Source organism: Neovison vison, chromosome 11, assembly GCF_020171115.1.
Source record: "Neovison vison isolate M4711 chromosome 11, ASM_NN_V1, whole genome shotgun sequence".
In the NCBI taxonomy this organism is placed as follows: domain Eukaryota; kingdom Metazoa; phylum Chordata; class Mammalia; order Carnivora; family Mustelidae; genus Neogale; species Neogale vison.
Window position 1 is genome coordinate 166,445,832 of NC_058101.1, and position 137,250 is coordinate 166,583,081.

Sequence of the window (137,250 nt, forward strand, 5' to 3'; positions counted from 1 at the left end):
CACCACTTCCCACCCCTTCCCTCTCAGCAAGTTATAATTATCTCTACTTAAGAATGAGGCAAAGGGGCGCCTGAGTGGCTCAGTGGGTTAAGCCTCTGCCTTCAGCTAGGTCATGGTCTCAGTGTCCTGGGATCAAGCCCCGCACTGGGCTCTCTGCTCAGCGGGGAGCCTGCTTCCCATCTCTCTCTCTGTCTGCCTCTCTGCCTACTTGTGATCTGTTTATCAAATAAATAAATAAAATCTTAAAAAAATTAAAAAACAAGAATAAAGCTTCAGGGGCTAAGTTAACTCCTCTGAGTTCATATAATTAACAAGAAAAGGAGGGCAGATGTTAGTTCATGTTTATCTGAATTTGAATTTTGTGCTTCTCAGTACCTGATATGGTTAACCATAAAAGAATCTGAAAACTCCAGGAAGAGGATGGACGTGGAGAGAGGGTGAGTATAGAAGCAGGGGGAAGATAGAGAAGAACTGATCCAGTTCAACATGGTAGGAGCCTCAGGTTTGGTTTCCTGGAGGTGGCATTTAAGTCCATGCTCAGTACAAAGTGACAGGGGGAATACCTATAGACCAAAATCTTGAGCAGAGATTCTCCAGAGATGGAGAACCCAGAGTAGAACCTGTGAGAGCTCCTGCTTTAGAGCTGCATGGAGGATCTCTAACTTATCTAGGCGGAAGTGTACATGGAGGCATGACACAGTGCCCCTGAACTTTCGTGAGTGATGGTGACAATATGAGGGAACCACAGGGACAGGGCAATTCAGTTGCAATGAACTGTACAACAAACAGCTATAGGCATTGAGGGAACATGGCTGGCTTTCCAATGCCTGTTGTTCTTGATATTTCTGGATCCAGTTTTCTCCAAGTTCCTTAATAAAACAGCAAAGGAATTAGATGAGCATGGGGAAGTGAACATTACCTCTGCTTGATGCAGGCCTCAGAAATATCGTTAAGAAAATTAAAGCATTCATTGATTTCAATGACATCAAGTCTTGTTAGGTGGAAGCTCAACCCAGGGCAAAATCAATGAAGCCCACTCCTTTTCATACGCATACATATTGCACAAAGAATCATGAGAATGGTCTCTGCCTTCAAGAAATACACAAATTCTTTGCCTTGTTTTCTTAACAGCTTTATTGAGATAGAATCTGTATAGCACACCATTCACCCAGTTAAAGTGTACCATTCAGTGGCTTTTAGCATGGTCAGAGTTGTAAAGCTGCCACCACAAACAATTTTAGAACATTTCATCTTTCCAAAAGAAACCCTGTTCTCTATGTGTAGGCACTCCCTATTTTCCTTTAACACCCTATCCCCCAGCCAGAGGCAACCACTATCTTTCTGTGTCCTTGGATTTGCCTATTCCCTACTTCATCCCTTTTTATTGTGAACAACATGCTATAATATGAATATAGCACATTTTATTTATCCATTTATCAGTTGAGAGACAGTTGAATTGTTTCCACTTTTTGGCTATGAATATTCATGTACAAGCTTTTGAGTGCATATAAATTTTAATTTATCTTGGGTTTATAACTAAAGATGAAATTTCTGAGTTATATGATAACTTTATGTATAACTTTTTGAGGAACTTCCAGACTGGATTCCAAAAGAGCAGTACCATTTTACTTTTTTTACTAGCAGTTTCTGAGATTCCAACTTCTCCACATCTTCACCAGTACATATCATGATCTCTTTTTGACTAGAGCCATTCTAGTAGCTATAGTATCTCACTGTATTTTGGTAAGGTTTTCTTCATGACTATATTGAGTAAATTTTTATGTGTTTATGAAGCATTTCTATGTCTTCCTTGGAGAAATGTCTCTTCAGATACTTCACCCATTTTCAGACTTCTTTATGTATTCTGGATATCTGATGTCCCTTTTCAGGTATATGATTTGGAAACATTTTCTCCCATTCTGTGGGTTGTCATTTCACTTTCTTGATGCTATCATTTGCAATACAATAATTTAAATTAATCTATTTTTTATTTTGTCAATGAGGCATTTACAGTATTTGGTGTCATATCTAAGGAATCATTGCCTAATCCAAGGTCAGAAAGATTAAGAACTATTATTTTCTTCTAAGGGTTTTTTGGTTTTATCTTATACATTTATATTTTTTAAATTTTATTTTTTATTTAAATTCAGCTAATTAACATACATTATATTATTAGCTTTAGAGGTAGAGTTCAGTGATTCATCAACTGTATATAACAGCCAGTGCCCATTTCATCACGTGCTCTCCTTAATGCCCATCACCCAGTTACCCCATCTCCCCAAACCCCTCCTCTCCAGCAACCCTCAGTTTTTCTCTCATGATTAAGGGTCCCTTATAATTTGTCTCCCCCTCTGATCTCTTTCCATTCGGTCTTCCTTCCCTTCCCCTATGATCCTATGTGCTATTTCTTATATTCCACATTGGAGTGAAACCATATGATAATTGTCTTTCTCTGATTGATTTATTTCACTTAACATGATACCCTCTAGTTCCATTCACATTATTGCAAATGGAAAGATTTCATTTTTTTATGGCCGAGTAATATTCTGTTGTATGTATATATCACACCTTCTTTTCCATTCATCTGTCGATGGACATCTGGGGTCTTTCCATAGTTTGGCTGTTGTGGACACTGTTGCTCTAAACATTGGGGTGCAGGTGCCCATTTGGATCACTACATTTTGTATATTTAAATTTATCATCACTTTTGAGTTCTTTTTCTTGGTGTTGTATAAGGCAGGGATCCAAATTCATTTTTTTGTGTGTTGATATTTAATTGTCCCGGTAACATTTGTGGAAAACACTATTCTTTCTCTCACTTACTACCTTGGCATCCGTGTGGAAAATCAATTGCCAGTTGATTCTATTGCTGGAGAAGCAGGTTGCATAACTAAAAAGGAGAAGATACTCTATGAGACTTGAGGCAGCCATAGGTATTTCTAATGTTAGATTTAAGGGAAAACATTCAGATAGTTAACTATTTCAAAGAGAAATTAAACAATGGTAAGGATGGCAGAAGATTTAGAGGTAGAATGAACTGGAGAGCATGATGATAATAATAATAATAATAATAATAATAATAAACAAAATAAAAAGCAAGCATAACAATGTAAAGGGTTTATTGGTTTGTTCATTTTTAATATATCTCTAGAGCGAAAACTAAGGAAAAGAAGACATGGACTCCCTGTTTAGGAACTAGTTTGCATCGTCAATTTATTAAACATAGTTCTTATAATCCTTCATAATATAATTTCTCCTACATGGATGGTGGACGATTCCTCCTCACTTTATTTTTTTTAAGATTTTATTTACTTATTTGACACAGAGAGAGAGAGAGAGAGTACAAGCAGGGGGAGCAGCAGGCAGAGGGAGAGGGAGAAGCAGACTCCCTGCTGAGCAGGGAGCCTGATGTGGGACTCCATCTCAGGACCCTGAGATTATGACCTGAGCTGAAGGGAGCCACTTAACTGACTGAGCCTCCTTCTCATGTTAGATGCTTCTTCTAAAGCGAGATGTGATACTCCTGGTTTCTCTTTACTTCTTACTTTCCAGGGGAAAAGGTACCATTTAATTGGGTTAGTGAATTTAAAGATAGTAAACTAGGAATGCCTGGCTGAACTCATTTCTTCCCTTTTCCTCTTTAAAAAAAAAATATATTTATTTATTCAATATAAAGAGAGAGAGAGAGACAGCACAAGCAGGGTGAGGGACAGAGAGAGAAGCAGACAGCCCACTGAACAGGGAGCCCTAGGCAGGGCTTGAGTCCCCAGATCATGACCTGAGTGAGCCAAAGGCAGACGCTTAGCTGACTGAGCCACCCAGGTGCCCATCTCTTTTTCTTCTGCCTATGGGGAATTGCCATTCTCTTCTACTCTATGCTAGGTCTTGTGTCTTAGAGAAAAGGAGGGGAGTCCTCACTCAGATTGACATTTTCTTTTACTTGTTGGATATGTGTATATAATTCAGGAAATTAGAAAACTCATTTGCCCACAGATGTAAGTCATGTTTTATATCTTTGCCCTTATCTACATCAGAGGTGAGGTGGGAAAAAAGAGGTACCTTGATTGAATCCACTGAGGGACCTCATCATTTGGTGCATAGGGCAGAAAGTTGAATTTTCAGACCAAAATGACATATTGAAAGTCTTTTGATGGGGCCAGGGTATTACAGGAAAAAAAAAATTATTCTGACACTTGTCAAACAATGGTAGGGAAGACTTTATTAAGGGGGCCTATAATAATAGGTATGGGGATTACCACAATGGGGTTTTACCATAAAGGAGAGAGATTGGGCTCAATTCTAAATACAAAAAGAAAAAGTGGAGATTAATAGCCAAGGAGCAGGGTAGAGGCTGGCGGATGGAAAGTTACTAACAGGAAACACCAGGAGTAAGGGGATATTTTGATAAATCATCAAAAATGATTCTTGCTGAAGATGGCCAGGATGATCAGATATTACTTGGGGGCGTGATATGGTATGAAGAACCTGAGTAGATATCAGGAGTGATCAGATATCAAGGATGGGGGATTCTGGATTAGCTGATTTAGCAGGATTCTTGATAAAGCTGAACTCTTAAGAACATGTGCAAGGACCAAGCCTAGTTGAAAAAGAGTTCAGAGGAGTCAGAACAGAGATTGATCAAGGAAAGAATGTTTGTCTGGGCTTTGGGGAAACAGAAAGTCTATACTGTAATAACTAATTGTTCTATCAACCAATCAAGCTCCTTAAAACTGAGGTATATGAGGCTTGGCATTGGATTAATAAAACTCTAAGAGCCTGAAGGAACTAGAGTGAGGGTGCAGCTGCTGAAGGGGTTCCAGTTCAACCCAACCATCAGGAAGTTCTCTGGCGGAGTCTAAGCACAGTAAGAAAATAAAGAGGATGAGTTGGAGACTTTAATTTCCTTGAACTTTAACTCATAAAAGCAAGCAAATTTGATTATGGAGATTAGTTTCTTTGAACTTTGACTTGGCAAGGAAATTTAGTCTTTGAGCTTTATATTCCCCTTGGGAATTTGATAGTAAGTGACATTTATATTCAAATCTGGGACATTCCTAAATAACTGACGTTTTATTATTGAATTGTCTTTATAGAGTATATAATTGAAAAATCTTAGTGGGTCATTTAATTTCATTATAAAACCTCTGGTATACTATGTTGGAAAATGTGATTAGATATATTTGGGATGGGACAGCACATCAATTTTCAACCATGAGTACAAAATAATCTTGGATTTATTTAACTAGGGGACTGTTCTGACAAATTTCAGAGTTCAAGGATAAACTAAACTAACCTGCAGAGGTCCCAGGAAGATACTCAAAGAAGCCATAGCTGGTCCCTGAGAAGTGGGCATTCAGGGGACAATGCAACTGCCTTGATTTAGTGCTGATCTCCAATCTTGAAGAGGAAGGCCATGTTCATTTGTTGACTCAGCTTAATGGCTAAACCCTGTGGGTTAAACATCTAGAGTTGTTCAGGAGAAATACTTCATCCCCATTCTTGGTATTTCTTTTAATATGAAGTGTGGCATTCTTGACTTCTCTATATCTTCCCACAGAAGGGTTTCTTTGTATATTAAGAAATACATTTGCCCACCGACCCAATCCACATTCTCCAATCTGGTCTCTGTTAGTAATAAAGATGGTATTTCACGTTTTCATCCCTACCTACTTTTTCTTTGTCCTATCAACAGTTGGGTGTTATGCAAAATAGAAAAGAATGGTGCGATTCAAACCCCCAAAAGAACATTATCTTCAAATTGCATAGTAGTTTACAAGGCTTATTTCCCATATGCCTATATATGTGTGTGTATGATATAGTATCTATAAAATACAATTTTATAAATATTATAAAGAACAATATATTTATATTAGGTTTTTAAAATATAAAATATATTTTAAATTATTCATAATAGTGAAAATATATATTATGTTTACAGTTGTCCTTGAACAAAATTGGTTTGAACAGTTTGAGTCCACTTACATGTGATTTTTTTTTCAGTAAGCATAGTGGAAAAATTTGGGGGGATTTGCAATAAAACTTGCAGACAAACCATATAGCATAGAAATATTGTAAAAAATTTAAGTATTTTAAGTATTATTGTAAGAATACAGTATATAATAAATACATAGAACATAAACTATGTGTTATTCAACCATTTATGTTATCAGTTGGGCTTCAGGTCAACAGCTGTCTATTAGTAATTAAGTTCTGGGGAGTCAGAGTTTCACATGGATTTTCACCTGCACAGGGGTTAGCACCACTAACCCCCATGTTCAAAGGTCAACTGTATATGAAATATATGTAAGAATTATATATATAATATATTAACATATGTGTATATATATACATACCACATATATATACACATACATACATGGTTTTGTCATTTGCCATGTAAAAATCTAGAATGTACATCTATTTGACTTTTACCCTGATTAGCAATATTTGTAAAAATAAAAGTGACCCTAGTTCTCAGACTAAAAGCAGTGATTCTCAGACTGAGCATGTTTTAAAACCACCTGTTAAAACATAGATTGGTAGCCCCCACACCAGAGTTTCAGATTTAGTAGGTGGGATCTTCTCTAGTAGGTGAAACCAGCCTGGGAATTTGCATTCCTAAGAAATCCCCACACGTTGAAGATGATAGGAAGAACAATAGGAGTATATTGATACCCCCCAGAAACCTCTATCTTTCAAGACTTTAATTTCATACTTAAAGGACTTCTCTTGACATATTGATCTTAACATATATTGTAATGAATATAACCAAGTTCTGATTTTATGAAGCCCAGTCACTAGTTGATTTCACCCTCACTCTTTGCTTGCTAGCAACCAGAGGGGTAATTGTATTCCACTTTTGAAGTACACAGCCAATGAAACTTGGGCAGGTACCATTTTTAATGGGAGTCTTCAAGTTTTGAACTATAAAGCTTTCCCAAACAAAGAGTGCTGCAATGGCTATCCACAGGGACCACAGCTGTACATATCCCAACCTCTTCAGAGAGCCAGCCTCTGAGTCTTCCTTTCCAGTTGGGCTTCAAAGGTTGGATAGAGTGACAAGAAGAGAAACTGAACACCTGCCAACTCTCCTTTAAGTTTGGACTGTATCTTTGTTAATGCGTAAGACATTCCTGTTATAACAGGCATCATTTAGATCAAAAGTAGTAAATCTCTTTTGGTTCAAGTGACAAGTGGTTGGGATCATGATTCTTGCTTTCAGCACACATGTAAAGTGGAAAGGTAAAACTACTCGTTTTGTAAGGGAAGTACCAGGTCTGAAACTGAGACATGAAAGGATAAAACTCAGAAAACAGAAAACAAGTATTTTAGCGAACTAAATCCCTATATAGGTAAGGAGAAAATTATGAAGCACTCAGACACTATTAGTGCCTTCAAGAGAATGTGTTCTGAGCTTGCATATCTACATCTCTCTTCCAAGAGATTCTTATGCTTGTTCCCATGCAATGCCACATCCTGCCCATAGATGATTAGATTAGGGATGGAACCTGATCCAAATAGCCAGGACCATACAGACACTTGATTCTTGAGAGGGATGGCTGACTTAATCAGATCTTCTAGGAGTCGAAAAGCAGCAAATGCAGTTGACAAATAGTGTAGAAGTGGAAAGACACAGAGAAAAGACAACTGGAAGAAGTCAAGAATAAAAAGAAGTCAAGAAAAAAAAAAGAACAAACCACAGGGAGACATAAGGAGGAAAAGAATAGAGAGTAGAATAAGAAGAAGAGGTAGAGGAGTGAGAATACTTATGTGGCAGATGAGTCCCCAGGGTTGTTCTCATATTGCTGCTGCTCTGGTCATCTCCTCTTCCCTCCTCTGAAAGCCCTTTGTGGGATCTGCAGAAGCTATTCTTATCCTTACAATAAACTCTTATAAACTAGGATAACGTGAACAAGTTTCTAGTTCTTGCAAACATATCTTTGTTAATAGAAATGGAGAGAAAAAGAGATTATTACAGATTAGGATCCTGGACCAAAACCAAGAAAATCTAATACAAGTAAATTGTGAATAACTTCATTTTCAATGAAGTTTTTTTTCAATTAAAAAAAATTAATCAGGTCTGACTGGACAATAGATCGTATAGACTTGAGGGGACCTCAGTACAGTGCATCAGGTAAAAAGCAAACTCCATCTTACCTTGCTTTAACAGATGTTTAGTGTATTGATAGAGAGAGAGAGAATAGTTGCACTCTGCCTTGGACAAATTCTTGGGTTGATGTGGACTCTCCATTGCCCCACACTTTATAGAGATCCTCACTAGAAAGCCTGTGGACACACAGCAACACGGATGGCTAGCAGCAGCACAGATAGGTGTCCTCCCTAGCATATTCCTAGACATCAATGTACTTCCTACAGCACCTTGCTACACCTTATTTTGTTTGTTCAATGACCATAGTCCCCACCAGACTGCAGGTTTTAGAAGAAGAGAACACATTTGTCTTGCTCCATGCTCTGTTCCTAGTACATAGCACAGGGATGACTATGGTTGAGATACTTGAGGGGAACCTGGGCAGCTCAGCCTGATAAGTGTCTGATTCTTGGTTTCAGTTCATTTCATAATCTCATGGGTCATGAGATCTAGCCCTGGATGGGGCTCTGTGTTCAGCTGGGAGTCTGCTTGAGATTCTCTCCCCAACCCCTTACCCCAACTCTCTCTCCCACAAAGAATAAATATTTTTTTTAAAAAGGAAATACTTGGAATATCTTGAAATGTTTGTTGAGTAATGAGAAAATCACATCGCATGATTAATGGTAAAGTAAAATGGGTACATTAAATTTGGAGAAGAGGAAACTCCTTTCCACTAGATTTAGGACTTCTTACACTAGATTGTGGTTTTCAAATTTGCAAGATTTTCATGTGGAAGAGGGAATAGGCTTATTAAGTTCTCAGGTGTGCAGAATTAACATGGTGTTGGGGATAAGAAAGCCAGACTGTCAGTCAGAGACAGAACTCACACCCCAACTCATGAGAGAATTATTACTTAGATTGGAGCCATCATTTCATCATTTCTTCCTTTTTAAAAATATTTTATTTATTTATTTATTTATTTAGTATTTATTAGATAGAGAGCATGAGCAGGGGAAAGGTCAGAGGATGAGGGAGACAGAGAATCTCAAGCAGACTCTGCACTCCATGTAGAGCCTTACATGGGGCTCGATCACCCCTGAGATCATGACCTGAGCTGAAATCTGAAGTCAGATGCTCAATCAGCTGAGCCACCCAGGTGCCCTTCATTTCATCATTTTTTTTTCTTTAAGATTTTATTTTTTTTTCTCCCAATTTATTTATTTTCAGAAAAACAGTATTCATTATTTTTTCACCACACCCAGTGCTCCATTCAAGCTGTGCCCTCTATAATACCCACCACCTGGTACCCCAACCTCCCACCCCCCCGCCACTTCAAACCCCTCAGACTGTTTTTCAGAGTCCATAGTCTCTCATGGTTCACCTCCCCTTCCAATTTACCCAAATTCCCTACTACTCTCTAACGCCCCTTGTCCTCCATGCTATTGGTTATGCTCCACAAATGAGTGAAACCATATGATAATTGACTCTCTCTGCTTGACTGATTTCACTCAGCATATTCTCTTCCAGTCCCGTCCATGTTGCTACAAAAGTTGGATATTCGTCCTTTCTGATGGAGGCATAATACTCCATAGTGTATATGGACCACATCTTCCTTATCCATTCATCCGTTGAAGGGCATCTTGGTTCTTTCCATAGTTTGGCAACTGTGGCCATTGCTGCTATAAACATTGGGGTACAGATGGCCCTTCTTTTCACGACATCTGTATCTTTGGGGTAAATACCCAGGAGTGCAATTGCAGGGTCGTAGGGAAGCTCTATTTTTAATTTCTTGAGGAATCTCCACACTGTTCTCCAAAGAGGCTGCACCAACTTGCATTCCCACCAACAGTGGAAGAGGGTTCCCCTTTCTCCACATCCTCTCCAACACATGTTGTTTCCTGTTTTGTTAATTTTGGCCATTCTAACTGGTGTAAGGTGGTATCTCAATGTGGTTTTAATTTGAATCTCCCTGAGGGCTAATGATGATGAGCATTTTTTCATGTGTCTGATAGCCATTTGTATTTCTTGATTGGAGAAGTGTCTGTTCATATCTTCTGCCCATTTTTTGATGTGTTTGTCTGTTTCGTGTGGGTTGAGTTTGAGGAGTTCATTATAGAACCTGGATATCAACCTTTTGTCTGTACTGTCATTTGCAAATATCTTCTCCCATTCCGTGGGTTGCCTCTTTGTTTTTTTGACTGTTTCCTTTGCTGTGCAGAAGCTTTTGATTTTGATGAAGTCCCAGAAGTTTATTTTCGCCTTTGTTTCCTTTGCCTTTGGAGACGTATCTTGAAAGAAGTTGCTGTGGCTGATATCGAAGAGATTACTGCCTATGTTCTCCTCTAAGATTCTGATAGATTCCTGTCTCACGTTGAGGTCTTTTATCCATTTTGAGTTTATCTTTGTGTACGGTGTAAGAGAATGGTCGAGTTTCATTCTTCTACATATAGCTGTCCAGTTTTCCCAGCACCATTTATTGAAGAGACTGTCTTTTTTCCACTGTATATTTTTTCCTGTTTTGTCAAAGATTAATTGACCATAGAGTTGAGGGTCCATATCAGGGCTCTCTACTCTGTTCCACTGGTCTATGTGTCTGTTTTTATGCCAGTACCATGCTGTCTTGGTGATCACAGCTTTGTAATAAAGCTTGAAATCAGGTAAGGTGATGCCGCCAGCTTTATTTTTGTTTTTCAACATTTCCTTAGCGATTCGGGGTCTCTTCTGATTCCATACAAATTTTAGGATTATTTGCTCCAGCTCTTTGAAGAATGCTGGTGGAATTTTGATCGGAATGGCATTAAAAGTATAGATTTCTCTAGGCAGTATAGCTCCCAGACAGCCACCACTGCCTTGGCTTTGGGGACGAGCAAAAGATCCTGCGCCCCCAGGGTCTTTAACTTGGAACCTGCACTGCCAGCATCCAAGGGGGAATTTATTCAGCTTCTGCACCCCGACTGAGGCTTCTCTCTGAGACGGAGATCAGGAAGTGTTCCAGGGTGCACCTTGACTGCACCAGAGTTGATACATCCAGCTACATCTGTTCAGTCTTCTCCCACCAAAATGACTAGGAGGAGGAATGCCCAACAGAAGAAAAATACAGAGGATGGACCTTCTGCAATAGAGCTAACGGCTATCAACATAGACAATATGTCGGAAAGAGAATTCAGGCTAACAATTATCCAGGCAATAGCTAGGTTGGAGAAAGCCATGGATGACCAAACAGAATTGATTAGGGCCGAACTGAAAGCGACCAGACAGGATGTTCACAATGTTAGGGCGGAGCTTAAAGCTACCAGGGAGGAGGTTCACAATGCTCTCAATGAGTTCCAATCCAATCTAAACTCTCTCAAAGCTAGGGTAACTGAGACAGAAGATAGAATTAGTGATCTGGAAGACAAACAGATAGAGAGAAAGGATCATCTCATCATTTTTAAGCTGCAACATTTAATGAACCATTAAATGATAGGTAGATATTACTGGGAGGGAGATTTTTATTTTAATTTCACCAAATTCCCCAACACATACAGATGTCAAAAATAGAATAGTTAATCAGAAATAGAATGGTTTGTGAGTTCTTTGTTAAAATAATCAACAAACAGAATTGGCTAACTTCCTGCTTTGTGTATCATAGTTAGGATTCTTGCGCTGGGTGAAATGTTGTACAAGATAATTTTTACCCCTATCAAACTCTAAGAAATTCTAATTACAGGGTGATTTTTTCAGTTTGGATGTCAAGAATGTGAACCAAAGAAAGAAGTGGCTTCTGTTTTATTCTGTGGTTTGTTAAATATGCAACTTAATCTTACCAAGCCTCTGTTTTCTCATCCGTTAAGTGGGGATACTAACACCTGCTCTTCATACATTAAAAGATTGACCAAGATCAAATGAGATAATGTTTACACTTCAAAAGTATAAAGTGCTCTACAAATAGATTAAGTCTCTGCTCTGGAGGAAGAAAAGAAAATCCTGCAGCACCACGTCTTCTGATGTCCAGGCCAAAATTCTGTCAAACTAAAGTGAGACTGTTTTTCCTCAAATCCCCCTAGACATCTTAGAGATAGTTTTCACCTCCCTTTCTCTTTCCCTGCCTGGGGATAATAAGACTGTTAACTTGTTTTTTGGTTGTGGTGATTTCGCTTGCTACGTAAATGTCAAGTTCCACTCGACTAGAAGTTAATATATAATGTCTTCCCTTTCCTCCTGAGTACAATTCTGTTAAATTATCTCTTTATGCTCACATTGATTTTTTTTTTCTGCTTTTCAGTTTTAAGTCCTAAAATAGCATATTTTACCCTACTGCTTTACTGCTTTCAAGGCAATAATGATGGTGCCTGGCATTGTGGGAGTTTAATGCAAATCTAGTGAAGTTGGCTGTGCCTCAGCATAGCAGGAGCACTGCCAAAGGGGCGTTTATCAAGGATGCCTGACAACCCCAGAAGTCTAAATTACCTCACATTTGCAGCCTTTTCTTCACTATCCCCCATCACCTTTATGCAGGCCGAAGGAAGCACAAGACACATTTTGTTAGCCCCATTTTACTGAGAGGAAAATGAAGATACATAACAGTTAAGTGCTTTTATAAAGTCAGGAGGCTGATGCGGGACTTGAGCTTAATAATTTGGCTTCCTATTGGCGAATTACTCTTACTACTAAGCCTTTAGCCACTGTAAGATATTTGATGATTCTGCCTTTCCCATGGGTTGGTTCTACTTCCAATTCACTCTTATGATATGGCATGCAAATATTTCTCTTTTTAAAAAAATATTATATTTATTTATTTGAGAGAGACAGAGATAGTGAGAGGGAGCATGAGCAGGGAGGAGAGGGAGAAGCAGGCTCCCTGCCGAGCAGAGAGCCAGATGCCAGGCCTCAATCCCAGGACTGTACACCAGGAGCTGAAGGCAGAGGCTTAACCAACTGAGCCACCCAGGAGCTCCAGCATACAGATCTTTCAATCTCTACCCAGTCTGGCTAGGAAAGGCTTCGACATTTATCATGGCACTTTTCTAGACAACCTAAAAGAGGCCCAGGCTAAGAAAGGATCTTCAGGACAAGAGGAAATAACAAGGAAAGAAAGCTTGTCCTTGTGAGATTTCAGTGTTTGGCCCTGAAAGCTTATTAGAATATTGGGGAACAAGTATATAGTAAGGGCTTAAAGCCTGCATCTGTGGGGCAGACCTGGAGTGAAAGGGATGCATCCGCCTTGTGTCTACAGTGACTTGAGTTTTAAAAGAACTTTTATATTGTCACCTGATTTGGTCTTTGTGACAACCCAGTGAGATATATATGACACATGTGTATGAGGAGTTGCTCTGTGCACTTTATAGGTAATCAGCTGAGGTTAAATGACATCCATGGTCGTAGCTAATAAGCATCAGAGCTAGCCTTGAACTCTGACTTTCAGACAACATTAGAAGATTTTGTCTTGCCTGTAGGTGAATCTCAAGTACTGACTCTCACTTACTTACAGGAGTATATTTAGGAAAAGAATTCTCTTAGGGTCTCCCAGAAATAATACTATAGAAGGAAACACTGTCCACTATCTCTGTAAAAGGCTGACCCTACATTTTTAATGGTACATTCACTCACACATTCCCTCCTGAAGGCCAGGGAGACCTCTTTTCCCTAGATCTGGCTTTTTTATGAGAACCCCAAAGACAAAATGTGTTTTTAAACCAGTTAGAGAACTCCCCATGCCCAGAGGGAGAGGCACTTTCCCAGAATACACTCTTGCACAAGGGCCCCTTCTTTTTTGTTTCTCCCTGCCTCACCTACACCTCAATGGAGAGTTCCTCACCTTCCTCCCAACACTCTCTCACTACCAGAACAGCCAGCCTGCCAGCCCACACCTCCTGCCTTCTCCCCAAGCATCCTCTTCCTCAACACGGGCCAGGGACAGGACAGTAAAATCAGGTCTGAGGGTGGGGGAGTCTGAGAAGTTCTTCTAAGAAGCTGTGAGCCAGCCAGAGTGGCCCTAGAAAGCCCCTTCCCCCTCCCAGCCCTGGGCTTAGCCCTGCAGCAGTGGCAGCAGGGAACCTTACCACTGCAAGTTGAAACAGGACTCCCCGCCTCCCCTCTCAGCTTTAAATAGGATTAATGAGAGAGAACATTCTAAACACTGCTTTGAGAGGTTCCAGAACAGGCAGCAGGCTACTTCCTCTCAAGCTGCCATTTTGGACAGGGTCCCCTGGTTGCCTCCCCCTTAACTTGGAGCTCTTTTGTTCTCGGCAGGGAACCTAACCTTGGAATCTCAAAGACAGGATGAAATGCTATTGCCCTCCTAGGTGCCTTCTCTACCCACTGATAGTGCCAGAAAATTCACTCTTGCCTCATTCATTAGATTATATTCTTTGAAAAAATTCAAAGATTTTTGGAAAGGGAGCGAAAAGTGGAGCTGGGAAGGAAGCAATATAAAGCTGTAAGTGTCCATGCTCCATTTACAGCATTCACGTATCCCCAATAATTTTAGTAAACATATTTTAATCTACTCTATATTTGTGTGTATGTGCCCTTCCCTGTAGAATTATATTGTCAATAACATTCAAAAGTGCCAGAAACCGAGGATAAAAGTAAGAAACGACCCAGCTGAGTTTCTGACTTGGGGAGAGTAGGTGGCAAAGAAAATCATAACTAAAGGGGTTTCCTGTGTGACAGGTGCTGTGCTAAGCACTGTGAGGTAGGCACTAGTACTAGGAAACATCCAGCAAACTGATGTTATTTGACATTTTGTCTTGATTGTTTCATGAAAGCAAAAATCTTCAAAGTTTACCAAGAACCTTTTCTGGATGGAATGCTTACCTGACAGGGGCAACAGTCCTTCTTTCTTGTTTCCAGCAAACTTAGCTAAAAAGAGCCACAGGATGCTGGAAGAAACCTCAGAGAATACCTGTGACAGCCACCCACCACCTCCATTCCTCTGTCCCTTTCTCTAGCTCCTCTATTTTTGCAGGCAATGAGATTGAAGTCTTTTCACGATAACGACGGTCAGTATGGGGATAAAGCAAAACATACTCAACAACTAGCCAGTTTGACACACAAAGTACAGGGAGTGGGGTTAACACCAGAAGACTTAAGGGGAGAATGGCAATGCCTGTTGAGAAGTGCAGTGACCTGGAGGATTCAAATAGAAATCCAGGCAGGCCAGTGGGAGCCCAAGCCCAGGGTAACCCCTCATCCCAGAAGACCAGTCTCTGATTCTACTGTTAGGGTACAGCATTAGCCTGTCTTTCTAGGATCACCCCCACACCAGAAGCTTCCTGAGAAATGACTGAGTAAATGTGTAAGTTAAATTTTAGCACTGAGGGTCTCAAGGGCCTCTGATATTTTTTTCTTCCCCCTGGGGGGCGGGGGAAGGAAATGATCATGCCAGCATTCCTCATAGGGGAACTAAATGACTTCCCAGAAGTCATGGTCTCATATGTTCTATTTCTTTAAATGAGTTCAGGGCTACAAGTAAATGTGAGCTTGACAGGGTCCATTTGGCAAATGGACCCCTCAGAACTGACAAGGGTCATGTCAACTTCTTCATCTGCATGCCATTGCTCAGCCCTGGGGAGAAATTAGCCTAAAGCCAATTAGTCTATTAGTTACCACCCATGTGCTCAGCAGCAGGCTGAATGTTATTAGGGATATAGAAAAATAAGAGGCAGTTTCTCTCATCATTTAATCATTAAGTATTTGTTGAGTACCTATCATGGGCCAAGCATTGGGTTGAGCACTTAAACACCTACTAGGAAAGTGAGACACATTCTCGTGAAATAATAGAACACAAACTACAAAGTGCACAATGAATGAAAGAACAGCGGACATGGATGTGCTATTTGATAAGACTTCAGTGAAGTGGAGATGGGGATCTAGGAGGGTAGGTCAGGGCTTGGGGAGGGCCTTGGAAGACCTCTATTATGGTTTGAATGAGAGCAAGAGCTAAGAGGTGAATGTGGCCTTGATGAAGATGAGGAGGTAGTATAGAACTGAGACAAACATGCTGGATTAAAGGGTGAAATTAAAGTGAGTAGGTAGGGAAGGGGGCAACACTATGGAGATGTTGGAGACATTATCTCTTCTGCTTTCAGTGGTTCCTGGAAGTTTTCAATTCATTTTGGGAGTCTCTAGCTTGGGTAGAGCTAAGAGTCAACTCTAGTGAGATAGCCTGGAACAGTAGAGAGAGCAAAGGCTTTGGATGAAACTGCATTCCAGTCCTTTTCCTCCACTTACTAGTGATGGGATTTGGAGTACATTATTTAGCCACTTTGAGCTGCAATTTCTTCATTTGAAAAACAGATAATGATTTCTATGATTATTAAATAAGATACTATAGATAAAATGTCCAGATGAGGTACATAATAGGCAAGCAATGGCTGTTTTTCTCCATGGCTTCCCTCTTTCCCCTTGAAAACAAAGGTAAAATGCATGGGTATGTCCCAGTATCTATTCCACCCCAGCCAATTGGCCAAAGCCAATAATACTAGTCTCCTTGAGTTTGCCAGTGATTGTTAGATGATGTCTCTAATCCTGTCTAGTGTCAACTGAGAGCCTTCCAGGAAAGGTTTCCTTGATCTTAAGAAAGAGATGCAGGAACAAAGGTCCTTTATTCCTTAACCCATTACTGGTTCTGGGTGTGATAACTAGGCTGGCAGATCCAACCAAAGTCATGAAGCAACCACCATGAGGGCAAAGCCCATAGTTCAAGAATGGCAGAACAGAGAGATGCAAAGATCTGATCTATGATGACATTGTGAGGCCATGGAATGAATTAACCTGGAAGCTGATCTCTTAATATATTAATTCATGAGATTTTTGTTGCCTGTTATTTAATCCGGTTTAGTTTATGCTTTTTTTTTTACTTATAAGTAGAAACATTCTCCTGATTCACAGTTTCAGTTTCAGACAAACTAGTTAAAACAACGGAAGAGATAGATTACAGAAAAGGTGATAGGCCAGGCCCTTTCACAGCTAGGATCTTGAATTAGAATAGCCTATTTATCCTACTGAAATGGTATTTGGGGTGGTGCAGGACATGTCAAATTGTAATACTTTCTCCTTATTTCTCTGTAATCTAGTGCAGCCCTGCACTTGCATTGAATGGTTTGCTAAATGGTTGTCACATGAACCTTGTCAGCTGATGGCTGAAAAAATCCTATTCACACTAGAAGCTAGTTAGTTCCATTTGAGCCTGGTTTTGCATTGCCAAGGTAGCTGGTTTGCTGCTCTCTGCTCAGAGGAAGGCTGCCTTCCTCTAGTCTACACTAACCAAACTAAACCGCAGCCAGGCACTGTATCAGTTATAAGATTTCTGAGAAAGTTACAGGACACATGCTTCGAAACCCTAGGGTCTCAGCTCCAGTAAAGCTGGGAAATTTTCTCAACTTGCTCTTTGACTCAGTTTTCCTTTCAGTGAAAGAGTGGAGTGGGCATACTTCTTAACATCAACTTGAGCATGTTTGTGTGAATGAGTCATCACTGGATAGGAATTCTGATGTCAGCAAGTTCTCCCTAGAGCTCCTAAAGGTGTTTTATTCCTTCTACAACTTCCCTGGTTTCCTGAATATAGATTAAGTACTCAAAATGAAGTTCCAAAAGATAATCCCAACAATGATAATAATTAACTGTTCCTTGGAGTCATTAGGTACTTTCTAGAAAAGAAAAAACATTATTTGCATTTTATCCTATTTGTCTTCATAAGCCCCAGAGAAGTCAAGGAAGAGATGTTCCTCCCAACACAAATAAGAGTTTACCGAAGTTCAGGGATAAGAGAGGCAAGGTGCCCAGGGATGTAAGAGTAAGGAATGTAAACTCTAGTTATAAAAACTTCACACCCAGGGAAACTCCAGGGAAATTTTGTTTGTTTGTTTGTTTTCTGCTTATTCTGGAGGGAGACAGGACACTGGTGGTGCTTCCTTTAAGGTCAAGAGGCATTAGGCTGTCTATCAAGAAAATCAGCCTTCCTATACTTTCCTGGGGTAGCTTGGAGATAAATGGAGTAGTGGCTCGGTGATATATCAATATATTTTCTCATCTATTTTTACAGCCTCAGTTTAATATAGTCGGCTTTTTGAATTTTTTAAAAGATTTTTATTTTTTTAGTGGCACTTGGGGGGCTCAGATAGTTAAGCATCTGCCTTAGGCTCAGGTAATGATCCCAGGGTCCTGGGACCGAGCCCTGAATTGGGCTCCCTGCTTGGCAGAGAGCCTGCTTCTCCCTCTCCCTCTACTGTTCCTCCTGCTTGCGCTCTCTCTCTCTCAGTCAAATAAATAAATAAAATCTTAAAAAGAAAAAGACTTTTACTTTTTAAAGTAATCTCCACACCCAACATGGGGCTTGAACTCACAACCCTGAGATAAGAGTTGCATATTCCATCAACGGAGCCAGCCAGGCATGCTACTATAGTTAGGTTTTCTTATTCTCTAACACAGGTATCTGGATTTTTTTTAAGACTTGAAATAATGTTTAATAGTTATTTGACATTTTTTAACCTTTCTTACCAGCTTTATTCTGACTGTTTCTCCTCATCTTTGTATCATTGTCACAAAATAGGTAAGGCTAATAATGTTAATAGGCCCATTTTACCAATGAGCAAATGGAGTCTCAGAAAAGGTGTGACAAGACCACAAATTTGAAGAAGTGGAAATAGATGTGAATCTTCTGTATTTGAGTCCATGCCTCTCTCTAAAACATTGTTTTTCTCCCCTCCATAGAATTCCTTCAAATATTGTATGAGTGCTTTCTGTATACCAACAATGTCCTGGGAATTCAGTATTGGACAAGAAAGATGTGGTCTTTTTTTTTTTTTTTTAAAGATTTTACTTATTTATTTGACAGACAGAAATCACAAGTAGGCAGGCAGAGAGAGAGAGAGAGGAGGAAGCAGGCTCCCCACCGAGGAGAGAGCCCGATGCGGGGCTCGATCCCAGAACCCCGGGATCATGACCCGAGCCGAAGGCAGAGGCTTTAACCCACTGAGCCACCCAGGCGCCCCGAAAGATGTGGTCTTTGAACGAGAAACTTTTAGAAAAGTTGACCACACAAACAAGAAGATGGGCAGTTATTTAAATTTTAATAAGTGAAAGCGCATTGAGAGAGGCAGAGGCATTTCTAATCCAGAGAAAATGTTGGGTTAATTGGTCCACGGGCCTGCTCCTATGTGACCAATCTAAGGCTCTAGAAATGAAGGACAAAATCATAAGCCAGAATGGTAAACTGACTGAATCTTAGGTGGTGAACAGATGAGGGAGGTAGGGAATTTTTTACAAAAATGTGTTTTGTGACCCAGCTTTCCAGACTCAGCTCAGGCAAGGGAGAGCCTGAAGGAAGCAGAGGTTTGGATGGGACAACCAGGGCCCAGTTGGGGCAGTACTCCTTCACTAAACAAAGGAAAGAAGAGGCACCACATTGAGAATCCCACCAGGGGTGTTAGGAGCAGACACACCCAGTCATTGCATTACCATACCCAACAGCTGAATCAGGGAGCTAATTATGGCTTTCTACTTCTGGAGACCACATTCCTGAGGCTTTCATGAACACACACACACACACATGCTATACCATGGTAGCTCTCCTCTCCTTACTCTCCTTCCTTACTTCTACTTCTACTTTCAATGCACCCTACTTTACCTCTGAAGAATCCCTTGCACAGGGTGCTTCTATTGTTTGATACTGTATCCTGGTTCCACCCCTGACATACACACCAACACACTGCCCACACCCTTTGTCTAACTCCGTCATTATAAGAGAGCTACATGCCATGCCTTACCTTCCACCTAGAATGTCTCTGACCGAGAACCACAATACATCAGTGCTGGAGTACCCTTAAAAAGTCTCACCTAAACTACCCACTTTGCAGATAAAGAAACTGAGGCCTAGCCAGGAACACGGATTATCCAAGAATATTTAAATAGTAAGTAGTAGGGCCGAAATGAGGAACAGGCTTCCAGGATTATTATCTTTCCCCTTTCATGGAATTCCACATCTAAGAACACAAAAATGAGCTTGACTGAAATCTGAAGGCTGCCTGATACCTTATTCTACCTTACAAGATTCTACCCCTCCCCCCCTTTTTAATGCTGAGATGTTTGCTTTATATTAATCTATTCAGCAAATGTTTTTGAGAAACTCCCATTTGTGAAGCACCATATCTGTCCCTGGAAATGTAGAGTCCAGTCCCTGACTCTAGATAGCTCATAGTCTAGGGGAAGACAGACCTGCAGTCACAGCCACCATGCAAGCAAGTGTACCTATGCTGTGCCAATGAATGGGACAAGAGACATAGAGCTTTAGAAAAAGGACCTGTAATTTTGACTGAGGTGATCAAAGATGGTATGAATAAGGATTGCATTTTAGGTCTCAAATGTTGACAGGTAAAGAAAGGTCTTTCAAACAGGGACAAGTATGTGCAAAGATGGAAAAGAAGAGGTGATGTTCTGAGAAGGCTAAATACCCTTTGGAGTTGATACAGAGAAGTTGCAATGTTACCTGTAATAGCTACCATGTGTATGTACATACCACATGCCCAGGATTCTTATTTAGTCCCTACAGCAAACCTATAAACTAGGGATTGGTTCATTTAACAAGTAGTTATAACATGACTATGATATACCAGCCAAGCTCTAGGTGTTGAGGGTACATTCTATGAACAGAACAGACCCAGCCCCTCAGCTATGAACAAAAAAGAACAAGTCCCTGCCCTCAGGAAGTTTACATTCCAGGAATTGTTACCCCCATTTCATGAAGGGGAAAAAAACACAACAAACAAACAAAAAAACCCTGAGATATAAGATGTTTAAGGCACTGGCTCCGGGTCACACAGATGAGAATTAGCAGAGCCTGTCTGTGCTCTTAAACTATGTTGTGTTTCCTTCCAGGAAGCCTGGAATTGAGAGTTGGGGTGTTCAGGGTCAAGATCTGAAGTAGTAAGGATCTCTTAGGAGGCTCTGAGCAGCCGGGTGACTGAAACAAAATGGTGTTGCTTCTCTTTGAGCTATCTTTCCCCACAACACTTAACAGTCAGAGACCAACCACCTCAGTCTTCTGTCCTCCACACAGACATACCTCTTTTGGCTGAGGATGACATTCCCTGAGTAGAGCCATGCCTGGTTTTAGCAGATTAGCCTGGGTGAACCCTCAGGACCAGCGTCTCAGGCCACACCGGACACCCCAATTAACTGGCCTTTTGTCCTACCAAAGCTTGTGAGTTTGGTTTCCTTCCTAGCCCAACTGCTAGAAGTCTGAAGGGAGCCTGGTAGAGAAAATGATAATGTTAAAAAGGTCCTGGGTGAGATTTATAGCTATAAACTTGGAACAGGCCCCAGTTTTCACCCGAAACCTAGTCCCCGGGAGGGAGCTGAAAAAGTTTGCCTTTGAAATGTCTCGGGAGTGGGAGTGGGTCTTCTGGGCTCCGGTCTGTAATCCCAGCTTGGTTACTCAGCGGCTCGTCCCGTCTTTGAACCTAGAAATCCAGCCTTTTCGCTGGACTTTGGGGTTGCAAAGACAGGGCTGGGGAAAGGAGACTGGTGAGTAGGAAGAAGCGGTGAAAAGCAAGCAAGGAATACCGGGCGGGGGGTGGGAAGGCGAAAGCGAAGGAACGGATCCAGGAAACGCGAAGGAATAAGAACGGAGAGCGCGCTAATAAAAGGAAAAAAGGAAGGGACAAGAACAAGACAGGAAAAGCGGGAGAACGGGAAGGGCCGGCGGGTGGAGAGAAAGACTCTGACAGGGCCGCTCGGCGGGGTTTGCGGGAAGTGAGAGTGGAGAGATGGAGGGCGGCGGACGCGGAGGAGCGGAGAGGACCGAAGCGGCCCCAGCTGTCAGCCGGGAACAAAGGCCGCCGAGCGGCAAGTGAGAGGCTGCGGGCCGCGCCTCAGCCAATGAGCGGCGCCGGCGCAGGCCCCGCCCCGCCCCGCTCCGCCCCGCTCCGCCCCGCTCCGCCCCTCCCCGCCCTCGACCCGGCGCCGAGGGTGGCGCGCCGGGAGCTGGCAGGCGGCGGGCGCGCGGGGAGGCCGAAAGTTTCTCTGGCCGCCGGGTCCGGTGAGCCCGAGCCGCGGGCTGCGACGGCGCCGCGGCACCCGCCGGGCCGGGGGCTCTGGGAAGACAGCCGGGAACACATTGTAAAACACACTGAAAAAAAATTCTCAAGTCAGTCCGAGGAGCAGGGGGCCAGGTAAGATGCGGTAGACGCGGGGTCTTCCTCGCTCCTGCCGCTACTGCACGGGCATTCCTGGGGGAAACTGCGCTCCCCGCGGCGTGCGGGTGCGTCCGTCGGTCTTTGTCTGTGTCAGGGTCTGTCTAGGTGTCTTTGTCTCCGCATGTAACTGTCAGGGTCTCCACTTCTGCGAGGGTGGGTGCTGCTGCTCTGGTCCCAGCCTGGAGAAAGGGATGCTGCGTCTGTCCTTCTGTCTTTGTCTCCGTCTCCGGCAGGCTAGTTTTATCTGCTCCCATCCTAAATCTGATCTTGATGGACATTAAGTGTTGGGTGACTGATGTCTGAGATGAGGAAAAGGGGAATGTGCGTGATCCCGGAGGGACGCTGGCCCCAGACAGAGGGCCTGACAGCTGGGGTCAGGCCACTACACTTTCTGTCTGGAACTTTGGAGATGGGCTGTGTCTGCGCTCAAAGGGTGGCAGGGACACTGATGCAGTTAGAGGTTTGGAATGTCTCACTGAAGGAATATGTCACTGGGGCTGAGGTGGATAGAGAGGGTGTTGATGAACATGGAAATTGGCCCCCTGGAGTTGTGGGCCAACCAGGATCAGTCCTGGACTTGCCATTCAGCCAAATTAACACACACGGCCCCACACCTACACACAGGCTACATTCACTTCTTTCTCTCATCCACCAAAGGCAGCCAGGCCCTGACTCCCTCCCCACCCCTGCACACACACACACACACACACACACACACCCCGTCTAACATGCTGAACTCCAGCTTTCATAGCCTACAGCTCAGTAGCAACAGGCATCAAAACACCATAGGCCAGAGGATCTTTGTCCTTCCTGCTCCAAGTAGAAAGGAGTGAACAGTGGAGCAAATGAATGTTCTCCTGGCCCAGGAATGTGTCAGGCCTAGAAAAGTGCTTAGGACTTGCTAGCTTCAGAGCCCTCAGTTCCCCAGAAACAAAGAGTGCTTAGGGATCTGAGCATCTATATTTCCTGGATCCCTTCTCTCCCATTCACACCTTCCTGCCTTGGGTCCATTCACATCAGCCCTGCTCTTGGGTCTTAAGTGCTGACAAACTAGCGTGGAGGCACTGAGCTCTGGAGAGCTCTTAGCAAGAGCTGTGCCAGATAAAGGGTTTCCTGCTCTGCTGGAAGCACCACCTAATTGCAATCATGGGAACCAAGGAGTCCAGCCCCAGATAGATGAGTTGTGTGCTTGGCAATTCTTCCAGCACCAGAGACCCTTGAGAAGAATCTGTGGGTAGGGCCTAGAGAGTGTTTATAACCTGAAGTTGTTCCAAGTTCAAAAACAATTTTCTGTAGGCATGCTGGGGAAAATACAGGTGCTGAAGTGTGTATATATATATGTTGAAGTGTGTATGTATGTACATATGTACATACACACATATATGTACATATATACACATATGTATATATGTATATGTATATATATGTATATACACATATGAAAATAGGTATGAGAGACAGCGTTTACAGGCAGGAAGGGTGTTTGTGTTCAAGGGTGGAGAATAGCAGAGTGTGTGGGTGGAAATCTGTGGGCAGGGGCATACACACTAATCATGTGTGGTATTTACACCTTATATTTATCCAGTGCCTTTCTTCTGAGGTGCTTTCTGTACATCACAGACGTTATCTCATTTGTTATCTCCTTTATCCTCACAACGTAACTACCAGGTTGGCATGAAACATAGTTAATTCTCTGTGTTCTACCGTGAAGAACTGAGGCACCAGAGGGGCAGGGCTTTCCCAAAGGTCCACAGCTAATGCAGACAAAATTAGGTTTAGCAAGTGGAAGTCCAACTATGAGGTCTCACCTGAGAGGATGTATGTGTGGACATTCACTCCTCATGAAGTGAGAAAAAGCCCAGGTAAGAGAAAAAATGTTGTCTCTCAAGAGTGTATATATGTGAACAAGAAGGATGGGACATTTGAGATGCTGGTTATTTAACATTTATGGCCCCCTCTGTGCACCTCACGAAGTAAAACCTTTTTGTGCAGCAAAAACTATTCAGCTTGTGCATTTGGGTGTCTGTAGAGGAGCCTCCTATCTGTCTGTGTGTGCCCCAGTAGATGTGTGTTGCTGCCGTTGAAGGTATGCCGCTGTACAGTGTGTGTTGGAGAGAGCCAATGCTTTGGGAGTATGTGGGGGAAAGACTGGCCAGGGAGTTTTGAGAAGCCATGTTTCTGCCTGTATGGACAGAGGTAGAGGGGTCCCAGCCATATAAAAGTGGCTTTTTAATCCTGAAAATGTATTTATATGTCTTTGCACTTATTCAACATTCACTTCATAAATACTCATTGGGTGCCTACAAAATGCAAACCTCTGGGCCAGGCAATGAGGCTACAAAGACGAATAAGGTAATGAGGGCAAATCTCTGGTTAATCAGCTTATAGACTGGTGTAATCAGTAATATTTAATGACACATAATACCGTTCACTAAGTGTACTATGTGCCCAGTACTCATTATTCATTATCTCATTTAATTCTCAGCACAGCCCTGCAGGCTGTGTATGATTTTTAAATGAGGAGAGTTGAATAATGTAGCTAGGGTAGAATGAAAGAGCAAGGGTTTGAACTCCACTCAGCTTAGACTTGGCTCTTTCCGTGTTCTTCTCTTACCTTTGAAAATAGAAATACGTGTTTCTTCACTGTCAAGTATTCTTGCCCTGTCCCTCTCCCTCCACCTAACAAGCTCCCACTTGGACTTCTGGTTTTAACCATGAGAATCAACTCTTCCAAGAAATCTTCTCCTCTCCTTTCCCTTAGTCTTCATTTCATGCCTTCCTCTGAGTTCCTACCATCATTTCACACTATCCCAGCATTGACCCACTGGTCCTGAAGAGCCTACAAAGTTTTTAGAGACAAAGATGCCTAACTCAGACTATACTGTTTGACTACTATGAGTAGGGGGCTAGTAAATGCTCGTTTAATAAAGTAATGGGAAGGGGACGAGCTGTCAGAGACAGTTGGCAGGGAGCATTTTCCCAACAGCAGATTTCTGCAGGGACACATTTTGTTGGTGTGGCCTCTGGCTTTCCTGCCTCTATTACTGGGTCATCTCCTTCAGAGCCTCTGCCTAGACAGGGCTCCTCCATCTCAGTTTCTGACTTCAGTTTGGGAACACAAGGAAAACCTAGCCCCCACCATGCTGCTAAGTTGGACACTCTATCCCAGGGTCAGTCAACCAACAAATATATACCAGTGGGAGGTGCTAGGTATAATATAGAGTTAAGGTTTTTAAAATGGTCTACTTGGAACCCAAGGAGGACAGTGGTTCCAGGGCAGTAATGAGGTGTTTCTAGGGGTTTGCCAACAAAGACGTATCCAGCTGTCTGGGGAATCTTTAGGCAATTTAAGTGGTAGGTCTTTGAGTTTGCTTTTGAATAGATCTTTATGCTACTGCAGTCTGAAAATCGCTGATCTAAAATAGACACGCTGTTGTTTGGAATGTGAATTGCAACCATGTTTGGGGAGGTAATCTGGTCATGATTTGCCCAAGGTCACATGGTTTCAGTCTGGTGACTCCCTTCCCATGCCCTTTACACCACCCCATTATTTCTCATAGCAGGGTTGCCACATGCCTTCTCAGGGGTTTGTGATGATTTTAGTTTCCTTAAAACTGTACTTCATTATTTTTTCAAGGTTTTACCCACTCAAGGTGCCGGGAAGGTGGGGGACTTTAAAAAAAATGGTTCAATAATGGCTTGAGACTAAAATTTGTGACGAGAATTAAGAGGAACCAGCACACACGAATCTTGACAAGAACATTGAAAATTGGATTGTACTAACTTTGAACACAGCAGCTGCTGAGCACGAGGGAGGTGAACTCAAAGACACCAAGGAAGAGGTAGTCATGAACTAAACATTGAAGTTGAACCTCAGGAAGGTATAAAAATAGTAGACATAGAGCAGCAAGGTCATAGTTCCAAGATGCAAGCTGAGACCTGAGGAGATGGAGCTTTTTCTTCCCAGGGGAACCCAGGTGGGAGCCTGTTTCCTCCTTCCATGCAGCTCAGCAAGATACCCAGACCAGACAGAGCTGGGAAATGAAGGATGGGAAATAAATCACCTCTAACAACTGCCTCCAGCAAAATGAGTGTGCATATTGGCTCTAGATATCCTTCTCTAAAGATTTAGAGAAGTGGGTGGAGATGTGTCAAAATCAAGCATGGCTTTGGGCTAGCTGCCGATTGGCAGTGCTACCTCTGTATCGGCAAAATCCATCCTGCTTCTGTCGCTCTCCTGCTTCCTGCCAGACATCAACTTCCACCCGACAATCTATCACCATCTCTAGGCTTCTGGTAATAATAATCTTAATAATCCTTTTTATTTGTTCAGGACTTCACAGTTTAAAAAGGGACATTATTATTATTATTATTATTATTATTATTAGTGTTGTTGTTGTTAAGTATCATCAATCCCGTGAGAAGATATATTCCACAATTCGGCATACGAGAAAACTGAATGAGCGTATCCAGGGTGAAGGGGTTCACCCAGGATTTTAAGTGGAATGCTGGAATTCGAACCCAGCTGTCCTGACTCCCAGTTCTGAGCTATAATCACCCAATTGTCAGTTCTTATTAATTAGCAAACAGAATGTGAGTGTGTGTGTTTGTTAGCTAAAAGTTAAAATTAATTGTTCTAGTCAATCCAGTAGACTGGTGATTTTTCTTCCTAAGTGTTAGGCCACATTGGTGTCTAAGCAGATATGATATGGGTTTTGTCTAGTACCTGGAACAAAGATAATAAAAAGTTGCCCTATCCAGATCACCCATAGATATGCTTCCATGCACTGTGGGAGAAGATAACTGCCTTCAGGATGACTGCCAGCAGACACACAAACACACACACACACACACACACACACACACACACACCAAATTCATTCATTCATCTCTTCCACTGAGACATGTTCTCCTCTTCTATCCACACTCACAGTCACATCCCATAACATGAATCCTCAGACATTCCAAGATAGCAGGACCTGGAAGAGCCACACCTATGTCTACTTGCATTGGCCTCTCTGTGGCATGATATAAAGTGTGCTTGGGCGAACCCTTCCTTAATGCCACAGAACCTCAGTTTCTGCCATGCCCAGAGCAGTCTTTTGAATTGCCATCTTTCTTCAGAACTTCAGAAGCTCCCCAGGTCACAGTATTCACCAGACAAAGAGGGATAATTCTAGGTGAGACTCTCACACTGAGGAGTACTCAAGGACACAGGCCCTTCAAAAGTGTCAAAGTGGAGCTGAGATCAGGCTAAGGGTGGGCATTGCTTTGAAAATCAATTGGTGTTTAAGGATGAACCCTGCCCTGTGCATGAATCCAACTGTAAAGCACAGACTGCCAAGTGGCTGAGGCAATCCCTGCCTGAGGCGCCAGGGCAGTGCTGTGCACTTGGCTCACTGGCCTGTTGGCTTTGGGGGCATCTTCCTTCTCCTTGCTATTGCAAAGCCATTTGCTGCTAAATCACCCTCCTCCTGGCACCCTGGACTGCTAAATTGGTCTCAACTTGCTGTACTTCCACCCACTACCTTAGTCATTATTCGCTGGCAGCATTCAGAGAGTGGGTGTAAAGCAGCTGAACATTATATTCCTGCTGAAAAGAGAATTGAGTATAGGCATGCAAGGGAAGAGGTAAGAGAAAGCTAAGGAGGCAGGGAAACAAAGCTTGGGTCTGCCAGCACCTTTCCCGGGTAACTCCAATAACGCTGGAGTGTTGGGTGGTGAGCAATAGGTGAGTGTGTTCTGGCTAATAGGATGAAACACAGGATTCTAGGGTGAGAGAGGTACACTCACTATTGAGGGGCTGCACCTGCCTGGTCTGGAAGGAAGAAAGGACATCAGCTGTGGGGAGAGAAAGACCCCTCCCCCACCAGCTCCCTGTTCCTTAAATTTTGCAACATGTACTATCACACCCATTGAGCATCTGTTCCCATGTATTATTATTTAGCTTCTCTATCCTTCCTCCCTACCTAGATTTTAAATCCCTTGAAAGGAAAATGTGTCATGTCTCAGGTCTATAGCACCAGGCTCTGGACACAGTCAGGGCTCAGCCCCAGATGGCTGAGGGTAATGGTGATGAGGCTGTTGGTGACCCTTCCATCTCAACCCTTTCAGATCTCCCTGTGCTGTCCAAGGACCACAGAGTTTGAGAACCCAGGCAGGCAAGAGGAGAAAGAGTAATGGGAGAACTTTCAAGGCTGGGTCTACTATCTCAGTGGGAAGCTTCAGGGAGGGAAAGGGTTATACCACATAGGAACAGACCAGCTAGGGAAGCAGAAACTTAGAGACTTTCTGTCCTGGTGCAGAGGCTCCACGTGATCTCCAGCCAACAGATGGGGCACTCTTTGTCAGCTCATCAGCACCCGCGATTGCACTGGGGCTGGTAGGAGGTGGAGAACAGAGTTGGTTCTCATGTCAGACAGCAGAGACAGCATCAGGCAGAACAGAGTGACCTTGACAGGAGATTCTCTGAGTCACTGATAACATTTGTTTGGTCTCCCAAGGAGGGGGTTGGAAAGGGAACACACAGCACCAACACAAGCTGGCCTGGAACCTGATGGATCGTCCAACCCAGGTTCCTTCCCTCTCACCCTCCCCTTAAGGAAGTTAATAAGAAAACCCTGAGCATAGAAGTCACCGCACAACTAGGGAGGCAGGGACAATGGGGGATTCACAGAGTATGTCAAGGGATAGAAGTCTAGGGGAATGAGCCCTGAGATTGGTCTTGACCTTCTGCCAACTTCTAAGATGCAATCTGACCAGTGGGTCTGGGGGATGCCTGTGCTGGGTCCACCCTGGCCACCTCAGCAGCAAAGTCAGGGACAGCATTGTTTCAGAAGGATACTTTAACCACTCAGAGCACCTCCCTTATTTATTGAAACCTTCAGACATTCCAGCTTTAGCTTTCTTCTTCTCTTTCCCAGTGAAGGGCATCTCAACAGTGCATACACGAAGGAGCTGGGAAGGATTAGAATGTGCTCACATATTGAAGAGACAGCCTTCCCCAGCCCCAATGCCTGAGTGTCAACCGCAGGCAAACTGAACTGCAGGAAGGTGGGGAAAGTGAGAGCCACCAGGCAAAGCCCCAGCCTCCACCTGCATTGAAAAGGCAGTGCTCCACTGAAGGGAGCTGCCTGCTCACAGCTGCCTACACTTCTCCCCTCCATGGGCCTGCAGCTGCTCTGCTCAAAGGCACTGCTCTAGCAGGGAGTGGGTATGGGCAAGATGCTTGGTCTTTCCTGAGACATTGCCTCATCTACCAGGAGCGCCAAGCTTTCAGCTTCCTTAGGATTTAAAAACTTCTCTTGACTGGAGCTACTTCTATGCTAGAGCAACAGATAGGACCTCCAAGCCCAAGGTTCCAAGATTTATCAGGAAACTAAGAAGACTGTGTTGATGATATGTCCAGTACTCTGCATGGAAACACAAAATCTCAGACTTGAAAGGACACTTAAGTTCTATTCTATGCCCTATTCTCAATCCCCCCCAAACCCTTCTAGTTACATTCTTTTAAAGCCGGAGAATGCTAGGTTCATATCAAACACTCTACCAGATCCTAAGAGGAGCAAAAAAGAGACACACTGTTCCAGACAGGCTTGGTACTGGGGAGACAACAGATGCATTGGAAAATATCACTCTACAGAAAGTCTTCATGGAAGACATAGAACTTGGGAAGTACCCTGTGGTCTGGGTGTGATTTTAAGAGATGGAATGGGGTAGGTGGCAAAGATAGAGAACAATAGGTGGTGGGAACAAAAGCAAGTTAAATCAGATTGAGAAGGGCCTTGTACATGCCTTGGGAGTTTGCTTGTTATTTGGTGGGCAGGGGGAAGTGACTGATGTGATAGGTAGAGGAGTGGTTTATAGTAGACCTTGGTTTTAGGACATTAATCTAGCAATGGAGAAAAGAATAGATTTGAGGGTGGAGAGGATTCTTTCTAGAAAAAAAAAGATTATTATTAGAATGACTTTCTATCCTCCTTCCTATCTCCTGGTTGATAGCACATGTTCCCAGAGCTCTGACATAGCCTGGAAACATAGGGTGCCAAAGCTTCAAGGAGAGGAAAGCTCCTAGTCTAATATCAAAGGTCCAGGTATCCGTGTGTCTAGAAAATTATTTATGATGGGATACATGGGTAACACGTTGCTTTGCACCACTTTGGATGTGGAATCACAGGGGGCCTTTTCCTTGTTTCTTGTTTGTTTGTTTTTTTTGTTTGTTTTTGTTTTTTTTTCAACAGGTGAAGACCCAGGTGGAGGCCCAGACTGGGGAGGAACTTGGTCAAGGCCCCACAGCTCGTTAGTGGCAGAACCGGACTGGTGTTCCCCCTTTAGACTCTTTACACTAACCCACTGCTATTTGTGGACAAAGATAGAAGGGCCAATGGAATTCATCAGATTCTCAAATCTTTAGTGTTAGACAGGTTTGCCTAAGAGCACATATGAAAACATGTCAATAATGAGGTGTTCTCAGTCTTAGTGGATTTCCCCCCCAAGCCAAAGGAGTCTCTTTATTTTGGTGACAGTTAATACTCATGGCCTCCATTTTTCTGTCTTTGTATCTCTGGGGTCTCCAGATGTTTGATTTCCTTCCTTTCCTCCTCCTTTTCCTTTGTTCTAAGAGTTCTGAGACACTCCCATCTAATGTGATAGTGAAGGTTTACTATGCCAGTTGCAGTTGTGACCAGTTGTCACCTTTCCAAAATGAAAATCAAGTTTACTGTCTCTGCCTCATATGTACTCAATTTAAACCAAACCGGAACAAAATGGGAAGGTTGTGGGTGCCAGTGAGTTATGCTAACCACCCAGACAGTTGATGCCACATTGGGAAAGAGTCCCAGCCACAAGGCAGGTGTGCCTCCCAGTGCCAGGAGGGGCAGGTCCGGTCAAATAGAGACCTCCTTTGATCTCAAAAGAACAGGGTACGGGGGGGTCATCCTGCTCACAGGATCAGTGAAGATCTTAGAACATCACTCTCTCTCTTCCTCTACCTACCCAGGAACTTCCCTTGTGTTTGCTAAAAGTTGAACTAGCCAAGGGCAAGACCATGGCAGTGTCCTCTGACATTTCCAGTGAGGTAACTGACCCCTGGAGACAAGGCTTTGCTCAGGAAACATTTCAGCTCATGCCATGCTCCCTTAGTCTCCCAGAGAAGTTCATCCTCACCTGGATAGCAACCTACAGCCCTGGTAGAGAAAGCAGGTAAGTCCTAAAGGTGAGGCTTGGCCTTTGTCATGCTTGCCAACCCTTCCAGGCAGGTTTGGGAGTGGAGAGCAAAAAGAACATGATTTTTGGCTTTGCTACCTAATAACTGTATGGCATCAGGCAAGTCACCTAGCCTCTCTGAGCCTCGGTTTTCTCATTTATAAAATGTATTGTGTCCTGGGGAGAATTTTTATGAAAATTACATGATCCAATATAAGTAAAGGCATGTGAAATGTAATAGGAGCTCTATTTTCATGTTTCCTCCCTATCCCATCAGCTTCAGGAGAAGGAAAGCAGATATGAGACGAAGATGTCTGTGCAGAAAGGTCATGAGCCCTTGTGTAGGACATGTACAGGAGAGCAGGGAGGGGAAACTTTAGGATCAGGCAGTGCTGCCTGACAACTGCTCTCTTATCTGCTTACTCTGGCAGAGGGAGACAGTTATAACTAAAAGCAAAATGGGAGCGGAACACTTCTGACTTGGCCACTCTGAATCTCCATCTACCTTATCAGTTTGACTAAAGTGATGAAATTGTGTAGAGCAGATGAGTGTGGCGTCATTGAATGTCCTAAGGTGGGGACTCGGTATTGAAAGGAGGTTTCTTGCTCACATTGGCTTACACCAAATGTATGGAGGACAGGAGGTAGGAGAGGGGAGGTCTCAGAGACCCTGCAGATCCACTGGGTTTTCCCTCCACCCTCAGGAAGACCCCACAACCCCATCTGGAACACGTGTGGAATGGAGTTAGGGGAGGAAGAGTTCTCTCCAAAGTTAACGTTGGATACAAGGGGGTTTATATTGTGCCTCTTTCTTTTCTTCCTCTCTTGCCTCTTGCTTCAAAGCCAATGCCTTTCCCATCTGGATCATTTTCTGGATTATATAGCACCTAAGGTCAGGAAAAGGGGAGAAAGCAAAACAAATAAAACGAAACTTCTCTCTGCATTTAGTTTATGAGACATGCACAGATGTAAGAAGGCCCAGGCCTGGCTTTCTCACATAGGAGAATGAAGAAAGCCGAAGAGTCTACTTCTGCCTTGGGAAATTAGACAAACATTATTCTGCCTCAATGGCATTAAACAAGATGGGGCCAGGCAGTCTGGATGGACCAAGGAGGAGTTGCTCCTGTCTTGACACACATCCTGTACCAGGGACACATACACAAATCCTCCCATGGGAAATGAGCAGTCTGGCATTTAATGCACCTTCTACCTGCCTTTGCGTCTCTCTCTGTGCTGTTGTTTTTTTGTTTGTGTTTGTTTGTTTTTCTTCACCCCTGCCGTTTTTTTGTTTTTGTTTTTGTTTTTTTTTTTGTTGTTGTTTTTTAATGGAAGCCACTTAATGGCATGGCCTAGAGAGTTGAGGTGATTTCTTCCATGGCACACAGCACACATCTGTTAGGTCTCTGATCTGACATTAGAACCTGCATCTTCAGAGTTCAGCAGTTTCTCCATTCTAGCAGGTTTGTATCTGCTGGGGAGAAGACAGTGCCTCCAACAACAAGAGGCTCTCCTGGCTTTTAACAACTGGGAGAGGTGATATTAGCTTAGTTTTGGGGCTGTCTGATTCTAGAGCCAGAACAGCTTGAAGAGATCTTAATGAGCTATCCAGGAACAAGGGAAGCCATGGGACCTCCCTCCAGCAGCCTCTGCCCTCCTCCATTAGGCAGTGGTGGGAATCTCCAGCCTGCAGAAAGAGACAGAGTTCAAAGAAGTGTCCTCCGTACCATCCCTGGGACAGAAGCTATAAACTCCCACTTGACTGCCCTTCATGGATTCAGAGGCTGATGAGAGATGTGGAACCTGTTAGAGAAACACAAGGCAGCCTGGAATTAGGCCTTACTTTCATCAGCATAAAGTGGTTTCAGGGACGACTGCCAAGGGTTAAAAATTATGGTGCTATGAGGTCCCTGATTAAGATGACTCCATCTGCAGGGCACTAGACAGGTGTGTCCCAGGACAGGAAAATAGAATGAAGGAATGAAGACAAACCAAGAGCTCTTCTCTTCTTCCTTCCCTCTTCACACATTTTCTGTCAGCCACTGAGAATCCCACTCCACTCCCGGGGCAGGCCCTGGAGCAGCTCGGGAGTGGGGACAGGGAGGCAGGTGGGGTTTTGGGGATCTGGTCTAATTGCAGCACTCTCTCCATGCCTTGTCCAGACCTGTGCTGGTTGAACAGCCCTTCCAAGGCAGCCAGGATACATCTGCAGGGGTATAGTGGTGAGAGGACCTCAGAGATCAGCCACTTCTCCCGTGGACCAGAAAGGGTTTTTAGGGTCTCAGTCTTAGCAGAAAAATATGTTTCCACATTGAATCATAAGGGTGTGCCAGTAGAAGGTAGAGTCTGATTTCTAAGACACGACTGTGAAGCTTTCTCTTGCCAGAAGACCACAGGGTGTTCAGTATGTACCAGATCCAGTGCAAGATGAGGCATTGCTTCATGCAAACCAGCCCCTGTACTACTTCACATTTACTTCCCCTGCTCCAAGCCAGTGAGTTGATATGATCTTTTGGATTCCCCCTCTCTGTCCGCCACTCCCCCCTACCCCTCCATGGATGCAGGTGAGTAGGACTTTTCACAGGTGCTCCTGTTTAGTTTTCCTCAAGGAGGGGCGGCAGAAAATGTGGTCTGAACAGTAGCAGCAAGAGACAGGAGCAGGCATCACATGCCTTGGCCCTAACATGCCTCGCCCAAGGGGACCTTAGGGCCTGAGACCTGCAGAAATGCCTCTGGGGAAGACAGAGGTGTCTGATCTCATTTACACCCTGGGGCTGGCCTGCTAATAACTGGCTATGACTCAGAGCAGGCGGAATGAGATGTCCCCCATCCCATAGCCCCCTAAAGGTTGGGGGCTGCTAGCTCAAGAGGCTGGGACTGTTCCCCACCATTTATACCTGTGTTGCTGGCTATCTACTCCTTTGAATGTACTGAGTTCTGCTGGGCATGGCTCTGTGCTAGGCCCCAAGGATACTCAGCATCCTCAGGGAGTTTGCTATTTATTTGTTACATTAGTGATTTCTAAAGACTTTAAGAGCAATTCCTACAAAAAGTGGATAGATGCTTACTCATATTTTTAGAAAATCTAATCTTTAAAGGCCCCACATGGAAATGTCCCCAGTTATTTGGCTAATTAAAGGAAAGTAGAACCCAGAGACCAACGAAGTCAGAGAAAAGTATATTAAGATTAGAGCCCAGAAATGCTTTGAGTCCAAAAGTTCCATATGTTAAAAAACAAAAACAAAGATAAAAATCTGTCTTCCATTTACTAAGCTCTTAATTTAATCCCAGCTCCTTTACAAATAAAACTTCACTCAATACATACCAGAAACTCATGAGGAAGGTACTACTGTTAGCTCCAATTTACAGACAGGGATGGAGGCTTGGAGAGGCTGCAGTGGTGGCCCAAGACTAGGAGCATAAAGGACTGAAAAGGATTAGGGACTGAAGCCAGAGTGCAGGGGGAGATGATGGAGGGTAACAGGTCAGGGTTAGGGTAAGGTCTGGAGGAGCAAGCCTGTGGGGAGAGGGTTGGTCAAGGGGCAGCAGGATTACTGGCTGGTGCTGAGGTCTACAGAGCACCTGATGCCACTAGAGGTAAACAGATGGTGTGTATGGCTAGAGCACTGTTGACTGCAGCCCAGGTTCAAACCCAGGCATTGACCCTTGTTAGATATGAAATTTGAGACCTCATTTTCTGCATCTGTTTTATGAGAATAATAATAGTGTCCTCCCTCAGTGTTGGGGTACAGCTTGCTCCAGATCATGTATGTATAGTCCTTCATCCAAACCTAAGGAGACACTCAGCAGATGGGAGCCTAAGAGGAACTCTTTCCCTCAGGTTACCCTCCAAGGGGACTGGACTCTGCTAGCTCAGCTTGGGCATCTACCTCTGGCTAGAGGCAGTAGGAAGGTGAACTGGTAAACTGTCTCCCAACAACCTTTCCCACGCAGGGGTGACCTCCTTCTTGAGCCATGGGAGGCTGGCCCTCAGCCTTTCAAAGGAGGCTTCTGACAGCATCCAAGTCCTGATTCTTGAGGTGGAGACTGAAGAATCACCCAGCTGTGTGGGGGAGGGAGCTCTGCTCAAGGATCTGCCAACAGGGACAGTTTCATTCCCTCCTCTCTGCAGGAGGAGAAAAAAGCTTCAAGCCTGAAATGGAAGCGGAGGAGTCTGTCCCCCTGGGGACAGAGAGGGGTGGGAGCTGAGCCACACCAGTCTGATTCCTACCTCATCTTTCCCCACCCTTCTGGATGGTGGCCCAGCACAGGTGGCCTGAGGGATATGAGGGCACCAGAGAGGTTCTCCCACTCCACCTCTGCACCACATTCTGGGAGCACTGCTGAAGCCATTTTGCTGATACCATTCTGCCATCTCCAACCAAAACTTGGCACCACTCTGCCAAATACAGGGCAGAGTCATAGAGGACAGAGTCAAGAACCAGGCAAGCTCAGAAATACTCTCTAGAGCCAGGAAGGAAAATAAAGTAGAAGGTAGGTAAAGGAAAAGGGTAGATGGGCAAGTTTGTAGATTTATCTTCTGGTCTTCTTTCTACTGAGTGTCTTAACTTGAACTACTATAACAAAATATCAGAGACCATGTAGTTTGAATAATAAACATCCATTTTTCACTGTTCTTGGGGTGGGAAGCCCACCCCAAGCCAAGATCAAGGTGCTAGAAGATTTGGTGTCTGGTGATAGGCCACTTCCTGGCTTGCCTTCTTGCTGTGTCTTAATGTGGTAGAGAAAGAGGTTTCTGGTCCCCTCCTGTTCTTATAAGGACACTAATCCCATTATGGGGGCCCTACACTTATGACCTCAGCTAAACTCAATTGCCTCCCAAAGGCCCACCTCCAAATACCATCACACTAGGGTTGGCGGTCAACATATGATTTAGTGGGGCAAAACTTTAAGTCCATAGCACTGCACATTTGTGGGGTTGCCATACCCAGCTGTGTGCAGGCAGCAGAGGGAACACAAGGCAGGTCGGGGTCAGGGTCTCTGCTTCTGGAGGTGCAAAGCCCCAGTGAGGAACTAGATGCAAATTCAGGAGACGTGTTAAGGAAGGTACACATTGTGGGTTTGCATAGCTCTCTGCGCTCATCCCCATCTGACATTGGACCTGTTCTTTGTTCCCCCGAGCCTCCTTCATCACTGGCAAATTGGGAGAAAGAATCACTTTCTGTGTGGGTCATTGTGAGAATATTTTAAGTGAAAATCTTAAGTGCACAAAGCATAGGTGAACAAACTGATGAATTTTCAAAAATTTTTTATATAAATAGAACCCAAAGCAAAAAATAAAACTTTAAAAGTATCCCCCAAATCCCTCTTGTTCCCCTTACCTCTGTAATTCTGTCCCTCATCCTGATACCATAACTTTGTCCTCTTTATCAACATTTTCTTAATAAGGCCATATAGCATGCACCCTTTTGTAAGACACTGGGCTTTGTTGTTATGTGTAATGGTAGCTCCATGGATCTCATTGCCCCACAATGTTCTATGGTTTGAATACACCATGGCTCATTTATTTTACTGTGGATAGGACTTGGGTTTCTGCGTATTTCCACTTTGGGACCCTTACATATAATGCTGCTAGGTCTTTTAGTAAACACATGGGAACATTTCTACATATTCACCTAGCAGTGAACTGCTGGGTCGTAAAGCAGGTATATGTCCAACTTGAGCTGATACCACCATTTTCCTAGTGTTGCTGAGCATATCTGCTCAGAGGATCCCTCACATCTACACCAACACTTGGCTTTCTGGCTTTTTCATTTTGTCATTGTTGTGGTTGTATTTAATTAATGGTTTTAATATGTATTTCCCTGATGACCCATCATTGTGAATACCTGTTTATACATTTTGGCCATTTGCATATTTTATTTTATGAAGTGACTAATTAAAATCTTTCATTCATTTTTAATTTGGTTTCTATCTTTATATTAGAGATTGACAAAAGTTTTTTTTTTGTTGAGAGTCCTTTGTCAGATATGTATATTAGAAATACCTTCTTCCACTCTTTGGCTTGTCTTTTCTCTCTCAATGGAGAGCTTTGATGAAGAGAAATTCTTAACTGATCAGTATTTTTCCTTTATGATTACTATTTTTTATGTCTTGGTTAAGAAATTTCTGCCTAGTCAAAGGCCAAGAAGTTGTTCTCCTTTGTTTTCTTCTAAATAGAAACTTTAGCATCTTACCTTTTGCATTTACATCTGCAGTTCATCAGAAATTATTTGTTTGTGGTGTGAAGTAGAGTCAAGATAACTTTTTTATAAATGAATACCAGTGGACCCAGCAGCAATTAATAAAAACAACTTTTATTTTCCAATGGCTCTGTACTATCCCCTTTGTCACAAATCAACTGACTATGTCCATGTGGGACTCTTTCTGGACTCTATTCTGTTGGTCAGTTCATCTACTTTTATGTCAATACCACATTGTCTTAATTATTGCCACTTCGTATGTCTTGAAATCTGGTAACATATACCTTCCAGCTTTGTTTTTTTCAGAATGATTTTGTTTATTCTTGGACTTTTGCATTTCAATATATAAGCTGCTGGGATTTGGGTAGTGTATTGACTCTGTAGATTGATTTGGGGACAATTTAGTTCTTTAGAATATTGAGTCTTCTTTTTTTTTTTTTTTTTTTTTTTCCTAATTGATGAACCTGACATATGTCTGCATTTGTTTAGATTTTCTTTATCACAACAATACTTTACTTTAAATAATTTAAATGATAATTTATTTTATTTTTTTTTAAAGATTTTATTTATTCATTTGAGAGAGAGAGTGCATGAGCAGGGGAGAGAGGCAGAGGCAGAGGAGAAAGCAGACTCCCTGCTGAACAGGGAGCCCGATGTGGGGCTCCATCCCAGGACCCTGGGATCATGACCTAAGCCAAAGGCAGACTCTTAATCATCTGAACCACCCAGGTGCCCCTTAAATGATAATTTAATGTAATATATAATTATATAATTTAATAAAATAATTTAAATAACAATTTAAATAATACTTTTCCAGTTTTCCATGTAGAGACCATGTATAACATCAGTTATTTTTAAAAAGTACATTTTTAAATGGTATGTTTTTAAAATTTTTCTGTTTATTTGTTGATAGTATATAGAAGTACAATTGGCTTAGTATACTGACATTGTATCCAGAAACTTTGCTAAATTTATCGCAAGGATTAAATGAGATACTGGGTAAACCCTAAGCATACCTGTTGGTGGGAGCTCATTAACTCTGATCTGTGTGCTGAAGAACTGAAGCAGGTCAGAGACTCAGTAAGAAGGTGTGGATAGTGAGGAAAACATCAGACTAGGAAGGTCGTTGAGCTCTGGAGGGAATGAGTTGCCTGTTAATTACAGGAGGGAAAATCCCTACAGAGAGAAACAATAGGAAAGCAAGAAAACCATCTAGAATAAACTTTGAGAGATATTCAAGAGAGCTGAATGGATTCTAATGTTGGTGCTGCACTTTATAGTTTGTAAAGCCCTTCCACATCTACATTTACTGCTCACCTATGAAATCACCACTAATGAGGTCCTTATGCCATTTTCAGGGATAAGGAAAGGGGCTTAAAGAGTTAAGGGGCTTGGCCATGTTCTCTCCCTGAGAAAGTACTGGTAAAATAAGTTTCAAGCACATGACTTTTGACTTTATTACTTAGTGAGGAGGTTTTCTAACGCTGTCAAATGGTAGCCTTGGTCCTAATGAGCTAGGCCATGGGAGCAGGAAAAGGTTATCAGGAAGATAAGTGAGGCAAGTGTTGAAATCTGACCTTTGTGCAGAATGGATTAGTGGGAAGAGGAGGCAGGCCATCTTGAAGGTTGTCACCACGTTAGGCATGAGATGATGTAGGCCCTCGGGGAGAGAAGGGAGAGCAAATACAGAGGAAGGAACCACAGTGGGCCAGGTAACCACTGGATCAGGCCACAGCTCCCCTTGAGCAACACATACTCTCCACTTAAAAAAGAGTGAAACATGGCTTGTGTTTACCCTCTCTTGGCTCATCTCATGATTAAAACTAAAACCAAATCAAAACAATGAACTCTTTTTTTCTCACCTGTTCCCCTAGACACCCCTCTGCCAGCTCCTGTTACACACTGGCCTTGGTAAACTTCAGGGGGCAGCTCTACTCCAGCCCCCCAGAGATGGCCCACCTCGGTCTATCTTCATATTGGGAGCTTTGTCCTCTTAGCCAATGACTCCCTTTCACATGGCTCTTGTGCAGTCTGTTTTTCCTCAGCGTGAGGCTGAACTTGCTGGTGGGTGTGCACAAGAATTATTTCTCTTTCCAAAACATGTTTAGATGCTGATCTCACTGGAGCTTCTCAAAGTGTCTGCATTGGAAAGAGCAGTTGCAGTGCTGCCCAAAAGCTGATGATCAAAGGGAGCCCCAGAGAGAATGACTCACTCAAGACCACACAACCAGTCAGTGGCCCAGAGTTATAATTCAAGGCCCTAGTCTATTGTCCTTATTACTCCATCTTTAAAAAAAAAAAAAAAAAAAAAAAAAAAAAGAGTTGGGTTGTCGATAGCTTGGACAATTCTGAAATTCCTTATGTGGGGTCAGTTTTGCCTCTCACAGAAGCCAATTGCGGACTTGGAAGATTTCCATATATCCTAGGCCTGAAGGAAGTACTGCCTCTGGAGACTTCTCTCCTTCCTCTGTTCTTCCCACCCCAGTAGGGAAGCCTGGAGCTGGGCAGACAGAATGTGGCAGCTGCAAAGACCAGATGCAGTGAGGGCAAGGTGGGCAGGAAGGCTGTCCTCTAGGGTCTACAGCTGTCCCCTACAGCCAGTTTCCTCTGAGTCCTTCCTTCCTGCTCCCCAACCCAGCTAGTGTCTCAGTAGTATTTTCCACATTCTCTCCTCGCTGGTACAAGCTGCTTCTCTACATGAGACATAGTCCTCATCTGGAATGAGCCATATATCTGCCCCTAAAACAATCAGGTGGGGAGGAGAAACTGAAGCACAGATGGGCCGCCTGCTTACAAAAGGCTTTCTGTCAAAACTGCTGAATGCATTTCTCTCTGGGCCTCCAGCTACACCATCCCTTTACCCAGAGACACTTCTGAGACATACCTGAATATCCACGAAATGTCTCCTCTGAGGCCATTGAACATGCTGGAGAGATCTCTAGGCTTAGACACCTTCTATCGATCTTCCTTTCTAGAGGCATCCCCACTCCACCCAACTTTTGAGGCCCCAGGGACACTCTGTGGTGGGTGAAGATGGAAGGGAAACTGACAAATCTGACCTAAAATATTTGATAGTACTAACATTTATTGAGTCCTTATTATATGCTAGATGCTGTCAGATGCTTTACATATGCTATCACATTATCTAATCTTTAGAATAATTCCAAGGTGCTCTTCAGTGGTTTACAACTGGTTTACCTCCCAGGAAACATTCAGCAGCGTCTATGGCATTTTTAATTTTCACAACTGGGCGGGAGAGGTAGGGCAGATGGTGGGTATAATAGGCATCTGGGAGATATGCATATATGTAGAGAGAGGAGGTTTTATATATATATATATATATATATATATATATATATCCTCTTATAATAAAGAATTATCGGGGCGCCTGGGTGGCTCAGTGTGTTAAGCCGCTGCCTTCGGCTCAGGTCATGATCTCGGGGTCCTGGGATCGAGTCCCGCATCGGGCTCTCTGCTCAGCAGGGAGCCTGCTTCCCTTCCTCTCTCTCTGCCTGCCTCTCTGCCTACTTGTGATCTCTCTCTGTCAAATAAATAAATAAATAAATCTTTAAAAAAAAAAAAAAAAAGAATTATCTAGTCCAATCTGTCAATAACACCAAGGCTGAGAAGCCCAACTGCAACTTATAAATGCTAAATGAAAATCTGGTGTCAAAGTAGTGAAGTAGCTTCCCCAAGGCTCTTAAAGGTAATCAGTGGCTGAACTCTGCTGCAGTCCATATCTGTCTGTTCTTTTAGTTATAAAATGCTCCCTTTCCAGAGCAACTGACCACCAGGTCCTATCTGTCCTGGGAAAGAACAAATGTCCTTGTCTCTGACTAAGCAGTCAATTTGCATTTGCCTCACCAGCAGCCAAATGGGTCATAGAGGTATGAGCCACTGCCTCTTCCCTCCAGAAATCTGGGATCTCAGAGTAGGTATGGTATGTACACATGCAGAGGCCTTTTGAATGCCAGGGTACTACCGAGAAGCTCATGGGAATCAGAAAGACTGTGGGCCCTGGTGGGGATCAGGGAATGTCTCCTTCATGGAAGGGCAGGGCTAGAATAGGTCCTGGCAGGCCTGGTAGTAGGGTTTCAGTACTATGTGGATAACTGGGATCCTATACCAGGGAGAAATGAGCCTGCTCCGGGGCCAGGCTGGAGGGGTACTGTATTGTGATGGGTAGACAACAGATCATAAAAAAGCACCACCATTCCCCTGACTCTCTTCTCTTGTATCTCTCACTTCATGATCTTACTCTTGCTCTGCTTCCTCTCATGACTTTCATCATAGTCCTAACAACCATCTTTTTAACTATTAGCTTTAAAAATGTGGAAAAGACACTATTTTTGCCAAGTTGCTGAAGTAGAGTGACTGTTCTCTATGCTGTTGCCACCACCTGGCCCCTAAACAGTAATTAGAGAGAATATATAAGCAAAGCGTGAGCTAAAGATCATAGGAGCAGACCTAGTTGGTAGGAGTAGAATTTGATTCAAGGAGGACATAGCACATAAGCCTGGTCGAAGGTACTTGAATAAAAGGCTAATGGATAAGAGGAAAGCAGAAACTGGATCTCAAGAACTAGGTGATTCTGGGCAGAAAGGAAGAAGGGGAAGGGCTAGGGAACAATATCTTGGAGTGATATAGCTGATGGTGTTTCAGTGAAAGATGCTGCCAGGAACACCCCCACCTCTCCCTCCCTGCCTTCTCTGCAGAGGTCACCAGTTCTGATATTTCTTGAAATAACATTAGTGTGGTAGACTCCCCAGCTATTAGAGGGGGAGGGCAGTCCCACATTCAGGCAGTGCTGCTCTTTATTTTAAGTGTCCTTGCTGTTAATGGGATGTGGGGTCTGAACACATGTGCACGTGTCTCTGTGCATGTGGCAGCAGGAGGAATAATCCCAGTGAATGTCAATGAATAGACAGGGACAATGAGGTACAGTGAATGAATGAATTGTAAGTCGCCTTTCATGAGGCCTGAGTGACAAGTGAACTCCAAAGGAAGGGTGCCAGCGGGAATGGTATCCACATCCAGAAAATTAGAGAGGACTTCTATGCCTGACAAAACAAGGCTGCAGAAAGAGCTGGAGTCCCTCTAATTAGCACTATTACCAGGCAGATAAAAGCAGGAGGAAGGGCACACTCTTTGTGTGGGATCCTCTAAGAAGATCAGGGCCAATTCCTAGAAAGAAAAGACTGAGAAAAGTAGGGGACTTCAACCTCATCTTTACTCTGATGACATTTAGTGGGGTGGGATGTGTCTAAGGGAATGAGAACATCTTCCTTGGACAAAGGGTCTTTTGCTCTCCTCCTGTGGTCAGTAGAAGTTCTACTCCTTGGGATGGAAGCTGGCTGGAGAATGGGAAGCTCAGTCTGATTACAGCAATTTCTGAGGCAAAGCTAGGTAGGTATCTGCCATTTTATATTTTCCTAACATCATCCCACTAACATTTCTTTTTCCAACAACTTTGAGCCTCTCTGGCTTCCCTCACTCCTTCACTTAACAGTCATTTAGCTGAATATGTGGAGATAAATCAAAGTGTGAGTCTTTGAGAAGCCAAAAGCCTAGAGGGGTTGTAGACAGGTAAAGAACAAGTGACTTGAGAGAGAACATGAAATCAGTGCTGCCATAGCTTCAGGTCCTCTCTTGTGAAACCACGGACAAAGAGGGAAGAAAAAGACAGGAAGGCTTCATGGAGGAAGCAATATTTTTGTGGGATCCTGAAGAATGGGTATTCACAGGCTGAAGACTGGGTCACAGGGGCAAGTTGTGAAAGAAATTCTAAACTGAGCCAAGCGAGGCTCTGAGGGTATTATGTACTGAGGGGTATTTGGAGGAAATTGTGAGGAACCAGTGGAGAACTGGGGAATAGAACTGGAAAGGGGGGCTGGGACTTGGGTCATGTGGAGTCATGAATGAGAGTGCAGATCTCTGAGAAAGGAAATTAAGACAGTTTTTCCAAGGGGAGAAGCTGAAAAGGATTTTAACATGAACTGATCAGGTCTGCATTTTTGCAAGGTAATATCTAGGTGCTGTAGTGTATAAGATTGATCTGAGCTAAAAGAAACCTAAGGGAGGAAGTCGTTCATTCATTCATTCATTCATTCAGTGAGCATTTATTGAGCCCCAACTGTCTGTGTACCAAGTACTTTCCCAAATGATAGAGTGGTGAATAAGACATTTCAAGGGACTCACATTTGATAGTATTATTTCTACACTTCTTTCCTGAGGCACACCAGGACACTCCTGAATGAACAGAGGGGGTTTCATACAATTCTCTTATTGCCAGCTTCCCTCCCGTCCCAGAATTTCCCAACTTTGCACCAAGCCAGAATTGGCAATAGACACACATAACTCTCTGGGAAATTTCCAGGATGCTGACGAGTCCTTCTGTTTTGGATCTTGTACAAGATTCTAACCCCTGAGATAGGTAGAAATGGAGAAAAACGTACTTTTAGGACAGTTTTCCCACCTGAGGTTGATGGAGTTTTGTAACCCTCTCCCCTCCTCCCTTAAACTCTCTGAGTGAAAATCTTCCAGAGTGGAAGCTTCAGAGTGAAAATTCCCAGATAAAGGCCCAGTTCTTAAACCATTTTTTTGGTTTTGTTTTATTAAAACAAATACCAGATTTATACTCACCTTCAATCCTGATGTCTGGTCCTGGGGATCCCTTTAATAGTTGTTTGCTCTTCAAACCATTATATGTTAAAATGTATAAAATAAAACAAATATATTGCAGGTTTATATTGTTTCTTGATAACCTTCAGGCATCTTGTGTTTTTTTTTTTCTTCTTCTTCTTTTTTTTGTCCTGGTGGTGGTCCCAGGGTAAGGGATAGGGGTGTGGCTAGTGGCTTTAAAGACATTAAAATGTGCTCCAGTCCCATCTCTTCTACCTTGCTCAGATGCACCTAGCCACACACCTCCTTGCTACTAAGCCCTGACTTCTTTTAGTTAATAATAGCTCACCCAGCATGTGATGCCTGCACAAAAGAAATCAGGTCTCCATAACCAACAGCTATGATATAATCTTTGCCTTCATCTGCACTGCTGTTACCCCACAGTACCTTCCCACTCCCTCACTCAGCTCCCGCTTGCTTTCCAATCACTGCATTTACATCACAATGAAGGCCCATTCCCCTCCTCCTGCTGCTATCCACTTTCCCTGTTTCCTCCTTCTTCCTCACTGGTCCATTCTCTGACCCTCCCTCCTTGTTTCCCTTCACCCTTGTGGATCCCTCCCCTCCCACATTCACTTAGACCTCCTCCTCCGGTTCAGGCCCTTGCTCCACTTCCTGTTCACCTCTCTCTGGGTCTGCTTGAAAGCAGGGAATTGAGGAGGTGTGGAGATGGGAGCTAACAGATAGGATGAATTCTTCCATTTCTTCCCTCTCTCCTTGCAAATTAACTCACCTCTCCTCCACACTGTTCTTTGCCCTCCACTGTAGCCTGACAGACACTTCCCTCCACAATCCCAAGACCTGAGTAGTAAACCATTTGAAACACACATCCAGCCATTCTTTCTTTATTTTCTGTTGAGTCAGCCCAGGGAGCTGCCCAAGGAGGAGCCAAGGGCCAGGTCAAGGTGTTATTGAGGACTAATTAAGTCTTTTTTTGTGCTAATCCCAATTTCTTGACTAGATAAGGCCACCAACCCATCTGGGTTTTACTGAGACATTCCTTGTTTTAGTACTACAGTCTACTATCCTAGGAATTTCCACAGTCCTGGCAGAACTGGTCTCTTCACAGAATGGAACTCAGAGTATAGATGACCTAGAAAATCACAGCACCCATAGAGTGTTGAATCTAGTGCACACTCGGCTCCATCAGGTTGTGTCATTCAATTGTACTCTTACCCTGCAAGGAAGTCCAACATACAAACTTGCAAATTCCAACACACCTGCAGATGGGCACCAGATACTCAGATAGGAGACCACTCAGGCACTAGTGCTACACAGAGAAGCTTTCTTCTATAAAGCATGATGGAACCAAAATTGTCATAGCTGTGTTCCAGGCTACCTTGTGTGTTCTGGGGGTGGCAGTGAGGGATGAAAATGTTTGTAAACTCCCACTGTGTAGTGTTTTCTGGTGTTCTAACTTGGAAAAGGTAGCTTGTGGAACCCACAAACCATAACACAGAATATGATTTTTTTTTTTAGAATATAATTTTTAAGCACAAGCTTATCCATTTATTCAACAAACACATACTGAGCCCTGGGCTGGGAGAACAGTATATAAAAGTCTCGTGATTTATTGAGAAAGAGGTGTGAATACAGAGGACCTGCACTACAGCATAATTAACCCTGTTAGAAGAACAAGTAGAGGGTGTGTTAAAGACATAGGAAGGACTCTGGTGGAACCCCTGTCTCAGGAAAGTCTCAGGAACTTAGGCCTAGGGAGCAGCATGGGAAAACCTGTGGAAGAATACTACACATCTCATGCTACATATCTCAAGTCAGTCAAAATGGATGGAGGGAAGGGTCAAGGGAGGGAAGGCAGCAGTGCCATATAATATGGAGATACAAAGATAAACAGTTCTAATCATGAAGGCCTTCTCTGCCATGGTAGGAAATTCTCATTTTGTTCCTTGGGCAATAGAGAAGCCTTGGGAGAGGCTGGAAAAGAGCAAATAACAGGCCTGTTGATATGCCAAGGGAAGTATGATAGAAACTTAGACTAAGGGCAGTAGAATTGGAAGGAAATACTGGTTTTCAGGAAAATCACTAAGAAGACAGGAGTTGGTAATTGGTTAGTTATAGGGGTGAGAAGAAGGAACAAAGGGTTTTGGGCTTGATCAAGTTTCTCAGGGTCAGATTTCTGGCTTGGTCACAGTTGTACTATTCTCCAAGATAAGGAACCTAGAAAGAGGGACTCGAGGAAGGTGGGTAATAGGAGAGAGAATGGTGAATGGTGAATTTCATTTTGCATATGTTGACTTTGAGATGTGGTGGCCCATCCCAGTGAAGATGGCTGACAAGTAGTTGGATATTGAAGTCAGGAGCTCAGAAGAGAGGCTTGGCTATGGCTATGGACACAGATCCAAAATCCATTATTATATGGATGCAGCTTTAGCCATCAGAAAGGATGGACAAACCAGGAGCAGAAGATTGGGTCCAGGATGGAACCTGAAGAGCACCAGTCTTTCAGTCAGAAGAAGGAAAAGTGACAGAGAGAGAGAGATGCCAAAGGGGTAGGAGGAAAGCCAAGAGATCACAGTATCATATAAGCCAAGGAAAGAGTATTTCAAAAGGAATGGACTGGGGGAAAAAACCTGAACAAAGAAACATGGAGTGACTGAGAGATCAGAACTGTTTGTAACTGTTAAAAAGTTGGATTTACCAACTGTTAGAAAGTTGGGTTGGATTTACCACCATCCCCAAGAGCATCTCTTGTGGATTATCAGGGACAGAGACCAGGCTTTGGTAGACAGAGTACAAGTAGGAAATGAGCAAATGGCAATAGTGAGTATGGTCTTCTCTTTCAAAAAGCTTGTTTGTGACCAGGAGGAAAGGCAGTAATTCGTGGGGTGGGGGGTGGGGGGATGATGTTTAGGAGCTGCTGTGCTGCTTTTGAGTTGGCAGACTTCTACATGTGCAAATGCTCATGAGATGGAATAATAGAAAGCCAGAACTTGGAGAAATAGAAAGAATAGATCATAACTTTTAGTGCCAGACCCCTGAGAAGGTTGGAGATGATGGAATCATGCCATGGCTAGAAGGATTAGCCTGATGTGAAGACATTCCATTGTGACAGGCACAAAGGAGGCAAGAATCACTTCAAATGTAAGTGAGCTTATGGGTTCAGGGAATTGAGGGAGTTTGCTCCCAGTGCTTCTACTTATCTGTGTATTGTAGAGATGAAGTTGCCTTCAAGGAGTAAGATGCAGAGGTGGTACAGGGCTTACACGTTGAAGAAGGCTTAATAGATGTGACTTGAGAAATACAAAAGGCAGCAGTAAAAGCCTGAGCTTGCTAGGAGATCTTTATTCTTTGGTGTAGACACTAGAATCCAGGCTCAGAAAGAGTTTATCAGTTTAGTTGACAAAATCACTACTCAGGAAAACACAGTGCAGAGTAGAAGTGGCAGGGAGGGCTGGATCCAGTAAAGGCAGATAAGCATTGTGTCTCATATGGGAGGAAGCAGCACAAACAAAGGCATGGAAAAGGGGAAGAACTAGATGGGTTCCTGGGAGCTGTCAAGGGTGTTAGGAAGGAGGTCACTCTAGATGTCAGATGCAACTCTGAGTGTCCATGACCCTGAGTACCGGGGCCAGTCAGAAAGAGTGCTTAGCTGGTGAAGCTTATGATTGTAGGATATGAAGTGAGAAGGCAGATTGAGGTTAGATTGTACAGAACTTTGAATGTAAGCTAGATCTATCATTTTCTATATTACATGTTTTCTGTATTTCTGTATTTTATGTTTGTTCTGCTCACTGCTGTATCTATAGAGTCCTGATAGACTACACATAGTAAATGCTCTCCAAATACTTGTGAATATCAGACAAAGGCAATGATACTCCCAGCAGCTCACCTCCACAGTGGCAGATCTCTCTACCTATCCAAGTTACTGCTGACACCTGACTGGGAGGTGACACTTAGCTGTGCCTGCCCCACCATGCATTTCAATCCTGCTTTCACCATTCTTGCCCCACGACTAGGCTGTATGAGGCTATAGTCAAGCTCTGGCCTTTGAACCAGAGTCCTGGGTTCTAGTATCTAGTCCTGGGTTCTAGCTGTGACCCCTGGAACTCTTCTTATAATACCGGTCCAGGATTGTGGTGAGCACAGATGAAATATGAACCCAATACAACAGCTATTTCTCCAAAGAAGACATACAGTCAACAGACACATGAAAAAAATGCTCCATATCTCGCCCCACGACTAGGCTGTATGAGGCTATAGTCAAGCTCTGGCCTTTGAACCAGAGTCCTGGGTTCTAGTATCTAGTCCTGGGTTCTAGCTGTGACCCCTGGAACTCTTCTTATAATACCGGTCCAGGGTTGTGGTGAGCACAGATGAAATATGAACCCAATACAACAGCTATTTCTCCAAAGAAGACATACAGTCAACAGACACATGAAAAAAATGCTCCATATCTCTTGGCATCAGGGAAATACAAATCAAAACCACAATGAGATACCGCTTCATACCAGTTAGAATGGCTAATACTAACAAGACAGGAAACAAGAAATGTTAGCAAGGACATGGAGAAAGGGAAACCCTCTTACACTGTTGGTGGGAATGCAAGCTGGTACAGCCATTCTGGAAAACAGCATGGAGGTTCCTCAAGAAGTTAAAAATAGATCTACCCTATGACCCAGCAATTGCACTACTATATATTTACCCCAAAGATATAAATGTGATGATCCAAAGGGGCACTTGGATCCCAATATTCATAGCAGCAATGTCCACAGTAGCCAAATTTTGGAAAGAGCTGAGATGTCCATCGACAAGTGAATGGATAAAGATGGATGTGGTATGTATATACACGATGGACTCAGCCATCAGATAGGATGAATGCTTAACATTTATATTGATGTGGATGGAACTGGAGGGTATTACGTCGAGCGAAATAAGTCAATCAGAGAAAGATAATTACATGATTTCATTTATATGTGCATTATAGGAAACAGCATAGAGGATCATCGGGGAAGGGAGGGAAAACTGAATGGGAAGTCATCAGAGAAGGAGAAAAACCATGAGAGACTCTTAACTATAGGAAATAGGGTTGCTGGAGGGGAGGTGGGGGGATGGGGTAATTTGGTGAGGACATTAATGAAGGCACATGATGTGATGAGTACTGGGTGTTATATGAAACTGATAAATTATTAAAAACTACATCTAAAACTAATGATATACCATAAGTTGGCTAATTAAAAAAAAAAAAAAGAACCCATTGCAAAGGTGATGAACCTATAAGTTCTCATACAACCCATGTATCACTATAGGTAAATCACCTGTGTCCCTTAGTTATTTCCTAGTTTCTTCCTGTTCCTTGTTTCTTCTTCTTCTTCTCCTTCTTCTTCTTTTTTTTTTTTTAAGATTTTACTTATTTTTTTGATAGAGAGAGTCAGTGAGAGAGGGGACACAAGCAGGGGGATTGGGAGAGGGAGAAGCAGGCTTCCCAGTGAGCAGAGAGCCTAACATGGGGTTCGATCCCAGGACCCAGGGATCATGACCTGAGCCGAAGGCAGATGCTTAAGGACTGAGCTACACAGGAGCCCCTGTTCCTTGTTTCTTATAATCAGTGAACACTTAGTGGCTGAGAGGAGAGGATGGGAACCTAAAGATGCCCTTCCTGACATCCTCATCCATGGCCTGGCCCTCATGGGAATAAATAATGGCTGATACATAAGGTGACCATATGCCCCAGTTTATGTCTGTTGTCCTGGTGTAAAGGAGATACTAGTGTCTCCTTTCACTTTTAAAAGTGTCCAAATTATATGGTCACCCTACTATAGCCTGTGCTCTGTTTATAGCTTCTGTGTTCACTGGAAAGCTTATGTTTGCAAATCAGTGGCTTTACTGGGACACAGAGATAACCAAGTCTGGCTGGCAGGTTGGCTAAATAACATGTTTATGCAATATATGTATCTCATTGGCTACAGTCACCCCGTCTTCTAGTTATATTACCCCGAGGGCAGAGAATGGGAGTCCTATAGCCAGTATGGCTGGATGGGGTAGGTATTAACGGGAGTTCTCATACCCTCTGCTCTCTTCTACCTGACTATAATATAAAAGGTTATAGTAAGCAAGTTGTTCAGGTGTCCTTGAAGGACTCTGTGTATAAGGGAGTTTGGGCCAGACTTCTTTGCCCTGGTTTTGCATTTTGAGAGATTAGCTCAATCTGAGAAGCACCTAAAAGGTTTTTAAAGCTTTTGCAACTTTACTGGGGCAGGGACAATATTTTATACTCCTGACCCAAACTTTTTAATATCTGGCTCTTTCTGACACTCCAGAAATCTCTCTGTTCATTTCATGAGCCCTGAATTGGGAAGATGGAAGTGGGAGAGAAAGGAAGGAGGAAGGCTGGAATGAAGGAAAGAAGATAGTCTTCTCTTACTGAAGGCAACTAAGATTTTCCTCAGGGCCTTGTGTGGATGGAAAGGTTGAGGGGATCAGGAGATGGTTTGGGAGAAATGGGGAGTTAGAAATTATTCAGTTGAAATCTAATTAAAATGCTCACCTAACTCTAATTCACAAGGATTTACCCAGCATTTCCTCAGAATATAAAACAAGGTCCCTACCCTCAAAGAGCTTACAGTGATAATTCAGGTCAGACTATGATTAATACTATGATAGAATACAAAGAAAATATCATAACAGTTCTCAAACTTCCATTTCCTCTGAAAGGCCATTAAAACACAGGTTTTTGGTCCCCAGAAATCAGCGTTGGGATGGTTTGAGAATGTGGATTTCTGACAAGGCTCCTGATGAAGCTGTTGCTGGTGGTATGAGGGCCACAATTTGAGTATCGCTCCCGAAGAGGATCTAGACATTCACTACCTCAAATTTATGTGAGAAACTCCACAGAGGAGGCAACATTTGAGGTGGGGCTCAAAAGATAAATAGGATTTGGGATATCAAATGATAGTTGACAGTTGTTGAGCTTATGATAAGCGGGGTGCTGTGTCTAAGTGCTCTACTTGCATTTTTCATTTAATCCTCAGAGATACTGGATGAAGTAGGTATGGTTATTGTCCACAGAGGCACTGAGGAAATAGATGACCCAGTGTGCTTTACCAGGTCAAAATAGTGAAGGGACACAGCATAGGAGATGTTGTGCTGGGTTCTATAAGACCCCCTAGGTCTCAACTTCTGTTCTAAGTCCCCCAAGAGGAGCTGCCATGTGCCCAACCCTCCGCTCCCCTAGAGTGCAGGGAATGGACAATTGTGGTTTTGGATTTGATTTCCTAGTAGGGAATAAAACTGGCATTGCTTCTTTATGACACAGCCAAGGAAGGCCATGGGAGGAAGAGGTGCTTGTCCACCTTTCCCTGTGATATAACCAAGGTCAGGGAGGTCATTCCTGGCAAAGGAAAGTGTGTGTGGAAAGGCACTGACTGGCAAGTTGGGGAACCATAAGCCATTCAGTATCACTGGAGTATGACAGGGAAGGAGGGACAGGAGCAAAGCTGTAATAACTCTCGATTCCCAGCATCTCCGTACAGCACTTCAGAGTCTCTTTAATGTGTAACACTTACTAGAAGGTATCACAGAGGTGGTGAGATAATGAGGGACTTAGGAACAGTCATGGGTCAACCTTATAGGATCCTTGGGCTTTGGAGAGAGGTTAATTATCTCACTCTCAGGACCAGTGACATCAGACTCCAGGAGGGCAGAAGGATTGCCTTATGCTCACCAGAGGCTCTTTTGCAAGATGTGAGGTTTCAAGTTCACTGACAGGAACACACTCTGGAGTAGAAAGCAGGGAGGTTGAGAAGTCAGGGTAGAGGTGACAAAATCAAAATTCCCCAGCCAAACACACCCAATGGTACTGAGAGAACATTAACTCCAGATATGTGGAGACTCATCAGGAATGGTCACAGGATTCTCATGTTGTGCATACGGATCCTAACAGATAGACTATGCCTTTGAGCACATACACACTCAAAAGGACAGAGATAACTCCAAATTCCAAAAGCCACAGTTGTTAAGGGACCAGGCTGAACTCTTCAAGCCACTCTAGGTCATTTCCAGTGTCCACAGTCAGGAATCTGAGCTTGGCCCTCTACCAGGGCTTTCCTAATTCCAATCCCTTTCTGCATACCACACCTTCCAGATATCTTCCCTGCCCCCTAGAACACATTTGTATATATTGGATATACTCATTGGGTATAAAAGCCAGTCTGTGGTAGAGATGAGGGGAAAAGGGAAGGGGAGCTTCTTTAGGACAAGCACAGTCTCCCCCCACTTCATCCATCCTCCATCCTCCTCTCACAATTCCCTATATTCTTTAAGAGTAATTGCCTTCTGTTATAAGGTCCTCCTATTCAATTTCCCAATTGGTGCTCTCTCCCAGGGGTCTTGTAGGTGAAAAAAGGCTAGTACTCTGCCTGCTTCTTTCTACTCTGTCTTGCTACCTTTTGTACCTTTTCACACCCTCACACCAAGCAAACTCAGGAGCTCCAGTTTTCCACTGATTTTCTGTGGAAAGGTACTACTTATAACCCGGGTTCATCTTCTGTTTACAGCTGGTGATGACCCATGAAGTCACAGGTTGCTGGTATATGGCATATGGCATGGGGAGCTTGGTTTCATCTTTTGTCTGACACTTTTGATCTGAGGATTTTTAAAGAGTATCTCTCAGCATAGAATAATTCCACTCCAGCCCTTTCTTTTCTCCTGTTTAACAAATATGTAAGTGAGAAGAACACCAACTAGGGAACCAGAAAGCCAAGTGTCTAGCCCCAGCTCTGCTCCTACCTTGCTTTGGACAAATAACCCAAACTCTTTGGGTATCAGTAGCCTTTTACTGTGGAACACTGAAGCAGTACCCCAGGGCTTTAAAAGCTTTCCCCCTTCTACTGTTCTATCTATGATTTGGTACCAAGTGTTTTCTCATCCTGCTTGCCCTGGGGCTTCAGGCCCCTTAGGAGGGGTTTCATGAATAGGTAATTAGATGTTTGTCTCTGTGATCCTCAAAATCATCTCACTGTCAGGTGGACCTTTCCCTCCCCCTGGCTCCAGGGATGCAATGGAGGTAGCTCACCTGTCATATTTTTCTCTGACCAAGGAACCTGCTCTGGAGAGTGAAGAGAACCACAGTATGGAGCTGGGGATAGGTGAAGGAAGAATCAGATTTTTGGTGAGGTGGAGCCACAACAGCATTCCACAGAGTCAAAAATCCTCAGGGAACTTGAAGACTCTCCCATCCAAATCAAGATGCTAGGTTGTCTAATTTGTCAAAGGCTAATCAGGTGCCAACTTTGGTACCTGGACCAGGGCTGTCATGTAGCTAATAGTGTGCCATCACCCCCCTTTCCCAGACCATGGCCCACATTGCTTATTTATTACAGATTCTTTCCTACTGAACCTAAATTTGGCCCCACAATACTTTAGGCAGCCACAAAGATGGCAAATGTAAAAACTTTTTTCAATCACTGTCTAAGACCTTATTGGTTCTGACCATCAGTCACTTAGATGCAGACCTATCTTCAAATCCACCTTTCCAGGAGGTGCCCTACTCAGTATGTACTCTAGGATGGTAAGGGTTTGGCAGGAAGGGGGGCTATCTGACCCCCGCATTCTGGCCTCCAGAGTCCTAAGTGTCCTGGGTTCCTTATGTCTGACCAGATGAGATGGGAAGGAGCCCAGCAATTTTCCAAGACCTCCTCTGGATATCCCACTCACTCTCTCATTTAAGATCAGAGTCACTGTTCTTTGGATGCTGCCCCCTTCACCAGGGGAAGTGGCTCTCTTCACTGGGTGCTGCCCTGCTCACAGGGACCCTTGTGTCTACCGGCACCTGAGTCATGAATGTGGATGAGGCTTGCCTTCTGCTTTCTCACAGGGGAGCAGCTGCTGCACTAAAAGCAGCAGGGTTAAATTTGCATGAGCTTTGCATGTAACTGTGGCTTTATTTTTGGAAGAGAGAAGGGCAGGTTGGGATCGGTGGGTAATCATGTTCCTGAGGAGAAATGTCAGTCATCACAAGCTGCCCACCAGGATGGAGGAAGGCTCTGCCACAGCTGAAAGCTGACGACCTGCACACAAAAGGCTGCCAGGCAGAATGGTTTTTGATTCCTCCTGAGCAGTGGGAAGCAGAATTGCTTCCGATTGTTCACCCCAATGGAATGACTCAGCCTGCCAGTGATTTCCCTTTCACTTTCTGCCTTTTCACAGACCCAAGTGCACTTAATTGAGAGCTGTGTGGGCTTCTGCTCCCAACCCTCAGGCCACATGCTCCCCCTCAGACCTCAGCCACTCCTCATGCTGCCCACACTCCTCCACCTCTTCCTCCTCCATTCTCGCCTCCTTTTCATTCACCAGTTTACTCAGAAATATGTACTGATCTTTGCACGTGGAACCAAACCAGGCATCAGCCAACCAAATTTTGGGGACTTGCAGACTGAGCTGAGATGATTAACCTGCCCTAGTGCTGGCCCCAGCCCCGGACCCTCATCCAGAGCAGTAAATGGGAGGAGAGGTCAAGAACAGGAATACAAACACTGGAATTCTAGATAAGAAAAGTTGAATCAGTCAATATACTGTGGGTGGAGGTGGGGTAGCAGAGGGTCAGGGGGAAAGTCATCTTGAACAGGGAGTCTGTTAACTCTGGGCACCTGTCCCATTTTAATTCCAGAGAGACCTCTGCTGGGGAGCTGGCTAGGGGCCCACCCACCAGCCACCCCACAGCCCCCACCCCCTCCTGCCCCAGCTGGCAGATGCCACAGAGCTGCTCTCACGTCTCTGTAAGCCCCAGCTGCTCTCTTGGAGGCAGAGAGGCAGGTCTGGCTGTGGCAAGTCCCCATGAATCTAGCCATGCCAGCCACAGGAAGTGGGAGTGGGAGTTGGGATGGTTATCTTTCCCTAAAGACCTGCTTTTTTTTTTTTTTTTAATGTAGCTCACACACAATGTCACATTAGTTTTAGTTGTATAATACAGTGATTTGACAAGTTTATCTATACTCACCATAAGTATAGCTACCATCTGTCACCATACACTGCTATTACAATATCATTGACTATATTCCTTATGCTGTGCCTTTTATTCCCATGACTTACTCATTCCATGACTAGAAGTCTGTATCACCTACTCTGCTTCACCCATTTTGCCCATCCCCATTCCCCTCTGGCAAACCTCAGTTTGTTCTTTGTATTTATAGGTAAAGACCTGCTCTTTTAACTTTAAGACATGAGAGGCTCTGGTTCTAGCATCTTTTCATACTTACTTATAATTTCACAAGCACTGGTTTAAATTCATCCCCTATGTACCATTCTTCTTTCTGGGGCCAAGCATTATCAAATATATGATTTCATTTAATCCTGTGAATGCCTGCTCTGTGAGTTAGGTATCAGCTGTGCTCATCTGACACATAAGGAAATAGAGATGCTGGAAGGTTAAATCTCATGCCAGATGACAAAACAGATCCAACAATCTGTGATCCTTTGCTGGAGTCCTAATGCGATAATGCAGGTAGAACGTACCTAATTGAATGGTGTTTGATGATTCCTCCTGTGGACACACAACTGTGCAAGCACAAGTCCTGTCTTTGAGGACTTTGCTTAAATGAGCAAAGAAGTTCTAGCCAGTAGGTCCAGAAAGTGAACTGCTTGTTTATCTCAGAGCTGGGGTGAGGCAGAATTAGAACTAGAACTCAACTTTCTTGACTTCCCCCCAAGAATCTTTCCATTATAGAACTCTCCCCAAGAACAGCAGTTCTCTGCATTTTGAGGCTATCAACACCATGCAGACAGAGAAGCAGGAGGGAAGACTATGAAGACAATGCCAGAAAGAGGGTAACCTGACAGCCCAGACAGCATCTTCTGCCAGGGTATCTGGTGTGGGTATATGTGTGTGTGTTGGGGGGTGGTGTCTTAGCTCAGGCTGCTATAATAAAATACCACACACTGGGGGGCTTAACGACAGACATTTATCTTCCATGGTTCTGGGGACTAGAAGTCTAGGATCAAGGCACTGGCAGATTTTCTGGCTTCTTGGTCACCTTCTTGTTGTATTCTCACTTGGCAGGAAGAGAAAGGGAGAGAGAGAATAAGAACAAATGAGCAGAACAAGGTCTCTGGTCTTTTCTTGTGAGGGCACCAATCCCACCATTAGGGCGCTATCCTCATGCTAATTGAAATTTAATTACCTCCTAGTACTATTAGTTGCATTGGGAGTTAGGGTTTGAATATGTCATTTTTTTTTTAAAGATTTTATTTATTTGACAGATCACAAGTAGGCAGAGAAGCAGGCAGAGAGAAGCGGGGGAAGCAGGCTCGCTGCTGAGTAGAGAGCCTGATGTGGGACTCGATCCCAAGACCCTGAGATCATGACCTGAGCCGAAGGCAGAGGCTTAATCCACTGAGCCACCCACATGCCCCTCAATATGTCATTTTTATGAGGGACACAAACCTTCAGTCTGTGATAGTCAGACAATACAGTGAGAACTTTTACCTCACTTCCATATAAAATAATGAATATTAAGAAGTACTCATGTACTGAGGGTAGAGAGACCTGGCTCCAATTCAGCAAACTCCTGCCAGTCCCTCCTGTATTTTCAGTTAAACCAGTGCTGCTTTTTAAGCTCTTTATTTAGGTGTACTTGTCTCGTCTCTCAACCAGATCCTTAAAAACAGACACTGCCTTATATTTCTTTGTCTTGGCCAAAAACTTGGAACAGGACTGGGAAATGAAGGAGAGGGTAAACTTACTTTGCCCCAAGTGACCTGTTGACTCAAAGTCAAAAGATGGAAATTTGGATTGAAACTTGATTTGGATTCTAGTTTTGAAGACTTGGATTCCTATCTACTCGTTGTGTGTTCTCAGTTTAAGTCATAAATTCTCCCTGTGCCTTGCCTTCCTTTCCACAAACTTGCTCAGTAAATCCCTGTGTTCCCTGTGAGTTGATTTTATTAAAATCATGTATTGAGCACCTACTGTGTTCTTAGCACTGTGCTCAATACTATGTAGGATACAAAGAATCTTCAGCCTATCCTGCTTTCAAGAAGTTTAAAGATAATTGGAGAGATAACCATTCATCCCTGAAAGATTCAATAGTGTAAGAGCTGTCAGTAGGCCTTGAAGGTTGAGTGCTTACTGAGCCAAGCACTGAGTAGCAACTGTGGGCCCAGCAGAGAGGCTTCTTGTGGTCTTCAGGTCTTCTCTAGGGCCACACTAGCCAGGCCTGGAAGAGGGCCATATTCTTCCTTTGAAAAGAAGCTGCAGTTTCACTGCCAAATCAAATTCCTTGTGAGAGGCCTTGCCCCTCTTCTTCTCAGCACCCAACACATTGCTTGACATGTGGTCCACCTTGAGAAACAATGTAAATTATTAACAGTGTGAAATTCTCTAGTTTCCACAGACAGAACAAAACATGAGGATGCACAGATGTGGTTCCCATGGCTGAGATTCAAAGTTATTCTAGACGGGTGACATCCCACCAGAAGGAAGGAGGCAGTTGCAATCAGATCTCTGACCCCAGCCCAGCAAACACCAGCCATTCCTGGAGGCAGGTCAGCTCCCCATCTTTGGCTGGGGCCCATGTGGAGCCTCCAGTGACCTCTGCCTTCTCAGTCACTATGCCGACTGAGTGATCCTCTGAATGGTACAGTACTGTCAGCCCACAGGATGGACTCTCATTTGTATCAGGCAGCCTTACACACACACACACACACACACTCCCCACAGCCCCTCTTTACACATGCGGCCTATATACAGCCCCTCCCCCAATCTGGAAACTGGAACCCACTTGGTTGTATCCCATTGGTAAAATGGGAATTTTGAGTCCAGGATTCCCTGTAGCCTCTGTGTAGTAAAGGAGTTGGGGTAAAGGATCTCTGAGGTCCTGCTATCTCTAGCATTCTGAAACTTTGACCGTGGAAGATATTGTCCTCATTGTCCAGACTCTGTTACCTGCAGCAGGATGACCTCTCTGTTTGGTCAAAACTCCTTTACTGCCCTCCCCCATCACAGGGATGCTGCCTCTCACCTCTGCTCTGCCAGTGGTTAATATCAGCAATGTGCCACTTCCTCACCCCGGGGTAATATGGTGAAGTGTAAGTTGGGGTCACTGCCTCACTCTTGCTGCCCTCTTGTGATTATGTACTGGCCAATAAGGATCTCAGATGTCACCTCTCCTAAAACTTAGACATCTAAGACTCAAAGAAAATAAATCCTAGAAAGCTTCGCACCCATGTGGAGAAGTAGTTATATACAAGAGGATTTTAGCAACAAAATGGAAACATCTGAGTAAAGCGCAATGAATGAATGTAGTGGGATTACTGCACAGCATGTAAAAGAAGGAACATGAACTGGTCCCAGATATATCATGTTGAATAAAATAATCAAGGTTGCAGAATTATACATACAGCAGGATACCATTTATATAAGGTAAAAAAAAGATACATGGGTATTCTTTATGTGATTTAAAAAAAGGTACACAGGACATCTACGATGGGGATTCTCCCAGTGAAAGAGATATGGGGGAAAGGAGAGAGAAGAAGTAATGCGGATTTTACCTTTGAGATGTTTTATTTCTGAAACAAGTAACATTTTAACAATTGTCCATTCTGCACAAGTTACTTAGATTATTTTTATGGTATTTCAATATTTTACAAATGGGTTGAAATTAAAGTTAGTGGACAAAGAAGGCTCTAAGAGTGACATGTCAGGTACCAGAATAAACACTGGTGAGATACCTTGCCTGGAAGGAGCCTTGTCCATCACAGTCTAGGTGGCTCTCTCCTCCAATGCCTGCTACCTTTCACCTCTTGGACCATCTCTGAAGCAGTTCCAAAATCTCTTCAATTCTTAGAAAGCAGGGTTGCAGGACCGTGGAGTCTGAGCATGGGACGGTGGAGTGGAGGAGGAGGTGCACTCAGGTGATAGGAAGTGAGACTAGATAGTTTCTCTAGTTTCACTTCCTTTCCTTGCTCCCATCTCCCCAGACCCAGAAGGGAAGCAGGGAGTCATCAACTAAGTCAGTAATCTAAGACAAGCAATTTGTTCCTCCCAGAGTCTCCAGTGAGCACAGGCTTTGGCATCTCCATGGGACGGTGCCAGGCCGAGTGCAGAGATGCCCCACAGCAAGGCAGTGGGTTCCTGCTGGACCTTCCTGCAGGACCACTCCCTGGGCAGTGACTGGGCAGGGAGGAGAGGCAGGAGGGAAAAAAACCCTTCAGAGGCTAAGTATGATGATCTTATGAGTGACTGCTCCAGACAGGGCAAGGGGAAAGGAGACAGCTGGCATAGATCCTCACTCTTCCAGTCCAGAAGTCTGGATTCCCATGGGCAAGGCCATAGCTGCTTTTCCTTGGGGTTTGGGATGGGAAGATGAGTAGTATTCTTTCTCACCTTCATAAGTATAGACAGGCCCTTTTTCAACTCCACGTTTCCATCTCCACCTTCCATAAGGGGGATCAGAGAGAGATGTCACTCTGGCATGAGCCCTGGCTTTCTTTGGGAAAGAGAGTGCAAAATGGAACGAGGGAGGAGCAGCTGTGCTGGGAGTAGAAGCAGCTCAGAAGGGAGGGCTTTCCAAGATTCCAAGTTCTTCCTGGTTCTGTTGTAGTGGCCATACTGAGGGCAGGCAGGGGGTGGGGTCAAGTAGGGGACAGAGAGGACTGGCCTGGTACTGGGCAGTGGGGAGTCTCCTGAATACCCTGGGGCCATATTTTAAGAAGTATTGGCTAGGGGGTCTTTTTCTCCCAGATGTTTTTAGCTGTTCTTTTCTTTTCTTCCTTTATCTAAACCTGGAGTCTAATTCTTGCTTGACTCTTTCTGGAAGGTCAGTAGGCAGTCATGAAGGTCATGAAGGTCGCTATGACATGCTCAGTGAGAGGTTCTGAGGCTCTTTTATTTTTCCTCTCTTGTCCTCTTCCCTCTTTCTTTCCCCTTCTCGAACCTCTAGGATCTGCGTGATTGCTTGTTTTTACCCCAGGTATGTACAGTAGTCTGGGCCAGTAGGGATTTGTTTCCCAGGAACACAAATGTGCCTCTGCCTTGTCCTTCCTGAGTGGATAGATAGCAAGTCTGGCAGTGGTGGGTGGATGAGAAGACCTAGGGTTTGGGAACTAGGATGGCTCATAGCCACATTTTCTGTGATGCTTTCTCCAACTTGGTAACAGAACAAGTGCAGACACTTAAAAGTAATTAGTTTAGCTTCAGGTGTATCTGGGGATAATATCAAACTTCAAAGCTCTTCTCTGAGTCAAGACCTAGGAAGTGGAGAGTAGGGATCCGGGTCTATGGGACAGGAATGCACTCAGAGGTCACCATCCTGCACCCACTCCTCTCCTGCACTCCTTGGCATCATTTGTCTAACTCCTCTCAATCCTCTAGGGTGTACCACAGTATTCATGCATCACAGGTCATTCACATTGCTGCTTCTGTGAACCAAGAAGCTTACCTCTTCCTATAACCTTATTGTCATCTTCCCAAAAGGGAAATGAGGCTATGGCTAGAGGCCATGGACCCTGACTTCCCCTCTAGTCTTTCTCTTCCCAATGCCTGGAAAATTACTTTGCTATCCAGGACAGGAGCCCTAACATCTTCCTGCATATGGACAACAGTAGAATTTTTGCTTCTTAGGATCTGAAGGCCCAGCTAAGCAAGAGATGGCTGATGTGGGGGTGAAAAACACATTTTGTCATCGTCAACGGGTAAATTACCAGAGGAGTTCTGTACTTCTCAGTAATGTCACTGGAGATTGGGATGCAGGAAGTTGCATCCCAATGGAATGGAGGGCACTAGTTCTGGAAAATGAGGTGAGGGATTGAGGATAACAGAGGGATGATGAATGCTGCAGAAAACAATGATAGATACCAAGGAAAATGCCTGCCAGTTATGGGGTGCCTATTATATACTGGGCATTTAACAAATGTACCAGTCCTATTAGCTTATTTCGGTGTCTCATAAACTTCTCTTATTAATCCTATGAGGTAGGCATAACTGTGTTTCCTTAATTCTAAGAGACCATCAATTTAATAAAAGCATTTCAAAGAAAACAGACATTGCATTTACGCCTGATATGTTGTTGTGTTGTGTCTCTACTAATGGAATATAGAATGCACTTATAACATAACCACTTTACAGCTCAGGCTAAGAATGCAAGTTTGAATTCAGGCTTTCTTATTCAGCTTCTGAAGAGTCCTGTCTTCCACTGTGCACATATAGTGCTCTATAACCCACCTGGGACTTCTTTCACAATTTAGGATTAATGGTTTAAATTAGAGCAGAAAAAAGAATGCAAGGTTTCGGGGCCCCTGGGTGGCTCAGTGGGCTAAAGCCTCTGCCTTCGGCTCAGGTCCTGACCCCAGGGTCCTGGGATGGAGCCCCACATCGGGCTCTCTCTGCTCGGCAGGGAGCCTGTTTCCTACTTTCTCTCTGCCTGCCTCTGCCTACTTGTGATCTCTGTCAAATGAACAGATAAAATCTTTAAAAAAATAAAAAAAAAATTAAAAAAGAATGCAAGGTTTCTTCTGCACTTCCTATTCTATTAAACTTATAGTTCCCCCATCATCTATCTTTTATGTAAGAAATACTCCTTCACAATGCATGACAACACAGATTTTCCCAGCATTGAAAGTCATGTGACCTATGCTTAGCGATTTGTCCAAATTTGCAAATGTGCTGATGTTGATATCCCAATATATTCCTCTGTGTGGTGACTGGCAAGGTTGTTACTTTCAGCATTGGTTATAAAATGCATTCCTATTACTTTTCTTTAACTTTTAAAATTCTAATTCCAGTATAACGTACAGTCGTAATTTAACACTTACATGCATCATCTTTTTTTTTAAAGATTTTATTTATTTATTGGACAGACAGAGATCACAAGTAGGCAGAGAGGCAGGCAGAGAGAGAGGGAAAGCAGGCTCCCTGCAGAGCAGAGAGAGCCCAATGTGGGGCTCGATCCCAGGACCCTGAGATCATGACCTGAGCTAAAGGTAGAGGTTTAACCCACTGAGCCACCCAAGTGCCCCTACCTCATCTTTTATGAGTGAAGTCATATGCTATTTGTCTTTCTCTGACTGACTTATTTCACTCAGCATAATACTCTATAGCTCCATCCCTGTCATTGCAAATGGAAAGATTTCATTGTGTTTTACGGCTGAGTAATTGTCCATCATATGTATGTATGTTTGTGTGTGTGTGTGTGTATACACAATGTTTTTCACATTTTCTTTATCCATCCATCCCCCTTGGGCTGCTTCCATAATTTGGCTATTGTAAAAAATGTTGCAATAAACATAGGGTACATGTATCCTTTTGAATTAGTGTTGTTGTATTTTTGTGAAAATAACCCAGTAGTACAATTCCTGAATTGTGCATTCCTATTACTTTTAAAAAAACATTTTAAACTTAACATTTGGGGGTACAGTTATTTCCCTTTTCTTTCTCTTCTGAATCCTCTTCAGTCAGGCCTTTGTTTCCAGCCCTCCGCCCAAACTGCTCTTGTGAAGGTCATTGACAACCTACCTCCACATGGCCAGACCCACTGACCAGCTCTCAGTCAGTAGCAGTAGCACTTGACACTATCCTTAGGGAACAGTTTCTTTCTTAGTTTTCCTCCATCAATCAGAGCCTTCTCAGTTTCTCTGCCTCATTCCTCCTCACCTCCTGGCCTCCATGAACCAGTCCTCTGACTTCTCGTACCTTCCTGCCTTCACTTCTGTAGTTATGTCACCTCGTTGCATAGCTTCTATAATAAACAGCTTTTACATGGAAATCTGCATCACTCCACCCATCCTACTGCCTACTCTACAGCACTCCTTGGATGCCTAAGAGGCTCTGCAAACTTAATGTCTTAAACCAAGCTCTTATTTTCCACCCCACCTCATCCTAAACTGGCTCTTTTCGTGGTCCTTTGTATCTCAATAAATGACAACTTATGTCCTCTTGTTGCTTGGATAAAAATATCGAGGTCATCCTTGACTCCTCTCTTTCTCTCATGCCCTGCATCCAGTAGTTAATCCTGTCAGCTAGACTTTAAAATTACATCTAAAATGCAAGCCACTGCTACCACCCTGACACATCCATGTTAGCCACTCACCTAATGTATCTGGCCCCCCTTCCATCCAAGCCTATCAGCAGCCATTTTTCTAGCCTGCAGCCAGAGTGACCCTCTGCAGCCCAAGCCAGATCAAGTAATCAGCTGCTTAAAGCCATGCAGGGGCTTCTTATCTCAATCAGAGTTAAATCCCAGCCCTGTGTCCAACCAGGCTCTATGTTTCCTGGTACCTGCTAGTTTTAACTTCTGCCTGTCCTATGTCCCAGCCAGGGGCATATTCTATTCCGCAGCCAGACTTGTCTCCTGACTGGTCTCATATATGCCAAGCACAGACCACCACAGGAACTCAAGGCTTTTGTTCTTGGGGCTTCTGAGCATCTTCTCTCCTCCCCCAGATTTCCACCTGGCTTGCTCACTCATTTTCTTGAGGTTTCTTCAAATGATACCATAACAGTGAGGCCTCGTTTGTGCCGCCTGTGAGAAATAACCACCTCCCAGAATTCTATGCTACTCAGTCTGCTTCATTTCCCCCCATAGCATGTATACCACTAAGGATAGTAGACACGGATTTGTTGATAGTCTGTCCACATGATACTGAACACAACCCAAATGCAGGGACTGTAGCCATGCTAGTCACTAGAGAGTATCCCACGACTTAGAGGAAGGCCATCCCAAAGGAGGGTGTCAGTGAATGTTTGTTGACTTAGCAGACTAAGGAAGAAGGAACAAAGAGTTAATAGTCAGCACTGAACTTTCATTAGAGGCTTTCATTAGAAGAAGCATACATTTCTCTACTACTCAGACCTAACAGTCAGAACCAACTCCTCCACATCACCATCGAGGACTGTGGAATGACTGGCCCTTCTCAAGCTGACTTTTGCCTTCTGTCCCCTTCCAGGTGTACAGCTCTCCCAGGCTCTGTGAGGCTTCTGCTATGACCACAGTTTCTTCGTGTTACCAAGACTGCCCTTTGCTGCCGCAGCCACACCAGATCCCCATCCTACCCTATCTATCCTTGGCCCCAAGTCAGCATGGGTAGCGTCAGTAGCCTCATCTCTGGCCACAGCTTCCACGGCAAGCATTGCCGGGCTTCACGATACAAGTTGGGCAAGTCTTCCCATCTCAAGAAGCTCAATCGGTATTCAGATGGGCTGCTGAGATTTGGTTTCTCCCAGGATTCAGGCCATGGCAAGTCCAGCTCAAAAATGGGAAAGAGCGAAGACTTCTTCTACATCAAGGTCAGCCAGAAAGCCCGGGGCTCCCACCACCCAGATTACACTGCACTGTCTAGTGGGGACATAGGCGGCCAGGCTGGGGTGGAGTTTGGCCCATCCACCCCACCCAAGCTTATGCCCTTCTCCAATCAGCTAGAAATGGTAAGCAAGGGTCTCTGGAAAGGGTGGGTGGGTGGGAAAACCAACAGAGAACAAAATGGGAATGAAGAGAATGGAGGCAGGGAGGGAAATGGAGGTGATGATACTAACATTTATGCCTCCAAGAGGCGAGAACAGGAGTGGTGAGGACAGAAGTGCTCAGTTACACCACAGAGATCAAAGGCTGGATGAGGGAATTGAAGCCCTGGCCAATCCCCTAATCTGGGAGAGTACCCAAGGGGTAAACCCTAAGCAAAAAGGAGAAATGAAAGCCTTTTTGAGCTCTACTAGAATGCAACTGGTTGTCAAAACAGGACCAACAGCAGCATTTTCAAGTGCATGGCAAGAGGAGGGTGCTCTGTTATATCTGGAAGAGCGGATGGAGAACCACTTGGAGAGAGGTTGCAGAGAAGCTGCTAGCAGACTCCTGGAGATGGGCCTATCCCTCACTCACTCCTCCTGTGGTGCAGCAGCTCCTCACTCAAGCTGGGCCTTGGAAGTGTCTTTGGCTGGAAAAAAGCCAAATTTGTTATCATCGGGTTAGCAAGGATGAGGTTAAAAGAGCCCTACATACTCAGAAATCTGGCCCTTATGCCATTTTAGACTTTCATGGGTCCCACCAGTGGACCTGAAAACAATTTTCCTAGTTAATCCTCTGCCCCCACCTGGGGGGATCAGTCCATGGCTTTGATATACTAGGAAAAGACCCCCCTAGTTTGCATCAAGCTTTATGTTTTTCAAATTAAAGGGTTTGTAGACTGTAGTCTACTCTCCCAATGAAAATGACAGTTTTCAGAAAAGTATTGTTATTTCAAGTGATTCCCCCCAGCCTTTTGATACTGGTCACAGCCAGTTTTCTCACTCCCGGCCTACTGGAAGGGGCAGTGAAGGTGAAGAAGGGCCTGACCTCTACAGGGACACCTTGCTCATCCAGCCCAATGCTCACACTCTATACCACACAGAGACCCAGAGCCAGAGCCCTGGCCCAGGGATCTCAGCAAGTGAACCTAAAAATGCTGTTCATTTTTTCAGGAGGGCTGGGACAAGCTCATGACAGGTTGGCAATTTATAAAGCCAAGTACCTCAGTGATCCTTAAGGATATCCCCTACACACAAAGGAATTTATCCTTCTTGAGAGGGACTCACCATATTTAGCTGCTTCATAGCAACAGGCAAGGTTGCCTATGGCTAGGACCAAGAAGGATGATATGTGGCTGGCACACATACCCAGGCAAGGGAGGGAAAGTTGAGAGGGGAGTTGAAGGGAAACATGGGATTAATATGGTTGTTTTCCTCACCAGGGCTCAGAGAAGGGTGCAGTGAGGCCCACAGCGTTCAAGCCTGTGCTGCCGCGGTCAGGAGCCATCCTCCACTCATCCCCTGAGAGCTCCAGCCACCAGCTGCACCCTGCCCCTCCAGACAGGCCCAAGGAACAGGAGCCAAAGCCCACCCTGTGCTCTGGGGCACTGTCTGACTCCGGCCGGAACTCCATGTCCAGCCTGCCCACACACAGCACCAGCAGCAGCTACCAGTTGGACCCACTGGTTACACCAGTGGGGCCCACCAGCCGTTTTGGAGGCTCAGCCCACAACATTACCCAGGGCATCATCCTCCAGGACAGCAACATGATGAGCCTGAAGGCTTTGTCTTTCTCTGATGGGGGTAGCAAGCTGGCCCACCCAAGCAAGGCGGACAAAAGTTCCTCATGTGTCCGTTCCCCCATCTCCACAGACGAGTGCACCATCCAGGAGCTTGAGCAGAAGCTGCTGGAGAGAGAAGGTGAGCTCCAGAAGCTGCAGCGCAGCCTTGAGGAGAAGGAGCTGGCCTCCAGCCAGGCCTATGAAGAGCGGCAGTGGCGCTGCAAGGAGGAGCTGGAGGGCCTGGATCAGAAGTGCAGCAGCAAGTTGAAGCAGGCCTCCCAGAAGAGCCAGCGCACACAGCAGGTGCTGCACCTCCAGGTGCTCCAGCTCCAGCAGGAGAAGCGGCAGCTCCGGCAGGAACTTGAGAGCCTCATGAAGGAGCAGGACCTGCTGGAGACCAAGCTCAGGTCCTACGAGAAGGAGAAGACCAGCTTTGCCCCCGCACTGGAAGAGACCCAGTGGGAGGTGAGGCTTTACCCTGTAGGCTTGGGTCAGCTGTTTGCTGCCAGTCCCTGTTTCTCCCGGTCCTAGTCCATGGTGTTTGAACACAGGCTGCCTAAGCAAAGTGAGCCAAAGTGCCAGCCTTGCAACCTAAAGAAGGAGCTCCATGATAAACCATATTGGGGAATACAATTAGTGTTGGTTTCCTACTTTCTCCTACCCCAGGGCCTCATGGCCTCTGGAATTGAATTTTCTAAGAGTCATTGACTGAGAAGCTGGAACCAGGAGAACAGAGGCCTTGTGGGGCAATCTGAGGGCTGACCCACTTCATCTTGCAGGAGGCTCAAAAGAAGCATAAGTCATGCTCAAGTCTGAGTTCACACTGGTTCAAGAGACCACAAGAGAGCATGGTATTAGTTATTTTTGAGAGAAGGGACCTCATCCACTGGTAAGAGTGACCTCACTTATGGCAGGTATCACTGACTGAGTGGCTCATTCCTCACAGAAGTGTAGGTGGGGCTTTGATTTGGTGGGCTGCAGTGGAAACATAAAGGCGCAAGAGAAGGGCACACAACACCTAGAAATGAGGCTTTGCTGGAAAGCCTCCTTAACCTCTCCATCCTGCTCTCCAGAAAGTAGCTTTCCTCACCTGAGGGACCTCTCAAGCTGGTGGGAGTGGGGTGGGAAGGTAGGGCTGTAGGCATAGCCACTCTGTCACTCTGCCCAAAGACTCCTACCCTGGAAAGGAACCGAGGAGGCATTGTGTCTGGTTAGATCAGCAGCACCCCCAGGTCCAGCTACCTACGTGCACCGGAGCTTTCCATACTTACTCTAGAACTTAGAATGACAAGAGTCATCGGGATGGATTCCCTCAGAGGAAAAGGATCCCTTCTGCAGCAGAGATGAATGGGGGACTGGACAGGTGAGAAGGGAAAATCACTTGTGTTTGCCAGGTCTCCTAAAGAAGAAAGGATGCTGGCAGTGGGAACAGTGCCTTTTTTCTTTCCCATTGATGCTGGGACAGCAGACCCCACCAGAGCCATTGTTTTTCAGCCAGGGCTCAGGACATTTGGGGCATCTCAGAGATATAAACTAGTCCTGGCGCTAGGCATCCATCCTTATTTGCCCAATCCCCAACTAAGCTGGGCATTTCTGTGACCTCATTCCCAGATTGTCCAGTCAGACTGTATAGCAAAACAATAAATATAATAACAGATAATATATTACAAACACAGTTAGAATAATAATAACTTATCAAGTGTTTAAGTGCCAAGCCCTAGAGTCTCCCTTAGTTCTCATATAAGCCTATGAAGTAGGTACTGTTACTAATCCTTAATTTAGTTAAGGAAACTGAGGTACATAGAGGTTCTAGTAGCAAATAACTAGTTAAATCACTTGTCGATGGTCACCACATAACATGTATCAGTGCCAGGATTTGATCTTAACACTTTGGCTCCAGAGTTCACATTTTTAATCACTACTCCCACAGTGCCACAACACTGAAGTAGTGTGTCACCAGGATCAGCCGATTTTATCATACGTGATCCAGCCAGGATTCAAAGGCAGGCCTATGCCTCAACCATGACTCTATGTTGTTCCCTCCATGAAGCAAATATAGGCTTAGTCTTAGAAAGGCCTTCTTGGTCCCACACAAGCATTGTCGGTGGAGTTCGGCATTGCTTCCTAAAGGGTACATGAGAACAAGGGGTTAGGGGTTACTACTGTGAGTGAAGTGAGGAGAAATTAAGGTGACTTCTGGTCTGATCAAAGAATCCATTTTGTAGAGGCCCAGGACATGACCCTCAGTCTGTCCAGCTTTCCCCCAGGCCGGCAGGAGAAAAATCACTCTTGCGATACAGCCGACCAAACTGGTCCCAAACTTTTGAGCCGCCTATGACCACAAATGGCCAAGACCCTGGAGACTCATGGATCTGAATCAGTGCTTTTGGTTTTTTCTGCTGCTCTTGGCCAACTTCGGAAAAGAAATAAGAATAGGAAGAGTGGAGAGGTGGGGCCAGGGGAGAACATAGTAGCTCTCCATTTGGCAGATCTGAATTTGACACTCTGAGCCAGGCACATTGCTAGTCATTGGAGGGCAGCAGTTAATGATTGAAGACAGTCTTTATCCCAGTAAGGAGGGAGGGCAGCTGGGTGTGCCCATATCAGAGGATATGGGCACAAGCATGAATGATAGAAGTTTGGCAGACATCAAATCAAGATCATTGATGTTGAGTGTGGAAGATGGAGCTACCAGTAGTGTTCACGGATTTACACATAGTAAATAGTGAATCTTTGGGTACAGATTCAGATTTAGACTGTGATTTGGGATTTAGGCGGCATGTGGACAGACCAAGTCAGGCCACAGAATGAAAGGAAGCGCAGAGAGGGCGCAGCCTTCATGGGTCACCCAGACCATCATGCTCTTGAGACTGTGTCAGGACCAGCCTAATTCCTCAGGCAGTTAAGATGTTATTTGCCCCAGGTAAGGACCTCCTACATCTTAACACTTTCTCTTCTCCCCAACCCAACCCTTGGCAGGTGTGCCAGAAGTCAGGGGAGATCTCTCTTCTGAAACAGCAGCTGAAGGAGTCCCAGACAGAGATCAATGCCAAGACTAGTGAGATTCTCAGTCTGAAGGCACAGCTGAAGGACACACGGAGCAAACTGGAGGGCATGGAGCTGAAGACTCAGGATTTGGAGAGTGCTCTACGTACCAAGGGCCTAGAGCTAGAGGTCTGTGAGAATGAGCTACAGCGCAAGAAAAATGAATCTGAGCTTCTTCGAGAGAAGGTGAATCTGCTGGAGCAAGAGCTTCTGGAGCTCCGAGCCCAGGCTGCCCTGCAGCGAGAGGCTGTGTCTCTGGGGCCAGGACTAGGGCCTGGGCTAGGCACTACGTTCTCTGAGGACATCCCCGCCCTGCAGCGGGAGTTGGAGCGGCTGCGAGCGGAGCTGAAGGAAGAGCGGCAAGGCCACGACCAGATGTCGTCAGGCTTCCAGCATGAGCGCCTGGTGTGGAAGGAGGAGAAAGAGAAGGTGATCCAGTACCAGAAGCAGTTACAGCAGAGCTACCTAGCCATGTACCAGCGGAACCAGCGCCTGGAGAAGGCTCTGCAGCAACTGGCCCGTGGGGACGGTGCAGGGGAGCCCTTTGAAATTGACCTTGAAGGGGCCGATATCCCCTATGAGGACATCATAGCCACTGAGATCTGAGGGGCCTGCTGGGAGAGGGAGAGTCAGGGATCTGACACTGGGAGGCAGGGGTACAGAGCCTGTCAAGGAGGGCTCCTCTCTCTACTCCCCTGCTCAGTAACTCAGGCCTCTGTGAGAGGCCTTCTCCAGGGCACAGACCTGGGATTATCCGGGGGTGGGGAGAGGAGAAGGACTGCTACATAACCTTTCCAATCCTTGTCCACATTCCAGCATTTACCATCCCTGCAGCCCACTAGACCTCCAGCTTCCTTAAGAAATGGATTCAAGGATCTCCATGATTTGGTTAAGAGATCTCTAAACCTTGCCTTTTGTTGAAAAATACTCGGACCCTCACCGAGGTGGTAACTGCTGTATTGGCCGATGGCCACCCCAGGACAGAAGCTCCCCTCTCTCTCTTCCCACAACCACTTTTTTGTCCCTGGACATATTGGGATGACTTGAGAGTAGAAAGAAGCCATCTGTGATCATAAACCTTGGCACTTGACCTGGTCATAACCTGAGCTGTTTTTCTTTGGTCTCAGAGCTATAGGGGTTGGATCTTGGTATGGAGGACCTGGCTTAGCAACATCAGAGCTATCCCAACCCTGGAAAGCCACAAAAAGAAGGGGAAATCTGGGGCATCCCAGGAATGTCTAGACTCAGCAAAGCCCAGAGGGGGTCAGAGGAAAAAGCCAGGTAGTAAGGGTCAGACCCTCCTGTGCCCTGCTAACTGGAGGTAAGCAGCCTTTGGACAGCTGGTAACCTTTGACCTCAGTGACCACTCTTTTTAAAGCCATAGACATTGAGGCCCTGTGGTGGGGAGGATTGAATGCACTGTGACACAGGGAAGGTATGGCTTTCCAAATGTCCCTGGGAGAGCCTCCAGATCTCTCCTCATGGGGCTAGAGGTAGGGGTTTCCCCACTTGGTTTAAATTGGCCAGTGGCTACTCTGAACTTATTTTCTTCTCAAGAATCCAGCCTTTGCCTGATCCAGAATAACCTATATACAACTAAAATGGTGCAGGAATGATCTGACATTTCCCTCCTTTGCCTGTGGCTCAGTTTATGGGCACACCCTTTCCCCTTTGTATTTCCAGTCCTAAAGTCAGAGAAGACTCCTTTCAGGAGTTTTCAGGTTTCAAGGTTTCAGGTCAGGAACAATCCCCAGAGTTTGGTGGGCTAGAGCCCCAGGCAGGGAGAAGAAACACAAATACAGCTTTATGAACTACCCCAGGGCCACTGGCTAGCCTCCCTCTACCTGGGCCCCACAGGAACTCCCAATTATCAAGAATCCAGGAGCTTCAGTTTTTGGGGGGCTGGGCCAGTGCCTGGGGGAGGCTGGTGTCTCTCTTCTGAAGATGTGCAGAGCTGGGGAAGGAGAGAATGGTGGAGTTCCTCAGTAGCTTGGTTCAGAGAAAGAAAAAAATATATTTTTTTTGGTCTTCTTTTTTTCTTTCTTGTCTTTTCAGAAGCAAGCCAGATCTAGCAGGCAGCCAGAACCGTTCCATGTTCTATTTTTGACTCAAACTACAGCTGTTGTTCTTTCTTAGGACAGCCAAGCCTTGCTGGATTCCTGAGCTTCATGCCTGCTTGCTGAGGGGGGTTCACTGAGGTAGGAGGGATGAGCGAGTCTGGGTATTTAGCAGTCTGAGACCAAAACCCCTGATTCTGCCTCTCCAACCACAGTCCTTGCAGGACCCAGAGTGGGAGTGGGAGCTGCTTCTCATCACCCCCTGCCTTCGGGCTCTGCCTTCTGGCCCCTGGGGTTAAGCTGTGCCTGTGACAGAGGAGCTTTTCTGGAATTTCAAGCCACTGGTCTTAGTCATAGGCCAGATTTAAACCTGAAATGGACAGGCTGAATGCCCCCCTTCTGCCTGGAGGAGATTACCTCCACTGGGCACAATGTAGGCCCTCAAGTAAAAAATGTCCCACTCCCTATGCCATGCTGTGAGACGGTGGGAGAGGGATAGTAAACTCTCTTTCAATAGAGAAGGCAGTTTGAGACCAGAAAACAAAGGAGGTGACTCCACACAGTCTGCACAGACTTTTATTCAGGGTAATTTACTGATGGGAGAATTGGGTGGAAGATGACTTACTCTCCACAAAGTCTGGAACTTAGTGCACAGATTTTATAAAGCTGTGGGACACAGAGAAGGGCGTTATAGTGAGATCAAAGGGTTTGCATGCCCTTAATTGACAGCTAACCTTTAATTAGATCTGTGGCACCACCTGTGCCCCAGGAAGAGGGAAGACTATGTCCTAACGGATTCACGGGGGGCCAAAACAAGCCTCCCCCAAGCCCAGCTTTGGAAGGCATTTGTAAGGTATGTATGTATGCTAACCTCCTAGAGGCCCAGAACACAGCCCCAGGAGAGGTCATCCAGCAAACACAAGCAAGACTGGGAGCCAAAGATGGAGTCTGTAAGGTCAACACCACTACACACAGCCCTCACCCCCTCTATTTCCACCAGCCTGTGCCTTGTTTGAATTATTTTTCCCAGTGAGACTGCTGTGAGATAAAGGGGCTACTGTTCCCTCCCCAGGTTGGAGATACACTACTCCCCACCCCCAAAGAGCAGCCAAAAACCCTGTGCCCTGTCCTGCCTTGCTGAGAAGAGATGGGTGCTAAGCCCAGGGGAGGACACTCAGGAGCAACATCTGTGCTCCACCATGATGTGACCATACCAAGCACTCCACATCCCTGCCTAAGGCCAGGATGCCCCCGTTGGGCCACCACCCGCTGAAGACCCCAAGGTGGGCCACAGTGGCACCAGAGTGCAACAGTGTCCTGTAACATAGTGACCTTACTGCCATGTGGTTTTTCTTCCCTTCCCTATGGAAAAACATCATTACTATTCCCGGACCATGCCAAACCCAGCCTCTCCTGAAGGAGGATCTGAACAAGAGAGGCTGAGCAGGGACTGGGAAGTCAGATGATGGGGCTTCAGAGCAGACGGCCTGGCCCAGGGCCAGCCAGCATGAGCTCGTTGCCCTTCGCTCTGAATACTCCTGCTGGCATGCTAGCTCATTCAGTCAGATCAACCTGCTCTGCTCTTCCAAAGGATGCTTGGCCTGAAGATGCTCTGGCTGCCTGCAAAGAGACAGCAGCATCCAGTACCTCCTCACCAAAAAGGGGACTCTGCCTCCAGGCCTTGCAATGACCAGACCCTGGCAGGACACCCCTGGAGGTATGTCTTCTGGCTGCTGTGTCATTCAGGTAACTCCTGCTGGGTGCACTCTGATCCCCATAGGCACTGAGCTCCATAGGGACTGGGGAGGGTTACCTCTCCCCTGAGAAACACTTGCTGACCCTCTACTCCCTGTCCTGCTCTTGTCCTGGCCCAGTCTGGACCATCTCTTGATGAAGCAGCAGCTTTGTGAGAGGACTTTTCCTGTGGGTCCTGAGTTCTCCTAAGCCAGAGCTGCCATGGCAGGAGGCTGTGTACTCTGTACAACAGATGCTTCTTGTGTGATCAGTCTTGTGCTGAGTCTGCAGACAAAGCTGGAACCTCCAGCCAAGGCTGGCTTTGGATAGACCGGCATTTGGAAGAATATGTACATAGTTATTTTTCTCTGGGTTGTTTCTTGTTTTGTTTGTTTGTTTGTTTGTTTGATTTGCTTTTGACAGCTTCATTTTATTTTTGATGCCCCTTTTTGGCCATGTAAACTATTTCTGATAATTTTATGTTTCTATTTATGAATAAAGAATGCCATTTCTCATGCCCTCCAGAGCTACTTTTGTCTCCTCAATCTACCCTGCTTCTCTAGGCTATGGCATGGCAGCTCCTCCGGGCACCTCCCTCTGGAATAGGAAAGGTGATGTCCCTCCCTGCCAGTGAAGGAGGTGCAGACAGCTTTGATGAAGGCAGTGTTGGCTGGGGGAAACCATGGGCCTTGGCATCAGCTAGACTTCCAGGCAGTCTGAACCAGTCTCCAACCCTGTGGTTTTTTCTGTGAAGGACCCTACCCCAGCCACAACCTAGGGCCTCTCCTCCCTCACTCTCCAATTCCTTGGCCTATCAAAGCCAGGGTCTTTGGCTAGAGACCAGAGACCTGTTGTTGTTACTATCTCAGGGCCCCCCAGCTGGGAAGGCACATTCACTCTGGTGGCCATCTGTCCAGGCTTCTCCATGCCAACCTGCCTTGTTCACCTTGACAAGCATTCCCAACTGCTCTGGGCTCAAATCCTACACACAAAGGGCTTCGAATCAGTTGGCAGGAGACAGAAGGGACTTGTAAAAAAGGAAATGGAACACATGAGGGATAAATGGCAATGCCTTTGAAGTGGGACAAGTCAGGGTCTTTAGGGAAGGTGGCAGGCAAGAAAGGGTCTGGGGGCAAGTATGGGACAGAAGAGGAGTGGGCAGAAAGGGAAAGACAGGAACCACAGCTAGGACAGGCATTCATACCAGCTTAGGGCTCCCTACCTGTCTATACAGGTGACAGGAAAGGTGGATATCCAAAGCTCAAGGAAGGTCAGGCAGCTGAGAAGTGTCCAAGTCAGGATAGGAGCCTGTATTTGTCTAATTCCAAGGTCCAGCACCTGGACAAATGGGTCATATCTGCCCTGGAGTAACCCTTCTTGTTCTCTGTCCTAGAACTGGCTCATGGTGGGTAAGTTGTTGCATTGGTGGCTCCCACTGAACTATGCCTTCCACTAATCACACCCCTAAGTGGCCCCCTCCCCTTTAGTTTTGGCAGGACCGGAGACTCACTTTAAAAAAAAAATAATTGAAGTCGGTAGAAGTGATGCTCCACCAGTTCCAAGTTTAGAAGGCTGCATAAGCTTGGAAGCTTTCAATTTTATATTCCTGGGGGCCCTGAACTGCCATGTAAAAAGCCCCTCTAGTCTGCTGGAGAGACCTCCATGGAGTGGGAGGGATCCTGTTGTCCCAACTAGGCTCCTGATCCATCAGACCCCATGGAACAGGGATTTGCTTCTCCCACTGCCCTTCCAGAATAAGCACATAAAGTAGCAGTATTTTTAAACCACTGAATCCAAGGTGATTTCTCATGTGACAAAGAAATAGATAAACAGACACTCTCTGGCAACCCCCTTACTTGCCACTTCAACTAGACTCTGTCTGTTGGGCTAAGAGTAATAGAAAGGCAGGACTCCTGGAAAGGCATGGGGCCATGGAAAAGACTGCTTTAGTGGCAGTAAGTGGCAGCAAAGTAGGGAGCAAAGCCTTCTCCATGCCCATCTTCCCTTGGAGTACTGTTGAGGACAAAGCCTTTCTTAAACTTCAAACCTACTTACCATTTTAGGGGGGAAAAAAAAGAACAAAAGGGAAATGAGAATGAAATAGAAAGAGAAAGAAAAAAGGAAAAAGGGGCTTCTTCTTCCCTGAGAATAAATAGCTGAGCCTCAGCCTGACCAGCTCTGGGAACAGTCCCAGGGTTCTCATGACTTCATGAACAGAGTATGCACACTTGCGCCTGTGAGATGGGAGGCAGAGTGGCCACCATCCCCAGGTGGCCTCCACAGAAGGTGCTTTCTGAATTACATGAAGAAGATCAAGCTGCCTCCAACTTTCTCTCCAATCCAGGTGTCAGAGGGCCTGAAACATCACCATTTCATTCAGTCATGTGTGCATACATGTATTCATTCAACAAATATTTATTGAGCTTCTATTTTATGCCAAGCCCTATTCTAGATACAAAATAGTGAAGGGCCTTTCTCCTTAGGAACTTTCACTCTGGCAGTAAATAAATCAGATGATTTTCAATTCAATCAGGTAAGTGCCATGAAGGAAAGAAACAGGACAATACAAGCAGGCTGGGCACAGGTGGTGCTACATGGAAGGCTGGCATGGGGGAAATCAATACTGGGAAAGGAAGGTTGAAGAGCCAAAATGTCCTCTTATTTCAACATTTTGGGAGACTGTGTCAGTCTTCATCTCTTCCTAACTTGGATCTCCCTTTCCCACCCCACGTTTCCTCCTTTGGAAATCCCAGGTCTTGCTGGGGGCCTCAGCAGACACTTTCTCCACAGGGAGCTAGCAGCACTTCACCCTCCTCAGCCCTGAGCCTCTCCTACAGCAGCCCTGAGCAGCCTACAACCTCAGCTTCCTCTCCCTCAGAAACAATTCCTCCCATCACTCCCGGTAAAGAGCATGGGAAAGCTTGAATTTGGCATCAAACATTGTCCTTCCACACAAGAAAATTAAAAACAGAATTTTGTGAAATGACACAATCCTTATATGGATGCTAATGTTAAAATAGCATCTCTTCATGTAACATGATTGAGAAATGTTATGCTTCAATTATTGTATCCATATACACATTGTTTAATGTCTGTTTTGGTGGGAGGGGTTTGCTTTGCTGGGGCTCCAAGCAGTTTATTCAACCTACTGTGTAATCCAGATTATTCCCGCAGGATATCTCTCTTCCACCAGTCTTTCCTTGCAGTTTGGAGCCATCCTTGACCCACTGCCTTTCCATCATCCTCTCTATCCAATCAGATCCTAGATCCTATAGAATCTCCTTAAAGCCCTTCCTCCACCCTTATTTCTTCCTGCATCTACTGGCCAGCCAAGGTCACCAAAAGACTCCCAGAGTACCCAAGACCTCTTAGACATCTTCTGATTACAACCACCTCACTTTTATAGATGACAAAAGAGATACCCAGAGAGGAGAGAGGGCATCTTTGAGGTCACACAGCTAGTGAATGAATCACACAGCTAGAGGTAGTCACCTTGACAATCTAATAACCCCACTGATTTCTTTGCTCCCACTCTAGTCCATTAAGTCTGTTTACATAAAAGATGCAGGTTTATCACTTAACCCCAACCTGTTGCTTCTCCCACCATGTCTCTCCCTTGTTCAAAACCTTCAAGGGCTCCCCCCGACCTCCAAATGAAGTTAAATCCCCTTACCTGGCCTCAGGTCTCTCCACTTCATGGTTCTGACACCTACCCTGGCAAACCTAGAGCACTTTCCTGAAACATCACATCTACCATCAATATAAGCTCAATAAATGCCACGACATTCCTCTTGTCAGTTATAATCTTTGTGAGAAAAACCTGTTCTGTTCCTCAACACTGTGTTCAACCCTAAGATCTGGCCAGAGATACCCCAGTGGAACACAGTGTGACAAAGGGTCAAGTGCCCAAACTGCAGAACCAGAGCTGAGTTCATGTCCAGACTCTGTCACTGCTGAGCTCATGACATTGGATACGTTACTTAACTTCCCTTTGTTTCAGAGGATTTTTTAACAATTAAATGACATAATACCCACTGAAAGGTAGCTAAAGTATTGCTATTATTTTTATTGCCACTATCATGATTCATTGCTACCATTATTATTTGTTAATAAAATATCACTACTTCCAGCTGTGCTAAACTACACTGGTGCCCAATACTCCAGCAGACTCAGCAAAACCCTACCCCTTGGGAAAGAGCTGACTGTTCTAGTCAACCCCTTATCCAAGTTTTTCTCTCCAGCTCTCAACTCCAGAAGGCGGACTTGTGGGGCAAAACCCCTGGGAGAGAGGGAGGGCATGTAGCTAGGAGAAGGAAGGAGCAGAGAGGGCTTTGTTAGGCAGCATGTGGGGCAGGTCTAGGCTGGAGCCAGCTGTGCCACTGACCAAAACCCCATGCCCAAAGAGAGCCAATTAGAGTCCAATTCACACCCCTCTAAGTGTAGCCTTTCCTGTCAAATAGCCCTCCTTTAGCCCAGCAACACCATGCCAGCTCTAGCACACACACAAGCGCACACGCAGAGTCCCCACTGTATTGTTCCTTCAGTGTCCACCATCCCCCACTGCCTCCATTATCACTAATTGAGCTGTAAGTCAGCAGCATTTGTAATCAGTGACAGGTGAGGCAATTAAATTCCTCACACCAGAAGTAACAGTACAATTTTCCTGTTACAACCCATTACCGGCAGGCACCCTCTAGGGCTGCGGGCCGCAGAGCCAGGCAGTCCACACCTAGCCTGAGAGTTCCAGGTCTGAGATTCCCTTTGCTTGATCAGTTCTTCCAGGCAAGAAGACAGGGGCACAATAGAGCAGGGTAGGGAGTGAGTGCAAGGGGGGCACAGCCCCTTCCCAGGAGAAGGGGGTTGGATGGCTTCTTAAGCTGGTATCTGCATTTCTTATTCACAACAACCCCACATTTTACATATGACGGAGCTGTGGGGCCTAACTGTGGCCACAACAGAAGTTCTCACTGACACTAGCTGCTTCTTCCTTCTATCTGTATTCCAGCCCTTGGATCCAGCTGTCCCCGACTAGTCATAGAAGGTTGTATTCTGAGCTCCTGTTCCTCACTGTTCCACAGACTGAGAGAGGTCCCACACCCCCCTCAGTGCAGGCCTTTTCCATCAGAGTCCTGAAATTCCACTGATAGAAATGCTCTTCTTTGGGCTGAGCTTTCAAAAGCATGAGTGTCCCAGGAGAGGTGACGTTTTCTGAGGCATTTTCCAAAGTGGAGAAGAACGGAGTTACAGTAGGAATCTGGGCTCCAGGGTGGTGGTGGAGGGGAAGAGGGTACAGCAAGAAAGCAGAGGTTAGAAGACAAATGTCAGTTGGTTCAAGGTTATCTTGCTTTTCTCCCCCATTATCCACAAGACAGACCCAGGCTTGCTAGATCCACCCACCCTCCAACCCCTGAAAATGACAATCTCAGCAGCTTAGAGCTTGGCCTGCTCTGGCCCCAGCTTTTGTCACCACCAGTCTAGGATCAGCCTGAGAGGAACCTCAGGACAATCCACTGAAGCCCTTTTATATATAGACAGCCCAAGGGAGCCCTGCCCACTCCAGGAAAGAAGAAATGAGGAGGGACTGACACACCCTCCAATCCCACCAGCCTTCTGCACCAGCTTCCCTGGCCCTGGCCCTGCCCCTGCCCCTGCCCCTGTGGAAGCAAATGCTTTCCAGGGAATTTCTGGCTCTGGCTCTCATTTGGCTTAGCCTCAAAAACTGTACTTAGAAAGCAGGAGGGGCCATGGTGATGCCAACTTGCCAGCTCCATGCGAGAACTAGCATCACAGAAAGATACAGCTACAGGAAAACGAAAATAAAAGCCCCCACCCCAAAGTGTTGTTTCCCTAATCTCATTACCACCTCCCTCCTCCTGCCTCCTGAGCCCAAGAAAAGCAAAATATTCTCAGGTTCAGTTTCATATTGCTATCTTTAAAATATCTTAGTTTGGGTGCACCGAGGTGGCTCAGTCAGTTAAGTGGCCAACCCTTGATTTCAGATCAGGTCATGATCCTATGGCCCTGGAATGAGCCCCATATCAGGCTCCAAGCTCAGCACGAGTCTGCTTGAGGATTCTCTCCTTCTCCCTCTGCCCCTCCCCCTGCTCACACACACAAACACACACACACTCTCTCAAATAAATAAATAAATTTTTTTTTCAATTTATTTATTTTCAGAGAAGCATTATTCATTATTTTTTCACCACACCCAGTGCTCCATGCAAGCCGTGCCCTCTATAATACCCACCACCTGGTACCCCAACCTCCCGCCCCCCCGCCACTTCAAACCCCTCAGATTGTTTTTCAGAGTCCATAGTCTCTCATGGTTCACCTCCCCTTCCAATTTACCCAAATTCCCTACTCCTCTCTAACGCCCCTTGTCCTCCATGCTATTTGTTATGCTCCACAAATAAGTGAAACCATATGATAATTGACTCTCTCTGCTTGACTGATTTCACTCAGCATAATCTCTTCCAGTCCCGTCCATGTTACTACAAAAGTTGGGTATTCATCCTTTCTGATGGAGGCATAATACTCCATAGTGTATATGGACCACATCCTCCTTATCCATTCATCCGTTGAAGGGCATCTTGGTTCTTTCCATAGTTTGGCGACCGTGGCCATTGCTGCTATAAACATTGGGGTACAGATGGCCCTTCTTTTCATGACATCTGTGTCTTTGGGGTAAATACCCAGGAGTGCAATGGCAGGGTCATAGGGAAGCTCTATTTTTAATTTCTTGAGGAATCTCCACACTGTTCTCCAAAGAGGCTGCACCAACTTGCATTCCCACCAACAGTGTAAGAGGGTTCCCCTTTCTCCATATCCTCTCCAACACATGTTGTTTCCTGTTTTGTTAATTTTGGCCATTCTAACTGGTGTAAATTGATATCTCAATGTGGTTTTAATTTGAATCTCCCTGATGGCGAGTGATGATGAACAAATAAATAAATAAATTTTTTAAAAAAATCTTGGTTTGGTAGGGTATTTTTCTACTTATTGATTCTCAAATAGCACAACTATATCAGAAAAGGAAAAAACTTAGGAAGATAGATCATTCACTTTTCTTCTGCACTTGCCCATACACTCACATGCCCATGAGCACGCACACACACTCACACACATACACAGAAGTAGACCAATTTAAAAAAAAAAAAAAGTGTTCCTTTTCTTTAGTTTCTAGATGTTTTTTAAGTTGTTGAATTTACGGCTGCAGGGAGGACTTCACGTTGAGGCAGTCACAATAGAGGCCTTAGCAGATCCTCACGCAAGATGAGCTGAGAGGGCTGGGCCTTATGCAATCTTCTCACCTGTCCCTCCATCCTAGCCATCATCTGGGGACTCCTGGGAAGGAGTGTGGCTATGGTCTAGAAAGCTCTCTGGTGCCCAGAGCAAATCTCAGAGAGGGACTCCTCTGAGAGCTGCAGCCACTACACTGCTAGCAGGTGAGAGAATGAGTCTCTTCCTAGAGGGGGAATCTGGGCCACCTACCATGGCCTACACCATGTCCCCTATGCTCCCTTCTCCCCATCCTCTCTGCATCCTTATAATTGCCACCCCCCAACACTGCACTACAAACCAAAGCATTATGGATGCGGTGGGGGCTCTAGGCACCCTCCGAGCCCTCATGGACGGCACCAAGACCCAAACCAAGGGTCCTGGGTAAAGCTGAAGTACAGGCTACATTCACAACTATCCCCTTCCTGCTTCCAAAATACAATTGTACAGATGTTCAGAGATGCTTACTGCCAAGAACCAAACTTGTTTATAAACTTGGACAGATTACAGAGGACAGAAAGAACATTTGTTGAGTATTTCCATTGTGCTTAGTTGACACACACTTTTCAGGATCCTTGGATGTCTCCAGCAATTCTCCAATGGCGGAACTTCAGGTGCACACAGGACAGCTAGTCCAACCAGAGTTAGAGTTGGCCAGGGAAGGAGGGCTCAGAGGGGGTTGTGCTGGGTTGTGCTGTGTTGTGTTGTTCTGTGGGTTGCCCAAAAACCAGCTTGCCAGTTCGGTTGTAGTTAACCTCTGAGCTACTGGTCCAGCAACTTCTTGGCCACACTGGGTGTTTAATAGTTGGCAGACGGCTATGGATGTGGAGTCAGACTTCCCATGGATCTTCATTGCCAGTTCCCCAAATGACCTTGAGCAAACCCTTTAACTCCAAGGGCCTGGCTTCCCATACCCAGATGGTCCTGGTGATCTGGAGGGTACATAACAAGTCTCTTACCCTTGGGCTGCCTGGTGAAGCCATCCCAGACAGTAAATAACAGAAGAAGTAGACATTTCCAGATTATTATGCTCTACATAGAGGATAGGGAAAAGGCCTGAAGACAAATGACTGTGACAGTGGGGAGACTGGCCTGGGGAGGGCTGAGGTCTCTCCGTGCAATAGCCTAATGAGGTGAGTAGAAATCATGAAGTCTGCTTCAGCATCCTGGAAAGAAGGCTGGGCCAGTACTGTGCTGGGGAGGGATCCTCTCCCCATTGTGTCCCCAAAAGGGCAGACACAGTAACAGTCCCTCCTTTCTCTCAGAGGCACAGAAAGGAGGAAGCCCAGAACTATGGACCCTGTGGAAAAGCATGTTGGCTACATGGTTTCAGGTCCATGCCCCACAGAAGCCATGGCAACCCTGTACTGTGATGTATGCTATCCCTATTTCACAGGACCGTGAATGACTGGGACACTGCAGCAGTCACCCATGAGGCTAATGACCTTTGGAACAACACTTTGTCCTGGCTCTGCCTTGGTTGTCTTTCCCCCTCACTGTGCTCCAATCTGCATCTCCTGAGCTTATCCAAACTGGCTTGCATTCCCTGGAATGCTGATGGGCAACATTTCTGAAAGAAAACTTCAGCTTCCTGGTGATTGGGGGATTGGGCGGGGCAGGTTTTGGGTAGGGATGTAACCTCCCCCTTGGATCTCAGCAGCCTTCCCTCTGACCCATTAGGTCACCATGGATGGTGCTGTTATGTACCTTAATTCCCAGGAGGCCCATCCCATGGGGGCCAGGGAAGGGCGCCAGGGCGTGTTCCCTCCACAGCAGAGTGCTCTGGGCTTATAAGGAGGTCCTTGCAAAATTATGCCAAGAAGGCTGGTATGTGGACAGTGAGGCCCCAGAACTTCAGCTTCCTCCTCCTGGGGAAGTCAGGGAAGTCAGGGGAGCTCTGGAGCTTGTTTCCTCTTTAGTTAAATAGGATAATGCCACCTCCTTTTCAGGTGTCTGTTACTGTCCTAGGGCTGCCTAATGAGCACCACAACACCACAAACTGGGTGTCCTGAAAGAATGGACATTTATTCTCTCGCGGTTCTGGAAGCTAGAAGTCTGAAATCGAGGGGTTAGTAAGGTCTTGCTCCCTCTGAACCCACCAAGGGACGACGCTTCCTTTTCTTCCAGCTTCTGCAGCCCCACATGTTCCTTAGCACCATCACACCTCTGCTGGCATCTCCCTGACCTCTTCCATGTCCCTCCCTCACCAGCATTCACTGTCTCTCTCTGCTCTTCTTTGAGGACACCAGTCATATCCAATTAGGGGTCTTCTCACCTTAATTAATGACATCTGCAATGACCCTATTTCCAAATAAGGTAGTGGGGGTAAGGACGCCAATATATCTCTGCGGGGTCACAAGCCCACCCATAACAAGGGCTTATTGGGAGGTCTGAGATCAAAAGGCATCAATACAGCACGGGAGCTGGTCCCCCAGCTGCTCTTGCCCAGTGGAGACTGAAACAAACCCCATCCAAGCAGAGCTTAGAGATAGAGGAAGGCCCTGGGAGTCCCCAGCCAGTGCCCCTTAATTCGGGGGTGGGGGCAGGAGTTCGTTTAAAACTGCTCTCCCCCCAGTTAGGGAAGGGGTGGGCCACAGTGGGTAACTCACTCCAAGCAACTTGATTTTCCCCAGAATAGATACAGGTCCCAAGAGTGGAGCAATGGGGCCTTGTTCCCCTTTGAAGTGCAAATGAGGGCTCCTCCATGCAGCCTCCCTCCCACCCCCAGAATAATCAGTGCCTAGCATCTGCCGCCTGGTTCTGCCCCTGCCGGAAGTGTGCCCCACCAGCTGCTCCGAGAAGCACAGGCTCAAGTCAGGTGGCTGGAAGGATCAGCCCCCAGGCAGTCCGGGTAATCGCCACTTAGTGGGAAAGGGAATTAAGAAAACAGTGTTTAATGTGCTGGGCGGCAGCTGCGGTCCTGCTTTGCCATTTGCTTAGATACCTGCTGTCCCCACAGGGGCTGTGGTGATGGGGGAGGGGAGGCAGGCATGAGGGACTCTTTGTTTCACAGGCAGCTTTCTTCCAGGCAGCCTTCGGGGCATCTGAGCTATTTTACAAGAAGGGGATAGGACACTGGATGGTTTTGATAAGAATCAGTGAGCGAATTTGGTCATTAGAAAGCACAGACATCCCTTTGGCAGAAGGGGCGCTCCAGTAACACCATCTGGCTCACCTCCAACCCTGAAGCCAAAGCCAAAGCCCGCACCCAAGACTAGGCAGGGCTCTGTTCCCAAACCTGGAGATTGGGAATCAGCACAGTTGTGGTGACTGTCACTGGTACACCCCACTCACAGTGGGGCTGCGGTCAAGATAGCTATTCAAGCCTTAGTTTTCTCATCTGTACAATAGGAGTGGGTGTTTCTGCATGGATCATGGGGAGGGGCCTGAGAAAGTATATATAACACAGTGCCCATCAATAATATCTAACAGGCTCTTTCCCCATGAGGATGCAGGAGGCCTCGGGAAAGGTTAAAGTCTCAGCACCACCCCTGGAAGGTGGGCTAAGGGACTTGGGAAAAAAACATCAGGCAGTCTAGGTCTCAGTGCATCCTCGGTGCTCAGACAGGCGGGAGACAGGACTGTTCCCTTCCTTCTTCCTCCTTCCACCCCCTTCGTCTGTTCCTTCTCTGCCCTCATCCCTTTACTACTTGACAGGGTCACTTGCCTCTTCCAGGGCCACAGTGCTGATCTATCTTGGCTAAGGTTAACAGGGCATGGTCTCCTCACAGCTTCCAACCTGAGGATGAAGCAGGCATTACCTGAAATGCAGGGTCTACCCAACATTCGACATTTCTGATGATCAAACCATGAGCAGCAGTGGCTGGGGCTTGTGGTCCAAGGTTCTAGCCAGAGCTGGGGTTGGGGCTCCCTCTCTCAAGCATGTCCAATTGCTACCTGGGGCTGTGCCAAGGCTGCCTTCTGAGAACTTCTTGGGGCAGGACACCCTCTCTTGGAAGGGAGAGAGCTATGCCACTGAAACTCACTGGAGCTTGAAGGGTAAAGGCTTTCTGGAGCTGATACCTGCTCCTACACCTTCCTGTGTCCCTCAGAAGCCTCAGGATCCTATCTTGCCCTGAAGCTATGAGGGCTCTCAGTCACTGCCATCTCTGTCCTTTGAGACCTGGTCCTTGGGGGATATCACATAGCAGAGATGAGAGGCCTTCTTGGGTTGGTGGGATAGTCGGATCTCCCAGGTCCCAGGTCCCATGCTCTCTTGAGGTCTCTCTGCTGATCTGGTTGGGAGTGATGGTGATGGGTGGGGAGAGAAGACAGTACAGAGTCACTATGTGCTATTTTGTTTTGCTCTTTGACAAAAGTTGCCAGTCCTGACCTCTTCTTTCCCCAAACACTTTTGTTTAGGAATATAATCCTGGTAGCCCACTAAGAAACTCATATGACTCACCTTTATGGTTATAGGTCTTATTTCTCTAATAAGACTTAAGGTCTTGTTCATGAACTTCTTATTCTAAAAAATGTTGTCTTTGGAGAACAAACTCTGAGTTAAACCCAGGTCAATTGTGTACCATCTATGTGATCTTGGGTGAGTTACTTAACATCTAGCTACAGTGATGACACTAATAAAATAGAAAGTATCTCACAAGCCACCATACAAGAGATGTGTTAGCTTCTTCTGAATACTCAAGGTTTAAGGTCATAAACTCTTAAGACACATGAAGCCTTGATATTTCTACTTTGTTTTTAATCATGCATTATAAAGTAGTTTTCATTTGTATTACCACCTGATGATTATAGGGATGACTCCTGATCCAATTGATTTATAGTTGAGGAAGCTAAAATTAACTGATTTGTTCATTGAGGTGGAGGCATTAAATTTCTCCATAACTGTGAATCAGTTGATCATCAATAAAAAAAAATGCTTTTCTTATCTTTCCTTTAAAAAAAAAAGTCATACTATTACATACATAGAAATGAAGGATAAGAGAGTAAACAGTATTTCAGTCAACAAGAAAGAGGCAAAACAGAGATTCAAACCTAGATATTCTGCTAGGTATTTGGTGGTGTTTTCACTTAATCTAACAGTTTAGAGTAGGTATTGTCCCCATTTATATGATAAGCAGGGTCAGAGATGGTAAATAATTTGCCTAAATTCTGATAATTTGGAGGTAGAATATAGATTTCCTCTTGGACCCATTGTTCTCCAAACCCCATGATTACCCACACTAGGCTGCCAATCTGAGGACTCCTCATCACAGCCAAGATACAGAATTCCAGAAAGGTATGCAAGTAGATTTCAGGAGCCCTGAGTTTCAGTTCTTATTCTACCAGCAAATCCAAGTAATTATTTGACTTCTCTGCTTCTTGGATAAAAAGGAATAAGGTTATCCTGGCCTATCTTAGGATAGTTGTAAAAAACCCAATGGTATGGTGGGTTTCATTGGGGTTGGGAGATGGTGCTGAAAACAGCAATACACTGTATCATCCAAGAGTTTCTGGGGAAAACACTATTTTCCTTATTTCTTCTTTTTACATGGTAGCAGCATAGAAGTAAGTGTTCTAATCTCCTAATTTGTTCTAATTTGTGGTGACATCACTTCTGGTATGTTCATTCTTGGGTTTTAGTGTAAGAGAAAGACAGGAAACTGAGCAGACAAGGCAGGGCTGGAGAATCTTCTGAAAAATGTATCCTGTGTTCCCAGACCTGGAAAAACAGGAGTTCTTCCATTCCAGGTTTCTACCCAGGTCTGTGGGGGAAAGAGCAATGGCTTCCTAATACTTATTCTATCCTGTCCTAGAAAGGAGTTCATCACTTATAGAGAAATTGATCAGGAGTAGAGTTTAGCAGTGGTTTTGTCTTGGGTAAAATGTTTCATTCATTGTGTGAAAATTCTGGCTTGGAATCCTGGTTTAGAATCCTGGAGTGGCATTCTGTGGGGGTTGGTCTGATAATATATGAGGGGAAGGAAAAAGCCCTCAATACCTAAGCAAGATGATTAGAAAGTCCCACTGGATTCCCAAGAGGGGTATGGGGCACAAGAAGCATGGCACACTGGCCTAGGTCAAATGTGAGATCCTGGGATTTAGAAATCATGTGGGTTTCTTGGTTCCCCATCCAATGGGTGACCTTGAAATAAATATATCTTTGCAAAGTAAAAGCCCTGGATTTCCAAAAGAAACACAAATGGCTAAAAATGTTGGGAATTTTGTGGTAACTTGATTTCCTTCAACTATTAAAATATATGTATTTTTATGCATTAAATTAGCAAAGCTTACCCTACTCCATGATACTAAAAGTTAGGATAGTGGTTTCCCTGGGGAGGGAGTGGGGAATGATTGGGTCACTGGAAGGGAACATAATGGTAACTTCTGAGGTGCTGGAAATTTCCAGTTTATTGAGTTGTGTCTGGTTATATAGGTGTGTTCACTTTGTGAAAATTCATCAAGCTATATACACTAATGATTTATGTAATTTTCTATATATGTTACTTGAATGGAATTTTTTCTTAACAAATTAAGGTTTTGCTTTTGATTCTGTTTAGCAAGAAAGAACACCGAGTGCTGGTGAGGGCACAGTGAAATGAATACTCATACACTGATGGTAGGACCATAAGCTGTCATAAATATCTGTTAAACACAGTCTGCCAATACAAGTCAAGAGCTTTAGTAATGTTTGTATTCTTTTTCCTATACTTATGAAAATATCTTGAGTAAGTATCTCAGAATACAGACAATTATTTACATGCCAACAAATTCATCACAGCATAAGTGAAAATTAGAACTGTCCCAAGTATTAGACAATAGAGGAAATATGGTCTGTTTATGATAAAGTGTTATATAATCATTAAACTGTATGAGTGCTTGGTAAGTGCATCTTCTTAGGCAACTACGTAAAAAGGCAGGATGCAGCATTTATGTCTCTTAGTTTGGACTGTATTTTAAGCACTTGATCTCATAGTAAGAATTCTGAGTTCTAGAAGTCACTCGCTTCTCAAGCAAACAGTTCTTTGGCATTAAAAAAAAAAAAAATCCCACCCTCACACATGGCTGGTGGGAATGTAAAATGATGCAGTTGCTTTGGAAAACAGTAGTTCCTCAAAAGATTAAATGGAGTCACCACATGCCTCACCAATGCAATGCTACTTCTAGATATATACTCAGGAGAAATGAAATCTACGTTTACATAAAATTTTGTACATGAATGTTCACAACAGTGCTATTTAGAAGAGCCACATGGAAACAACCCAGACCCATCCATCAACTGGTGAATGGGTAAATAAAATGTAGTGCACCCCTACAATGGAATATTATTCAGTAATAAAAATAAATGAAGATGACACATGCTTAGACATGGGTGAACCTTAAAAACATTAGGTTAAGTGAAAGAAGCAGTTACGAAGGACGATTTATTACATAATTCCATTTATGTATAATGTCCAGAATAGGCAAACCCACAGCAACTGATAGGGTTGGGGGAAATAGGGAGTGCCTTCGGATTGGTACAAATTTTGGGGGGGAAATAATGGAATGTGTAAAATTGATTGTGGTGATGGCTGCACAGCTCTGTGACTATATTTAAGAACACTGATTGGTATGCTCTAAATGGGTGAACTGTATGACCTGTAAATTATGCATTAATACAGCTGCTAGTAAAACACACACACACACACACACACACACACACGAGTAACCATTCTCCTGCATGATCTGCAATTCTATGACCTGCAATGGTCCAGGGCACATTCCAGTGCTTCGGGCAATGATCTGTCAAAACAGATTCTCCTGTAAACTATGGTGTGCAGCCTGAACCTGTGATTAAATTTCTCTATGCCAGCCCTTATTGACTTAAAACCTCTTTCATACTTGTGTTGTTTCGTTTTGTTTTGTTTTTGTTTTTTTTCTTTCAGAATCTTTGGCAAAACACGCAGGTGTTGTGCCTGGCATTTTTTTTTTTTTTTAAGATATTATTTATTTGACAGAGATCACAAGTAGAGAGGCAGACAGAGAGAGGGGAAGAAGCAGGCTCCCTGCTGAGCAGAGCGCCCGATGTGGGGCTCGATCCCAGGACCCCGGGATCGTGACCCGAGCCGAAGGCAGAGGCTTTAACCCACTGAGCCACCCAGGTGCCCCTGTGCCTGGCATTTTTGAAGCCAGGGGGTACACTTCTTGAGTCAAGTCACTCTCTAGATGGCCCAGAAATGAGCAATACAAACCTTTCAGCATTTACCCTGCCTCTGCCTTCCAGTAGGATGAGGGCTTCTAGCTTTCCTCACACCTCAGCCTGCTCTCCTTCCTTGCCCTCCCACAGGGTTCAGCCTGACTCCTCTGGTTCCTGAGGTCTCATGATGGAAAGGGGAAGAGAAGCACAGAAAACAGCTAATGGAAAATAGTTTCCTCACACCTGCCTATGACCTTGATCAAAGCAGCTGAAGGAGATAGAAGTAGTGGGCCAATGTGAGGGGGTTCTTAAGAAGTACTGCTAGGAAACCGTAATTTCCTTCATGGTAGTTGAAGAAATCTGAACAAAAGAACTTTATCTGAAATTATTGTTGTTACAAGCTGTGTTAACTCTGATAGCACACAGATTAAAACATATAGCTGTTCTGTATTAAGAGTTTGTAGTTTAACCACACCTCCTGTTGATGTGATTCTCATAATCTGATAGAGTCTATGGAGAAAGAAGCCATAATTGCCATGGGTTTTGGCTTAACGAGATTAACTGGGCAAAGCCACAGTTGGCAAAGCCATGATTGTTAAGGTATTCTTTATGACAGCGTTGTTTCTCTGAGTGGGGATTATGGGATTTTTATTTCTTTGTTCTTATCTGTACTTTTTGAGTCTTACTTGTACAGTATCTATTAGGTAAACCATTAATGAAACTTCCCTAGTGCTTGAGTTCCACCTGAGAACTACTGAATAAGCAGATCCTAGGCGAAAGTACAATAGAACCAGAAAACAGAATGTCTTGCCTCAGAGCACATTGAGATTTCCAGTAACCTAAGCTTGAATCAGAGTACTTGCCTCAATGGGAATTGATCCCAAAGACCATGTACAGTGTTTCCATGATTTTGGTTCCAGCGATATGCTTGGGAGGGTACTTGGTTATCATGAGCTGAGCCTCTGTTTTGGAGAACTTCTCCTTCATGCTAGTAACAGAAGTACAAAGATTCCTGTTCTAGGAGGTTAGATATGGTTCCTAATCCTATTCAGTTACTAAAGAGGTAAAAAATTCCATCACCCATAAAGTAAGGAAACTAGGAAAATTAGAAGAATTCTTAGAAGTGGCAACTATCTTCAAAGTCATGTAGGGTTATCACATGGAAGAGCCCTGGGGGACAGGCCAAGGTTAAAAAAAAAAAATTCAAAAAGGTAGTTATGGAGCATTTTACCTTGACTTGGGAACACTCCAACCATCAGAGAGGTTAATTCCTGAAACAGACTGCCTCCTGAGACAGTTCCGTTAACCGGAACCAGGTTTCCATGCTTTTGATGTTTAAAAGGGCCTTCAATTATCAGGAACATTGGACCTCCACAGTTCCGTTAACCGGAACCAGGTTTCCATGCTTTTGATGTTTAAAAGGGCCTTCAATTATCAGGAACGTTGGACCTCCGAAATCCTTTTAACCCAGAACTTCTGAGTCCAGTCCTGGGCTCTTGGCACCGATTTTGGTTTATTTTTTATTACAGCATGGTCCCGTATAGCCCCCAGGTTAATGTGTAGTCCAAAAAACACCATGTGATTCAATCAATCATTGATTGGCCTATTGCTGCCGCTGAAGTGGCTGGAGCAGTGTTGAGCCAGTACAGGGCTGTGAAGAGCTGCTGCCCTCTTGTGGACGTGAAGAATATGATGCTCAAAAGTAATCAAGACGCACTTGAGGTTATAGTCCACACATAGAGCTTGGTCTTACCTCTCCTCAAAAAAGCTTAACTTTTTGGTGTGAGCCCTGAAATTCCAGACCCCAGCCCCTCAGGGCCTTTTGTTCACATTCACCACACACTCTTATGACCCATAGAATCCTGGAACTCTAGTCACAATGTAAACTCCTGGTTTCGAGTAGACACAATCCGGGGATGCCATTTCAGTTTATGAAGTGAACTTTAACATCACACTATGGAAAGAGCACTAGATTAACTTAAAAGACCCAGATTCTAGCTCATGTTCTGCCCTTCCTTATTTTAACTTGAATAAGTCGCAGATCTGTTACATGCATAAAAATCTTTTTGATTTTGGAGATGTAATCCTTTTGGGAAGTGGTCAAATGTATGTGCACTACTTACAGCTGCTCATCAGAGCAAATGGCTGGATGTTCTGTTCTAGACTAGGGGATCCCCAAGCTTCTAACTAAGGGAACCAGACAACTGGAAGTGTTGCTCATTTGTGTCTTCAACCTCAGATATAGCCACAGGCAGAAACTCTTCTTTTCCCTTCCTCAGGAATTGTAGCAGACGGATCAGGGACAGGCAGACTGATAGGTTGTTCAGGTGTCCGAAAACATTTACTAAGTTTCCCAGGCAGGTTTTGACGCTCTTGCTGAGTATACAAAGCTCTGGGACTGATTAGTCACTGAAAGTGATTTCTCACTGTTCCTAAACATCAAGTCACCTGCTCACTTAAGCACTAGGCAGGTGTTCAACCCCAACTTGGTACAGGATTTGGAATAAAACTAGAGTTGGTAACTGAGTAAGGCACGTAACTTTCATTTTTAAAGCCCATTTCTTTGTACTTAAGTTTTCTGCAAGGGATAATTTTCCCTCAAGAATTCCCTTTCCAAGTTTTTCTTGTAGTCTACGAATGGTATATTTAGTTTGGTCTAGAGACGATTTTCTGTTGTTTATAGATTAAGCAAACTTTTCCTTACTAGTGTTAATGATCAGAAAATCTTAAAAGCACACAATACTTTGTTGACCTCAAACATCTGAAAATAAAACAGCTTGGTGAGGAATTTATTATTCTGAGAACATTTTTTCACTTACATGAAATCTCACAAACTGAAGTGACAGTCAATTGCAAGCAACAAATGTTTAATGAGTCATTTAGTTAGGCTGACCTTTTGAAGATACCTTTTCTCTTCCCAGGTATTTTAAGCTCACTGAAACATTCCCTTTTTTAAATGACATAATCACAGTGGGAGTCCATGTTAAACTCCTCATTTTAACTGGTCCTTTAATTAGGTCTTATTGCTGGTACAAAAAGTTGTATTAAGAAAATGTTTCCACTAAAAAAAAAAAAATAAGTAACAAGGATGTTACTAAGTCAACTATTGCTAAGAATTATATAGTAAGTCAAATCTACCTTAATAAAAGTTTATTAATAAAAGCCTATTGTGAGGGCCTACCCTGGATCAGGCACTGTCTTGTTTGGAGTACTAGTACTAGACACTGTCTCATACACAGAATCTCTGGTACTTCTAATAAACCTTAAAAGGAATCTAGGCAAACAGACTCAAATTTGTTAAAAAACGAAACAGGGTCCTCCAGTTATTGGCAGAACCAGAACTAGAACACAGGTCTACCTAGCTCTTGCCTGATTAAGTCTACATCTCCTAAAACTGAAGAGGGGAGAGAAATGGAAGGTCTGTGATGCCACACACCCTAGTCCTTAACCAGCATATTTTCTTTATATTCTGGTCATCTATTTAAGATTTTATTTGAAGCAAGGCTTCAATATGTATTTCATTTTCTATTTATCCATCCTCTATCACTCACTGCTGATAGGTTTGAAACAAAGAATGCAACACCTGTAGTAACTCTTAAGCTTGGATCAAAATATAGTATATGTTGGAAGATCTATTACTGTGGAAAGCACCTGAAAGGGTAGAAAGGGCAGTCTGAAGACAGAAGGATATAAAAATTGGGCCATGTCCCTATAACACAGGGGGCTGGCTCACAACAATGGTTATGATGTTCAAAACTTATAAATCAAAGAGGTGCATTATTATATATTATATATCCATTTGTTGATATTGCTTTCCTGATTAGAAGATACAGAGTCACTTTAGGTAACTTCCATTTAATTTAACATTTATTTTCATTTTATATCCAGATGTCACATTTTCTACATTAAAATATAATCATGCTGACTCCCCACCCCACCCCCTATACCCTCAGAGAAAAAAGGGAAGAACTTTACATTAACTGGAAAGATGGAATGCACAGAGAAGTTGCTATTGCACCAAGTAACAAAGAACACAAAGAGACCAAACAGTAGACATGGCAGCAGTGAGAGAAGACAGCTCAGAACTCACAGCAAGAAGGAGCGAGAATTAAAAGGCAAAAGCTTTTAAATGCTATCACTTGCCACAAGGTTACCCTGAAAAGGCAGAGATGGGCCAGAAAACAGGATCAAATAGGGGATCTTCCAAAGGCTGCTTTCTAACAGAGTTTAAAATATCCATACACAGAAGAACTTTCTCCTTTCCACCTTGCCCTCAGCATCTGGTAAACACTTGAGAAACTTAAACCACTGTTATCATGTCAGAATGTGGAATGGATATGGGTTTTTCTTTCTTTTATTGTACCCCCACTCTTTCTAAGCAACAGTTCTATTAGTTATTTTAATTACGATTTCTCTGTAGGGAAACCCAGTAAGGATCATTAAGACAAGGCATCTCACTACTATCCGATCAATGCCAGCTGTGCAAAAGCTGCAGGATTCTGTTACTCAGAGGGAGGGAGAACAGTAAGACACAGGAATCCCGATTCATAATGACTAAAGAGAAAAACGAAACTCCTTCTCTAATCTAGGCATTAAATAGGAAAGAGCAGGTGGACAGTAAAAACCGTCTGCTTAGAGCAGCAACACAGACCTAAGGGCACAGCAACAATCCAAAAACAAATGCTCAGGAAGAGACCCTTGGCTCTTCAGAGAGGAGGCTTCTTTTAGACCTGATCCTGGCTCTAAATTGCAGATCAAAGCATTATAACTTCAGACAGTGATACTCTGGAGGGGGCTGAGAGGTAAGGTCAAGGAGACCCATATAATGAGACATTATTAGGCAACTAACTACACCACTATGTACAAACACACACATCTGTAGGAAAACTTCACCTCCATCTCTGTAGCTACTTTAAAAACAGCACTGATGATCCAGGTTTTCTGAACAGGGGATATTTTAAAGTCTGTTAGAAGTTTAAAACATTGCAACACTGGCACAGTATGTTACCTATTCTTTGTTTTTAATTACAGGGTAACAACGTAAACTCCAACACAAAGATGGGGGAATGGGGGAGTGCAAAAGGAATAAAGAAAACAGAACCAGTATTTCACAAGTATATCAAGCCAGCGATGCAGTAGCAGCTAATGCTTTGCAGAGTCTCGAGGGTAAAATTCACTCAGGGTGCTCTGAGGGATCCTCTTCAGCATCTCTTTGGGGAAGATTCGGAGCAGTTGCCAGCCAATGTCCAAAGTCTCATAGACAGTGCGGTTTTCATAAGGACCTTAGAAAAAATTGAAACTGAATGAATAAAGGCAAACTACTTACAATTTACCAGTGTTATTATTTATTCCACTATATAGGACTACTGTGAGCATCAAGTATTAACAATAACAACAAAAAAGACAAAGCAGTTAGGTCTCTTAAGGCCAGATGCAACCAAATGTATGTGAGGGTACAGAGAGTAAGTACCATTAGGAATCAGAGAAAAGGGAGAGGCCTGCAGGCTAGAGGCAGTGGGCAATCTAGTGTGTGTGGGACAGCCATTGTGGACAACTGGGTAGGATCTAAATACCTGGAGCAATGGAAACTAGTGTTTTGTCTATGGATTACTGAGAAAGGCAGTTTTCCAGGAAGAAAAGATGAAATCTGAGGGAGGGCAGTACAGACATTTATAAAACCTTAAATGTCAACTGAACACCTTGAATAGGCCAGTTGTTTTCAAAGTGTTTACTCATTATTTTTAGTAGTAGAATCATTCTTATCCTGCAAATAAATTTGATTTCTTAACTATGGAGTCAGAGTGGCTGGAATTCTGGTTTCTTTTCTCTACCAGAAAAACTTCATTTTTTATCTTTTTAAGGTATCATAGTGCTGCACTAAAAAAAATATACATATCTTTTTGGGTTTAATGTTAACAAGAAATGCATCAAGTAAATATAAGAGTGTAGTGAGCATGATGCATTATTCCAAAGTTAACACATCTGTGTTGAGTACCACTGAGGTCAAAAATAGTGGCAAGGGAGAGACCAATCAAAACAGCCTGAAAATTGTACATGTGCTATGTAATGAAAACCATTACTGCCTTTTTACTAGAGACACAATCAATACAATTAGTAATAAGTTTATTCTGGCAAATATTAGAGGGATATATGAGTAAGGAAAAGTGGTGAAAAAGCTGGCACTAATGACCAAGATGATGAGACAAGGGTCTAGACTAGGCCTTAAGATTCAAAGTTGGTCACAGATCAATAGCTTTCCACATTATCCAAGAACTTGTCCAGATGAAGAATCTCTGGCCCCATCCAGTTCTACTGAATCAAAATCTGCAATTTAACAAGATCTCCAATTGATTCAAAAGCATATTAAAATTTGAGAAACACTGGACTAAGGTACACTAATGGAAATGAAACCAGAAGAGGATTATTTTAAGTAAGAACAACAAAAATTAGTAAATATTTGGTTACCAGAGAATAAATGAATAAAGTTATGAATAATGCCCAATTACTGAGCTTGGGCTAAGCAGGACAACACTCCTACAAGAGGCAGACAAACTGAAAAGCACACTGCTAGGCAGGTAGTCAGATTAAAAAAAAACTCTGGGTTCTGACCATGCTGAGCCTGAGGAGATGGCAGCATAAGCAAAAGTATTCTAGTTGGCAATGCGGGATTAGAGCTTCAGGAAGAGGATAAGGATCATACATAGCAATTCAGTCAATAGTAGAGGGAAAAAGTCAAAGCTGGGGGAGGAAGGGGAAGCACAGAAAGAACAGGGAGCTAGGCCTTTGAAAACATAAACAATGTAGGAACAGGAAGATACAAAATCAGAAAAGGAGATGACAATAAATGAATCACAAAAGCACCACACTACCAAAGCATGAGGAGATCATTTCAGAGGGGTGAGGAAGAAGAACCAACAATGGAGGCGGCAGAGCAAAATGCCAGGTGTAAGGAAGGGAAAAGTTCAGATGGGAGCTGAATGGATAATGGACTCGAAGGCAGAGAGGAAGGAGGCAGAGGGTTAAGTGCAAAGACATGACAGGAAGTTGGAAAAACCTCTTCTCTAATTAGAAGGAAAATCATCTGGAGATCAATGCAAATTCTCTCAGAGTGGGAAAGAAGTCTTCAAAACTACACATGAGCTTATGTTTGCAAGAAAACAGTCATCTTACCCTGAGCAATGAAGTTCCTCTCAAACTTTTGCAGAAATTCCAAGTAAAGAAGATCATCTGAGGTTAGGGCTTCTTCTCCAACAACAGCTTTCATGGCTTGTACATCCTTACCGATAGCGTAACATGCATACTACAGAGAAAAAAATATTAAAAAAAAACACAGGTAAGATTTTATAAATGTTAAAAGTAATCTGGGCTATAAATTCAGAGTATTTCTGTAGCTGTCTTTGTAAGAGACCACAGAAGGAATTTCACATTATTTACAAACATAATTCACATAAATCATATGAAAGTACCAGATTTTATTATAAAATAGTCTCATTGAGAAAGAAGTCTTCAGGTATGCAGTCCACAGATGCTACTAACACTCTAAAAAATACACTTCCTCAGTATGTCAATGACCTTACATTTTAAAGAGCATTTGAAAGTCAGAACTCATACCACAGAGAAATCCATCTCAAAGTTCAAAAAAAGTATTTGTGGTATGAGCAGGTTTACCATTTTTACTTTAAGGTCAAAGGTATTTTTCTTTCTTTGCGCTTAGTGTACAATCTCATACAACTACAGAAACCAAGGATTATGGGGCACCTGGGTGGCTCAGGCGGTTAAGTACCTGAGGCTCAGGTCATGATCCTGAGGTCCTGGGACCAAGCCCTGCACTGAGCCCCACATCGGGCTCCCTGCTTATTGGGGAGCCTGCTTCTCCCTTTCCCTTTCTACCCTGCTGCTCGTGCTCTCTGGCTCTCTCTGTCAAATAAAAAACAGCAACTAGAGAAACCAAAGATTCCATAGAATAAATAAAGCTGTATCTCTTAGTGTTCTGATGATTGTTTAATTTCTTAAATAAGAAATTAGAGTATCTTCTTAGGAATATTCTGTACTTATTATTATGGTTATTAATAAAAACCTAAAATGGCCTTATGGCTTGTTTGTTTTTAATTTAGAAATTATCGTGTATAGCATTAGATGTGGGTTTCAAGCAAAGGATTTTAATCTTAAGTATCCACAACTATCCTCTGAAAAAAGGGAAGACTGGTTCTAATGAAAGATTTTATCTTCCACATGTAACCTATACTAAAATTCTACTTGTATGGGGGATAAGTACAGTGATATGAAAGAAAGATAAGAGGTGTAAGACAGCAGAAAGAATGGACTAAGAAAGGTGTTCATTTTCTCAAGAGGATATACATACCAGCTGGTTAGATACATCAGCATGATCCTTTCTGGTCATACCTTCTCCAATGGCAGACTTCATTAACCGCGATAATGAGGGCAGCACATTAATAGGCGGGTAAATCTTGAATAGAACATGAGAGAAAAAATACATTTAAATATGTATCGTAGCCAATGAGGTTTATCCGAGGCATGATTATTGCTAATTAAATATAAAATTCAAGATTTATCAGTAGTAAAAAAGCATTTTGAAACTCATTATTATCCCTTAAATTACATAAAACTTCTATTTATCTCCTAGAGGAGTTCTAGTATCTTCTCCTAGTTAGAAAATGAAGTGAGACTATGGCATTTCTTTTGAGAATCAAACTCAGAAAGTGAAGTCTACAAAAACCAGTTCAAGGTGATACTGAAAAACTAGATTTTCAACATTTGCTGACAGTATCAAATCTAAATAGCCTCTGAGCTCTGACTTATATAAACACATACCAAATAAAAATATTAACAGTAATTTCACCTAAACACTGATATTAGAAGCTGGAATCTGTTATAGAACCATCAATCTTTTTTTGATTATTCAGTCATTAAGAAATGATATCTTGTCATTTAACAAGATGGATGGGCCTTGAGGGGATTATGCTAAGTGACATAAATCAGACAGAAAGAGGTAAGTACTATTATGATCTCACTTCTATGTCGAACCTAAAAAAACAAAAAAAAACATGAGCTTATGGATAGAGTAGACTGGTGGCTGCCAGAGATGGGGGCTAGGCGAAATGGGTGAAGGGGGTCAAAATGTACAAACCTCCAGTTACAAAATGAATTAAGTCATAAAGATAAAATCCAGAACATTGTGACTAGAGTATGTATAATACTGTACTGCATATTTGAAAGTGGCTAGGTGACTGGATTTAAAAGTTAACATAAGGAAAAAGTATTTCATAATTATGTGTATTCATGGATGTTAATGGATTTAATGGTAAAATGGATTTAATGGTGATCATTTTGCAATATATATCAGTGTAAAATCATTACTCTGTACTTAAAGCCAATATAATGTACTATTAATTATATTTCAGTAAAGAAAAAAATAGAAAAAAACATTATTTCTGTACTAATAATAAGATAATTATGTAATAGAATACCCCCAAAATTCTGAGACCACTGGCTCCATTTTAAGGCACACACAAAAAGTGGATACTTAAATCTTAATACTGGCACTCTTACCCACAACAGGATCTTGGTATACAAAAATGACAACTATATAAACATATGGAAAATAACTTGATATTTTCTAACAAAATAATTCCTTAAAGCAAAGACAAAGTCACCAATCACTAAAGAGTAACTGAAGAGTAGATTTCTAAGCTTTGCAGCATTGCTTAAATGTCAAATACCTGTCTATTGTGCAGCTGTCTGTCCACATAGATCTGCCCCTCTGTAATATATCCAGTCAAGTCTGGGATGGGGTGAGTGATATCTACCAGAGGAAGACATCTGACATTAGTTAAAGGATCCATATCATATAAACGAATCACAGGAAGCCAGTGTGTTTTACATACAGCATTCTAAAAAACAGTGCTCTTTAAAGTAATTTTTTATGATGACAGAAAAGTTCTGTATCTGTGCTGGTAGCCACCAGCCAAATGTGGCTACTGAGTACTGGCTACTGGAAGTGAAAAACTTAATTTCAAATTTTATCTAATTTTAATGAACTCTGGAATTTAAACAGCCAAATGTAGCTAGCGACTATCATATTGGATGGTTTTACTTACTGAGTTGCAGCACGGTTAGATATCTATTGGCACATAAAGTAAATTAGTTGCATTTAGGAAAAGTACCATTGTCTCCTAGTTATTTCCTCCCAAAATATAAATAAAACTCCAAAAATTTCCTGGCAGAGGTTTGTCAATTTAACATATACTGAGAAAACATTCTTAGTTTACAAGCTATTCAGATGGATATAAACCATTTCAACATGAGAAGTACAGGAATGTTAGATAAGCAAAACACCATTATGCGGGCAGCACCAAGAAAGTTCTACAAAGCAAGAGTTTCTAAGTTAGTTGAATTACATAAAGTAATCTTACAGGTACTTTTTTGGAATAATCATTTTCAAGTCAGAGACAGTACAGTATGAATTATGAATTCAGACTGCCTGGGTTCTAAAACTATCACTTCCTAACCTCAATAGATTACTTTACCTCCCTGTGCCTCAGAGTAGAGCATTCACTTTAAAGCTGCTATGAGGATTAAATGAGGTAATATTTATAACGTATTAAAAACAGCACTCAATTATATGAGTTATTATTCTGAAAATACCTTGCAAAAATTGCTTTTTAAACACTGAGACAAGAACAAAAAAGCAATCATAGAAGAAGACTACTGACTTGTTTCACTCTTGAGCATAAATTCAAACAGGTACTGCACTGTGTGTCAAGTAAAACGGAGTCCTCTTTTAATGGGCCTCTGGTGATCACTCTGTCCTGAAAGTCTTGTGGCATTTACTATTTGTGCTCTTCATCTGACACTTAAGCTAGCTTAACTTATTGATGCATGCACATAAAAAATACCCAAATCAATCCAAAAGATCAAGTAACTTCCATTAGAGAATGAATTAAATAAAAAAGAATTTCCTTGTATCTAGATCAGTGTCCCACAAATAGATACTCAACAGTAACATAACAAATGAGAACTGAAAATTCTAATTACAAAGGAAACTGTTTTTCTTCTTCTACAAAAGGATGATTACTATGGGCAGTTTACAAATGAGAAATTTCATTTAGATACAAATCACCTAGTTAAGGTAAACTCTTAAAGGATAAACCTTCAAAAGAATTTCAGCTCTAAAACAAATGAACATGGGGGAAAAGGCAAACCAAGAAACAGACTCCTAATTACAGAGAAGAAACTGAGGGTTTTTGGAGAGAAGGGTTGGGGGATGGGAAAACAGGTGATGGTGATAAAGGAGGGCACTTGTGATGAGCACCAGGTATTGTATGAAAGTGATAAATCACTAAATTCTGCACCTGAAACTAATATTACAGTGTATGTTAATAAGCTGGAATTTAAGTAAAAACTTGGAAAAAAATTTTTCAACTCAAAAAGGCAGATGTTCTCAGAATCAAGTCCTTAAAATGTTTATGTCTGCTATAATCCAAAGACCAAAAACTTACCATCATTAGGCATAGTGAGAATAGGGATTTGAGTAATTGAGCCATTTCTACCTTCCACTCGACCAGCGCGCTCATATATCGTGGCTAAATCTGTATACATGTAACCTGGGAAACCTCGCCGACCAGGCACCTCTTCCCTGGCTGCTGAAACCTGACAGTAAGTCAAGAAGGAGAATGTGACATACCTGAATATGAAAAGTAAAGCTTAGAACACATTAGCTTGAACATACCCAAATGCAAAGTTGGAAGTATCATCTTTCACTTTTAAATACTGTCTCTGGAAGATGATTTAAAAATCTAGCAACAAAACTTCAGATTATTCTGCAACAAAAATGTTGACAATTGGGGACCAAAGTGTTTTGCTACAATCTTATCACCATAATGCAAATCTTTAAATAGCTTGCTAGGAAAAAAACAAACAAACAAACAACAAACAAAAAACTGCTTGGAATTTTATAAATCAAAGGAAGTTATTTTAAAACTAAAAGAACATTTTTAGTTCACAAGATCTATGTCATGCCATGGATTTTGCAATATTTATGTAAGCTAATGTTAAAAAGGTCAAAGGGGAGGAAATACATCCCAGGAATCATTTGATGCAGTTAACATATTTAATTTAATCCTCACAACAATCCTATGAGGATTGCTGTTAACCTCAGTTTATAGTTGGGATCAAGGGTCAGTTAAATAATTTCCCAAGATCACAGAGCCAGGAGCCCATTCATTGTGCAAAATAAGAACAAATAGTCTTTCTCATGGAGACATGCACATTATAATATAGCTGTGTATATTAATCGATAACCACCAAGAACCCTAAAGCACTGAGCCCAACTTTTAGGTGCTACTCTGGCACCTCCAAAAGAGTATCCTATAGCAGTATTATTCAAAGTGTGGTCTGCAGACCAGCTTCTATTAATGGATAATGAGATAACACAGAAAGTAGGATAAGCATTTAAAAACTCTAATGGCAATCTGACAGAGTAATTTTATGTCTGTTGGATCTAGTTAAAAAAAAAAAAAAAAAGAAATTCTAGGGTTGTAAGTTATGTATCGTCTTTAAAACATTTTTTAGTAACTCATTTTAATTGTACTTTAGAAAATTACTGGTCTGTGACAGACGGAAAGAAAAATGCTTCCCTGAAAAACCACTGCAGCAGAGTGAGATATGGTGATGGATCTCAGGGATTTTTAAGAAGCCAGGTATTTATATAACATGTCTCTTCAGAATTTTTTTTATCCCCTTTTACATGTTTAGAAGAGTAACTTGCTTAAAATTTCAGTAATTTGTATTAGAATGAACACCCCAAACTTCTGGGTGGTACCTGTTAGAACCTTAACACTGTTCCTAAATAAACACCATGTTTGCTGAAGGAAAAAGTTCTAAAAAGGGTGGTGTCAAGAGTATGCTCTTCATTTATTTAAATATTATTAAAAATGAAATTCTGAAAAGGGTTAAAAATTGACAATCTGGACAAAACATCCTGGGAGAGTAACTGAACAAAGAGCTTGCATCATTTGCTGCCTTTTAGAGTCAAGTCTTAAATACATAAAGATGTGACAGTATAACTAGGCTAATAATTATATATAATTTATAATCACTCCAACTAGACAGAAAAAAGTTGTGTTTTCCTTTTCAATTAATTAAGGTATTCTACTAATACGTTAGAGGTGAAGCTTAAAAAAAACATGATTAAAAAAAAATGAAAACTTGTAAAGAGACAGAAAACTCTGAAAAGTAACCCATTTTGAAGAAAAAGTTACCTCTCGAAGGGCTTCAGCATAAGAACTCATATCTGTTAGGATAACCAATACATGTTTTTCACATTGATAGGCCAGAAATTCGGCTGTAGTAAGAGCCAAGCGAGGAGTGATAATTCGCTCAATACTGAAATGGAATATTAAGTCCTTTGTTACTCCAATAAAAAGGCAAAAACATAAATATAAATTAAAATATATAAATATATTTTATATTTTATATAAATATATAAAAATGAAAAGACAAAACAACATGATGCTGGAAATTAGAGTCCCCCTTCAAAAGTTTTAAATAAACTGAGAAAATTTATTTAAGTTTTAAGTAACTAAATAAATTTAATTTAAAAAATAAAAAAGCAATTATTACTTTAGAATAAGTAGTCATTTTTTTCATAATAAGAACTACCTAATGCTACAAAGTTAGATTATTTTAGAAATGGACCCATAATTTTTCAGAACTATATTCCTCTCAAAATTGAGAGAGAAACATGGGGCGCCTGGGTGGCTCAGTGGGTTAAGCTGCTGCCTTCGGCTCAGGTCATGATCTCAGGGTCCTGGGATCGAGTCCCGCATCGGGCTCTCTGCTCAGCAGGGAGCCTGCTTCCCTCTCTCTGTCTGCCTCTCCGTCTACTTGTGATTTCTCTCTGTCAAGTAAATAAATAAAATCTTTAAAAAAAAAAAATTGAGAGAGAAACAAGGAGGGAGAGAAGAAACAGGGGAGTGGATAAATTTCTCAGGTAAGAGGAGAAGATCATTAAGTATGGTCTGGGTCCTAGGTAATTTACATGTATTATCTGACTTAAAATGCACAACAACAGTATGAGACAAGTATTACTTATATTTCCTCAAAGAGAAAACTGAAATTCAGAGCCTATGTGATTTGGCCAAAGCCTAGTAACCAGCAAAAAATAGAGCCAAATTTAATTAACCACAGTTCTCCCACTCTTAGCCCCATGTTCCTTTCATGGTCATATTTCACTTCCCTTGTCTTAGGTAACATTTTTGATCTGAAGCCTGAGTGAACAGAAAGAAACAGCTCTATTTACTCACGTTGGGTCATTAGCCAAGTTCAAAAAGAGGCAGACATTGTCCATTGAGCCATTTTCTTCAAAGTCAGATTTGAAGAACCGGGCAGTTTCCATGTTTACCTAAATAGCAATGACTTCATCAGTGCTAGGAGAAGAAAAATTCTCAGTATTTCTGATGAAGGCTAATCTATGGATCTACACTGTTCCCTCTTTTGAAATCTCAAGTACCCACAAAATTTCACAAAAGCCAACAGAGTAAACAAACTCCATTGGGCATAAAAAAAATTACTCTTAAATTATGCAGTCAACCTGCAATTGTACTACTGGGTATTTACCCCAACGATACAGATGTAGTGAAAAGAAGGGCCATCTGTACCCCAATATTCATAGCAGCAAAAGCCACAGTCATCAAACTGTGGAAGAACCAAGATAAGATGCCCTTCAACGGATGAATGGATAAGGAAGATGTGGTCCATATACACTATGGAGTATTATGCCTTCATCAGAAAGGATGAATACCCAACTTTTGTAGCAACATGCACAGGACTGGAAGAGATTATGCTGAGTGAAATAAGTCAAGCAGAGAGAGTCAATTATCATATGGTTTCACTTATTTGTGGAGCATAAGAAATAACACGAAGAACATGGGGAGATGGGAGAGGAGAAGGGAGTTGGGGGAAAATGGAGGAAGAGATGAACCATGAGAGACTGTGGACTCTGAAAAACAATCTGAGGGTTTTGGAGGGATGGTGGGAGGCTGGGTGAGCCTGGTGGTGGCTATTACGGGAGGGCACATATTGCATGGAGCACAAACAATGAATTCTGGAACACTGAAAAGAAATTAAAAAATAAAATAAAAATTAAAAAAAAATTTGCAGTCAAATGTTAAATTTTAATCCAGAGTTTATCCAAAATGCCAAGTTGCAACTTCTCTGTCTAGAAATAAATCCAATGATGTATGTGTGGTTTTCTACATTGTTCTAATAAAATAAATAATCTTATAATGTCATACCCAAACAGAAAAAAATTATACTTACACCCATAGCAGCAAATACAATTGCAAAATTTTCCTCACTGTAGTCCACTACATCTTTGGACTTCTTCACCAAACCAGCCTGGCGACAGATTTGTGCTGCAATCTGATGAGAAGTACAAGAGAACTAAGTTGAAATTTAAAATAATACTTCTACAACAAATAACTTTTATCCTAAACTTTTTGTAATTGCAATTATAATGAATGAAATTATGTTCTAAAGGACTTACCCCAAAAAGCTACTTTGTAGTTTTTGTAAAGATTTGTAAGAGTAAGCAAGAACACAGACATCAGGCATAGATTGAGATTCAATGTAGCTGGATTATATAAACAGTAACATTGAAAATTGCTAAAATGGATATTGGGTACAAGTGAGTATTGTTAAAAACCTTTTATCTAGCTTCTTATTAACAGTGAAGCATTTAGAAATTCTCTTTTGTTAAATTTCAAACCAAACAGATCCTAGCTCTCACCTCATTGTGTGGTAAGCCAGCAGCAGAGAAGATAGGAATTTTTTGCCCCCGAGCAATACTGTTCATGCCATCTATGGCCGAAATGCCAGTCTGAATCATCTCTTCTGGATAGATTCGACACTGAGGGTTGATTGGCTGGCCTAATATATTTCCGAAAGAGAAAATTTTAAGACATTAAGACTAAAACATATAAGCCATTTCTTTCCTCTTTTAAAAAAAATCAGCTTTTTAAAATCTGAACCTATTTAAGAAATCTTCCCATTAGTCTTTTGTAGACTCACAAACTATATGGTAGCAGAACAAGTTCCTAAAGAAAAAAAGGTACAGTAAATAAGAAAAAATATCCTAATTTAGAAGCCACTTATATTTCAAAGCAATGTTCATTTCAGATATGTCACAGTGACATTTTATAATACCTTAAAATATTTTACATAAAATTTTTATGATTTCCAAAAAACATAAATTTATTAAATAAAGCAATTAATAGGGACCATATTGGTTATCTACTTAAACTATCACAAAAATCACTATTTGACAAAGATATAAAACAGAGGCTATTTTCTTCAAAACACAGAAACCCATTTATTAACTTACCCATGATGTCAAGAAAGTCTTCAGCCAGTACAACAGGACCTCTGTCGATGGGTTTGCCTGATCCGTTGAAGACCCGACCTGTGAAACAGTAGCAAGACAGTACAGAGTGGACCATGACTCAAATAGGTAATTTTTAAGAAAGAAGCCATGGAAATATGTTTAAAAGAAAACAGATCCCTGCTCAGAATACATAACAACATCCATTTACCAAGCATATCCTCGGACACGGGTGTTCGGAGAATATCCCCAGTAAACTCACAGGATGTTTTCTTGGCATCTATACCCGATGTCCCTTCAAATACCTAGTGAGAAAGAGAAGTAATCAGAAAGGCAAAAGGAATTTAGATTGTAAGTACTTAAGTATTATTTCTGTCTGTTCAACAGCCCATATAAAGTAAAATACATAGGTCCACGGTGATGAACCAAACTGCCAACCTCTAGACCAAGGATCATGACTCTAGTCCAACTCCATCAAGCTAAGAATGTTTTTTACATTTTTAAAGGGTTTAAGAAAAAAAGAAAGGAAGGTAAAGAAAGGAAGAAGAATATGAATTAGAGACCTTTGGTGGTCCCATAAAGCCTAAACAATTTATTATCTAGCCCTTTCAGAAACCTTGCTCTAGATTACTTTTTAGGGGAACATGTAATTTGAGAAAACTGGCATTTCCCATAATTGGTAACATTAAAAACTAGGTATTACAAAAGATGATTTAAAGAAACAGGCTCAGATACTGCTTTGGTTTTATCCCGTAAGTTATAAATTTTGCCTTTCATCTCTCTCCTTCTGTGTGATTATCTGCTTTGTTTAAAAAAAAAAAAAAGTTTACCAATGGCAGTGGAGGTACTGGACTAGGATAGACATAGGTGGCTATCTTTTAGCAAGACAACAAGAAAAAATAATTTTTTTCTTCCCACAGTCAGTAATCAATCTCTAAAAATAGACTTACTCAATGATCTCTAGAAAAGGCAAGAGGTGTTCCTTATGTTTTTGTTCAGTCGGCCAGATTTGGAAAGTGATGCTTACCTGAACCACTGCTTTGGAACCACTAACTTCTAGAACTTGCCCACTTCTCTTTGTGCCATCTGGTAATGTCAAGTGGACAATCTCAGCATATCTGGGAAACTATACCAGATAAAATAAAGGGTCAATAACCAATATTTAAAAGCTCCCCAAATTATTCTATACGCTCTATCTCTATCAAAGCATGTATACAGGTAAAATCTCCCCACCTCTCTAAACCACACAGGTATATACTGAGAGTCTGTAACATCCTCAGGTAGTTTACAACCTTATAACACTTACACTGGCACATATAATTTGGTAAACACAGCATAAGGTAGTGAGAAAGGTCTTAAATCCATAAAACAGCAGCAATTAGTTTTTTCTCCGGTGTACAGGTTTTAAACTTTGAGACTAAAGAAAGGCACAAAACTTACAATAACCACATTTCCATCACTCAGAACTGATGTTTGCTTCTGGGCTCTGTGTGTACTCACCTATATGCTTTGTGGGGGGGGGGATAAAATGCCAATTAAAAATACAATAATCACTATAATAATAAGATAAATGTGTCCTCAAATTCTCCTAACCAAATACATATTCCTCTTTCACTTTTAATAATTAAAAATGCAGTTTACAAAAATAGATTTTAGCTATTTTACATAAATGACAACATATTAAATATATTATCCTGCAACTTTTCGTTTTCTTCACTTGACCTTATGTTATAGATCCGTTTTGGTAATATTTACCTCATTTTATCAACCTAATCTATTGAAAAGCACATCACTACTTTGACTGATGTGAAGGAAAATATCTCTCAATTAAAATATGGTGCATCACTGATTTTAAAATTCTTGATTATGGAGATGGTAACATGAATAAATGGGCATCTTAGAATCAATGTTAAAATAAAACAAATGTAGTTAAAATGACACATTTTATGTGTCAATGAGTTCAAAGCTATTCCAAATTTACAGTATTACAAACATGCTATAAGAGCATTCTTCCATGCAGCTCCCTCAGGCCAAGTGTGTTTTCCCTAAGGTAGCCAAGTGATGGGCTACATACAGGCTGTACCCATTCCGTAAATTTTCAAGTTACTCTGAAAAGGAATTGTATTAATTTACAATCTCCCTAGCAGTATACAAAATCATCATTTCCCTACAACTATGTCAATCTTACTTTACTGAACTTTAATTTTTGCCATTTTGATAAAGAAAAATTAGCATCTTTTCAACTTGTATTTTCCCAGTATTAAACAGCTTTTCATGTTCACTGACAATTCAGACTTAATTACCTATTATTGGGTTATATCTCTTCTTTATATTCCCTATGTTTCTTCCACTTTTCAAATGGATCTACTTTTTCTTTAATGCACAGGAGCTTTACAGATTCTGGATATCAACCCTTTCAAAAATATAGACTTCCACTCTGTTATCTTGCCCTTTATTTTTTATCTTAACATACAGAAATTTCAAAACTTCTTAAGTACTAAAACGACTTGTCCTCCTTTATGATTTGTGCCTTTCGTATCTTGTTTAGGAAAACCTTTTAATTTAAATTTATACAAATGGCTTTTGATTTTGTCTTCTAAAAGTTTCTTCAGGTTTAGGCCTTTAATTCAATTGGCTTTGTTTGTGGTATGCAATTTTACTTTTCTCATTTTCATTCTTTTTCATATAGAAAACCAATTACCCCAATAATATTTACTAAGCAACACAACATATCCCCTATTGACCTGTAATGATGCTTTTATCATTGACCCAAGTCAAATACCCAGCGTAGTAAGAACTGGTTTCAGAGTGCTTAATTTTGCTCCACTGATACAACTGCTTATGCCTGCGCCCAGTCTTTAATTTTAATTACTTTATCTCTAACGGATTCTGTTCCCTGGGTGGAATCCATATGTTTACTCTGAGTCCTTTCTTTCACAAACATGGAATCTCCCTTTATTTTAAGTCTTCCAACAAAGTTTTATGGTTTTCTGTAAATAATGAATTCTGGAATATACAACACTCCTGATTTCTATAGACTGATTCTTGTATCCAGCAACTGTGTTACATCATTATTTTTAATAGTTTGCCCACTGAATGACTTGGTTTAGTTAATTCTATCACCAAGAAATGATGACTGCTCTGCCTTTTCTCTTCTAAATGCTTTATACCCTTATTTCTTTTTTGCCCCTGCAGCACTGGTTAGGTTTCCCTCCTAACAGCTTTATACCCTTATTTCTTTTTTCCTCTGCAGCACTGGTTAGGTTCTAAGTACAAAGACGGATAGTGCGGGAACAACCAGGTATCCTCATCTTGTTTCTGATTTAAATGAGAATTTTACCAGAATCTCTTAAGTATGTTGTTTCCTATAGGTTATGGTGGATATCTTTTAAAAAAAAATTTACATTTTTACATTTTACATTTACATTTTTGTATGTAAATGTAAAATGTAAATGTAAAAATGTAAATTACATTTACATTTTAAATTATATGTAATTTAAAAAAAAATACATTTTTTTTTTTTAAAAGATTTTATTTATTTGAGAGAGAGAGAGTGAGCATGAAAGGGGCGAGGGGCAGAGGGAGAAGCCGGTTCCCTCATGAGCAGAGGGCCTGATGTGGGACTTGATCCCGGAACTCCAGGATCATGACCTGAGCCAAAGGCAGTTGCTTAACCAACTGAGCCACCCAGGTGCCCCTACTGATACATTTCTTAACATCAAATCGTCTTTTTTTTTTTTTGAAGATTTTATTTATTTATTTGACAAACAGAGATCACAACTAGGCAGAGAGGCAGGCAGAGAGAAAGAGGAGGAAGCAAGAGAGAAAGAGGAGGAAGCAAGAAAGAGGAGGAAGAATTTTGGAATCTGTGCTTTTAAGTGAGGATAATTATCTTTCTTCTTTTCTAGTATTACCCTTCGTCTGGTTTGGAAATTAAAAATATGCCAATTTCAGGGATGCTTGGGTGCTTTGGTTGGTTAAGTGTCTGCCTCCAGCTCAGGTCATGATCCCAGGGTCCTGGGATCGAGTCCCATATCAGGCTCCTTGCTCAGCAGGGAGCCCACTTCTGCCTGCCACTTTCCCTGCTTATGCTGTCTCTTTCTGACAAATAAATAAATAAGTAAAATCTAAAAAAAAAAAAAAAAAAAAAAAGCCAATTTCATAACATGACTTGAGTAGCAATCTCCATCTCTATTCTGACAAAATTTGTGTAAGATTATCTCTTCCTTGAGCCTTTAAATTAAAAAGCCACTATAAATCTGGGGTTATAAAACCATTCCTACACCTACCTATCACTTATTTACCAGTTTTTCCTCAGCTGGAGCTCTATCTACCCCAAGCAAGCATTCAATGAAGCTTTTTGAACACTTAAAGTTACTTCCCCAAAGATGTCTTCTAAAGTCTTTCTCCTTATTCTCACAGCACCCCACACTTAACCTTCATAGCACTTACTAATTAGGTATGTTTATCTGCATTTTATTTGCTTCTCCCCTACATGATGCTCCACTGAGGGAGGACTCATTGTTCACCATCATATCTTCTATTCTGAGCTCAGTGTTTAACATAATTGAAACCTGAATATTTTGGGGGCATCATATCTTCTATTCTGAGCTCAGTGTTTAACATAATTGAAACCTGAATATTTTAGGGCACTCAGCTAAACACTGACTTCAGCTTAGGTCATGATCTCAGGGTCCTGGAACTGAGCCATGTGTTGGGCTCTGCTTGTCCCTCTTCCCGTGCCCCTCCCTCTGCTCATGCTCTCATGCTCTCTCTCCCTCTTCTCTCTCAAATAAATAAAATCTTAAAAGAAAAAAGAAAGAAAGGCAAATATTTTTGTTTTCAATAACATCTGCTAACAAAAAAGTTTCATGTTTTTAAAATGTAAGCCAAAAAGACTATAGAAAAAAAAAAAAACTTCCGATCTTTTCCTCAAAAATAAAAGTGCAGGCTCCACTCTTTCACAAAACATTAATGGGTACTGATCTAAACTTTGTGCAAATTGAGTACACTATATTGAGACTTTGAATCAAATTACAGACTACTAGTATAAGATTGTGGCCCGGAGCTAAATTTGTTATGTTTAATACTGAGGTTAATTTGTATAGATACCTTGTCATGCATAAAAATATAATCTTAGTGATAAAACTGAAGAAACAATGCATTTTGCCCTTTCTTTTATGAAATGTTTTTCAATTTCTTTTCTGGTTCTAGAGAGGTCACATGCCAAACATATTTCCATCATTACTTTTCTCAACAAACAATAATTGTGTGCCTTACGCCCAAAGTACCCCAACATCAACCAGTACATAATTACTGTTCTAGAGAGCATATTATATCAATTATTTTCTCTGAAGATATTTTGATCATAAAGCTCAGGTAGGAGGCTTTCTGTAAGGTATTCAATTATGGTCTATATTCTACGTCACTTTTTCTATGATCTAACAGTCTTAGTGTTTATAATTCTTATGTACAGGTGTGGCAAAAAAAAAAAAAAAAGATATAACTCCACATCCTTACAACAATCTAAGTAAAAACTATTCTTTGCTTTAGGGCTTTAATCACTGTTGAGAGAATCTGCTCTTGTTTGCTACCTAAATACCAGTATCAGGCCCTCAAAGATAAAAGTTAACTTTGTTTATTCAGTCAGAGATCTTAAAATTTAGTAAAAAGACAAATACTATTAACAAATAGTTATAACACATGGCAGTCTACGACAAGAACCAGAAGCTATCAGAGCTATACAATAACCTATAGGTTATAAAACACAATCATATTATTATTGTTTTTCCTTGTAAACCTATGAGGTAGGATTGACCCACCCCAAAAAAAGAATTCTGCAGATGACGTAGCTTAACAGAATCCATATTAGATCCACCAATGGAATCCAGTCTTCGGACTTTTGATTTAAAACTCATCTCCTATCTAGCACTGACATTCAGACCAAAAGTGGGTTAAAAAATCACAACATAAAATTTAAAGTGTACTGAACAGAACCATGTTTTTACATAAATAGTTAAATGATTATCACAGTGGTATTACCTTAACATGATCTAAGATCACTAGTGGACCATTGACTCCTGATACTGTCTTGTACGCTAGAAAGAAAGAAAAGAATCAAGCTTTAGTCAGTCAGACAGGACAACCTACAATTATCTCTGCAATATTATCAAAAAGCTCCTCTCTCTATGACACTTATTATAATATGGAGCACTCAAACCGAAAATTTTTTAATTGAATTTATAAAATATACCTGTGCCTGTACAACTTTTCATAATCTACCTTCATCCAACCAAAACCATTTTGCATTCTTACTGTAAGTCACTTTTAAGGACCCAGAATACAAAAACAAAGAAGGCACAGAGGAGCAGAGTTCTTTGAAGAGTCCCCAGTTTTATATGGAGAAGGGGGAAGAATTAAGGGCTAAAACAGAGGTGTACAGAGGGTTTGTGGGAGCAAAGGAAAAACCTAGGTAAGGAGTTCTTACCTAGAAAAGGAAATGCTTTAAAGAAGAGGAGGCACTTAGCAAAGTAGATAAAGGAAAGTCTCAACAACTTGAAGCACAAGTGATAAAACTCACAAAGGAAATCTGAGAAAATGTCATCTGTGAGGTAAAAGCCATAATTAAATGATGTCATAAAAACTACAGGGAAAAGTGCTTTAGGAAGAGGGGAGTGGCTAAAGGAATGAAAGACCAGAGATCAAATATGATCCTTAAACAAACAAGCAAAAAAAAGTCAAATGTTACTGTCAGTTTAGAGGCTTCTATTTTCTACTCCAAGTTATTCTCTAGGATTAAACTACTAGTCTATAGGGCATGACTCAAATCCTTCATTTTAGAAAGGAGGTAGCTATCCTGCAACCCTACCACACCTACAAACATGTCAAATGTAATGGTAATTAGTATAAAACAGAACATTCAGGAGACAGTAATTCTAACAATGTCAGAATTAACTAAATTGAATGATCAGAACAGTTGAAAAAAAAAATGAAGAAAACTTACTACAAGGCACTGAATATGTTGTGATACACTGTCCACTGACTGAGAATTTTTTACTTGCTTGATTTCTTCTGAGGTCTTGGGACAGAAATTTCTGGCACAAAGGTAGACTTCCAAGAATGAGGAAACCATTTAATATATCTAGTCTGTCCACTCAAGGGGCTTGAGAACTTAAAAACAGGAAGCCAGTACCCTGGTACAAATGCTGAAAGGAGGAAAGCACTATTGGGGCACTTACTTTTCATTCATACTCATAGGACATTTAAACGTGATACTAATATTTGCCTGAATATCTACAATTGCAATAATTTTAAAAGGCTCCCAAATGATTTTTTTAACCTCAGATAATAAGAAGCAAGTCACAAATTAAAAAACTTAAGTTACGTGAATGGATGGTAATGTAAAACAATTAATCATTTGCTCCCTTTAAATTACAGAAAAACCTCAGCCGTCACACTTATTTTTCATGAAAATCTTCCCCACTGTACGAAAATAAACTAATACTCTTAAAAATAATTTCTACCCCTAAAAAATTTATTGTTCTTATTTTTAGTGTTCAAACATTCAATTTTTTAATGACTTTCTAAAACTGCTACATAGAAGTGAAGAGGGAGCTACATTTGAAACATGTTTTTCTTAGAAACCAATTTTTTAAAATATAGGAATAGCAGCTCAAAACCTTTACTTAAAAAAGGGATAGGAATAGGGTGTGGGCTGGTGGGGTTGGGGGGAAGATCCAGTTTTAAGATTTAGAAGCAACTGTTTTGAATAAAATGTAACCAACAAAATCCTTTAGGTTCTGAAAATTTTTTCCACCATGATTTCACCTCCTTTAACTTTAACCTCTACAACAAACAAGCTTCAGAATCTCATGTTTAAATGCAAGCTCATTTAAAATTAGGAAGTTTTGCCAGTCACAAGCATAAGCATGAGGGAGAAAAAGAAACACTACTCATTGTTTTCGCTGGAAACAGTGAATCAAGCTGACTTCTATTAAGATTCTACTTCTTCAAAAGCAATCTCTAAATTTGCAACAATGTACATAGCCTTTTCATATAAAAAGCCTACAAATAACTATTCAAATTAATTGATTAATACCTACACCATCAATATAATTTAATAAGTACTTGTCAGGAATTCCCACTTAATCTCCATAAAAGATCTACCAAGTTATAGAAGAGAAAAATGATACTCAGAACTCAAGTAAATTGCCCAAGGATCTGAACTTACAGTCTGGCACCAAAGTCACTTGTTCTTTTAACTCTGTACTGCAGCTCAAATTCCAAAACAAACTGGTTGTTTTTTTGTGGTCTGGTACACTCTTGTAATTATTTGCAGACTTACTTAGCTATACTATCTCAAAATTTCAGGAGGCTGCAACTTAGCTATGAAAAAGTAAGCTAAAAAAAAAAAGCAAGCTATTTTTACTATTTAATGCACTGGACTGTATTTTTCTTGTGTCTACATTTTGTCACTATTGCTGAACAATCTTTCTCTAATGGGAGTATAGCCACTGGAGGAGTTTTTAAGCAGAAAAGGGAGAATCTAATGAATGCTTTCTTCAGCAGTTTCCCCTCACTGAAACACACACACACACACACACACACACAAAAGCAAGGAAACTACTTCGGATACAAATCAGAGCTTAAGGAAAATGGATGATTTTTTTTTTTTTTTAATTTACTTATTTGACAGACAGAGATCACAAGTAGGCAGAGAGGCAGACAGCAAGAGAGGGAAGCAGGCTTCCCAATGAGCAGAGATCCTGATGTGGGGCTCGATCCCAGGACCCTGGGATCATGATCTGAGCCAAAGGCAGAGGCCTAACCCACTGAGTCACCCAGGTGCCCCAGGAGCATGCATGATTTAAATTAAACTGACATATACAAATTTAACACTAACAATAACCCAAATCCAAACAGAAATATCACCAAACTACATTTGGAGAGTGCTTTATACTTACACAGAATGTCTCCAGATAGGTTACCTCATTTCAGGCTCACAAAATGCTGGGAGGTAGGCAAGGCTTATATACCCACTCTACATTTAAAGAAACTAAGGCTCTGAGAAATTTGTTACTAAAAGGGAGGTGGGTTTTTTTTTTTTTTTTGGTTTTTTGTTTGTTTGGCTTCCCCCACCCCCACCCCAATTCTAAGGTTGGCATTCTATGACTTTATAGTATTTCTGAACTTAGTCTCCAATGTAATTAAAAAATATAGATGACACAGTTCCTAACATTTTGGATTACAAACAGGTACTAGAAGACAGTTTATATAGCAACTAAAGCTCTTTTCCATAATAAAATGTTTAAAAAAATACAAGCAGAAAAAAATGATATCAAACTCTACTTAACTCTAAACAGTATTTATCCAGCCTTCCTCACTATTATCATTAATGGCCCAAGGTAGAGAGAACAGTTTCAAGTAAAGCTGCCAAAGATATTATAGCTGCTCCTTTTTTTTTTTAAATTTATTTTTTATTTATTTTCAGCGTAACAGTATTCATTGTTTTCAAAACCTTTTCACAAGTTATATAAACATTTCTGTTTACCAAAATAATGAACACTCTTCTTATGAAAATTTCCAAATGAATAAGAAGTTAAGTCTGCAGGTGATACTCAGAATTTCTGACAACACTGACACAAATTATATTATATGGTGAGCACATTCTAAGACCAAAAAGTTACATCTTTGATTCAGAACTATCAAGCAGGCAATAAATATTTATGGAGTAATATTTCAAAACCAAAATCTATAAAGGTTTTTGTAGAAACATATGTTCTGTAAGATGACATCCTCTTCCTCCTGTAGGATATGAGATTGTTCAACACTAGTAAGGCCACTTAATGATTGTGAAATTTTCAACGAGAAAATTGCACAAGAGATCCAGTACTCTAGTCTCTACCTTATTAGCATATCAAAACCCCCCCGGCAATCATCTTCTATTGTGCAAGAACAGTAGAGACTCACACCCCGACAGGTAGACAAAAAGGGAGAGTTTCCAGAAGAAGTAGGTCTATGATTCCTTTACTTGACTTTTTCATTGAGGCTACCTCTGCTTTATGAAATAAGAAACAAGGTTAGTTCTGATCTAAGGTCTCAAGAACAATGGAGATTATCTAATTCAAAATCTCCAGTATCTAAAAGTTTAGTATGTATTACTGAACTTTGCTCAAAGTTTAAATAATTAAGTTTTCTTTCCTTGTGAATTTAGAGACTCACCTAAAGTGCTCAAGATTATTCTAAGGCTGTGCATCTCATTTCCCATTTCTTGTTAACAGATCCAATATCGTGAAGTTGTTTTAAAACAGGATCCAATTTGTACAGTGGTACTGCCAATATTATTAGTCCCATTCCTTCATTCAAAAGCACACATTAAGTAACTACATTAATAAACCACCTAAGACGGTATAATCAATCTTTAGAAAAATTAAGAGGTTAATCAGTATTTATTCAGAAGCAATTAAAACTGTTGGGCTAAAATAAAGAATGTGGCAATTTAAGAAAAGGATGATATTCAAATGTAGTTCGCTGTTAGCCTAAGTATGGAATCATTTATGCTATTCGGAATAACCCAGATACAGAAAAGCAACTCAACCAAGTGTCCCAATTCCCTACTCTGATTTCAGCCACACTGAGAATCTACTCAACTATTAGAACAAGGTTTAAATGCAAGTTATAAAACAATTACAAGACACCTTCTATGTGTCAAGTACTGTGAAAGGCAGTGAGGATACAAAAAAGGGTTCCTGAGGTTCAGTTTTAACCATTATATAATAACAATTTTGTCAGGAGGAATCTCATCTGGAATTCTGCTTTGTTTTTTTTTTTTTTTTTAAGATTTTATTTATTTATTTGACAGAGAGAGAGAGATCACAAGTAGGCAGAGAGGCAGGCAGAGAGAGAGGAGGAAACCGGCTCCCCACTGAGCAGAGAGCCCAATGCAATTCGGGGCTCCATCCCAGAACTCCGAGATCATGACTGAGCCAAAGACAGAAGCTCCAAACCACTGAGCCACCCAGGCACCCTTCATCTGAATTCTTTAGCCACTGGCTAAACACACAAAGAATACTGAAAAAGCGTACTCATCTCCCTTAAGGGTTAACAATCATGGCGTACTCTTGAAACAATTTTATTATTTCTGTTGATACTCTTTGAACTGACACAGAATGAATAATTATATGGAAACTATTGCACCCCTATAATCTTTTCCTAGAAGCACCACTAATATCTGTCTACCCAAAGAAAAGTAAAGCATGCAAATGCAGTTCATAAAAGAATATGAATTATTAGGTATAAATTTATTGTCAGAATCTACAGAAGAATGCAGCATCAGTTAATTTCTTGAAACATTCACTTCAGCTTATATAAACCTCCAGTAAGCATTCTCAGATAATTCAGATTAATCCCCACTGTAAAAAGCACATCTCAGCAAACCATGGAATCAACTGTGCTTTTCTTCTTCCTCATACTGCAGTGCTGTCATATGACCTAGTGACAGATCAGGATAGGATTAGTCAGACTGGAGGGTGGCTAGACTGAAACACTTCCATCTGAAATTCTTTTTAACCAATGAGCCACCCACAAACAAGCATTCTGGCAACTAACCAGTGCAAACAGTCTCACCACCTGGGGAAACATAAGCTTCCCAAGTTTTAAAAAAGAGTCTATTTCCAAGGCTCATCCTGAATTCTGAAGGAAGCTGTGAAGAGCTCTGCTGCTGCACTGGTTAGTAATAAAAATTTCTTTTGGAACTACTTGGTAGTCCATGTAAAACCGCATTTATTAAGGCAGGTTTTTTTTTTTTTTTTAAATAATCACAGCACTTAAACACGCATAAGATATATTCTGCACATAATACTATATCATATGAGGGCGCCTGGGTGGCTCAGTGGGTTAAGCCTCTGCTCTGGCTCAGGTCATGATCTCGGGTCCTGGGACTGAGCCCCATATCCAGCTCTCTGCTCAGCAGAGAGCCTGCATCCCCGCCCCTTCTCTGCCTAGCTTTCTGCCTTCTTGTGATCTGTCAAATAAATAAATAAAATATTTTTAAAAATACTATATAATATGGCCAAAGCCGCTTGGCTTCCCCAAGATAGCCTTGCACTTAGTTGTGTTAGGTTTAACTTGTCAGTAAATGAAGAGACAACGGTTTTTAAAAAAAAAAGGAGGACCAACGAGAATTAAACGGAATTTCAGAGGAGCCTGCTGGCTCAAGTCAGTTGAGCAGGTGACTCTTGATCTCAGGGTCTTGAGTTCAAACTCAGTGTTGGGCTCCACGCTGGGCACGGAGCCTACTTAAAAAAAAAAAGAAAAAAAAAAAGAAACAAACAAACAAAATTTTAGTTTCTGTTCTGCCAATAATTGTTTAAAATCTGGCAAGTCCTGTCCTTCCCAGAACCTTAGGCTTCCTACTGTAAAATGAGAGGGTTAGACTAGATGACCTACAGGGTACTTTTCAGCTGTAGCGTCTCGGACACCAACGTGTCCTCCTGTGGAGCAGCCCCTCCACAGAACATCTCCTGGCTGCGGGCCTGACCTTCATCAACCAAGGGCCAGACCACGTCAGCCATGGCACTTAGTCTCCCTCGGAAGAACTCCTGACCAGCCCTGAAGATCTACACTGGTGGGAGGAGATGGGAAGAGGCGTTCCCTCGACCCCTACATATCCAGCTGAGGTCAGAGGATGATTAAGATTGAAGTGACAAGAAGCAAGAGCCCGAGGGTGCTCCCGTCGAGGAAGTTGGAGAGGGCGGGTCAATAGCCAGGAGCCCACCAACCTCAGGAAAAAGTTCTCGTCGACGCTCTTGCCCTCCGCCACCTATATTACGAAAACATCAGACTAATGAGTCAGAGCAGGTGGGATGAGAAAGGAAAAATAAAGCCCCCTCCCCCGCTAAGCAGGTGAATGGAAGCAAGAGACTGAGCTAAGGAGCAAGACAGGATTCGTCTTTTTCTCTGATACTCACTGAGGCGAGGCTGGGAAAGGTAGTTCCGGCTAACTGCCAGCGCTTGCTCCCGAGATCCCACCACAGGCCCACTGGTGGGCACGGGTAGTTCGGGTGCGGCCCCGTTCACGATCCCCCGCATCGCCCGCAGCGCCATCTTGTCTCCTCCGTCCCGACTGGCTCCGCAGCCGCCCAGCGCAGGCGCAGATATAGCAGAGGTGGCCTGCTCCCGGCTCCGCCCACGCCCGCTGCGGAGGGCCGGTCTCGCCCCGCCCCCTTCGCAGCGCACCTCCCGCAGCCTCGTGACTCGAGTTCCGCGTGGGCGGGGCTGAGCGGGCGCACTGGCCAGAGGAGCTGACCAGCGTGCTGCGAGGGAGGGCGCTGGGCCAGGGACAGAAGAGAAGCGTTGAGAGGGTCGCAGATAGAAAAAAAGGCACGACTTAAGAAAGAAAAAGAAGAAACAAGGAAAAAAGGATGCGCATGAAGGGAGGGAGGGGAAGAAAGGCAAGCACGTACAAGAAAAGGTCAACTGGTGTCCATTTTCATGACACTGAAAGTGCTGAAAAACCACTTTGAAAAACAAAAAACGTAAAACCCATTTTAGTGATTAACATAAAGTAGTATGTGCTATCATTTCTTGCACTTTACTGTCTTCCTATCCGATTTATTTACTGATATATCCATTCAAAAAACATATAGTGGACTATTTAGGACGGTGTGAAACACAAAGTGTAATATCTTTCAATATTATTTTAAAGGGAGAACTCATACAAAAATGACTAGATGGTTGTAGGAGGTGACAGTCCAGGCGTAGGGCCTGAGTGATTGAATTGATTGTAGTACTGTTTATAAGTACAGCATAGAGAAGGAAGTAAAAAACCTCATCAGTGGTGGTGGAGAAAAAGAGAAAAGCTAATTGGGGATGTGTTAAGTTTCCGGAAATCTCATTCTGGATGAGATTTCTAGTGAATTATACAGGTCAGTGCCTCACAAGGAGGTATCTAGACTAAACCAAGATCAAAATTTCTGACTTATCACCAGGTACCTAACAGGGAAATAAAATATGTAGGTCAGAGGAGGTGTGTACTGTGGGGAGATGCTAAAGATCATCTTTAAGGGATCACTAAAATCAGGGGATGAATAAATGAAGAGTATCCTGCAATCAAATTTGGACGATATTAGAGTTGTGAAAACCTAGAACACATGTCCGAGATGCAAAAGGAAGAGAAAATCTTTAGGAAAGATTATTGTATAATGCCAAAAACCAAAGAGAAGTCAAGTGATCGAAGTATTGGAAATACTCATCATATTTGGCCATTAGAAAACCATTGTGTTATGCTGGGGAGATAGATGCTTAATAGAGAACAATAACCTTTTGTACATATGTGAAAATTTTAGGGTTTGAACTGTACATCTGGACGGTATATTACAAATTAAGTGAACATTACTTGGTTATTTCAAGTCTATTCTAGGTGAATCTCATCTCATTCTAAGTGAATCTCATTATCCCTTCCGTATAAATGCTCACAGCTCGTTTGAACCATATCACTGAAGCAAATGTTCCTTAAATTTGAGTGATACAGAGCATCATTTAGTATACCTTAATAATTATTGAAAAGAAAGGGAAAACAGACACCATTTTGTTTTGTGAGAATAGCAATAATTAAGTTGGCCAGAGCATAAGGAAACAAGAATTTTCATATTTTCTTGCTAAAAATATAATCGGTATATTATCTAGAAAAACAATTTGGTATTATATTCATCTATCATGTATTTATCTATGTCAGTATATATGATAAATATTTTCAATTCATATTAATTAGATACATATACATCATGTATATTATTATATGATATGTGATCTATATTAATCTATATGCATATAAACGGATGTATACGGTCATATTCATTGAAACATTTTGAAATGCCAAAAACCTAGAAATAATCTAGATGCCCATTCATAAGTTACGGCCTATCCAATCAAAGGTATTCCTTAACCTTTGAAGAATTCATAGCCTTAAGTGTTGGAATTAAAAATAAAAAAATCTTTCAAAATAAATTATTGTTTTTTTAAAAAAATCTATTGCAAAGTAGATTAATTTGTATACATTTTTAAAGATTTTTTTTAAAAGATTTTATTTATTTATTTGACAGAGATCACAAGTAGGCAGAGAGGCAGACAAAGAGAGAGAGAGGAGGAAGCAAGCTTCCTGCTGAGCAGAGAGCCGGATGCAGGGCTGGATCCCAGGACCCTGGGATCATGACGTGAGCTGAAGGCAGAGGCTTTAACCCACTGAGCCACCCAGGCACCCCTAATTTGTATACATTTTAAGTAGTGTATAAATATGTAGTATTGTAAGTATATATGTAAAAGTTTATATAAGTATAAATGTAGTTAGTTATATGTATAAAGTATATATGTAGATATATGCATATATGTGAGAGAATTCTACTTTTTAAAAAAAGCCTTTATTTATTTGACAAAGAGAGTACAAGTAGGGGAGAGGAGCATAGGGAGAGGGAGAAGTAGACTCCCTGTTGAACAGGGAGCCTGACATGGGCCTCGATTCCAAAGCCCGAGATCATGACCTGATCCAAAGGCAGATGCTTAACCAACTGAGCTACCCAGGCACCCCGAGAGAATTCTTTTAATTTAATAACCTGTCTGTGTAGTTTCAGTCATTTAATAGATTTTTGCGCTGAGTTTTTTTTTTTTCTTTTGTATATACAATAGCTTCTTTTTTTCTTATAAAAATACAATCTGGTATTCTCATGTTAACTTTTCATGATAGTAGGTACATTTCAAATATGAATATCAAACTATTAGCTATTGTTATACCTGTTTTTCTTGTTTTCTTAATGTTTTTCAAACAAGTAATACAGTAATTTATTCTTTTTCTTTTTTAAATGTGCATAACACAAATCAGTCAAAAGTTTCTCTTGATTCCCATCCAGTTCCATCCAGAGGGAACCAGTCTTGACAATTTCATAGGTATCTATACAGATTTGAGGTGTGTGTAAGTATTTAATATTAATAAGATGATGTTGTACATACCATTCTGTGTTCTATAACTTGCTCTTTTTATTTAATAATAAATCCTAGGCCTCATTTCATATCAATGCATAAAAATTCACTTCATTGTTTTGAAACTTGACACAATATTCCATAGTATAATCTACTATAGTTGGTTTAACATCTCCTTTTTATGAGCATTTAGGTTGACTCTATATCTTGACTAATTAAAAAAAATGTGAATTAATATAATTACACCTTTTATCTTTTTATCTTAGGAGTAGTTCAAAATTCTTAATTTTTAAAAAGTTTTGTGTAATTGTTATTCTGCAAGCAGGAATCAGTTTTGGTCTACAGTACATAAGCAAAGTATTAACCTCAAAATTTATTTTTTTAATGTTCAATTTAAATTCAATTTTAGGGATGCCTGGGTGGCTCAGAGGTTAAGCCTCTGCCTTCTGCTCAGGTCATGATCTCAGGGTCCTTGGAATCCCTGCTCAGCAGGTAGTCTACTCCCCCTCCCCCCGCCTCTCTGCCTACTTGTGACCTCAATCTCTCTCTCAAATAAATAAGTAAAGTCTTTAAAAATAAATTCAATTTCATTAACATATATTGTATTACTAGTTTCAGTCACTCATCAGTTGTTTACAATACCTAATGCCCATTATATCAAGTGCCCTTCTTAATTCCCATCATGAATTTACCCCATCACACCACCCACCTCCCCTCCAACAACCCTCAGTTTGTTTCCTATAGCTAAAAGTCTCTTATGCTTTGCCTTCTTCTCTGTTTTCCTCTTATTTTATTTTTCCTTCCCTTCCCCTATGTTCATGTTTTGTTTTTTAATTCCACTCCATATGAATGAAATCATATGGTATTTTTTTTCCTGGCTGACTTATTTCTACTTAGCACAATCCCCTCTAGTTCCATCCATACCACTGTAAATGGCAAGATTGCATTCTTTTTGATGACTGTGTAATATTCCATTATATACATATACATATACATATACATATACATATACATTTCTAATTTGTATTTCCCTGATGATTAATGATGTTAAGTATCTTTTTGTGTGTCTTTTGGCCATCTACATGTATTCTTGGAAAAGTATCTATTCAGGTCCTCTGCCATTTTTAATTGGATTCAGTTTTTTTAATATTGAGTTTTGTAAGTTCTTTATATATTTTGGATAGTAACACTTTACTGGTTATGTCATTTGCCAATATCTTCTCCCAATTTAGTAGGTTGTCTTTTTGCTTTGTTGATGGCTTCCTTTGCTATGCAAAAGTTTGTGTTTTTTGTTGTTGTTGTTGTTTTTGGTATAATCCCAATAGTTTGTTTATGCTTTTGTTTCCTTTTTCTCAAGAGACAAATCCATGAATATGTTGCTAAGGCTGATGTCAGAGAGATGACTGCCTATGTTTTCTTCTAGGATTTTAATGGTTTCAAGTTTCACATTTACATCTTGAATCTATTTTGAGTTTATTTTTCTGTATGGTGTAAGAAAGTGATCCAGTTTCATTCTTTTGCATGTAGCTGTCTGGTTTTCCCAGCAGTATTTATTGAAGAGATTATCTTTTTCCCATTGTATACTATTTATTCCCTTGTTGTGTCTGTTTTGTGCCAACATCATACTATTTTGATTATTATAGCTTAGTAAGATATCTCAAAATCTGGGATTGTGATGCTGCCATCTTTGTTCTTCTTTTTCACAATTGCTTTGGCTATTTGAGTTTTTCTTATAAATTTTAGTATTATTTGTTCTAGTTCTGTGAAAAATGCTACTGGTATTTTAATAGGGATTGCATTGAATCTTTAGTTTGTTTTTGGTGGTATGGATATTCTAACAATATTAATTCTTCTAATCTATGAGCAAGGGATATATTTTCATTTGTGTTATTTTCAATTTCTTTAATCAGTGTCTTATAAAGTTTTATAATATAGGCCTTTAACCTCTATGTTTAAGTTTATTCCTGGGTGCAATACAAGTGGAATTGTTTTCTTAATTTCTTTTTCTGCTACTTCATGATTAGTGTATAGAAATGCAACAGGTTTTTGTATCTTAGTTCTGTGTCCTTTAAGTTTAGTGAATTCATTTATTACTTCTAATAGACTTTTAGTAGAAGGATCTATATTTAATGGAGTATTAGTATACATATATAACTAGTGGATTTTAAGTATATGGAACTATTTGTACAAAACAATAGTAAAAAGAGCTAAACACGAATACATACCAATTGCAATAGCATAAACACTTTTGTATGCTGATAAAAACCAGGAGACATTATGCACTGATACGAATAATTGATATTGCATTTTTAAGGGTTCTTTTTTTGCTTTTAAAGTAGAAATTAACTATCTAAACTCATACACTCAAGCAGACAGTGTAACCTGAGGAAAGGAATGGAATACAGTATTAGGGTTAAGGGACTCTGGGGCCAGACAGATTTAATTTGAGTCCTGATTTTATTAGTTCTATGACCATGAAAAAATTATTTGTTTATTAATTCTTTCTAGGTCTCATTTGCAAACTGAGAAACATAACACTATCTTTTTCATAAATGTGTAAGCAATAAAAGAGAGTGATTTGGCAAATAGCAAAAGCTAAATATGTTTCAGCTAGTGTTATTATTATATACTCTGACTGTTCAAACATTTACATATTAATTGTTATATGTTAGATTCGTTTCTATAGCTTTTGTAAATGGCATGTCTACCTAACTAGTTCATAGTAAGCAGACATTAAATGTTGTAATTTTCTTGTGTCTTATATATATAGTACCTAGCAAGGCAACTTGCACATAATATTTAATACATACTGATTAGATGAATCAAAATGTGTTGCTCTTTTTCTGAAGATGAGCAGCTCTTCACCAATCTTATACTTCCATACAGAGAGTTTTTTTTTTTCTTTTCCCTAAGTAATACTCATCCCATATGCTGGCTATTGCCCTTTTATTATTTGCTAAAATCTTGTCCTTACTTTACCCCAAAGGAATACAAGACAGCTGGCCCCAGCAGTAGAGAACATGATCAGAACATGAGACTCAGAGTCAGCAGCTCCAGTCTCAGTGTGGACTATCTCTTATTGCACAGTGTGACTTTGGGCTGATTCTCAATTCCTTCTGTCAATGAGCATCCGTATGTCAGTGAGAAAGATTTTTATGTGATAGTTCTCAAGGAATTAAAAGAAGGCACCTAGAAATCAACATCTCAGAAAGAAATGAAAAAGTTTATTCTTTTATTACAAATTATTATTGGGGAAGAAAATCAGAGAAGGGAAGTGAAAGAAAAGCTCATGCCAGTGATCTAATTTTCCCCATATACAGTGTATCTCTCTTCACTTGCTGGAAAATTTTGATCAAGGAAAGCATTGTGAAGACAAACCACAGTAGATTAAATAAACAGAGCTGTGAATTTCCATGTAAGAATGCAAAAACCAGTGTGAAATCATCTATGTAAAATTTCTTACATCATATGGGAAAGGAACCTAATTAATCCCTGCATATGGGTGTGAGTGTATTTGTGTGTGTGTGTGTGTGTGTTTACTTTCTCATAGTTGTTGTGTTGGTTATCTTGTATTTCTTTATTTTTAATTTATTTTTTATTTATTTTCAGCATGACAGTATTCATTATTTTTTTTCCAATTTATTTATTTTCAGAAAAACAGTATTCATTATTTTTTCACCACACCCAGTGCTCCATGCAAGCCGTGCCCTCTATAATACCCACCACCTGGTACCCCAACCTCCCACCCCCCCGCCACTTCAAACCCCTCAGACTGTTTTTCAGAGTCCATAGTCTCTCATGGTTCACATCCCCTTCCAATTCACCCAAATTCCCTACTCCTCTCTAACGCCCCTTGTCCTCCATGCTATTTGTTATGCTCCACAAATAAGTGAAACCATATGATAATTGACTTTCTCTGCTTGACTTATTTCACTCAGCATAATCTCTTCCAGTCCCATCCATGTTGCTACAAAAGTTGGGTATTCATCCTTTCTGATGGAGGCATAATACTCCATAGTGTATATGGACCACATCTTCCTTATCCATTCATCCGTTGAAGGGCATCTTGGTTCTTTCCATAGTTTGGCGACCATGGCCATTGCTGCTATAAACATTGGGGTACAGATGGCCCTTCTTTTCACGACACCTGTATCTTTGGGGTAAATACCCAGGAGTGCAATTGCAGGGTCGTAGGGAAGCTCTATTTTTAATTTCTTGAGGAATCTCCACACTGTTCTCCAAAGAGGCTGCACCAACTTGCATTCCCACCAACAGTGTAAGAGGGTTCCCCTTTCTCCACATCCTCTCCAACACATGTTGTTTCCTGTTTTGTTAATTTTGGCCATTCTAACTGATGTAAGGTGGTATCTCAATGTGGTTTTAATTTGAATCTCCCTGAGGGCTAATGATGATGAGCATTTTTTCATGTGTCTGATAGCCATTTGTATGTCTTGATTGGAGAAGTGTCTGTTCATATCTTCTGCCCATTTTTATTTATTTATTTATTTATTTATTTTTCCAATTTATTTATTTTCAGAAAAACAGTATTCATTATTTTTGCACCACATCCAGTGCTCCATGCAATCCGTGCCCTCTCTAATACCCACCACCTGGTGCCCCAACCTCCCACCCCCCTGCCACTTCGAACCCCTAAGATTGTTTTTCAGAGTCCATAGTCTCTCATGGTTCACCTCCCCTCCCAATTTCCCCCAACTCCCTTCTCCTCTCTAACGCCCCTTGTCCTCCATGCTATTTGTTATGCTCCACAAATAAGTGAAACCATATGATAACTGACTTTCTCTGCTTGCCTTATTTCACTCAGCATCATCTCTTCCAGTCCCGTCCATGTTGCTACAAAAGTTGGGTATTCGTCCTTTCTGATGGAGGCATAATACTCCATAGTGTATATGGACCACATCTTCCTTATCCATTCGTCCAGTTAGAATGCCCAAAATTAGCAAGACAGGAAACAACATTTGTTGGAGGTGATGTGGAGAAAGGGGAACCCTCTTACACTGTTGGTGGGAATGCAAGTTGGTTTAGCCTCTTTAGAGAACAGTGTGGAGATTCCTCAAGAAATTAAAAATAGAACTTCCCTATGACCCTGCCATTGCACTACTGGGTATTTACCCCAAAGATACAGGTGTCGTGAAAAGAAGGGCCATCTGTACCCCAATGTTTATAGCAGCAATGGCCACGGTCGCCAAACTGTGGTTATCTTGTATTTCTGATCATCAGATGGAAAGTGAGCTTTGTAGGTTGAAAACTGTATTGACTTCCTGAAAACTGATCTTTGGTTTTATTTTATGTTATTTTCAATGTCACTAGGGTCACCGAGGTGTTGTGGAAAGGAAGGGAACAATAGAGGTCCCCCTATACTCAGAGCAATGGCTACTGAGCAACTGGTACAAATGTTTAAACATGTAAATCCAAGAAAAAGACAATGGTTGGAAGTTCCTTTACCAGATGCTGACTGTATCATGCCTAGTAGTGTAAAGTGGGAAAACGTTTGAAACTCCAGGTACCCCTTGTCAAAGCCTTTCTTTTTTTTCCTTAGATCTAAATAGCCTTTTCTCATCCTAAATACTCCAAACAAAAGGAAATCAGTTGGATAAATGCTGATGTGTTTTTTGATAGAATATTATTCAGACATTAAGACAGAAAAAAATACCTTTTATAATACAGCATTAAGTTGAAATTTTATATAAAATGGCATACACAGTATAATCTCTATTATCTATATTTGTACACATACCCTCAGAGAAAATATTGAAAAGGAATACATGTTATCAGTAGTGACCTCTGAGTTATGGGAAGTTTTGTATTCTATCTGCCAAATTTTTTTTTTCTTTGCTTCAGCCTCCATTACACTTTTTAATCAGCAACAAAATTAAGAATGTTAAGATGTTTCTGTTTAAAATGCACAGTTTTGGGGGCACTGGGTAGCTCAGTGGGTTAAGCCTCTGTCTTCAGCTCAGTTCATGGGATCAAGACCCGCATTGGGCTCTCTGCTCAGCAGGAAGCCTGCTTCCCCGCTCTCTCTGCCTGCTTCTCTGTCTACTTGTGATCTCTCTCTCTGTCAGATAAATAAATAAAATCTTAAAATAAAATAAAATAAAATGTACAGTTTTTATTTTAATAGGTAGAAGTTTTGACTAGGGGTAAAATAGGTATACAATCAAGCAAATGAAAACTTCTGTATTACAGAGACCTGGAAGGAATTTGGGTCAAAGAAAGTAGTGACAGATGACACAGAGTTAGCATTTGATAAAAACTCATTGTTTTTACCTTTCAGACTAGTTTATGGTTATTTGACTTGGAATAGACAATAAGAATCAACTAGATATAACTGGACAATTTGCAGATGAGGAGCCTGCAGCTCAGGGAAATAAAGTGATTTTCCCAAATTTCAGAAGCAATATAGTAGCAGAGCTAAGAAGATAATCTAATTTCTTAGACATTAGACCATGGTTTGTTTTTGTTTTCGTTTTTTGGTCTTCAACTGCCTAGTTTTTTCTCTGTCACCTGTGTATACATTTCTTTAAGTCTGGGAGATTCCCTCTGATGCAGAGTAATTATAGATGGTCTACTCTATCCCTATTTATGGGTCCTTTGGAAGACTAAATTAATTCTCATAAAGGTGGGGGATTCTGATTCTCTGAAATGAGAATCTGAGACCCAGACACTGACCTGGTGTTTGCCTGAAGCTCCTACTTTGGTTGCAAAGATGACATGGAAACAAGCTAGACTTAGAATATCTGGGATTCTCAGGAAAAAATCGAGGATTTATTCTGATCTAGATCATCTCTGTTGTGCCACTAGGTGTCATGGCAACATGCCTGTGCAATCTCAATGTCTCCATCTGACCATCACTAGGGAAGGCCTCATGTGTTCATTAAAGAAGTACAGTTAGCACTTAAATGACATTTTCTATCAAGAAGTGCATATTGAATGAATACTGGTAATAAACTCAGCATGGCACTAGGCATTGGAAAGCCTGGCATTGGAAAGCCTAGCATTGGAAGAACTAGAATACATGTTTCTCCTCCTAAGTGGTAAGCAGAGTGGACTACATTGGACTGAGCTTTGTCCTTTCAGGCAGACAGTTTCTTTGGGCCTGTGTCACATCTTCAAAGTAAAGATGACATATTGTAAAGTGTTATTTCTAAGAAGCTAAAGGTTAAATTGTGGTGACAAGTTTAACACCTTGACTTGACAAAAATCAACAGGCAAAACAGCATGAAATGACATGTTGATTGTCTAAATGGTAAGGGGAAACTCAGCTAAGATTTACTTAGGTTAGGTTAGTATCCATGGAAATGCAAATCTTTTCAGTTAGAATCTGGAAAGAATTTGGATTAGAGGGACATTAATTGGGTATCTGATGTGAGTTGAACAGGCATGTAAAGTATCATAGTAAACAAGAAGTAATAGCTCTGACGCGGTTCATGGTGGATGATCCATTTAGAAGAGGAATTTATTTTAAGAAACTTAGTATTTGTAAATTCTACTCCAAAATAGAATTCAGTTGGAGCGCAGTCAATATTTTACTGTTTTTCTGATAAATAAGTTCATAGAATCCAATATTATATGTTGTCTATGTGCCACGTACTCTTACAGGTACTCATTTTTAATCTACTCATTGTAGTAGATTACTCTACTCCACACAAACTCTAGAAGTTAGCAAACTGAGACACAAAAAAGTCAGGTAGTTTATCCAAAGTTTCATAGCTAGGAAAGAGAGAAACCAGGACCCAAACCTTGCTAATTCAGGTGTATCTTTTCTGTTTCTTTGTGCTTATAAAAATATGTTTATAGAAAACATGGCCCTTGTTTTTAAGAGACAATACCAGTGGCCTAAAAATAGCCTACTGAAGTCATGGATATTTCTATACACTCTCTGATCCAATGCAGTGATGCATGAGATGGTAGATTTTCCATCCCTGATCCATGAATTAAGTTTGTAAGGAACCATGACTGAGGCTGAGATCCCAAGGGTCAGTGGTGGATTTCAAAACTCTCAATTCTGCTTGTGGAATTCTGCTCACACAGTCAAAACGGGTGTGAGTGGGAGCTGAAATCTATATGGAAAGGGAATTTCCTTATTCCCATTCCTAACCAGTGAGGGTCTGGAAAGTGCAACTCTTTCAAGGCAACTAATGCTTCACCAGTTTTATGCAATGCTCAAAGAGGAAAGAAAGTTCATCATCATTGTCATCATCATTACCAACAACAACAACTACTACTACTACTAGTTATCAAGTACTTCTACTGGGCAAGATGCCAGGTGCTATGTGGAATGCAAAGATGGGGAAGATAAAACCCTGCCCTTAAGTGGTGTGCAGTCTAGAAGCAGATAATGGCAATTCAAAGAAAAATGCCACAAGTGTAATAAAGTATCATATTTCTGCTTCTGGCTTTTGGCCAGTCTTATTCTCCTGCATAGCTCCAAGGTGGGCACTAAAGAAAGGAAATGGAAGCACTGACTGGTAAATGGAGTTGGGACTGCATTTCCTAAGCACAGTGGGCTTGACTCACACTAGGCAGAAATGATGCACCCTGATAATCAGGGAAAGACACCAGGCAGAAAATTGATAACAAGGGAGAATTTCTGAAATGACATACTGAAAGGCAATAAGAAACTAGAAAGAAGGGAGGGACTTTATCAGGTTAGATTAAAAACAGGTAGAAAGTACAAGATAGGCAGCCATGTGGATATGAGTCTTAGGTCTATACTGAAGAAACAAAGGAAATGACTGAGATAGCAGGTGAGAATCAACAGCTAGAAAATCCTCCTAATTCTACAAAGATACCTACTACTGTCATGGAAGGGCTGCAGGCTTCTCTTGGTAGGCCTGGCTAAAGGAAGTCCAGACTGAATTTGAAGGGACCTGGCTCTAGGGATAAAGAAGCTGGTTATCATACGGTCAAATTTTCTATCTTCTTTGGTTTTAGACATTCCTGAGTCTGCTATCTCTTATAGGCAGGGCTATATCCTCAAGAACACTGGGGATCACGAGGTGTTGGTTGGAAATGGGGGAATGCTGAATTTCCCTAATCTCCAGTCTACTTAATCATTTTATCCAGTTTGTGTCCAGGGTCCCTACAATACAATTATTCTATGAAGTTCCAGCTTATTTTGAGTTTGGTTTTAAACTACCTCATTTCCTTTGCTCTGAAATGAACTCTTCCCTCAGTTTATTGGGCATAGCACTTCCATGCCTTTTGGACACAAACCCATTCCTGCAGGGTCTTCAATACCATATAAATTGTTGCCATAAAGTAACATCTTCTTGGCGTTCTTTTCAGAAGCTTATGACCGGAACCAAACCCCTCTAGTCTGAGGCTGGAACGCTGACATACACATTTGATATAAGAGGAAGTTTGAAATGATTGCTCAATCTTTCAACAGCAAGAAAACCAGGAAGCAATGAGAAACAAAAGCACTCTCTAGGTCTGAGCTATCTGCTCAGGCAGGCCATCTGCTCTGGCAGGCTTTGTCAGTCACAGGCAAAAGAGTAATTAGGTTATGCATGTTATTTGGTCTGGAGAAAAATCTGTCTGATGATGCTGTGTGCCAGCCACTTTAACTGGAATGATAATAAAACCACTATCAAAGGTCCTCAAACTTCCATTTCAGTCCCAAATTGCTCTCAATAAGCTGCTCTGTCTAGAAATCACTAGTCTATATCAAGGACTCAGAATTTGCTAGTCCAAAAGCATATAGAATGAGCTATTTTTTTTTTTTACTGGTGACTCTTCATTTTTACATTTTCCACTGTAATTTAGATAATAAATGAAGAATCTCCCATAATTTGCCATTTAGCATAACCACTAATATAATTTATGTATATTTATCCTATTTATATGGAGTTTTCATAGGCATATAATTACAATATACTTGAAATGTCAAACATTTTTTAGTTGTGGTCAAATATACACAAAATTTATTATCTTAAAAATGTTTAGGTTTCCAGTTCAGTAGTATTAAGTATATTCACATTGTTGTGCAACCTGTCTCCAGTTTTTTGTCTTGCAAAATTGTAACTCTATTAGTTTAGTCTATTAGGTAAACAACAATTCCTCACTTCCTCCTCTGCCTCCAGGCCCTGGAAACCACTATTATGCTTTCTGTTTCTATGAATTTCACTACTCCAGATACCTCCTATAAGTGAAATCACACAGCATTTGTATTTTTGTGACCAGCTTATTTTACTTAGCGTAATGTCTTCAAGATTCATCTTCAAGATTAACATGTGTCAGAATTGCCTTTTTTTTTTTTTAAAGATTCATTTATTTATTTGGAGGGAGAGGGGCAGAAGGAAAGGGACAAAAAGTCTCAGGCAGACTCTGCCTTGGAAAGTCTTAAACGGAATTGTCATGGAGGGCAGAGCCTGACTCAAGGCTCAATCTCCCCAGTGACTGGAGATCTTGACCCGAGATGAAGCCAAGACTCAGTCACTCAACCAACTGCACCACCCAGGTGCCCCAGAATTGCCTTCCTTTTAAAGAATTCACTGTATGGGTATATCCCACCACATTTTGTTTATCCATTCATACATCAATGAATATTTGGTGCTATCTCTACCTTTTGGCAATTGCATATAATTCTACCATGAATATACATAAACTGTCATGTCCTACCTTTCACTTCACATTATAATAACTATGTATATGCATAGATAATTTTTTTCAGGTTCATATGTAGTTTTATTTTTAAAGATTTTATTTATTTGATTTATGATTTATTATTTTATTTATTTATTTATTTGACAAGGAGAGAGAGGGAATACAAGCAGAGGGAGTAGGAGAGGGCTAGGGAGAAGCAGTGAGCAGGGAGCCCAATTCAGGGCTTGATCCTAGGACCATGGGATCATGACCTGAGCTGAAAACAGATGCTTAATGACTGAGCCACACAAGCACCCCAGATATGTGTCTTCATAATAATCTTTTCTTCTCTGTTTTAACAAGATAGTTCTTAATACCATGTACTTGCACATTTCTTAAAAGTTGGATATTTGATGTTTAATATTTTCAATTTTTCCTTAATTACTATGATAAAAATATTGTATTTATCATGTTCCTCACATATTTTAGATTATTTTCTTAGAATAGATTCCTAAGAAGTGAACTTACTAGGTCAAAAGGTATGAACATTTTATGATTTGAAAGACAAAAGATAGAAAGCCAAATTGCTTTCTAAAAGAATTGTGTCTGTTTGCATAGCTACTAATAGTGAATTAGTAGCACATGAATTTGCATTTCATTATATACATATCTGCTTCATTTTTTTTTACATTAGGAAATTAAATCAGAGATGAAAAAACTGATAAGTTAATTTGGTAAAGTTAGGGTACAAAGTCAATGTACAGAAACCCATTGCATTTCTATATGCTAATAAGGAAGCAGCAGAAAGAGAAATTAAAAAATCAATTCCATTTACAATTGCACCAAAAATAATAAAAATAAAATAAAATAAAATAAATAATAAATTAAAAAAATAATAAAATAAATAAAATAAAATAAAATAAAAATAATAACATATGTCTAGGAATAAACTAATATGTCTAGGAATAAACTTATGAAAATGTGAAAGACCTGTTTTTGAAAACTATTAAACACTGATGAAAGAAATTGAAAATTTTTGGATTGGAAAAATAAATATTGTTGAAATGTCTATACTACACAAAGCAATCTACACATTTAATGCAATCCTTATCGAAACACCCACAGCATTTTTCATAGTACTAGAACAAACAATCCTAAAATTTGTATGAAACTACAAAAGACCCTGAATAACCAAGGTAACATTGAAACAGAAAAGCAAAACTGGAAGAATCACAATTCCAGACTTCAAGTTATATCACAAAGCTGTAGTATTCAAAACAATAGGGTACTGGCACAAAAGTAGACACATAGAACTTAGAACAAGAAGCCCAGGAATAAGCCCACAATTATATGGTCAATTATTCTCTGACAAAGAATGCGAGAATATGCAATGGGAAAAAGACAGTGTCTCCAATACATGATGGTGGACAAAATGGACAACTACATGCAAAAAGAAAGAAACTGGACCACTTTCTTATACCATACACAAAAATAAACTCAAAATGAGCTAAGGACATAAATGTGAGACCTGAAACCATAAAAATCTTAGAAGAGAGCCCAGACAGTAAATTCTCTGACATTGGTCATAGCAATATCCTTCTAGATATGTCTCTTGAGGTAAGGGAAACAAAAGCAAAAATACAAAACTGGGATTACATCAAAATAAAAAACTTCCACACAGTAAAAGAAAATAGCCTGGTGGTGGGTATTAAGGAGGGCATGTATTGCATGGAGCACTGGGTGTTATACATAAGCAATGAATCTTGGAACACTATATTAAAAGCTAATGATGTACAATATGGTGATGAACATAACACAATTTTAAAAAGAGGAAAATAACCGACAAGACTAAAAGGCAACATACTGAATGAGAAAAGATATTTATAAATGACATATCTAATAGAGGGCTAGTATTCAAAATATAGAAAGAACTTATACAAAAACTAAATAATTCAATTAAAAAATGGAGAGAAGACATGAACAGACATTTTTTCAAAGAAGGCATCAGGATGGCCAATAGACATATTGAAAGCTGCTCAGCATCACTGATTATCAGGGAAATGCAAATCAAAACCGCAAGGATATCATCTTACATTTGTCAGAATGGCTAAAATCAAAAACTTAAGAAACAACAAATAGTGGTGTGGATGTAGAGAAAAATGAACCCTTGTGCACTGTTGGTAGGAATGCAACCTGATGCAGCCTCTGTGGCAGACAGTATGGGGTTTCCTCCAAAAGTTAAAAATGAACTACCCTACGGTTCAGTAATTGCACTACTGGGCATTTACCCAAAGAATATGAAAACACTAATTCAAAAGGATATATACATCCATATGTTTATTGCCACATTATTTACAGTAGCCAAAGCATGGAAGCAGCCCAAGTGTCCACTGACAGATGAATAAAGAAAATTTGATCTATATCTATATATATACATATACATATATATATGTATATATGTATGAATTCATATGAATGTGATGTATATATGGATTGAATATTATTCAGCCATGAAAAATAAAATCTTACCATTTTCAACAATATGGATGGATCTAAAGAGTATAGTGCTAAGAGAAATAAGCCAGTCAGAGAAACATAAATGCCATATGATTTTACTCATATGTGGAATTTAAGAAGTAAAACAAATAAACAAAGGGGAAGAAAAGAAACAAAGACACATACTCTTTTTTTATTAAATTAATTTATTTATTTTCAGAAAAACAGTATTCATTATTTTTTCACTACACCCAGTGCTCCATGCAATCTGTGCCCTCTATAATACCTACCACTTGGTACTCCAACCTCCCACCCCCCCGCCACTTCAAACCCCTCAGATTGTTTTTCAGAGTCCATAGTCTCTCATGATTCACCTCCCCTTCCAATTTACCCCAACTCATACTCTTAACTGTGGAAAACAAACTGATGGCTGCAAAAGGGTAGAAGGGTAAGGAAATAGGTGAAATAGATGAAGGGGATTAAAGTATACTTATCTTGATGAACTCTGATATAATGTAATATATGAAACTGCTGAATCACTATATTTTTAATTATTTTTATTATGTTATATTTGTCACCACATAGTACATCATTAGTTTTTGATGTGGTGTTCCAAGATTCATTGTTTATGTATAACACCCAGTGCTCCATGCAATATGTGCCCTCCTTAATACCCATTACTGGGTCAACCTATCCACTTACCCTTCCCCTCTAAAACCTTCAGTTTGTTTCTTGGAGTCCACAGTCTCTCCTGGTTCATCTCCCATTCTTTCTGCCCTCCCCTCCCAGTATATTTTTCCCTTTCTTCTCCTAATGTTCTCCGTACTATTCCCTTATGTTCCACAAGTAAGTAAGTAATGAAACCATATGATAATTGACTTTCTCTGCTTGACTAATAAGCAGCATATCACTCAGCATAATCTCCTCCAGTCTCATCCATGTTGATGCAAAAAGTTGGTATTCATCATTTCTGGTGGCTGAGTAATATTCCATTGTATATATGGACCATATCTTCTTTATCCATTTTTCTGTTGAGGAGCATCTCCACTCTTTCTGCAGTTTGGCGATTGTGGACATTGCTGTTATGAACATTGGGGTGCATGTGGCCCTTCTTTTCACTACATCTGTATCTTTGGGGTAAATACCCTGTAATCTAATTGCTGGTTACCTTTATTTTTAATTTTTTTGAGGAACCTCCGCAGTGTTTTCCAAAGTGGCTATACCAACTTGCATTCCCACCAACAGTGTAAGAGAGTTCCACTTTCTCCACATCCTCTCCAGCATTTGTTGTTTCTTGCCTTGTTAATTTATGCCATTCTAACTGGTGTAAGGTGGTATCTCAATGTAGTTTTGTGAATTGCTATATTGTATACCTGAAACTAATGTAATGCTATATCTTATCTACACTGGGATTAAAATTTAAACAATTAAATGGGAAGATAAAAACTCATTCCTATTTAATAGACAACACTCTGATTATTAACAGTGATGGACATTTGGTTTTTTTTTAAAGATTTTATTTATTTTATTTTGACAGATAGAGAGTACAAGTAGGCAGAGCAGCAGCCAGAGGGAGAAGCAGACTCCCCACTGAGCAGGGAGCCCAATGCTGGGCTTGATCCCAGGATCATGACCAGAGCGGAAGGTAGCCGTTTAACCAACTGAGCCCCCCAGACCCCCCAGTGATGAACATTTGTAAGAACACTCCAGGCTTGGCTAACCTGTAAGTACTAACATGGTCACAGTCAACCTATGTAAGTATAATTATATATGTGTATTAAAAACATACCTTACATAGTGGGTACTCAATAAATGATAGCTATTATTACTGTTGCCATTGCTTCTATTGATGCATAAAGTATGATTATTTTTAACCTGTACCTGCTCTTTCAAGCCCTCAGCTCCCATAAACCATGACTTTCCAGTTATGTGGGTCATCCCCAGTTTGGTGGTATCTCAGAAGAGTTTTTTCTTCACTGTGGAGGTGCTGCACCCAAGTCCTCTGCTGCTGGTGTTCTCTTTCAGTCGCAGCTTTGCTTTGCTGGTAGCTTTTCTAAGCCCTCAGTGTTCCAAAACTGCACTTAGGGTGGGTAGCACAGTGGCATAAATGTCACCTGTGCTTCATATAGGATACCACCTTATGCTTAGAGTCTTGTAAATGCCTTTATTAATATTGCTCCTCCATCTTTTAGTCACAACCCACTATCTTAATAAAGGCTCAGGCCACAGAGTATGCAAGGGGATAATATGTCATGCTCCCCACAGTAGGAAGAACAATGGCCCCAGAGATGTCCACCTTCAAATCCCAGAACCTGTGAATATGTTACCTTCAATGGTAAAGAACCTTTGTTAATGTGATTAAATTCAGAATTTTCAGATGCAGGAGATTATTTCAGATTATGTGGATTGGCTCAGTGCAATTATACATGAATTCTTATAAGTAAAGGGAGTAGATAGGAAACTAAGAATTAGGGAGACACACACACACAGAGAGAGAGAGTGTTAAATGAGTTAGTGCTTTGCTGCTGCCTTGAAGGTGGAAGGGAGCTGCAAGCCAAGAAACACAGGCCACTTCTAGAAGCTAAAAATGGACAAGAATACATTTTTTCCTAGAACCTCCAGAAGAATTGCAGTTCTGTAAACACTTTGATTTTTAGTTCAATACAACCTATTTTGGAGTTCTGACCTCCAGATCTCTAAGATAATAAATCTGTGTTGTCCTTAAGCCACTAAATTTGTGGTAATTTGTTAAAGCAGCAACAGGAAACTCATATGCTCTCTTAATGTCCTTGCCCCTTGCCCTTATTTCTCTTTTCAGGTTTCCTTTAAAACTCTTTCCTTCTTTTTTGACCCTAAATTGAAAATCTCCAAATTACTTAAAACAGGAGGGAACATGAATTGGAAACATCTGTTGCTGCTTTTGTTCTTTTGTGAATTGTTTATGTTCTTTGCCCCACTGATGACTCTTAAGTTCAGAAAAATATAGAATTGTAGTTGTACTCCAAGACTCCACAATGAGCCACACTCTCATCCATACAATTTCTTGTTGGAAGCCACTGTATGCCAGGCAATCTGCTAGCACTGAGATGCAAAGATGGCAGTACTATCTATGCTTTAGAGGAAATAGAGGTTGGATTTTTATGATTTGAGAACAATATGCATAAATTTTTGTTTGTTTCAGTCTGG

At 41.8% G+C, this 137,250-nt stretch overlaps 2 protein-coding genes and 1 long non-coding RNA gene across 4 annotated transcripts; 1 reads left to right on the forward strand and 2 right to left on the reverse strand.

Annotated features, from left to right (window-relative positions):
- Nucleotides 1–22,096: 22,096 nt before the first annotated feature.
- LZTS1 (leucine zipper tumor suppressor 1) lies at nt 22,097–73,716 on the forward strand. Of its 2 annotated transcripts, XM_044225217.1 has the most exons (5): nt 22,097–22,242; nt 31,265–31,467; nt 64,245–64,722; nt 66,021–66,824; nt 69,339–73,716. In XM_044225217.1, exons 3-5 carry the CDS (start codon nt 64,378–64,380, stop codon nt 70,008–70,010), a joined length of 1,821 nt encoding a protein of 606 aa, XP_044081152.1. In that variant the 5' UTR covers nt 22,097–22,242; nt 31,265–31,467; nt 64,245–64,377; the 3' UTR covers nt 70,011–73,716. The 2 variants fall into 2 exon arrangements, with proteins under 2 accessions (XP_044081152.1, XP_044081153.1); XM_044225218.1 differs by lacking the exon at nt 31,265–31,467.
- Nucleotides 73,717–93,593: 19,877 nt separating this feature from the next.
- On the reverse strand, nt 93,594–118,129 carry ATP6V1B2 (ATPase H+ transporting V1 subunit B2). Its single transcript, XM_044225219.1, has 14 exons — nt 117,957–118,129; nt 111,031–111,086; nt 106,016–106,114; nt 105,200–105,293; nt 104,992–105,069; nt 104,398–104,537; nt 103,929–104,030; nt 102,914–103,011; nt 101,870–101,993; nt 100,109–100,259; nt 98,330–98,412; nt 96,952–97,056; nt 95,760–95,889; nt 93,594–93,871 (listed from the first exon to the last, which is right to left on the reverse strand). The coding sequence occupies exons 1-14, from the start codon at nt 118,090–118,092 to the stop codon at nt 93,732–93,734; spliced, it is 1,536 nt and encodes a 511-aa protein (XP_044081154.1). The 5' UTR covers nt 118,093–118,129; the 3' UTR covers nt 93,594–93,731.
- On the reverse strand, nt 116,270–117,803 carry LOC122889802. The gene is made up of 2 exons (XR_006380967.1): nt 117,768–117,803; nt 116,270–116,478 (listed from the first exon to the last, which is right to left on the reverse strand). It is a non-coding gene; the product is annotated as an uncharacterized LOC122889802 (long non-coding RNA).
- Nucleotides 118,130–137,250: the final 19,121 nt, after the last annotated feature.

Coding starts and splice junctions, on each gene's coding strand:
- LZTS1 (XM_044225217.1), top strand. CDS start 64,378: ATGGGTAGCGTCAGTAGCCTCATCTCTGGCCACAGCTTCCACGGCAAG. Junction 64,723..66,020: donor TCTCCAATCAGCTAGAAATG/GTAAGCAAGGGT, acceptor TTTCCTCACCAG/GGCTCAGAGAAGGGTGCAGT. Junction 66,825..69,338: donor TGGAAGAGACCCAGTGGGAG/GTGAGGCTTTAC, acceptor AACCCTTGGCAG/GTGTGCCAGAAGTCAGGGGA.
- ATP6V1B2 (XM_044225219.1), bottom strand. CDS start 118,092: ATGGCGCTGCGGGCGATGCGGGGGATCGTGAACGGGGCCGCACCCGAA. Junction 111,087..117,956: donor CCTTTCCCAGCCTCGCCTCA/GTGAGTATCAGA, acceptor CTTTCTTTCTAG/CGTACAAGACAGTATCAGGA. Junction 105,070..105,199: donor CGTGTCCGAGGATATGCTTG/GTAAATGGATGT, acceptor ACTGTTTCACAG/GTCGGGTCTTCAACGGATCA.